The 140,460-nt window shown below is 38.5% G+C and overlaps 4 protein-coding genes and 1 long non-coding RNA gene across 6 annotated transcripts; 2 read left to right on the forward strand and 3 right to left on the reverse strand.

Annotated features, from left to right (window-relative positions):
* Window positions 1–4,652: 4,652 nt before the first annotated feature.
* Window positions 4,653–20,284, reverse strand: LOC125238225 (ionotropic receptor 75a-like). The gene is made up of 11 exons (XM_048145499.1): window positions 20,131–20,284; window positions 18,950–19,104; window positions 18,065–18,227; window positions 17,423–17,615; window positions 16,700–16,872; window positions 15,822–16,057; window positions 14,370–14,478; window positions 12,958–13,145; window positions 6,352–6,459; window positions 5,533–5,699; window positions 4,653–4,935 (listed from the first exon to the last, which is right to left on the reverse strand). The coding sequence occupies exons 1-11, from the start codon at window positions 20,282–20,284 to the stop codon at window positions 4,653–4,655; spliced, it is 1,929 nt and encodes a 642-aa protein (XP_048001456.1).
* Window positions 20,285–24,574: 4,290 nt separating this feature from the next.
* Window positions 24,575–33,466, forward strand: LOC125238226. The gene is made up of 7 exons (XM_048145501.1): window positions 24,575–24,765; window positions 25,356–25,426; window positions 25,945–26,078; window positions 27,258–27,413; window positions 27,740–27,837; window positions 31,689–31,748; window positions 33,372–33,466. The coding sequence occupies exons 1-7, from the start codon at window positions 24,717–24,719 to the stop codon at window positions 33,464–33,466; spliced, it is 663 nt and encodes a 220-aa protein (XP_048001458.1). The 5' UTR covers window positions 24,575–24,716.
* An 11,525-nt stretch (window positions 33,467–44,991) lies between these two features.
* LOC125238411 lies at window positions 44,992–65,003 on the forward strand. Its single transcript, XM_048145737.1, has 7 exons — window positions 44,992–45,171; window positions 45,883–45,983; window positions 48,135–48,226; window positions 57,746–57,841; window positions 58,999–59,096; window positions 62,412–62,477; window positions 64,451–65,003. Exons 1-7 carry the CDS (start codon window positions 45,123–45,125, stop codon window positions 64,810–64,812), a joined length of 864 nt encoding a protein of 287 aa, XP_048001694.1. The 5' UTR covers window positions 44,992–45,122; the 3' UTR covers window positions 64,813–65,003.
* Window positions 47,125–47,729, reverse strand: LOC125238412. The gene is made up of 2 exons (XR_007178442.1): window positions 47,436–47,729; window positions 47,125–47,183 (listed from the first exon to the last, which is right to left on the reverse strand). It is a non-coding gene; the product is annotated as an uncharacterized LOC125238412 (long non-coding RNA).
* Window positions 65,004–71,802: 6,799 nt separating the features above from the next.
* Window positions 71,803–80,715, reverse strand: LOC125238405. Of its 2 annotated transcripts, none has more exons than XM_048145731.1 (8): window positions 80,608–80,715; window positions 79,445–79,506; window positions 78,940–79,082; window positions 78,268–78,276; window positions 77,544–77,633; window positions 74,388–74,485; window positions 73,765–73,830; window positions 71,803–72,060 (listed from the first exon to the last, which is right to left on the reverse strand). In XM_048145731.1, exons 3-8 carry the CDS (start codon window positions 79,074–79,076, stop codon window positions 71,975–71,977), a joined length of 486 nt encoding a protein of 161 aa, XP_048001688.1. In that variant the 5' UTR covers window positions 79,077–79,082; window positions 79,445–79,506; window positions 80,608–80,715; the 3' UTR covers window positions 71,803–71,974. The 2 variants fall into 2 exon arrangements, with proteins under 2 accessions (XP_048001688.1, XP_048001687.1); XM_048145730.1 differs by having other exon boundaries at window positions 80,622–80,712.
* Window positions 80,716–140,460: the final 59,745 nt, after the last annotated feature.

The raw sequence follows: 140,460 nt of genomic DNA on the forward strand, positions 1-140,460 counted from the left end.
ACTACTTGACGGATGTCGTGATTTTCAACATTAAGAACGGCTGAACTATTTTCGATCCTATCCCGCTTTTGGTAAAACAGATTTTTCGGGAACGCGCTTCGGGAATTCAAAACAACAGTATTGTGAAGATAGATGCTGGTTTAGTGAGCCAAACTGCAGTATAAATATGTTTAGTTTAGTTTATTTATCTCGTTTATACAAATTTCACACAATTAAAATTTACATTTCAGCTTATATTACTATTCGTATAACGATCGTTACAAAAGAAATAATAAAATTAAAATTACAAATAAAAATAGAAAAAAGCAGTGTGAATAAAAAAATATTAAAATGTCATTTTGGTAAAAATAAAATAAATACAGGTTTAGTACTATATAGTACAAATCAAAAATAACCAATGTCAATAATACAATATAGAATAATGAATAATGAGAAATAATAAAAAAAATGGAGGATTTACTATTTAAATGGGGTAATTTTGTTTGGTTATATTGACAACTTTATAATGGGGCCAGGCAACTCCGGCAATAATAATATGGATTCAGGGGTTATTTTCCGGTAATTTATGATGTATAAGTCAACTTTGAGTTTTGTATTGTCTGGTGGTGGTATAGTTTATTTGTGTATTTGTTTTTACGGTAGGAACATTAATTGCATGTAAAAATACACAAATTTTCGATGTTGCAAAATCTCTAACAAAAGCAATATTAAGTACCCCTAGTTAGTATCATCTCACAACGAAGAATCAGTATGAGATAACAGTGAAACTGGCACCACCTGTTTCCTTAAAACTTGTTTAACGTTAAAATATCTCATTATCAGAAAATTCAGACCGAGGTCTAGTACCTACAAGCAGCTTTTGACTACTATTTTTACAAGACAACATCTTCCGATGATGTAAAATCTCCACAAGCAGTAACACTACTCCAAGTATCATCCCATATATTAGTAGAAGGAGAATAGGGTAGCAGTCGACGAGGGAAACGGATACAAAGCTGCCTCCGCGGACGGAGCAGACAGGTTTCTTGGAGAACATGATACGGTTGGTGCGGTCGTTTAGGCCAAATTCAGCGTTTCGGAGGAGTTTTTCTCGTACTTCGATAATCGTACGTTCGAGGCGAGAAACTCGTACCATCTAAATGGGGCTTAAATAAGTGATGATTTATGTACCTTGTCGCTTTTAATCATTTGACAATTTCCTAAGACATATCAAACAAGACGTTAATGTGATAAGGTGTAGGAATCATCACATATTTATGCCGGTGACTGTACTTAAGTTATTTTCAAATTTTATGATTCAGTATAAAATTTTATTATGGTCAATAGGTCATAAACATAAAATAAAACGACAGTTTTTACTTCTAATTCTTTAATAAAAGCTATTTATAAATGCCTAAATGCATTAAAATATATTGTTCTCTTGACTTCTAAAGGTATTTGTATAAGACTTATAAGTATATACAGACTATTCAAAAAGAGACGAGTAGTTAATTATATAGTCCTATACATTCTATGATTGATCTACTTCTGAACAGATTCTACATAGATACCTACTGATACAAATTATTCCTGAAAAGTTCTTTATTAAGTACCTAAATAATGATAAAATATTTAAAATTGTTCTTTTACCTTTAGCTATAATTCGTTAAACGTAAAGCGAGGTGCAACTTAACAATCCATGTTAATATTTTAAATGGGAAAGTGTGTGTCCGTTTGTTTGTCCGTCTTTCACGGCAAAACGGAGCGACGACTTTACGTGATGTTTTAAGGGGAGTAAGTCAGGGGATAGAGAGTGACATATGCTACTTTTTGTCTCTTTCTAACGCGAGCGAAGCCTAGAACAAAAGCTAGTAGATAGTATATCGTGTGTGACGTGTGGAATTGTGCCCAAAAATTACTCTTCCCAGTTAAAATATCGCAAGCTTACTACTTGACGGATGTCGTGATTTTCAACATTAAGAACGGCTGAACTATTTTCGATCCTATCCCGCTTTTGGTAAAACAGATTTTTCGGGAACGCGCTTCGGGAATTCAAAACAACAGTATTGTGAAGATAGATGCTGGTTTAGTGAGCCAAACTGCAGTATAAATATGTTTAGTTTAGTTTATTTATCTCGTTTATACAAATTTCACACAATTAAAATTTACATTTCAGCTTATATTACTATTCGTATAACGATCGTTACAAAAGAAATAATAAAATTAAAATTACAAATAAAAATAGAAAAAAGCAGTGTGAATAAAAAATATTAAAATGTCATTTTGGTAAAAATAAAATAAATACAGGTTTAGTACTATATAGTACAAATCAAAAATAACCAATGTCAATAATACAATATAGAATAATGAATAATGAGAAATAATAAAAAAAATGGAGGATTTACTATTTAAATGGGGTAATTTTGTTTGGTTATATTGACAACTTTATAATGGGGCCAGGCAACTCCGGCAATAATAATATGGATTCAGGGGTTATTTTCCGGTAATTTATGATGTATAAGTCAACTTTGAGTTTTGTATTGTCTGGTGGTGGTATAGTTTATTTGTGTATTTGTTTTTACGGTAGGAACATTAATTGCATGTAAAAATACACAAATTTTCGATGTTGCAAAATCTCTAACAAAAGCAATATTAAGTACCCCTAGTTAGTATCATCTCACAACGAAGAATCAGTATGAGATAACAGTGAAACTGGCACCACCTGTTTCCTTAAAACTTGTTTAACGTTAAAATATCTCATTATCAGAAAATTCAGACCGAGGTCTAGTACCTACAAGCAGCTTTTGACTACTATTTTTACAAGACAACATCTTCCGATGATGTAAAATCTCCACAAGCAGTAACACTACTCCAAGTATCATCCCATATATTAGTAGAAGGAGAATAGGGTAGCAGTCGACGAGGGAAACGGATACAAAGCTGCCTCCGCGGACGGAGCAGACAGGTTTCTTGGAGAACATGATACGGTTGGTGCGGTCGTTTAGGCCAAATTCAGCGTTTCGGAGGAGTTTTTTCTCGTACTTCGATAATCGTACGTTCGAGGCGAGAAACTCGTACCATCTAAATGGGGCTTAAATAAGTGATGATTTATGTACCTTGTCGCTTTTAATCATTTGACAATTTCCTAAGACATATCAAACAAGACGTTAATGTGATAAGGTGTAGGAATCATCACATATTTATGCCGGTGACTGTACTTAAGTTATTTTCAAATTTTATGATTCAGTATAAAATTTTATTATGGTCAATAGGTCATAAACATAAAATAAAACGACAGTTTTTACTTCTAATTCTTTAATAAAAGCTATTTATAAATGCCTAAATGCATTAAAATATATTGTTCTCTTGACTTCTAAAGGTATTTGTATAAGACTTATAAGTATATACAGACTATTCAAAAAGAGACGAGTAGTTAATTATATAGTCCTATACATTCTATGATTGATCTACTTCTGAACAGATTCTACATAGATACCTACTGATACAAATTATTCCTGAAAAGTTCTTTATTAAGTACCTAAATAATGATAAAATATTTAAAATTGTTCTTTTACCTTTAGCTATAATTCGTTAAACGTAAAGCGAGGTGCAACTTAACAATCCATGTTAATATTTTAAATGGGAAAGTGTGTGTCCGTTTGTTTGTCCGTCTTTCACGGCAAAACGGAGCGACGACTTTACGTGATGTTTTAAGGGGAGTAAGTCAGGGGATAGAGAGTGACATATGCTACTTTTTGTCTCTTTCTAACGCGAGCGAAGCCTAGAACAAAAGCTAGTAGATAGTATATCGTGTGTGACGTGTGGAATTGTGCCCAAAAATTACTCTTCCCAGTTAAAATATCGCAAGCTTACTACTTGACGGATGTCGTGATTTTCAACATTAAGAACGGCTGAACTATTTTCGATCCTATCCCGCTTTTGGTAAAACAGATTTTTCGGGAACGCGCTTCGGGAATTCAAAACAACAGTATTGTGAAGATAGATGCTGGTTTAGTGAGCCAAACTGCAGTATAAATATGTTTAGTTTAGTTTATTTATCTCGTTTATACAAATTTCACACAATTAAAATTTACATTTCAGCTTATATTACTATTCGTATAACGATCGTTACAAAAGAAATAATAAAATTAAAATTACAAATAAAAATAGAAAAAAGCAGTGTGAATAAAAAAATATTAAAATGTCATTTTGGTAAAAATAAAATAAATACAGGTTTAGTACTATATAGTACAAATCAAAAATAACCAATGTCAATAATACAATATAGAATAATGAATAATGAGAAATAATAAAAAAAATGGAGGATTTACTATTTAAATGGGGTAATTTTGTTTGGTTATATTGACAACTTTATAATGGGGCCAGGCAACTCCGGCAATAATAATATGGATTCAGGGGTTATTTTCCGGTAATTTATGATGTATAAGTCAACTTTGAGTTTTGTATTGTCTGGTGGTGGTATAGTTTATTTGTGTATTTGTTTTTACGGTAGGAACATTAATTGCATGTAAAAATACACAAATTTTCGATGTTGCAAAATCTCTAACAAAAGCAATATTAAGTACCCCTAGTTAGTATCATCTCACAACGAAGAATCAGTATGAGATAACAGTGAAACTGGCACCACCTGTTTCCTTAAAACTTGTTTAACGTTAAAATATCTCATTATCAGAAAATTCAGACCGAGGTCTAGTACCTACAAGCAGCTTTTGACTACTATTTTTACAAGACAACATCTTCCGATGATGTAAAATCTCCACAAGCAGTAACACTACTCCAAGTATCATCCCATATATTAGTAGAAGGAGAATAGGGTAGCAGTCGACGAGGGAAACGGATACAAAGCTGCCTCCGCGGACGGAGCAGACAGGTTTCTTGGAGAACATGATACGGTTGGTGCGGTCGTTTAGGCCAAATTCAGCGTTTCGGAGGAGGCTGAAAAGGAAGGTTGGGTAAGTAAAGTTCCGGAGAGTAAGTAATTTAGAAAAAATGTAGATTTTAATCAGCAGAACTAATTGCGGAAGATTGTAGGACAAAGCTTAGGTAGATTTAAATGTAGCTTTCCATTATACAAAAAGGCTATATTTTTTTTACATCTGAAGTTTCTACAAGAATTCTGGTTCAAAAGTCCCTATTGCAGATGAAACATCGATCGAACACCACGCAATTTTGCAACACGACTTACATGTTTAACCAGTAAGAACGAAAACAATTTCGTTACATACTTTTTCACCAAAGGCATTACTGGTTCTCAATGTTATAGATAATTTATTCTAAGTATGTTCAAGCGCGGATCCAGCTTCGTGCCCAGGGGGGGTCACGTGGTAAAGGCCCGGGGCCCCAGGGGGGGGGTGGTCACGTGGTCTATTTGTATGGCCCACTTAGGCTCCAGGGGGGGTCATGACCCCCATGACCCCCCCCCTGGATCCGCGCATGAGTATGTTTTATTTTATGAAAGATGAACCTCCAACCAAAGACCTTCACTCATCTTCTCAACCATCATTTAGCAGTAGACCTATATAAGATATTTACCCTATCTTAAAGATCTCCCTATAGGGTGACCCTCTTCTAACTGCCTGCCATGGATTGTCGTCTTGTATGTAAGAGATTTCCTGAAGTCCACACTTTTCATGCTCATAGAAATACCTCTCTATGACTCTGTAAGCCACTCCCAAGTTACAGTTGAGGGCAAATGGTTTCTGAAACAGATGATAAGGGCATTTGCAAACCCAAAATTTAAGAATATACCGAGATAAGATGTGTAGAGGTAGAAGAACTTAGCTTAGTTTATTTAGTCCGGGACCCACTGAACATCAGCGCTTCGGCATGTTGTGGCAGTATGCTGAGTGGGCTCCCAATTTAACATCTAGATAACAAATACCTAACTAACAAATATTTATTGGACAAAAATAACACTAAATATTTTACAACCCAGTATCCGCAACGCAGGCTTCGTCATGAGGTTACAGCCATAAATCAGCAACAGTCGTCGTCCTTACACACAAACAATAAAGCTATCCGCAACAGGCTTCGTCATTTACCCATCACACCACACATCTAGATTGTGTTGTATTTATCTTTGTTATATGTTATATTTGTCTAAACTGATGTTAAATAAAAATGTTCGATTCTATTCTATTTTATTCTAGAATTGCTAATACTATAGGTATCTACTTCTTCTTCTTCTTTGTTGTATCCTCATGGCTGCGGGATATGACGAATGTGGACACTCTTTACCAGTTGTCTCAACGCCACGCCACTTGATCCTGGGCTGGGATCTACTTAGCCATAATTATATTTTGATTTCGCTTAATGACCGGTTTTTGTGAATGATAATAACAAATTGGTTACCTTTTGTAGCTGCAGTACTCCTTCTGTCAAATCAAAGAACTTGGGTTTCGATCCACTGGGAGCTATTTTCTTCTCATAGATTGCTCTTCTTATTGGTTCTTTCTCATTCTAAAAGAAAGTTATAATAAGACGTTAGATAAAAGAAACGAATTTGTAGTACGCTCAGTATCAAAAGTGGCGGATCAGACTACTAATAATAAGTCCTCTTATGTTAAACTTTAAGACTGCTACAGTGAAAAGCCTTCTTAAAAATGCAACTTCTAGCACAGAATATATAATAGTACAAGTACAGAAGGCCCACTGCTTTGATGTTCACGAAATGCCGCCTTTTTAAATGCCTACAAAATTCTAACAAAGAAACGAACCGCACGTGCGCAGCGTCGGACGATAGGGTTGCCTATGGATTAAAACGAGTTAATATCAGATAAAATGTTACACTATTATAGTCAAGTTTTGGGTACTGTATAGGTATATATACAGTATTTATATATTTTTGTAAATACCAACATCACACACAAGCCTTATTGAACTTTTCCGTGGGACATAATCAATAGTAGATATGAGTAAAATTGGGTGTCCTGCCGTTTCGCCAAAAAACGTTTCGTCAAATTTCATTTCCCAATAATCATTTCGCAATAGTTTCATTTCCCAAAGTATTGTTTGGCAAAGGTATGTTTCGCAATGATTTTGTTTGATCAAATTATCATTTGGCACAATTTTACTTAGTCAAATTTTATTTAGTCAAAACTTTATTTCGCAAACGTTTTTAATGGCAAAACTTATATCCCAAAAACATGTTTGGTCAAAATTTCACATCGCAAATTTCGAAAATATTTAGGCATTTGCATTTTCATTTCTACGGGATTAATTTAATTTACCGAAGATTTTTTTGCCAAATTTAACTTCAAATTGTCAAATGATAATTTCAGTTTCATTCCCAAGGCTTCAGTTGGACACGAAAAGTTTGCTCAACTTTATTTTTGTCAAATTAATATTATTGGACAAAATTATTTTGTCAACTATTTTTTTGTCAAAAAATGTTTCTACAAATTACACCATGCAAAACCACGTTTGACAATAAATATTACAAGGCATAAATGTAATGTAATAATTTTATTAGTATTGTAACAGAAAACTCGTGTGTGACAGGGTCAGTTTAGGTGCGACGACGAGTGAAGCGAGGAGGAGCGTGTTAGGTTGACAGTGAGCAAATGGCGATTTAAAGTAATTAAAAATTAATAGAACATAATGGTCTTGAAAACATAAGGTTTCTTATTAATAGAATGTATCCGGATATGTAAGTGAAATTGTCATCCTTGACATTTGCAGCAGGAGGAAAAAAAGCAGGTACGACATACACATTATTTCACACAAATCTTGGACACATAGTATAAAATCAACAAACAAATTTCCAGTGCACCATTTAATTACAATATATTGGGAAATGGAAATTTTGCCTAACAATACCTTTGACTAAATAATATTTGGTAAAATGAAATTTGACCAAGTAAATATTTTGGGAAACAAATACTTGCTTTTGTGTATTCATTCTTCTATATAAATAATAACATACTTAATGTTTACAATATTTTAATTGAATGACAAGTGTGACAATTCTGACATGACATACAATACTTTCTCTACCGGCCGTAGAGGTTTCATAGTACGAAATAGGTAACATAACGAAATTGGTATAACACCTTCCTCACAAATCCCTAAGGTCGGTTTTCTGCGGCTTGAATGGGTATTACGGTAGCCAATATTTGGTCTATGTGCCTTATCCAAATATCTCCAGCGTCCGTTCTAATCTCGTAATGAAGCCGGCCTAAGGTTTTAGTTATTGTTCCAAATTGCCATTTATTATGTCCGTTAGCATAATCTCTTGCTTGAACTCTCTGACCAATGGCAAAGCACCGCACTGTTGGTCGGTTTTCTTCGGGACTTTGCCCCGCATTCTCCCCCCTGGTCTTGAACTTCACTTGCAACATGTTTCTTATAGCTCTGTTAAAATGAGTTCATACGGGCTCCTGCCGGTGGTAGTACTCGGTGTTCTTAATAAACGTTCCTTTATGGCTAGGACCTTGTCATGCAGATTCCCTGATTCAGCTTTCATACAATTTAAAGCCCTTTTAATGGTCTGTACATATTTCTCGGCTTGACCATTAGTAGCCGGACGATATGGTGCGGATGTTTTGTGTACCACTCCTTTATCCTTAAGATAATCTTCAAACTCCGATGAAATAAATTGACGTCCATTATCAGAAACAAGTGTTAATGGGAACCCAAAAGTAATAAAAATTTCATGTATTTTTTTATACACCAGGAGCTGGTTGTCGTTTTGGTTGGAAAGACCTCAACCCACTTGGTAAAGGCATCGACCACTATAAATAATAAATATCCCTTCAGGGGTCCCGCGAAGTCAATATGGAGTCGCTGCCACGGGCCAGTCGGAGGTTCCCAGTGGTGTAATGTAACTGGTGGGGGCTCGTTTTGATGTAGTCGACATTCACGGCAGTTTCTTACCACATCTTCTAAATCCTTGTCGATATTTCTCCAGTAAACGTAGCCTCGAGCTAGTAATTTCATCCTCACCATACCGAGGTGTCCTGAATGTAATTCATCTAATACCTGTTTTCTCAGCGCTACCGGTATCATAACTCGTTCTCCTTTTAACAGACAACCATCTTGAATGGTCAGTTCGTTGTCATTATAACCATATCGGCGAACGGTTGTACCTGCCATTAATGCTTGTAATATGTAGTTGTATTCTGTATCTTTTCTAGTTTCTTCAGCAATTCTCAGACGATCAACCGCGATTGTGTTAATTTGATTTAGCTGAAATGCAGTGTGTACATCAATTATATTAGGAGCTATTGTGTCTACTGGGAATCTTGACAAATAGTCTGCATTGCTGTTATCGTTAGAAGTCCGATATTCAATTGTATAATCAAAGCCGGATAAGAAATGTGCGTAGTGAAACAGCCTCATTGTGCTCATTGCTGGTAAGGTCTTATGTGGGTGAAAAATAGTGGTTAGTGGTTTATGATCAGTCACAAGTATGAATTTCCGCCCGTAACAATAGTGGAAAAACTTTTTAAGGCCCCAGAATATCGATGTAGCTTCCTTGTCTATTTGGCTGTACTTTTTCTCGCTACTTGTCAATGAGCGGGAGGCGAATGCTATTGGTCTATCAGAACCATCCGGTAAGCGGTGTGATAGGACAGCTCCCAGTCCTGTAGGTGATGCATCTGTAGCTAAAACCAGTGGGTTTTCTGGATTGAAGTGGGTCAGAACCCTATCACTGAGTATTTCTTTTTTAATTCTATTGAAGCTTTCATCGCATTGTCGTGTCCAGACAAAATGTGCGTTTTTCTTGAGTAAGTCATTTAAAGGTGTAGAAATTGAAGCTAAGTTCGGTATGAATTTATTATAGTAGTTAGCCATGCCAAGAAAGGTTCTTAATTCGTTTACGTTACTAGGCGGTTTAGTATCTGCAATAGCCTTTACTTTGTTCTTATTTTTATGTAAACCATTTTTATCAATAATATCTCCTAAATATTCAATACTGTCTTTCATAAAATGGCATTTATCCTTGTTAAGTTTCAGATTGTTTTCTTTTAATTTTTGTAGTACTTGTCGTAATCTCGCCAGCAGTTGTTGTTTTGAAGCTCCTTGGATGATGATATCATCAAAAAAACATTTGACACCTGTAATTCCTTGAAGTAGTTGATCCATAAATTTTTGCCATAAATTTGGGGCTACTTTGACCCCAAACATGAGTCTGTTTACTTTGAAAGTTCCCTTGTGTGTGCTAAGGGTCTGCATCATGGCGCTTTCTTCGTCCATCATCATGTGTAGGTAGGCTTGGCTAAGATCTAATGTACAGAACAGTTCTCCTCCATTCATCTCTACTAGAATGTCTTCTATAATAGGGATGGGATACTGTTCATCTTTGATGGCTTTATTAAGGGTGACTTTATAATCTGCACACAACCGTATGCTCCCGTTTGGTTTGACAATCGGCACTACGGGTGTCCCCCATTCTGAGTTGTCAATCTTTGTAATGACTCCTTATTGACACAATCGTTCTATCTCATTATCAACTTTATCCTTTAGAGCGTATGGAATGCGTCTTGGTTTGACAAAGATTGGCGTTGCATTTTCATTCAAGATGAAGCGACCTTTGTAGCTAGGTATGCAACCTAGGGTACCGTCAAACACGTCGGAAAATTCAGAGATAAGTTGATCAATTTCTGGGTGTGTATCTAAATGTACTTGATTAATATTTTTCACGTCAAACAATTTAATAGTGCGTATCCATGTTCGGCCAAAAATGGTGTCAAAATCTTGCTTCATAATGTAAAGTTTTCCATCAAATGTTATATCTTTGTATTTGCATGTAACATAGGCAACGCCAAATGGTACGAATAATTCTTTCGTGTATGTTCTCATCGTTGTTTTAGTTTTGTATATCTTACAACCTGTATTTAGTTTCTGAAAGTTCTTGTAAGACATGGTGGAGAGAGCCGCGCCTGTATCGACTTCCATGACGGTCTCTTTGTTATTGAGAGACACGTTTATCATAAACTTTTCTGTATTATGTGATTCGATCAAGTTCATATCCCAGGGTGTATTGTCATCGACTGTATCGGATGCGCTATCCGGGTCCGGATCACTTTTCTCCTCGAGTTCCTGTTCAATTTGTTTTGTTTCTCGCGTAGATCGTAAACAAACTCGAGCTAGGTGACCCTTTTGCTTGCATTTGTTACATGTGTCATTTATGCTTCGACAAGTATTTGCTTGATGTTCTTGACTTCCGCACCGGAAACATTTTCCTTTTAAATCTTTAATCGAAAGAGGTTTATTGTTTACTTTAAGTTTAAAACGATTTTGTCCGCTTTTAATTAAGTGTTGACTTTGAGGTTCCTGTGTGGAGCAGTGCGCAGGTGACATGTAGCTGCTGTCAGATTTTGCCAGTTCAAGTGTAGTAGCAGTTTTTACTACGTCTGTGAAACTTGATACTTTTGTTTCTTGTAAGAGTTTTGTTCTTACATCGTTGTCACGCAGACCTCGTATAAATTGTAGAGTAAGAAATTGATCGCAGGTTGATTTCTTGCAATGACTACATGAAAACTCGCAGTCTTGGCATAAACGTTTCAATTCTGAAGTATATTGCATGATTGATTCTTGCGTATCTTGAATTCGTGTAATAAATTTATGTTGGCATGCCCAAACACTGGGGTTTTGGATCTACGTATTCTTTCAAAATTTTGGCAACATCATTGAAATCCATTTCACATGGATTGTTAGGTGCACATAAATCGTAGGCTTTTTGGTGTAAGTCCGGGGGTATAGAGCTTAAAAGCATAAGCGTGCGGGTTCTTGAATCTTCACAGATATTAAGTTTCATGTATGTTTCTAATCTTCGTATGAAGTTTGTAAAGTCTTCACGATCCTGGTATGGTTGAAACGAGATTTTTGGTCGCTGTACAGCGACTGGTGTATTATCGCGCGTACCTTCAAGGCTCCGAGCATGCTGTGATAGCGTCACGTAGGTGGAAGATGTTTCGACAGCGGGTGTAGGGCGTAAGCCGTGTAACTTCAATTTTAATTGTAAAATACTTTCTTCCGTTGCGTGGCGCTGTTCGATTTCAGCTTCTATATTGTCTGTTCGCGATTCTATTTCGTTTTGAATATTGTCGAATTTTTTCTCATAGTTTTCAAGGCTTGTCAGCCGTTGACATATTTCGAAATCTGATGTAACGTGTAAGTGTTGTAATTGTTGGTCTAATTTTGTAAGTTGACCACGTACCGATGCCCGTAGGCGCGTAAAGCGTTCTAGTTCCTCCGTCATCGTCGCCAGTTTTGTGTATTCATTCTTCTATATAAATAATAGCATACTTAATGTTTACAATATTTTAATTGAATGACAAGTGTGACAATTCTGACATGACATACAATACTTCCTCTACCGGCCGTAGAGGTTTCATAGTACGAAATAGGTAACATAACGAAATTGGTATAACACTTGCCAAAAAAAGTTTTGCTAAATGTCAATTTGCGATAAGTTGTTTTGCCAAACGTTTATTTGGGAAATGATAATTTGGGAATAATAGTTTGGGATGTGAAACTTTGGGAAACGTTTTTTGGCGAATCGTCAGTAAACCGTAAAATTGTCCTATTTTATTCATGATGTCTATTTAACTAAGAATTATTAGTCATTCCACATGCTTACATCGCATATGAACCTTAAAAACAACTCGCGACGTAAAGTAACAATAGAAAGTACGAACGTGCGTTCCGTGAGAACGCGCGCCACCCCTGATTAGGCCGCGAACTCGCGGCCGCCAGCATGTACTTGTAGCGCGGCGATAGAATCGCGGAGTGAGCCGCCCCTGCTTCTAGCGATAATGTATTCTTTTGCTAAGATTTTATTTCGGCGACGACGAGTGTACCACAAAACAGAATATAAAAGTTTATAAATATTATTTTGAAATAACCTCCGATATTTAATGGACGATACCAGCCCTCTTGAATCTCGAGAAAAGTTCTCATCAAAATAGTGTGGTGATAATGGAGATCAAGCATTCATCTCCCAGAACTTACCATAAACCAGTACCTATTATACGGCGTGTCTTCAACCCCCAGCTCGAGCTTGGAGTTGAGCAAATCCGTGAGGGTCCGTATTTGGTTGGAGCTGGACTGCAGCAGAACAACGATGCTGGCGGAATATGCCGTGTAGAGGAACACAAATACTAGGAATAGGATGAAAATCACGAAGCGACCTAGCATTCCTGAAATGGTGATAATGATAATATTGCAGATAAAAAAGTAAAAGATTAAAGTCATGTAAAAACGCAGCATTGATGTGTAATGTGTAAGGCAGTGGTCTCATCAAAGGCGACTAAGCGATGAGCTATTTAATTGACAATAGAAATTAGCAAAAGATAGGACTGGAACAAAAGACACACGGTGAATGAAGGAGGAAGATCAAACAAGGGAGGAGGAACAAAAGACACACGAGAGCGACTATCTTACTGTTCGTTTCTATTGCTGATAGGTCATCGCATACCTGCTTTTGGTTGACCACTGCCAAATATAGAACAGCAACTGTCAAAGGTTTGCATGTCTTTTGCTTGCCACTGTCTGATCTGATATTTCTTTTATGAGATTTGGCTTAAACGGCATCATTCTCGATGGCTAATAAGTCAGTGAAAGAAAGAGAAAGAGCAAATCCGTGAGGTTCCGTTGTTTTCCGGTATTTGGTTGGAGCTGGACTGCAGCAAAACAACAATGCTGGCGGAATATGCCGTGTAGAGGAACACAAGGACTTTACAAAATAGATGGCTCATGTTAAAATGTCGTATTCTAAGTGTGTGAATAGGGCTGGCAACTGTCAAAAGTTTGAATAATTTTTTTTAATTATAGATTTAAAAGTGGAAAAGTAACTGTCATTAGTGAGTCTAGAACCAAGGGCTGCAGGATTTACTCTAACGTTCTACCAACTGACCAAGACCTAGTCAGTGCATTTTTCCATAAAGTGTATGGATTAATAAGACCACTAGAAACATCTTTAAACAGAAACAGTTTTTAACTTAATGGTAATGCGATTCTTACTTATAATATAATCAGGGCACCGAAAATTCTTAAAGATTATAAAAAAGCATTTTTGTTACATTTAATTACTAGTATTTTTTTTTTTATACAATTTATATTGATATCATTTTATTAAATCAATGTAGTTTTAAAACAATATTGTTTATTGCACCAATAAATTGCTCTGATATTTAGAATAAGATGAATATTTTACACTGTTGACCATTTAAAAGTGCTTATTGTAAGCCTATTTGAATAAAGAATATTTTGATTGATTGATTGATTGATTGATATGACACGCCGAAGATGTATTAAATATCATTCATTACCATACCTTTTTCTTCTTCTTCGTTTTTTCGTGTCGAAGTTCAGTTTTTCATACAATGAATATCCAATAAGTTCAAAATGTACAAAATACTGACCCTTTAACTCCACATTGCTTCCTTGCTGAGAAATAGCGCTCATCACGAAAACCGTCACATCGCTTATTTTTGGAACCAGCACTGGTTCGTGTGTTCCATCGGGTTTGTGCTTAAAAAACATAGATACCAAATAAATAAAGAACACTCTTTTGTGAATGAAAAACGTAATAAAAATATAGACAAATATAAAAACAAATTTAGTATGCAACTAGGGAACAAATCAAATTATTTTATTGAATATTTTTTGATTTGTTATTTTTCCAAGTAGTCACACTACTATATATAAATTATAAATTGAAATAGATATCATACACGAAAGAAAAAACGGCAAGGCCCACTGGTGGCCGAGCCGGGAATCGAACCCGGGTCTTCAGCTTACGCGGCTAACGTCTTTACCACTAGACCACACGCCCGCCTCTTTACCACTAGACCACACGCCCGCCTTCTTTACCACTAGACCACACGCCCGCGGGCGGGCGTGTGGTCTAGTGGTAAAGACGTTAGCCGCGTAAGCTGAAGACCCGGGTTCGATTCCCGGCTCGGCCACCAGTGGGCCTTGCCGTTTTTTCTTTCGTGTATGATATCTATTTCAATTTATAAATTTAGTATGGTTATAACATTGTTACTGGCGAATTCTAAATGTAAATTGAGACTCCAATGCCTGTTAAGATGTATTTTTTTTATGGGATAGGATGTATTCTTACGGGTAGATGTTTGTTATAACGAATGCCACCCTAAGATGGTTGAGAATTGAGGGAGGGCATGGATAAGTTCGCACACATCCAGTAGGCCTCCGTGGTGCAGTTGGGAGCCCGATGGCCCCGGCAAAGCCAGAGGTTGCAGGTTCGACCTGCCGGAGGTGTGAATTTTTCCATTTTTCCTTTAATTTAAAAATATTTGCAAAATGTAGGGATTTCATTTATCGTCCCATAATTTTGTAACTTTTGTGACAAGATTTGCTTGACCATCAATATGAATTTAATACGACAATAGGTGTATTTCAATAAATGCTACAATACTAAGTATATCAAAAATGAAGGAGAATATTCTAAAAATAATTGGTAAGGTGTCTGATAATGCGCCTAGCTTAATCAGAAATAACACACATTATTTAGAGAAATTTCGTCGGGTACCACTGCGAGCACTGGTCTAGTAGTGGTAATGATGTTAGCCGCGTAAGCTAAAGACCCGGGTTCGATTCCCGGCGCGGCCACTAGTGGGACTTGTCGTTTTTTTTCTTTCGTGTATGATATCTATTTCAATTTGTAAGGTAAGTTTTGTAAAAAAATCTTCAAAAATATTGTCCACGTATTTTTTAATTGTACAACCTGCATCAACAAATACCAAAACAAAAAAACGAAGAAAATCACGATGAGCAGAATAATAATGAAACAAATTGTGTAAAAACAGAAAAAGAAGAAAAAATAGTATTAAAAGTATTCCCAGAATTACCTCGTCTCCTGCTGACTTCTTCCCCTCCCAATACGCGCTTACATACATAGCCCCAATCAGAACGACCACGAAAGATCCGATACAGCACCACACAGAGGCTCGAAACGGCAGGAGGTACAAGTTGTTCTGGTAGGAGAGCGGTGGTTCGCGGAAGATGAACTTGACTGCACTCGCAATCGGGTGGGAGAGGTATTCGATGATCGGCATGCGGTCTTTCGTTATGAATAGCACGGCTCCTGCGAAAAGGAATAATTTTTAGGGCTGCGAAGAAATTAAAAAAAAGAACAATTACGATAGGACTCTGTCCGCCGCGTACTTAAAAGAAATAGTTGATATTTTTAGGATTCTGTGAGCTACCCAGAATTTCAGATTCAGCTTCAACTGTGACAACTTTACCTATTTATTATGATTGATAAAGTTACCATAGAAGGCAAAGTTGCCATGTTTGCCAGTATTAAAGCTGCTTGTAATACATTAATTATTTGATGGCAACACATTTGTCATTTGATATTTGCCAGTCGCTTTTCGGTGAAGGAAAACATCGTGAGGAAACCGGTCCTAATAAGGTCTAGTTACCCTCTGGGTTGGAAGGTCTGATGGCAGTCGCTTTCGTAAAACTAGTGCCTACGCCAAATCTTGGGATTAGTTGTCAAAGCGGACCCCAGGCTCCCATTGGCCGTGGCAAATGCCGGGATAACGCAAGGAGGATGATGATTTCTGTACCATTAACATCTTGTTTGAAATGTTATACGAAGTTGTCAAATGATTAAAGCGACAAGGTACAGAAATTATGTCGGTGACTGTATTTCAGTAACTTATAACTTTACCAAAAGCATATTAATTTTTTGGGCCAACTTGCAACGTGTAACGCTACGTACCTGCCAACTCTGCCGTCCCATCAACCAAGTGTCCGATCATGCCATGCCACGTCCCATTGACGCGGTACCCCCACTCCTTCGTCAGAATGATCTCTCTGCTCGCGTTCATGAACTCGTAAAGGGCAGCCAGTTGGTGGTAGCCGCATTTTGCGATGGAGTCTATTTCCTTGTAGCTGCATTTCATATAACGAATTTAGAATAGCACATTACGACACAAGTGCGGAAAAATGGAAGTTCGGAAGGAGTGGCGATAAAATCTTGAAGTTTGAAGTTTCCACAGAGGCATCACTTACGCCGTGGCTTGCGTGGGCGACGGTCGCGCGATGGTCGCGCGACGGCAATGCGACGCATACGAAATCAAACCTTATCGATATGGAAGTATGAGACGCGACGGTGACGGTCGCGCGACCGTCGCCCACGCAAGACACGGCGTTATAGTACCACTTCTCGCATTAGTGCGATAAAGTGGCACAATAATTATGTACTGAAAACGAGTTAAAACATTCACTACCAGCCGAAAAATCAGACACTACATTAGAAAGCGGTCGTAATTTATGACCACCAGCTTGTATGGTGAGAACCCGCCTGATCAAAGTTCACGAGTGCCCATCAGGAGGGATCATGGTTACGAAAGTGTTAATGTATTAGAAATGTAATTGAAAACACGTAATTGAAAATACATTTATATAATGAATAATTATAAAATAATCAGAGTTTGCTTACCGCAATGCTTCCAAATCATCTACAGTTGCGTTATCAACGACAACCGTGGATGTGACAATGGTTGCTCTAGCCAAGTTCCTCCGTTTCATAGCCAACGCCTCTTTAGCGCGGCCTGATATGGAGAGACCATAGATAGTTGACCAGTTGCCGTAGTTCTCGATTATCCAGGCATGGTTGGCTGTGATTTTGTATACTGTTGAAAAAGATACAACTTTACCCGTTAAAATTCCGGCCTACTTGTGCAAGTAAAAATAAAAGGAAATTCCAAAATTCAAAATCGGACAAATTTGCCCAGCCTTACGAGAACTATATTATCTTATATGTAAGTAAACCTTAATAGCAATACCTATTATAATTATAATTATTCACTGTACTTGTATTTTTTTCTGTGCAATCAAGTGTTTACTACTACTATTAGCTCATATGAAGTTTATTAAACTTTTTAATGAATATCTCAAAGTAATATAAACATTTTATAAATATTAAGTACTTTTGTTTATAATATAAACTATTTATCTTCAACTATGGCAACTTTACTTTAAATGGTAAAGTTGCCACGTTTAAGAATATCACAACTTGAATTATTTTGATAGCAATTTTTTATTTTAATATTATCCTTTAAATTATTTAAATTATTCTTACCCAAATTTATCTTGTAGCTATCATTAACGAGCTGCATGACATAGACTTCAGAATCTGGTAGCATGTGCATGTCGTCTATTTCAAGAGGTATGTTGAATTCAAAAGCTGGTCTGTTGATTATAATCCATCTATAAGGTCTTCCAAAATATTTTTTCGTTACAGCCTGTAATCATATTTTAAACAGTAGCTTTAGCCAGTCATCATCATCATCATCATTTCAGCCATTAATCGCCCACTGCTGAGCATAGGCCTCCCTTCGTGTACGCCACTTATCCCGGTCCTGGGCTAATCTCATCCAGAAGTGCCCCGCAGTTTTTCGAATGTCGTCCACCCAACGAGCCAACGGATGCCAGGCGCTTCTTACATCTTAGCCAGTAAAGTAAAAGATGTCTCAGATCACATGTAATAGTCGGCCGAGTCGGAGCAGAGGTCAACAAACATGTTATTTCTTATTTATTGGCCAACAAGTGTAACCTACTTTTCTAAAAAAAAACCTTAACTAGTAGAGCTGTCTTTACCCAAGAATTAGATTTAAGCTCTGTGTTTTGAGTAAGTGTATATATTATGAGCCTATTGTGTCCCACTGCTGGGCAAAGGCCTCCCCCTTCTTCCTCCATTCTTCTCGACCTTGAGCCAAAACTTTCCAGTCTGTCAAAAAGGAGTCCAAGTTATCCCGCCATCGCCGCGCCGGCGAGGTCTGCCACTGGTGGCGAAGCCGGGAATCGAACCCGGGTCTCCAGCTATCGCACGTCACTCGCGCGCAGCTAAACGTCAGCCGCGATAGCTGGAGACCCGGGTCGATTCCCGGCTTCGCCACCTTGCTTGATCGCTTTTTCTTTAGTGTATGGTATCTATTTCAGAGATTTCAGAGAAAATATAACTTACTTTATATAAAAACTCCACTGAATCTCCAATAACGTCTGACATAAAAATTATCTTCTCTGGATAAACGAGATCTTTAGCATGTATATCTTTTACGAATTTTATAGACCTTGGAATCTCTGCCTGTGCCAGTTTGTCTGTCAATATGTTTTTATCGGCTGAAATCATCTGATATTTAAGTTCTGATATTAAAAAAAAATGTACATTACTATACAAGTGCGAAAAAAGGAAATTCCAAACGAGTGGCGATAAATTAAAACAGGACCGACGGGAGTGTTTTTATAAATAATCCTTGAATTTAAGCTACAATTTGTATGCTTAATCTTAGTTTTTTTTTTAACTTTATTGCACAATATAAAAAAGTACGAATGGCGGACTTAATGCCAGATGGCATTCTCTACCAGTCAACCATGGGCTAAACCGAAAGATTAAGTAGGTGCAGGGTCCTAGTATAGTTAGCGTGTAATGGAAAAGAATTTAAGATACAAACAATATCCATATATGCTACATATAAATATATATATATATATATATACAGACCTAATATTATACATAAATAGGTAATATCTGGGCAACCGAGCTTCGCTCGGTTCTGTTTCGTATCCTTGACATGTGTCGCCATCTAGTTCAAAAATGAATAGTACCTACATCGAGCGAAAGAATTCTCAGCCTTAACAACACAACTACTCCACACGAGATGGCGCGCATTTCGCCACAAAAACTCAAATAGTGTATTTTCTATTCGTTTTAGCCTTGACCTGTGTCGCCATCTAGTGTTTGCAATAAATAGTACTTACATCGACCGAAAGAATTCTGTCTTAACAGTACAACTACTGCACACGAGATGGCGCGCGAAGAAAAACGCATGAAAACTCGAAAATTCGCGTTTTCCGGGACCTAAGGATAAGTTAGACCGATTTTTCACCCCCAAAAACCCCCACATAACAAATTTCTGCGAAATCGTTAGAGCGGTTTCCGAGATCGTCAGTGTAAATAAATATATATATATATAAATAAATAAATAAATATACAAGAATTGCTCGTTTAAAAGTATAAGATATAGATATAGGTATAGATATACATAAATATAATATAAAATATACCCATTGTGAAAGATCATCAAGAGTTTTAATGTGGTCTCAGGAAAATGATGGTGCCTATGTTTTATTATTATAAATACTAACTAGTTGTCCAATTTAAAGTTGCAATCACATCAGATGGTTTCTTAAAAGATTGAATTACATCAACTATTACTTTTATATCATTTTCTTTAGAAATTGATATAGAACACGGCGAACATATAAATATCGCACAAATAATTGTTTTAAATTTTTCCATTGCTTCAGAAAATTTCGTTGTATAACACTAAGTCAAATATTTAGATAGAAGCATTAAAGTATTGAGGTGTTAACTTATCGAAACACAAGATTAGACTGAAAGACTATTATGCTACTAGGATAATTATCAACTAATTATCGTAAGAGAATGAGGGAACACATGCAGAGTTCATTAATTAATTATTCGTATGTACGAGTGTGTTTAAACCGAGAAAATATTATACAGTGTGTTACAACCATGCTGACATTTATTAAAAGCGATAGTAATATGGTCGATTAGCAATCATTTGCGTGTATCAGCTTCATAGTCATTTAATTTAACTACGAAATTAAATTTTCAATAACCACAAAATTTAAATTTTGAAAAAACTCCCGACCGCAACATAGTAGACCGATTTTCATGAAACATGGCTAAGAACACTCCCGACTTACTCAGCTTTCAGACAAAAAAAATCCAAATTTGTTCATCCGTTCAGGAGCTACGATGCCACAGACAGACACACAGACAGATAGACAAACAGACAGACAGGCAGACACACACACAGACAGACACGTCAAACTTATAACATCCCGTCGTTTTTGCGTCGGGGGTTAAACATCCGCACATGCAAATTTGAAAACTGCGTGCACTTCGAAATTAAATTTTATAAATCCGCTCATGTAATGGGGCTCAGTTTGGGGCTAAGTTGATCTGTGTAAGGTGTTCCCAATATTTATTTATTTATTTATTTTCGCGAAAAAAGATTCAAAACCTTTTTTTTTTTCTAAAAAGGTAAATTTAATGTTTTTCCTACTCAGAATCACGAGGCCTTTCGATCATAAGAGGTAAAAAAAAGCATCCCAAATTTAATTTTTCCCCTTCTTTACCATTTCCATACTTTCTACAGGGGTTACAAGTTTAAGTGGAAAATATGCAAAATAATAGAAAATTTGGGTTTCAAAATGATCAACCTATCTATTTCTGTTCTTAACTCAAGTTATTAGTGCAACAGTGATATTTTCTTTTCGTTCGTTACGGAGCAAAGAAGATTGGCACGATGGCATGCGGCCAAGATAGTCAGCAGTTCTTCAATATATAAGTACCTATGCTTGTAATGTAATAGCAGATTACCAGTAAAGTAATAAATATCTGTGGCGAGGTGAATCCGAAGTGAACAATAGTACATTGTGTATCAAGGACGAAAAGTGAAGGTTTACAGCCTCTCGCTCGTAATCTTGCCGCCGCCCGTGATATACACAATGTTTTTCATCACACTCGCAAAGTAATAACCAAATTTTAAACTAAAAAACATTCATCCGCCATCTTGTAATTTATGACAGGTCATTGAAGGCCCTACCCAGGTCGTTCGGTTCGTACTCACTTTACCGCCCTGGGGCGGTAAAACAGCTCATTACGTATCTACAGGCATGTAATAACACCGTTTACAAGCGAGTGTGATGAATGTGCTTTTTTGGGAAAAAAAATATAGTCTCATTTTGTAGTAAATTTAGTCTTTATAAACTTCCTAAGGAAGCTTTTTCAAAAACTAGATCTTTAGGGTTATAATCGCCAAGAAAAAGAAACTTCTTGGATTATTCATTGGGCCAACATCATAAACAAGTCTGCAAAAAATCAGAACTACCGGATTTAGAATAGAAGAATAATGGTTTATTCGTAGGCACACAGACAATAAACAATTTTCGAGACATACAGATAAAATATGAAGAGCCACGAAATGGCCTCACCTCAGCATATTGCTGGCGACTTCCAGCGCTGGTCTTCCGGTGAGACCATTAAGTGAGAAAAACAGACGCATACTACAGATGTATAAAGTTACTGGATTATTAACATGCTAAGTAAATGCGTTTTCTTGATCTATCTTATAATAAGAAATCTGTGAATATAATTCCACTTGGAGTTTCTAATCGGAACTGAAGAAACATTTTATGAGAATAAAATAATTAATAAAATTACACTAGGGCGCTTCAGAGACGAATCTTGGTATCATATTCTCAAATCTGAATAGATCTAGTCTCAGGTAATAGATAATGCACTAGAAAATGAAGGCGTATAATTACTACTTGCACAAACAGCAATAGAGGGGGCTGGTCCGTCGTTTACTAGTACTAGTGCATAATGTCGTTTTAATAAGCACCTAGATATAAAATGTGTAAGGGGGTAAAGGGGCATAATTATAACAGAAAGATTATATCGCGTTCGTAGCGTACGCGGAAAATTTTTAAACATTAAGTAATACCCAACAACTAGGGAACTAATCAAATTATTTTATGGATTTTTTTTTGATTTGTTGTTTTTAAGTAGTCACACTACTATATATAAATTATAAATTGAAATAGATATCATACACGAAAGAAAAAACGTTAATGCCCAATGGTGGCCGAGCCGAGAATCGGACCCGGGGGTCTTCAGATTACGCGGCTAACGTCCTTACCACTGGACCACCCGCCCGCCGTGATACCCGACCCGGTTTAAAAAATTAATACATGTGAATAAATACCTTTTTTTTATGGTTGGAATGCAGTTACGCACGATGTGCAGGTAATGATAGATAGATAGATAGATTCCCTCCAGCGACTAAGCCACTCGTCCATCACTGGGAGAATAGCTCCTATGGTTTGGATTCCACAGGCACTATTCTCCAAGGCATCCCTCCATCTTTCTAGCAGGCGCTCCGCGGCAGCCCGCTCCCGTGAATAATACCCCTTTTTTATTATGAATGGGCTTACTCTTGACCACAGACTAGCCAAAGGCAAAGACGTGGCCTACGATGGAGTGAGCTCGCCCAGAAGATGCCTGTTCACCCTTGATTTGAAGGTTGCCGTGTTGTATGAGCTCGGAAATATAGCCGCCGGTAAGGAATTCCACTCCTGCATAGGAATTCCACTCCTGCATGTTTCATTTATACCTTATACCTACCTACCTACCTACTATGGCACTGTGATCCAAAGAGGATCTTGACCTCCAAAACGAGAGCACGCCACTTATCGCGATCCTGCGTAGCTTCCTGCCAATTATAGGCTTGTAACTGACACAGATCTGCCATCACACTGTCTCCCCAGCGGTATCTGGGCCGACCCGCCGGGCGGCCACCAGTTGATCTTCCCAGATACGCCCTCTTGGCAGCCCGATCCTCTCCCATTCTAAGTAGGTGGCCGAACCAGCAAAGTCTGTGGGATTTGGTTACACCGATGATGTTCGCTTCGCCCACCAACTCCTCTATTTCGGCATTCCTCCTTATCCTCCACGTGCCGTCATTCATTCATTCATTTATGATGTAACCTATTTTTACAAAACTTCGACTTTAGAAAGTCGTTCGCGTTGAGAAAGCTGAAGCCTCTTATCTCCGCAGAAGCCTTAAAGCAGGTGTACTTTGCGCATTTCCACTCTATCATGGCATACGGATCACTGCTCTGGGGAAACTCATCAGATACAATAAGAGTACTTATAATGCAGAAACGCGCAATACGTATACTTGCTGGTGTAAGAGACAGGCACCCATGCAGAGAGCTCTTTATTTCTCAACGTATAATGACGCACTACTCACAATATATGTTTGATATACTGTTATTTGTTAAGCAAAATATATCTCAATTTGCTCGCATTGCCTGTCCGGGCAAACAGCTTCGAGCTACAGGCCGTCTGAGAACAGTCCCCCGTCGCATGGCACTTTCAAAAAAGAACCCGCGTGTCATCGGCCCTACTTACTTCGAACACTTACCTGCCGATCTTAGGAATGAGCCATGTGACGAAGCATTTAAGCGCAAATTGAGAAACCTTTTGTTAGATAACCCTCTGTACTCTGTAAATGAGTACATGGAATTGAATTTGTGATAGCATGCATTTGATTACACTGACTTCGGATTTTATTTCATTTGTTAATTTTATTGTGCTTTGTGTATTTCATTTCTGATTTTATTTCATTTGTTAATTTTATTGTGCTTTGTGTATTTCTCTTTGTAAATGACGATCCTTATTGGGAGAAACTATTCATTTTATTATTTTCAATTCATAATGTAATTTTTGACGATCATGATGAGAAGATAAACATAACTTTGGCATGTAACAAATTTATAGTGTAATTTTTATCATGAAATAAAGAAATCTAATCTAATCTAATCTAGTGACGGTTTTTTCATAAAATACCAACATACCTACGCAATACACATACAACTAAACAAATTAAATTCATGGCACATAAGATTCTTGAAATTATTTCTTTGATTTGCTTTTGCAATTATACTGTGACTCGTTAAAGTATTGCGTTGTGTTCACTTGTACGTGAAGTTTTGTTTATATTTTGTTTTTACTTCAACACGTTATTTTTTTTAGTATTTTTTAGCGAAGTGTCATATTTAATGATCATAAGTTATTTTGAATGTAATGTAACTTTTAAAATGACTAATAAGTAATATAAACTAGAACTTACAGCTAAATGGCATACATTTTGATCGTATTACTAATAACTCTAACAATAATTGCAAGTAAGTAAAAACCTGCGAACTGTTTCACCAATGACAATGAGGAGGCACTCTCAAAGATTATGACAGATGGCGCCACCTTATTAGTCCATTGCACAGATAAAGAATTGCATACGTGAGAGCGAGAAGATGATATGTTTTTTCTCTCACACATATGAATGACAGTGACATGCCTAGACACTTGCACAGGCGCCACCTGGCGGGATAAAATGTCAGTGTGCCTCCTCATTGTCGGCCGACAGAGACACTTTGACGTTCATTGCCTGTTCAATAAAGAAATATTGACGCTTAGTAGTAGTAATGATGTTACTTATCAACCCATGTGGGGAAATAGACCACTGATTTCATATACATTTTTGATATTTCGATATAATCCATATACATACTTAATATTATAAATATCAAAGTATGTGTGTCTGTTTGTTCCGTCTTTCACGGCAAAACGGAGCGACTAATTGACGTGATTTTTTAAGTGGAGGTAGTTGAAGGGATGGAGAGTGACATAGGCTACTTTTTGTCTCTTTCTAACGCAAGCGAAGCTACCTAATAGTTATGATGAGACTAAACCTGAAAAAAAGGAACATTATTTTTAGATTATCATACATCAACTTCGGAAGCCTATCCACTTGAAGGAAAATCAAAGAAAAAGTTCAAAACTACGAACGTAAGTATAATTATGAACTTTGGACAAGGTAAAGTGGGACAATTTCCACTGGAGGTTTTTTTTTTCATGTTTTACAATGTTTGCATTATTAATTAGAGTATCCAATGGTTATATATGGTAGGCGTGTTCAGTGGATACCTACATGTAGAACTCAACATCCTAATGTGATAAGTAAAAAAATGGATAAGTTACAATTTATTGATTTAAACTAACACGATCTTCACTCATATTATTAAATTAAAACGAGACTTAATCGCGTAAAACTTACGTTTATATTTAAGCCGACGTTTCGGACATGTCACGGTTAGACTCACCCCTCCCCCTCCCCCCCATCCTACACGTCACCACGTAATCCACGTACGAAATGTCATGTCCGAAACGTCGGGTTAAATATAAACGTAAGTTTTACGCGAGTAAGTCCCGTTTTAATTTAATAATATAAGTTACAATTGCCCCCAATCGATATTTGCCCCGCTGTACCTTATGTAAAAATTAATAATAACTTATTTTTGTCATAGATGATTTATGCTCGCCGAGCAGACACTACAAAAACAAATATTACCACAACCACTTTAATAGATCCAAATATGAAGTTCAAGTTTGGGATAACTTATCCTCTCGGTGTGAAGACTCACGCAGGATATTCGGTTGAGTACGTATTACCTAAGCACAAAATTAAAATTTTGAAATAAACCCGACATTAGTGGACCGATTTTCATAAAACATGGCTAAAAACACTAAGAGTAAGTAATTATTTTTTTAAATCTGACCAAGCGGCAATGTACGTCGTCCAATTTAATGTCAAATGACATAAACGTCATGTTGTTATGACGGTTAGGTACGTACGCTACTTGAGCATTTCTTTTTTTAGGGAATTTTAGGTCAATTGTACTCAGAATCACGAGTACTTTCAATCTCACTCAGAGACAAAAAGAGTCCCAGAATTTCCATACATTGTTACTTTCCTCTTTTGTTAGGTACCCCACACAACATGTACGGAAAATGGTAACAAAATAAGAAAAAATCGTATGGGACCATTTTTTTAACTACTAGGATTGAAAAAGCTAGTGATTGTGAGTAGAAATAGCATTTTTTTTTTTCAAAAATATCACATTTCATAAAAGTGGCGAAAAAAAAGAAATGCTCAATTGATGTGGACGTAATAATTGGGTGAATCAACTTTTTCTTGTTTGTTATTGCCATGGTTACGGTCCTCTGGGTCACCCTGGTTTTATGCAAAATTATGGTACTTAAACTATGCAAACCTGCAATCCTGCATGTAGAGTAGTGGCAAATTAAATAAAGGGGTGGCACCAGAAAACTGCATGTTTGCATAGTTTAAATAGCATTATTTTGCATATAACCAGGGTGACCCAGGGGACCGTAACAATGGCAATAACAAACAAGAAAAAGTTGATTCACCCAATTGCGTTCGGAATTATTATGTATAAAAAAAAATCTCATCTATTAAAAAAAAAAACAATGTAGTCGGCTTCTTAGGTCCGATACTAAAAACTACTCGTTTTTAAAATATTTGCCCGTATGGAATACACACGCTGTATATCGTTGTCTGAGTACCCACAACACAAGCCTTCTTGAGCTTACCGTGGGACTCAGGGAGCATCTGTGTAACAAGTATAATATTTTATTTTTATTTTATTATAATTAATCGGGAATTATGGAGAGCCAGGGGAGAGGCCTTTGCCCAGCAGTGGGACACTCCAATAGGCTAAGAAAAAAAAAAAAACTATTTCCGTATCGCTGAGTACGTATATTTTTGAATGGTGATAGACTTTATTATATTAATTAATAATTAACTGATTTATTTCAGTCTGGTGACAAGAAAAACGCCCCCCACTAACTTCTTTCCCATGGGATCTTCGCTTTTCACCGTCACGCAGTTCCCCATACCACATTTGTGGATGGTAGAATACTCTAGACAAGATAACTGTGATTTTATCATCAGACTTTGTATGAAAGCATATGAGTAAGTATCAGGACATAGTATGTTCAAAGATTATTTATATAGGACTAGTTTTTGCTCGCGGCTTCGCTCGCGTTAGAAAGAGACAAAAGTAGCCTACTGTCACTCTCCATCCCTTCAACTATTCTATATTATAAATGGGAAAGTGTGTGTCTGTTTGTTTGTTCGTCTTTCACGGCAAAACGGAGCGACAAATTGATGTGATTTTCTAAGTGGAGATAGTTGAAAGAATGGAGAGTGACATAGGCTACTTTCTGTCTCTTTCTAACGTGAGGAAAGCCGCGGGAAAAAGCTAGTAAAACATAAATAAAAATAGTAATTTATTTTAGCACTGGCTTCGTCTGCGCAACAGCATTGCGAGGAGAAAAGTTCACGTTCGAGAATTACTGCTCAATGAATTATGCTAACTGCAACTTGAGATCTGATGGTAATATTGACTTAGGGTCTCCGAAAACATATCGACGCCAATTCCGCGTCTGTAGGTTTGGGGAAACCCTTATCCTGAAACACACCCTACATACATACTTACCTAATTATATAAGAAACTAAGACTAAACTTTAAAGCTATTTAATATCTAAAATAGGCCCTTGAGGCATTGTACCAATGATACTGACGACATTTCCTCGCTGTATCGCAATGCTGATACGTTGTGCGAGGAAGACGCCAGCTCTTCGGTCACCAGTCACCTCAACCAGACGCTTCGCGATTTCTATGAACAACTTGTTCGCGCTGGGACCCCATGGACTGACAGACCTTAGCTAGCCTTTAAGTTTAGTCTTAGTTTCTTATATAATTATGTAAATATGTTTATGTAAGTAAAGAGATTTCATTCATACTTACCTACATACAATCACGCCTTATATCTCATGTAGGGGTAGGCAGAGCACATGAAACTACTCAGTTTCAGTGGCATTCTTGGCAATTCAGGCGTTGAAAGAAACAAAATTGTGACATTGCAGTGACAGGTTGCCAGTCTCTCGCCTGCGCCACAATTTAACATATCCCACAGTCGACTTGTACGACACCCACGGGAAGAAAGGGGGTGGTGAATTCCTTAACCCGTCACCACACACACATAATTATAGACGTTAAACTTTCGTGAGACATATTCAAATATTTAATGAATCAACGGTTGTACTCACGTTATTATATCGCTACTGCTGCGACATGTTTCGGTTCGGGCCAATTTCGGAGGCCCCTCTTCAGGCATAGGCACTGCACAGGCACTGACCGCTCAGCTCGGGCGGAACGGCGAGCGGCGCGGTCAGTGCATGGATTCTAGCCGCCGCGAGCAGTCCTATATACCTGAACCACAGTATTATAAAGAGTACTATTATTGTACAGTATGGCCACTCCTGCTTCCCGCTGAAAGTGCCGCCCACCCCCTCTCGGTTACCTCACAGTTACCGTCTGTCAAAAAAGCGAACAGTCGACCTGTCATATTTTACTCATACAAGCATTAGTACGCGTTCACCTACACGAGTTTAGACCGTGTGCCAGGAACGCGCCTCTTTCATACACGGTGTAACATTAGGAAACCGAATAATTTTAACAGCGTATTCCTCATCATATTGCAAATTGTATTCTCAAATGACAAATATGTGTGTCTGAAATACTTTGCCTTCCCCTTTTCTTGTTTTGTATTTGACGACCGGTCTGGCGCAGTCGGTAGTGACCCTGCCTGCTACGCCGCGGTCCCGGGTTCGAATCCCGGTAAGGGCATTTATTTGTGTGATGAGCACAGATATTTGTTCCTGAGTCATGGATGTTTTCTATGTATACAAGTATTTATATATTATATATATCGTTGTCTGAGTACCCACAACACAAGCCTTCTTGAGCTTACCGTGGGCCTCAGTCAATCTGTGTAAGAATGTCCTATAATATTTATTTATTTATTTAAATCTGCTATTAAGTAAAATGAATAACTGTATTTTCTATTTGTGCATGCTGAATGTTTCTCTCAGAGCATATGTTGTGTTAACTACAACAAGTGGAAACTGTTCTGGCCGTTGTGTTAGCTACATTTGTTAAACTGTATGTGTAATTATATGCTGTTTGTTTCCCTGTGCATTAAAAATATATATTAGAAGACTAAAATATCATAAAAACTTTTCTGGAGTTCGCCTACTTTCAGAATTATAAGCATTTAAAGAAATTATTTATTTATCGTATGGCATATAATATACACTCAATGTCACTGGATTACAATTGTAAAATGGAGACTTAAATTAAATTACTTAAGTACTTATTCTTTCTTACAAAACGCTACTTTGATGGCGATGGTGCCGTTATCGGACATAATCTAACAATTTTCGTTAATAGATGTCAAAAAATAACTAGTAACTCATTGCAAAAAAAATATTTTTTTAGAAAAAAAATGTAAATTATATTTTAAGGGCCAGTTTTACGAAATCATTTACTTTTTATCTGAAAATACATGCAAAAAAAAAAAAAAAAACAAAACAAAAAAAAAATTTTTTTTGCACAAATTCGCTTGACGTCATATAACATTTTAGTTTGCCCTCTAAAATGCGTAGTTAAAATCTTTCGGTTCCCACATGTTACACCCTGTATAATTTATCACGGGCCTCCAAAATCGGCCCGAAACATGCCAAAGCAGTAGCGATATAATAACGTGAGTGCCGTTAAAATTGCACGTAACCTTCTCTTTGTCCTACCCCTTATCCCAGTCTATCTGGGGTCGGGTCTTCCCGTACATTTGCGCCAAAGAATTCTATTTCGGGTTGTCTGTGGGTTAATGTTTTGTCTATGGATCTCTCTCTGCACGTTAGACCACCAAGTAGAAGGCGGTCTACCACTTCCCTTCGGTTGTTCTGGGAGATTGAGGACCCTCTTTATGGGATGGGTTTGATCACACCGCATTACGTGTCCGTATCAACGCAATCGTCCTTCTCTCAACTTTTCATCAATAGGAGCAACTTTATTATTATTATATATTACGACGCACAGTTTGGCTTCCGTGAGGGTCTGTCTACTGAGAGTGCTATACTGGCTGTTAAGAACACAGTTAAGTACTACCTAGACCGTAAAACCCCAGTGTACGCTTGTTTCCTGGATCTGTCGAAGGCTTTCGACTTAGTGTCGTATGATGTCCTGTGGGAGAAGCTAGAGGATGCGGGTGTCCCTGCCGAGCTCATAGGCGTACTTTCCTACTGGTATCAACATCAGACAAATAATGTTAAATGGGCCAACTCGCTGTCTGACCAGTATGGACTTGAATGTGGGGTGAGGCAGGGAGGTTTGACATCTCCAAGGCTTTTTAACATTTACGTGAATCAGCTGATCGAGAAACTCAGCAGCACCTATGTTGGATGTCATGTGGATGGAGTTTGCTTCAACAATATAAGCTACGCAGACGACATGGTGCTGCTGGGACCCACGATTGGCAGTTTGCGTAAATTAATAACTATTTGCGAGACGTATGCTGAGAAGCATGGATTAAAGTATAATTCCAAAAAGAGTGAGCTCTTGGTATTTAAAGGAAAAAATAAACCTCCAGCAACTGTTCCACCACTAAATCTCAATGGTACTCCATTGCAAAAGGTCTCGCAATTTAGGTACCTTGGGCACATTCTCAATGAGGAGTTAAAAGATGATAGTGACATAGAAAGGGAAAGAAGGGCATTGACTGTAAGAGGAAACATGCTGGTTCGCAGATTCGCAGGTTGTACCCTTGAGGTCAAGGTCACGCTCTTTAAGGCATATTGCCAAACTTTCTACACCAGCAGTCTGTGGACCAATCATACTCAAAAAGCGTATAATACCCTTCGAATATTGTACAATAATCTGTTCCGGGCAATGGTGGGGCTTCCTCGATACTGCAGCGCGTCCGGTATGTTTGCCGACGCGCACACTGATGACTTTTATGCACTTATGCGCAATAAAGTCACATCGCTCATCAGACGGGTCAGGGGAAGCCCCAACAGTCTCCTGCAGGTCGTGGCCGGCAGGCCAGACAGTGCCGTGCTCGGCAGGTTTAGCGAGCTGCATGCTCCGGTGGTGCGTGTGGCTCGATAATCCGGTCGGCGAGGCTGAGTTACTTAGTTAAAGTTTTGTAATTAAATTTAGTCTAGTTTATAATACTAACACATTTAGTTTTAGTTATTTTTTAGTGTTTAAGTTCAAGTTTACATACTAACAAAGCTATGGACCAATGTTGTCTGAAAATAAACGCATTTTATTTTATTTTATTTATTTTATTTTATTATACGTAACCAATGTCCTGTATGTATAATCTCTGTTTTTCCCTACAGTTTGGCAAGTGGCCTACTTTGGGCACTGTTTGCTACCAAGAATGCCAGATAACGGTGAAGGTAACTAACTTTTTTTTTCTAAACTAAACCTATACAACCTTTCTTTACAGGGTGAAATAAAAAGGACCGTTAAAACTTTGCATAGTGACTTTTGAGGTCATGGTGAATAACTTTTATTATGGGACCAATGCTGCTGAAATTGTGAAAAAAAAAAACCGGCCAAGAGCGTGTCGGGCCACGCTCAGTGTAGGGTTCCGTAGTTTTCCGTATTTTTCTCAAAACTACTGAACCTATCAAGTTCAAAACAATGTTCCTTTAGTCTTTATAAAGTTCTACTTTTGTGATTTTTTTCATATTTTTTAAACATATGGTTCAAAAGTTTGACGGGGGGGACGCACTTTTTTTCCTATAGGAGCGATTATTTTAATATTATCAAAAAACAATTTTAGTAAACCCTTATTCATTTTTAAATACCTCTCCAACCGTATATCACACGTTGGGGTTGGAATGAAAAAAAATATCAGTTGATTACGGAACCCTAAAAAATAGGTAGTTCCATAGAAATGAGCGGCAGGCGAAATGTATGAAACAGCCATCTTTTGCGATTTCAGCATTGGTCGCATTATAAATGTTGTTCATTATGACCTCAAAAGCCACTAAGGTCAGTGTGGGGAAGACCGTCTACCCAGAAAGACCGTCTGCTGAATATAACTTTTGTATTTAGGTATATATCTATCACTTCTATTTAGGTATACCAGTTTTTCATCCTTAATCCATTGGTCTTCAATAGATATCCCAAGGACGAACACTAGTTAACAAAAAAACTTGATTCGTGTTTCGAACTCGACCATCGAGTTCAACATGGTTCCGCAAAAAATTAAAATAAAATAGAAACAGTTGGAATATTTGTGCATTATGTATGTAACGTGTTAATTTAATAATCGTTCTTTCGTTAAAACGCGTTCAATTTATTGTTTTATGTCCTGAAATATGTAACTTCGAAATTGTGCCTAGTCGGAAAGACCGGCATATAAGAGTAAGGCACCTTTTTTAGGCTTTATGGGAAATAATTCGAGTTAAAAACGGGTGTTGTAGGTTAATTTTAATTATAAGTTTCGGCTTTGCTTCTGTCTGGACCTGAAAAAAGAAGGTTATCAACCTCATTTACGGGACATATGACGGTCTTGCCTTATAAATATAAAAATGCTGATATGTTGAAAATATCAACGTTATTTGTTTTAATATCCACAACATTACTCCTTGTTATTACAGAATATAACAATGAACATGATTTTGATACTTATTTCCATATGAAATTACGCGACAACGAGCACTAGACGGTCTTTCCGTACTCAGCGCGTGGGGACGGTCAGCCCGCCGAGCCTTAAAAAAAGTGATTTTTATCAAATAAGTTTACTTTAATTCACCAAAGTATTATAAAAGCTGTGTAGAATATAAAATTTGCTAGCCCATAGGACCATGCGGATCACTCCAGATTACTTTAATAGTATAGTTTTATCCACTCAAACTTTATTTCAAATAAAGTATGCCGGTCTTGACCGCACTGACCTTATGCAAAGTTTGAATAGTCCTTTTTATTTCAGAGGTCAATTTACTATTTGTGTGTTGACTTATATTTTATTCAGTGAAAATAATTAATATAAATGATGTTTTTTCTTTCAGAATATGATATCGAAGGAGATAACTTCTTGGAAAGTGCGATTATAAACGAGCCACCATTCAATCCTTTAACAGGGGAACAAGAAGGTCTATTTTAGAATATAATAAGAATATTTTATTCACAATTTTTATTAAAATCCATTCACACAAAGTTTTTCACGATTTAGAAAACGTTAAGTCCGATAGACTATACACGGTGTAGCATGAGGACTACTACGCATTTCTGAAGGCAAAATAAAGATAAAATAATTTATGTGACGTCATCACGTCAAGCACGCCAGAAAAAATTTTTTTTTTTGTAATTATTTATATTTTCACATAAAAAGTAAATGTTATTCGTAAAACTGGCACTTAAAATAATAATTTACAATTTTTATATATATACTTTTTTGTAATGTGCCAGTACAGTTACGTAGGTACTTACGTATATACTTATATACATTTTCACCACACCAACTGGTAAAGGCTTACTTTGGTATTCGAAAACAGATAGCAAAATTGCATTTTATCCACAAGAGTGCAAAATTTATTTATTTATTTAAACTTTATTGCACAATATAACAAATAAAGTCCAAATGGCGGACTTAATGCCTAATGACATTCTCTACCAGTCAACCAACAGGCTAACATAAAGAGTAGTGGGTGCAGGCTTTAAAAAAAAAGGTAACTGAAAATGAAACATAAATGTAGCAAATAATACATATTGTCAATAATAAACTATACACACATATATATCTATAAAATTACAGAAACTTATATATATATATATATATATATATATATATATATATATATATACATATATATACTACATATTTTATGTACCCAGTGCAAAGAATACTATGCCTACAATAACCAAATTAACCAGTGAGCTTGTCAAAAAAATGCTTGCGCAACATGCGCTTAAATGAGAGCTTAGTTTGCGCCTTTCTGATCTCAAGCGGAAGATCATTCCAAAGCCGGATCGCCTGAACGGTAAAGGAGTTAGAGACAAAATAATTTCATACAAATTTTAACTTGATGTCTTAAGCTGGCTGGTAGAATCTACCTATAAATTATGATTTTGAATCATAAATATTGAATAGATTGATGGGTTTCATTTAGTTTGATGTGTTATAGTCAGTATTTTGTTCGTGTTGGTGTGGTGAAATATTTTTGTGTTTCACTCGGCGGCAAAGTTTGTTTAACCTTCGTGCCTTGAAACCCTCGCAACGCTCAAGATTCCACTTTTTGAACCACTTGCAACGCTCGCGGTTCAATATTGGAATCTTTCGCTTGCTCGGGTAACGTGCGGTTAAACAACAACTTTGCCCCCTTGTGAAACAAATAACTATTGTAAGGTGCTGTTTAGGAAGCCCAGTGTGAATAAAATAAAGGAAGAAGTAACTTATTTCTTCAATATTATGAAAGTTACTTCCGTGACTTCAAAATATTGTAACATTTATAAAGCGAGACTCAAAGGTGCAATCTACCGTCCCTTTCACACATTCCTATAACAATAGAGATGTCTGCGGTATTCGGGTAGAAAATTCCATTTCAACCTACTTTTCCGAGTTTCAAGAGTAATTTCATTTAAACTTGCCGTGTTGTTACTCGGAGCATAGACTACATGCTGTAGACTACGTACCACCGAAATAATATGTACTTAAGTCATATGTTTTTATCTACTACTTTTGGCAGAGGCTTTGTGTTCCGCTCGGTTCGCTGTGATGTAGCAAACATAACAATATTGTGAGTGAGAGCTATTGTTGATGTAAGAATCTTATATCAAATCAAACTATTTTTTTACAGAAAATATTTTAATTTGTATTTTTTTAAATAAGTAAGTCTCACTACTGTTATTTAATATTTATGAGATATAAGAACTTTATCATTTAGAAAATAAATGAGTGTGAATTTTCCTAACCGACCAATGCTTTAGCGTTAGTTCACTATTTAACTAAACCAATTCGCTTTTCTTTATCTCAACCGATTCTCATTAAATTTTGTGAGCAGGTTCAATTTTTTGGCGATACAGTTTTTAAACATTTAAGTAAGCATGCCGTAGACCTTAAATACCATCGGTGTTCTAGATTTCGTGCATGTTCATGTAAGACATAATTTATATTTAAAAAAGTTTTGTCGAAAAGATAACCTTTCGCATTTGTGTGTAATGATAATGTTGATAGGTACTTTGTATATATGCCGATGCACTTTTGTTGTGTTTGTCTCCTATTTTCCTCTCTCAGTTATCCTTAAGGTTAGCTGGAAGAGATCCCTTAAATGGATAAGCTCGCCTTTGTACAGAACCAATATAATTATTCACTGTAGGTACTTGGAATTTGTTCTGTGCAATAAAGTGTTTACTACTACTACTACTACTAAGTTTTTTCACATTTAAGTTTTCAGCTCATATTGTCACGAGCAGGGCTCGGATACCGGTTAAATTTTCAAACCGTTATCATGTACTTGCGGCAAAACCTTTTAATTTCGTTTTCGCTCGAAAAACCGATATTTTTAAACCGGTTTTTAGGGGAACGCTTTCATAAAGGTTTCGTTCGATTAACCGGTTTAGAACAAAATAAACGGGTTTATTCCGCAGCATGGATAGGTAATACTGTTCTGACCAAACAAAAAAGTCGCTGCGTGAACGTAGGTATTTACGCGGCGCCGGTGCGTTTCGCCGCTCGTCGAATAAACCGGTTTCTTTCGGTTAAAATAAAGTTCTCATAACGTTCACGTTCTTTACAAAGTTCGAAGTAAAATCGAAATAAACCGGTTTTAACCGGTAAAAAATAAACCGGTTCCCAGCCTTGGTCACGAGTATAATATTTATGTCTCATCTATAACGGAAATAGTCTATGTTACCCGTGCGGAAAGTTTTTGCAAAAGTTTCGTGTGTGACTTTTGGCAGAGGCTTGTGTTCCGCTCGGTTCGCTGTGATGTAACAAACGTAACAATATTGTGAGTGAGAGCTATTGTTAGTGTACCTAGCATGTAAAATAGTTATTTGTTATAGATACAAGGGTGCAAAGTTGTATTTTAACGCCGAGTGTGGAATTGAATTGAATTCTATTAGAATCCTCAGCTTTACTATTCAGATGCTTTGCCATTTAATTTAAGATAATCAATTTTAGGCAAGCCGGTGGGAATTAGCTTGTATGGGCATTTCTCAGGAGGCGCGTTTTTACGTGTCCGGGGCAAAAAACGTCAGAACGGACTGTTCTAAAAATCTGAATTAATTCAGGCATAATCTTTAGCCTCTGTCCTATTTGGTACACTATAACATTATTTATTTATTATTTGTATATTATGAGTAATAAAATATTAAATGCCAAAAATGACCGTCGGTGGGCGTGTCCCGCACCCAGAATTTGCAAAACAAAAAATTATAACTCAAGATGGAGTTGTTGATCGCAGTTGTTATAGATATTCACGTATACTCGTAAGGTATTAGTTAACATATCATATTTTCTGTATAAAAATAATATGTTAGCTAAACTCATTTAGTAAAGACAAATTTACCATGTGTCCCGGGCTAGTGACTGATTTCAGTGTAATTTTTTAAATATGACAGTACTCTTACAAATTAGTAGATCAGGGACATGGTAGCACAAATATAGTAAGTTTAAGCTATATTTTAACCATTCAATGTAGAGGAGATGAAGTACCTTTTTTATAAAGGGGACTTTTTGAAGGTTTCTCAGTCGTTCGCTGGGTTTGGTCCCGTGTTTTTTAACATTCGGTGGATCAATTTACTCCCACAGTTTAGGTGCATTTGTCGTTATGTAAGGTTAGTACCTTACATAGGATTTATTAGTATAAATCCTTGAAAGTATGTTATTACGTCATTATGACGTCTCCTCTGTATCATGCAGACTATTGCAGTTATCTTCAAAAAACCGGCCAAGAGCGTGTCGAGCCACGCTCAGTGTAGGGTTCCGTAGTTTTCCGTATTTTTCTCAAAAACTACTGAACTTATCAAGTTCAAAACAATTTTCCTAGAAAGTCTTTATAAAGTTCTACTTTTGTGATTTTTTTCATATTTTTTAAACATACGGTTCAAAAGTTAGAGGGGGGGACGCACTTTTTTTTCCTTTAGGAGCGATTATTTCCGAAAATACTAATATTATCAAAAAACCATCTTAGTAAACCCGTATTCATTTTTAAATACCTATCTAACAATATATCACACGTTGGGGTTGGAATGAAAAAAAATATCAGTCCCCCCTTTACGTGTAGGGGGGGTACCCTAATAAAACATTTTTTTCCAGTTTTTATTTTTGCACTTTGTCGGCGTGATTGAAATACATATTGGTACCAAATTTCACCTTTCTAGTGCTAACGGTTACTGAGATTATCCGCGGACGGACGGACGGACGGACGGACGGACGGACGGACGGACGGGCAGACAGACATGGCAAAACTATAAGGGTTCCTAGTGGACTACGGAACCCTAAAAAGCTATAAAATTTGATATCAGTGGAGTTGATTTCCGTGGTTTCGGTGGATTTTTTGACCACCGATATCAAAAAAAGTGACCACCGACTTCGATTGCCACGTTGTAAACTGATTAAATGTCCATTATTTTGTAACATTTCATACTTAAATAGTAGGATACGATACAATTTGAAAAACATAGAACTATGTTTCTAAGCAAATTCCGCCATACTATGGGTACAAAATTCTCTACTCGATAATGACTAGCATATTACCATGTTAAATTTAGTAAAGTTGCGCGATTATGAGCCTTTTTACATGACCCGTCATCGAATTAAAATGAAAAATATCAATAAATTGAATAATAAGTTATATATTAAGTTGAAATGTGGAATAATGTGTAAAAAATTGAATTCGGTGGTGCAAATTGATTACAGTGCCCATACATAATTTCGGTGATTTCAAAATGTCAGATTTCTTACAAACTATAAGGTTCTAATGGAGGCCTCCACCACCAATATTTTTTATATTTAGGCTAGATTTTAGTAAATTGACTAACATATCAATAAAGTAGTAAATAAAAATCAGCACCGAAATCAGGCACCGAATGTCATCCCTCAGAATCGCCCGTATGGACTAGCCGGTGCTGATAGAAACAGCCTTTACCAGTTAGTGTGGTGAACATTGATGTAGACTCATAGAACAACATTTTACATAGGTCTTACCTATGTAAAATGTTGTTCCATAGACTCATAAGTCTACAACTACGTAAATCCTCTGAGGCTATACTTGCAGCCTACGGAGAATATTTGCTTCCTCAAACCGTAAAAAATATAAGTAATTATTTTTGTCAAGAACGAATAGCGCATATTTTAAAAATGGAACACAGTTCTCGACTCCATTATGACGCTCCAGATTCAACCGCTCAATGGGATGCAATTTCGGATTCGAAAACGTTCCATTTTATTCGAGTTTTTTCCAGATTTCAATAACGCTTTTAAACGTCTTGTACCTTAGTGATATTTGCGTATTTAAACGATTTTGTAAAATCTTAGTGTATTGTATGATAGACAGATACCTACTTATATTACTTATATAAGTAATAATCCAAGATAAGTTTGCAACGATTTTCACAGCCTGGCCAATGCAGGGTGCGTTGTTGCCGAATGGCACAAACGCTCACTAAACTTGACGAAACGCTCACGAAACGAAACGCTCGTAGATATCTCTATCGCTCTTGTGTATTGGCACGACAGAGCCAGACTACCTTTCGCGGCGTTTCTTTTTCGTTTCACATCGCATAAATTCTATTCGGCTACGGCACCAGGCCCCGTACGCGCAGGTAACACCTCTAGAGTTTCAGGCGTCCATAGCCCACGGCGACTGCTTACCATCAAACCGGCTATAAGCTTGTTTGCCACTAACATAGTTTAAAAAAAAGCCACGTAACTCAATTTACTGCTAGTTTCAGAAACTACTATTTTACTCTTATTACATTTTTACGGTCCATAAACAGGTGCACCTGTCCCTTTTTGTCACGTTAGTTGGTTTATCAGCGTCTCTTTCTATTTTACAATATTTGGACGCTGACGGGCGTATTGTGATCGCAATCGCTTTACTGTACCTCTAACATGAGTGTTTGACGCTTGAAAATACTTTACACGATAGCTCAAACATACATACATACAATCACGCCTGTACCCTATAAAGGGGTAGGCAAAGCACATGAAACTATTCAGGTGCCGTAGCCGAATGGCATTTCTGCGACGCGAAACGAAAACGAAACGCCGCGAAACGTAGTCTGACTCACGCCAATACGCAGGAGCGATAGAGATAGATATTATGTATGTACCTATCTTTTTGTGTTATGTGTAAATAATTTCTGTTGTCACTTGTCACGAATAAATGATTTATATTTCTAATATCTACGAGCGTTCCGTTTCGTGAGCGTTTGTGCCATTCGGCTACATACCCAGGTTCCACCGCCACTCCTGAAAGAAAATTAAATCATGACACTAACATTGCAGTGACAGGTTGCCAGCCTCTCGCCTACGCCACAATTTAAACCATCCAACAGTCGACTTCTACCACACCCACGGGAAGAAAAAGTACTTACTTACTTTGTTGGCGCGCCAACCAAAGTGAGTCTTGGCCTCCAACATAAGAGCACACCACTTTACGCGGTCCAGAGCGGCCTCTCGTCAGCTCTCGTTAACGCCGAGTTCACGGAGATCTGCCTCCACTCTATCTGCCGAACGATATTTAGGATGGCCAGCGGGACGGCGTCCAGTTGGACAACCCAGATAGGCCCTCTTGACTGCCCGATCCTCACCCATCCTTATAAGATGGCCAAGCCAGCGGAGACGATGTGCCTTGGTCTTACCTATTATATTCGCTTCGGCTATTAGATTCGGAAGAAAAGGTGGTGAATTTTTTTACATACACTTAATAGTACATTGTGCAACAAGGGGAGGAAGTTGAATATTACTAACGAGAGTAAGTTAAATCGCGACGGCTTGCCGGAGCGATTTAAAGACTCGAGTTAGTAATATTCATACTTCCCGAGTTACACACAATGTTTTTCATCACACTTGTATTATAAAATGTTTTGCAAAAAGGTAAAAAAGAGTTCAATGCAGTGCTAGAAATTTCTTAACTACCTAGGGAGAACGATTTTTCTATAACTCACGCTCCGCCTGCGTGCAATAGCACATTTAGTGTGCGAGTGTGACGAAAAAATATTTTTAAGCAAATATTTCCAAAATCATTAACATAATTTACAACCTTAATGTTTCATTTACCATCATAAATTACTTCACTTTTGTTCAATTCGGCAACTAAAATGGGAAATTGTTGAGATTCGTACCTCAAAGCAAAACAAAGGTCACGGGAGGCTCCCATTCCGAAATTCTATTGTTTTACCTTTCCTGGGTCCCGGGGCGTAATTTACAATTATGACATACCTTTGTTTGGCCTTGAAATCTAAATATACACAGCCTTTAAACCATAGTGTAAAACCTGAGTGGACGATCGGAGCGAAGCATTTTTTTTTATTATTATAAAAGGGCTTCTTACTCTTGGCCACAGACTAGCAGTTACTATGAATAATATAACTATGACGTTAAGAATACGCCAAATTTTCAAAAGTGAGGTTCAAAAGTTAGAATTCTGACATCATGGCGTATCTTGCTCATAGAAGTAGGATGACAAAGAACAACTGTCGAATATCAAAAGTGAGACCAAAACTGGACCAATGTCAAGTGTCATTAGGAATATTTAATTCAGAAATTATGTATGATAACGTGAATAATTTGCTTTTCTAACTGTTTCATCCAAACGGAAAGCACTCACTGTGTCATCTAAATACAACTTTTTATACTGAAAAGTACGATTAATCCGTTAACTTAAATTGAGTAGGCCGCTAGCGGCCGCTGCCTGTCATCAAAAATGGTCACGTTTTTTCATTTGTAGTCTGCCTCTTTTGCACTCATAGGATGATCATATACGTGAAAGCTTCTCTTTTGCACACTCCAGCAGTCTTTAAGTGTAAGCGAAATGATAGGTCTGTGATCTTGCTACGAGTATATCTACGTCAGTTGGATGTCTTTATCAGTTATCAATTATTGTTACAAGTAACACGTCAGAATGCATTTTATTCGTAAATTATCAGCCTAGATAAACAACTATAAATACTACAAAACTAGGTTAGAACTATTTTCACTGAACAACCTAGATAAATAGGGTAGCTAACTATGTTATGACCTAGACAACAGGATTTAGGAAAACAATGATACTAATGATTATTATCTAGTTTAACAACACAGGACCTAACAATAACATAGTGTTTTAGCAATAGGAAGACGAATTTGAAAAACATGTTTTGTGTTACGTTCATTGAAACATTCTCATCATCATCCTCCTTGCGTTATCCCGGCATTTGCCACGACTCACGGGAGCCTGGGGTCCACTTTGACAACTAATCCCAAGATTTGGTGTAGGCACTAGTTTTACGAAAGCGACTGCCATCTGACCTTCCAACCCGAAGGGTAACTAGGCCTTATTGGAATTAGTCCGGTTTCCTCACGATGTTATCCTTCACCGAAAAGCGACTGGCAAATATTAAATGACATTTCGCAAATAAGTTCAGAAAAACTCATTGGTACGAGCCGGGTTCGATCCCGCGACCTCCGGATCGAAAGCCGCACGCTCTTACCGCTATAGGCCACCAGCGCTTCATTCATTGAAATTAAACATTCTGTTCAGCAGAAATCATCCTTGTCCTAAAAGGGAATTAAAAAAGGGTGTGTACTAAATCACGTCCGGCCATTAATGGCGGACAAGAGTGTCTGAAAGTATACACTGTGCAACACAAGGACTCGAAAGATTTAAGCGACACATTTACGAGAACAAAAGAAGAAAATAGATATGTGCCAAACTCCTAACGTCAAGGTAAAGAGAGTTTAGAGTGTATATAGTTTAGCAGTTTTAGTCAAGCAACTTTTTAATTGGCATTTATTTCTAAAAAAATTAGGCGTGTTCCAATAAAATTAATCAGGGTATATTATTGAATTTGTCAGGCTCCTTGTGGAACACCGTGTATACAGTTTTATATATACGATTATATGTGCAATTCTAGAGCACAACCTATCCTTGCATTAACAAAGTCTTTTGTTTTTCAGTTTTCTTCCAGTATTTTCTAGTTGATTGTTTTTTTAAATACTTTTTTTAATTTATATCATTCATCAATCAGTATGAGAATCCGCAAAGAGAGCTACAAGCACAGAATATATAATAGTCTACAAGTTGAATGATGATTCTTTAGTATTAAATGAATTCCCAAGCAGAAAATTTATGATTTTAGGTCTAGGTACCCTTAGTGCGTTTTCTCATTATCCGATCCGATATCGGATGTCGGACCGATATCCCATACATTACAGGCGCCACTTTGGATTTTTTCTGTTGAAATCCTTCCGACATCCGATATCGGATCGGATAATGTGAAAACGGACTTACGTACTGATGCGTATGTTGCGGAAATTTTCCATAAAAATTGAGAAGCTCTTGGAAAACTAATGAAAGTTAAGGTTAAATGAAATGTTATAATAAAAGTTTCACAAGAAATATAGGAAATTTAAATATATGTGTGTAGTATTTCACTTAATATAAAATACAGATATACAGATAAAGATATACAGACTTTATTGGTAAATATAAAATATACATATTACACGTCATAGCCTTAAAACTAGTTAAAACTATTACACTGAATTCGTCCATTTTAATAAAAAAATAAAAAATAAATAATAATAAATAATAATAAAACCCTTTCTTCTCTTGGATGTCGTAAAATAGTCGACTGTGGGATATGGGTTAAATTGTGGCGTAGGCGACAGGCTGGGACCTATCACTGCAATGTCACAATTTGGATTTCTTTCAACCCCTTTTTGCCAAGAGTGGCACTGAAACTTAGTAGTTCATGTGCTCTGCCTACCCCTTTATGGGATAAAGGCGTGATTATTGTATGTATGTATGTAAATATATGAAATGTAAAGTTTCAATCTCCATACAAAAAGTAGGAAAGTTTCAGAATTTTTCTATGTTGATCGTAATCTTGGAAACTTTCCATCGGCACATCAATACCCTTACGTGATTCACTTCAAATGCCAAGGTTCATACAATGTCTACTGCAAGTTGCAAACTATTTCGCGATAAACTGACAATTATAAAAGTGCCGCTGCAGGTATCTAGACCGTTTCCGCCGACTGCTTCCGTTCAGAACTAGCCCGATACAAACACGCATACACACACATACAGACATGCATACACATAGGTAAGGTACATATTGTTACCACAGATATATGAAGGAAAGAGATCGGCATGCCGGGTGATAGGCTAACTAGACTCGTATCGAGTTTGGCACAGTAAATGATTGTATTTTGTAGTATTTGACATAAAAAAACAATATTTATAGACTTTGAGCATAAAAAGTGTATTTTGACTACGTATTTTCGATAAAAAAAAATTTATTAAAAGTTGGTCAAGGGCGCCTAGCCTTCAGAGATAACATACACTAGAGAAATTTCGACGGGTACCTTGGCGGTCGGGGTGGTGTAACGGTTTTAGCACGTCAGCCGCGTTAGCTGGAGACCCGGGTTCGATTCCCGGCTTCGCCACCAGTGGGCTTGATCGCTTTTTCTTTAGTGTATGGTATTTATTTCAGTTTATAACATATAAGACAGACTTTAAAAAAGGGTCAAGTAGCCTATTGAATACGCCTGGTACAAGTACTTGAACCCACACACACTTGTAGGCGGACGCTCCTATTGGGCTATTGCGCAATACACGCGCATCATAACCATGTCTGTTTGCATGCGAATGACCAGCGAGTCGTGACATCGCGCACAACAACTTGAGTTTCTTGCCGGTCCCACAGTGGATACCCTCCTCCAATTAAGGGGGGACTGAAAACTTCTCGAGGCTGAGGCGTAGGGTTATCTCCGGCATAGCTGTATTTGACGTTCATATTATGCCCAATGTAATATACCTACTTGAAAAATAAGTATTTCATTTCATTGCATTTCAACTGTGTGCTCAATGAGCTTACAACTGTGACATACTCGCCGGCGGCTTGTCCGCTCTCTATTATTATATGCTCTGAGGAACCACGGAACCATCAATCAAAATGTATGGTCGTCTAGATGGCGCTACCTTTGGAATTTTCCATAACGTTACGCTGTAAAGTACCGTGCTCAAAAACGTTAAAAAACTCATGTCAGTCTGTAAATAAAATTAAATTTTGTCATAAAATCTTGTTTGTGATTATGCGTTTTGATAACAATTTAATTATAAATGCTTATTTCTTTAACAATGCTATGTAAAATGGTGACACACCATTGTATATGTACTCAGTTTTAAATACGTCTTACAACTTCAATTCAATTCAATTCAATTCAATTCAATTCAATTCAATTCAATTCAATTCAATTCAATTCAATTCAATTTATTGCATAAAATTAACACTGACAGTTAAACCTTACGTGCTAATTAGTTTTGTATTTCTTAGGATCTAACATGCAATATACAATATCAAGTACAGTGAAGTGAAACAGTTCATTGTTCATTAATGAAATAAATATTAAATTAAATTTAAATAGAACACAAATGGTAGGATTGGTAGGTATTTTGTATAGTGGGGGGTCTTGTTTGTCAAAGTTGTTAATTGCCATGATGTGAAATCCACCCTAACACCAAATAAAAAATATTTTTTGACCAAAATATATATATTATAAAATCAGGAAAAAGTTCATTGGTTCTTTTAGTGTAGATTTAACACTAATGTCAATCTCTATAACGTTATTTTTTATACTGATCGCTAGTTGTGCAAGTAAGTAACAATTTTTTTTATGTATCATAAGAGTTGGTATTTTTAAAAGTTGCATTAAAACTGTTTTTAGCATCGAATTTTTATAATTACGAAACAAACATCAAGGAATTTAGGGAAGTTCCTACTTTTTTTTTATTCATTTATTTTTAGAGACTTAAATCATTAACATGATTATGCCAGCTCCATTGTACCTTATTCTAGTGTTTACAAATTGTACTTATTAAAGTAATCAATAGCAAAACTAAATATTTGCTTAGCCTCCTCTGAGGTGGGTACTGCTAAAATGCTCTAAATATTTTAATATTATATTTGCTTCTAAATATTAACTTTGTTAAACATAATTATGAAATAACTAGCAAATATATTATTTTGTGTAGTTTCTTCAGAACTTCGTTGCATTTTATTTTAAGCTACAGCTACATAGCTATGATTAAAATCAATTGTACAATGTGAAATCATTTTAAATATCTAAGAGGAAATTAAGGAATCTAATTGCGATTCAGCGAGGTAATGCTGCCAGCATCTACGGAACACTGCCGAAGGGGGAATTTAAATTTTAGTTTTAATTTAGGCAATATTTAGATTTAGGTTAACATGGTTTATAACTTATTAGCTTATAATTTTTGAAGTCTTATAAAAATAAGGAATATAATTAGATTTATTAGTAATTAATGTCTTTTAATTTTTCTTAATTTGTTTTTTTTTGTTCAGTATTTTACCTAACAACATGTCTACCAATACATGGAAAAGATAGTGAGTTAAATAACCATAATGATAGAAGATCTGAAATTATAAGAAGAAGAAATAAACAGGTAAGGACAACAGAGTCTTTTAGGCTAGGCTATTTATAATTGGAATATAAAAGTAAAATACAAAACCACTTACAAAACAATAAAAAAAACATATTATAAAAAACCTAACCTAAGGTGCCGTCAGCAGCGGGGCAGGGCCCAAGCTGCCGGTGGTTAGGGCTGCAGAGAGAGGAACCGTCGGACTATCCGCGCCGTGTCCAAGATCACCGCCTTCTGCATCTGACCCTTGATCCAACCACCTAGCGAGAGTCTCTCGAGATGTTGGTCGAGACTCTTCGCTATGAAACCGTTCGCTTGTTTTTTTTATTATTATTATTATAAATGGGCTTACTTTTGGCCACAGACAAGCCAAGGGAAAAGTCGTGGCCTACGATGGAGTGAGCTCACCCAGAAGATGCCTGTTCACCCTAGATTTGAAGGTTGCCGGGTTATATGAGCTCGGAAATATAGCCGCCGGGCAAAGCGGGTATATTTATTAAAACCCTGAGTATTTTATTTAGCCTCCTAAGGCCCAAGGCGAAATTCGGCCCCTAGTCATTGCGAACCACGGTACTACCAGTAGTACTATTGTTTTATACTCGTTCAGGCCCAAACATTAGGAACACATTTTTTTAATGTTATTGTACTTGTATGCCACCGACAGCTTTGGGGCATATTTATTATCAGTTTATGATGCCTTTTAGGATAATCTGATTTTAATTAAAAAAGTCCTACAGGAAGGACCATGGGCTTATAAAAAAACGTAATTTATATTACGAAATTAAAAAAACTCACTTAAGATTTGTTTCTTTTTTAGTTTTATTGAATGAATACAATAAAATAATAGTCTTATTTAAATAATATAATGCACTAAAATCACTTTTAATCAGTCTTTAGTGGTTTACTAGACCCAAAAATTAAGATTTTACGCTCTTCTTGGACGAACGTTACTCCACTGCGAGCGTGAGATCGTCCTCTTGTAGGCGCTCCTTGACGACGTCCTGCAGAAGCTGCATGGCGAAATATCGGGTCCTGCCGTGGATAGGCTTTGGAATAGTTCTGACAGAGCAATATCGACGTAGGAACTAGAGGAATCATACCAGGATCTTGTTTGTACAAAATTTGTTTCTATGAGTTTTATGTCGCAAAAGTCTGTTTCCTTATCTTCAGTTTCTATTTCTGATTCCCTAAGAGCGAATTATGTTTCTCTGTCATTTAATCCTACAACAATAAAAGCAATATGTGTCAGTTTTTGCAACCACCACAAACATTATTATTAAATTATATGTAGTTGTATAAACCCGAGGTACTACTCATAGGACTTAACATTTTTACATCCCGTATTCCGTAAAATATAAGCAAAATCAATGAAATTATTACTTAACTCCGTAAAATAACTTATAAAAAAGAACATAATTTAAAAATTAGTAAAAAATTACTCAAGATTACATAAATAAAATTGGATTTACTAACCTCTCCTTCACGGAATACCCATGTCGCCGTCTGTAACTTGTCAGTTTGACACTTTGTTTTTATTTTTCAAGCTTATAAGTGTGTTCACATTCAAACTAAAATACCCCTCTAGAAAATCGTATACGTCAGTTTAGATTGGTGCGCAATTTGAAATCAAAATGATGGCTTTTATAATAAGTCCTACTGGTAGGACCGTGGTACGCTATGACTATACAGTCGTTGAAGAAGCTGGGTCTGAATGACCAACTTAATTATTACTATAGGAAGGACCTTGGGCCTTAGGAGGTTAGAAAGTGTTGTTAACGCCTCGATTTCAGTTATTCTCTTTATTCGTGGTTTAATTATGCTCATCGCTTCAAATTTTCTATTTTCCGCACTTGAATCATAATGTAATTATTGACGTGACGACCGGTCTGGCGCAGTCGGTAGTGACCCTGCCTGCTACGCCGCGGTCCCGGGTTCGAATCCCGGTAAGGGCATTTATTTGTGTGATGAGCACAGATATTTGTTCCTGAGTCATGGATGTTTTCTATGTATATAAATATTTATATATTATATATATATATCGTTGTCTGAGTACCCACAACACAAGCCTTCTTGAGCTTACCGTGGGCCTCAGTCAATCTGTGTAAGAATGTCCTATAATATAAAAAAAAAAAAAAAAAAATATTTTAAGACAATCAACTTCTTGTTCCTCAGTTGTATGGATCCAGGTATTTCAGACGACAAGGTGTCTCAACTCGTATTATACCTTTTTTTCCGTGGAAAGTGAAAAATCCCGAACACTTATGGTAAGTTATGTATGATTTTATACATGCTGTTTATTTATTATTTAGATCTGCTATAGTTTAAAAAAAATACGTAGTGGAGGTGAAGATACTGCGCTGGAGGCGATTTTTGAATCTCGCGTATGGGATTTTGTCTTTGTTACTAAAATACCGGTTGAAAACGGTGAGTTGCGTTGCTTATTATTTTCAGTGTCAATTTTCTGAATTCGAACGCGTGAGACTCAAAAATCGGCCCCCTGGTCGGGGGTGTTAACAGGCTGGACAAAATAAAAATAAAAATGCGTGGGGTCCCTCCGCGCGGCAGAAGTGTAACTTCCTAACATAACCTCAAAAACATTTTGTCAAGTGACCATCACCTTTTTGCGTTTTGTTGCCTTAGACCGCGAGGAAGAATAACCTAACCACAAAATTAAAATATTGAAAAAAACCCCGACCGCGATTTAGTGGACCTCTTTTCATGAAACATAGCTAATATCACTTCCGACTAACTCAGCTTTCAGACAAAAAAAATACTAAATCAAAATTGGTTCATCCGTTCGAGAGCTACGATGCCACAGACAGACACACACACACAGACAGACAGACAAACAAACAGACAGACAGACATACACACAGACAGACACGTCAAACTTGTAACACCCCGTCGTTTTTGCGTCGGGGGTTAAAAAGAGGGAGTCCTTTTCCCAACAGTGGGACACGACAGGGAAACAAATAACTCCTCGAGTGTCAGACTGGTTTTTGAGTTATTGGAATTTTGATTTTATTCTAATTTGATTGTCATAATCGGTTGGGAGTCGGCCGGCTGACACTCCAAAGGATAAGTATAATAAGTTATATATATTTGACGACCGGTGTGGCTCAGTCGGTAGTGACCCTGCCTGCTAAGCCGCGGTCCTGGGTACGAATCCCGGTAAGGGCATTTATTTGTGATGAGCATAGATATTTGTTCCTAAGTCATGGATGTTTTCTATGTATATTTTTATTTTTTTTATTTATTTATTGAACATAGTGCAAGCTTACAGTCTGAACCAATACACCTACACATTAACAATACATGCAATATAATAAAAATAAAACATGCTTAGGTAAAATGTCGTATAAATGTCGAACAAGTCAAACTAATCAAATAAACAATTAAGAGGTTAAATAAAATAAGAAAATTTAAAATAATGTCAAACAGATTACGGGTCAGTCAAATAAAAATTCATAAATTGTCTAGCAGTTTTGCATAAGTATGCTAAACGATCAGCAAACATGTCAACGTCAACGTGCTGAGTGAGCATCGCCTGGAGAAGCGTTAAAGCACGCGTGGTGGGCGCGTGCCTCGCGTAACACGTGCGAGCGGTCGGCCGCTGCAGCAGACACGGCCGGCGACGCGGTGCCACCGCCCCCTCCAAGTCGCGCGGCACACGCTTGGGAACTAATAACCCTATCTTTCCTAACACATCTGGGCTATCAACATGGTGGTGGATGATGGAGAGATAGTGTATCAGGAGCAGCAACTTCCTCCTCAAACCGAGGGTGTCTAGCCCAACCATCCCCGAGACAAAGATGGAAGGGTAGAGGTACGGGTAGTATCCATAAGCTTTCTTGTACAACCAGCGTGCAAATTTCCGTTGTGTTTTCTCAAGCATTAATGAATACTTGGCTTCATACGGATCCCAGACAACCGCACCATACTCCAACTTACTGCGTACGTAAGCATTATAGAGAACCTTGGCCACTCCGACGTGAAATTGCTTGGATATTCTCATTACAAATCCTAAGGTTTTACTGGCCTGCCTGCTAATGTTAGTGATATGCGAATGGAAGTCAAATTTGCTATCCAACATTAAACCCAGGTCACGAATATCAGTGACTTTCTCCAAAGACGAGCCCGCTAGACTGTACTCAGTTTGGAGTGCGGAACGTTTACGTGTGAAAGTTATCGCCTTACACTTTTTGGCATTAAAGGGAAGTCTATTTCTCACGCTCCACCCAGCAGCAGCATCAATATCAGCTTGCAACGCCGCACTGTCACTACTATCACCAATGCCTAGGAGCAGCTTCAGGTCATCGGCGAAAAGAAGACATTTAGCTGCCCTAATTGTATCAGGCAAGTCATTTATCATAATAAGAAACAGAGTGGGGCCAAGGGTACTGCCCTGACTTACACCAGACAGCGTACAGTAATCGCTAGACTCGAAGCCGCTCACCCTAACGTACTGTTGCCTACCGCACATATAACTAGCTAAAAAATCTAATAGCTTCGGCGTGAAGCCCACTAGCGCCAACTTGCCCAGCAATATGTCATTGTCGACCAGGTCGAAAGCTTTTCTAAAGTCGAAATAAGCTGCATCGACCTGGCGACCAACATCCATCTCCTTGCAGACATAGTCAGCAAGAGCAACAAGATTCGTGACAGTGGATCGCGACTTACGGAAGCCGTGCTGACTGGGGTGCAAGCGATCTGCCACCTGTACACTTATATGGCAATTGAGCATGATTTCAAATATCTTGCCAAACACAGGCAGCACGGCTATAGGCCTAAAAGAGGTAATATCCGTATTGTTACCTTCCTTGGGAACTGGCGTCACCCTAGAAGTTTTCCAGCGATTTGGATAGATGGAACATCTGAGCGAAAGGTTAAATATATGCATTAGAGGCGTAACCAATGTATCAGCACAATCTTTGGCTAGAAATACTGGGATACCGTCCGGCCCGCTAGATGAGCGGGGTTTAATTTTACGTATAGCCGCCCTTAAATCAGACTCAGAAACGAAGGGAATGGAGACAGTTCTCGAGTCACCGGAGACATGTGCCACGCGCGCCGCGGCCGCCGCGTCCAGGTTCGGCCTATCTTGCTGGAACACGGAGCTGAAATAATTGGCGAAGGCATCCGCAGCATCCTGACCACTCACTTCTCTTCCTTTAAAATAAAAAGACTCGTCACTGTGCTGTCGTTCCCTTTTTTTGTCTTTGACATAATCCCAGAACTTCCCCGGGCAACTAATAATATTACGTTGTACATTATGAAGGTAAAGTTTATACGCATCATCAATCAAATACTTTACTTGTGTTCTGTAATATTTGAACATATGCCAATTGAAATCCTTGCCTTCTTGTCTGAAACGTTTCAAGTGAAAATATTTTAATTTAATATTGCGTATAATCTCCCCTGTGAACCATTTTGGGTATACGTATTTAGAATTATTATTAGTGCGATTTTTTAAAGGAACAAATTGATTGATACACGAATAAAGTTTGGTGTACAGAATTTCGGTAGCAGAATCAACATCAGCAGCTGACAGGAGATCGGTCCAATCAATGGCTGCCAGAGCCGGATAGAGCATTTGGTAGTCCGCCTTACGCCAGTTCCAGTCTGGGCAGGAGGCGGCGCGCGAGCGCGGCGGGGCGGACGGCGGAGGCAGGCTGCAGGGAAACGTTACTAAAAGCGCAAGGGGTGGGTGGTACGCGTCCATCGGGACCAACGCTTCATCAGAACAGGCATATACCGACAAAAGTTTTTCATCCAAATCACTCAGCACGAGATCTAACATGCCCCCGTGTTCATTAAAAACATTATTATATTGAGTCAGTTTACAAAAGTCGCAAAATAAATCAAAGTCACATTTAACACTAGAAGAACATGAATTAAGATTAAAATCGCCTAACAAAATGAAACATAGGTCAGGATAAGCACATACAGCATTTTCAATACATGTCAAAACATTCGTATACTGGTCAGCATTATAGCTCGGAGGTAGGTATACGACACAACACAGAAATTTCAAATTCTTATAAGTGATTATTGCAAATAACAATTCCATATCAGTGGTAAGGCCATCGATATCATGGAGGACACGCATTGAATAGCGGTCTCGCGCGGCCAGCAGCACCCCGCCCCAGCCGGCGTCGCCCGCGCGGTCTCGTCGCGCCACGCGCCACCCGCTGGGGAAGAGCTCACCGTCGCACACGGAGCTTGTCAGAAAGGTTTCCGTAAGGCCAATAATGTCAAATTTACAAGCTATAACATTCTTAATAAACATGTCAGTCTTAGATCGCAATCCCCGGACGTTCTGGTAGTTAAACAATAGTTTTTTCTGCCGGGGGTGGGCCGTCGACACGGCTTTTCCCCGGCCGGAACGAAAGTTCTGTCGCCAATATTTAACACATATTCCTTCGGCCCAATTACTAGCTGACAGCACTCGGTCAGAGAACTTTGCGGGCACTCCAAGCTTGAATGATGAATAGTTCCCCCGGGGCTTAAGGGGTTCGACCGTACACACGTCACTTTCACAGATAGTCTCCAGATGTGCCCGCACTTGTTCAGCTGTGGTGCCTTCCTGAACGTAGCATAGATGTAACTGTTGCAGTCGCTCCGCAGCAGACAAGGGAGTAGCACCAGGCGGCGCCGTGCCGCGGCACATGCCACTCTCGGCGCCGGCTCGTCCCACGAGACCGCTAGCTCTGCTTCTACGTCTGTGTCCACCGACGTCGCTGCCACAATAGCCGTTACCCCCAGAGACTCCTTGGGCACCACTACGATCACGATTACTGTCGTCTTTGGAGGGTGGGTTAGACATCCGTCCCCTCCTGTACTGCACACTTTTCCAAGCTAGTTCGTTTTCTGCAGTAGTGGAGGTATTGTCACGACTATCATCGTCATGGTCATGGTCGCTTGCATCACCGTTAACAACATTAATTTTCCTACTATCCAGCGGCTTGCTTGCAGAATTTGGAAGAGCCAGAGGAGCACTTTCTGGTACAACTTGTTGTATAGAGCAGAGCGCAGGGGATTTTGTCGTAGTAACGGGGTTGCCAGTGGTAGAAATAGGCAAGTTTAATTTGGATGTTTCTGGTTGGGGTGACAAATGAGCACTATGTGCAGATATATCCACCTGCTGCGTTTGCTTGCATGTGCTAGACGGTGTTACAGTCGACGGAGAGGTGGTGAATTCATTTAGTTTAGTTAATAGCGAGCTCTGAATATCTAAAACCTTATTCATTGTTTGTTTAAGCTCAGTTGACATGGGCAAGATGGCATCCAAGAGCCAAGAAGGGTTCCGGTTTGCAAATAGAGTGTTAAGCTCTTCCCTTATAATAGATCGTAGTGTGGCTCCGCCGCATGCACACCTAGGCGGCGGCTCGTCCACTCGATGAGTTTTCTTTGACCTGTACTGCCCTCGCTCAATGGTGATATTTTTAATGTCGTTATCCAAGTCCAAATCTGAGGTATCAACTATTTCAGCAATTGAACCATCATTACCCATACAGTTGCTTAGGCTAGGAAATAGACGTGTAGTGTGTGTACTACACCTCACCCACACACGTGTATTCGTCTACTATATAAGCTGTCACTTAGGTTATTTGAGGGAATATACCTCTATACTCCGAGATAGTTGTTTGATTCAACGTCCCACATCACATGGCGATCCTGCCAGTGCGGCCTTGTGCTGCACTGGCGGCGCGCCGCGCCGCGCCATTGCAACCAAGGCCAAGGATATAATTAAAAAAATATATATTGAAGGACACTTTATGGATTATAATATTTATAATACTTCAGTGTGGACTATTGAAATTTATATTTTCGGTGAATTTAATTGGTGAAACTTTCTCATTTAAAAAAAAAAAGTTATAAAAAATCGGTGACTTCGGACGCATTACCTACAGTGTAAATTCAGTGTTCAATTCCGGACGAGAAATAAAGTTCGTAGACTTCGTTAAGAGGTGATGTTAACAAAACTTTTTTGATGATAAGTACGAACTTATCATACGAATGTGAACGTAAGTGATATAAACTGGCTCGATTTAAACACAGTGAAATAAGGGATAAAAGGATGGTATGCAGCAGGGGGTTGTTGGTGTCGTGATGTCGCTGGACGCAGATGCTGGCACAGCCAGTATATTCCGGCATTGCCAGCACAGGATGGATTGCTCATGGCCTTATCTCAGGTCCTGGGCAGGCGAGTAGCGAGGACAATACAACGTTAATGTGTAAAAGTGTGTATTAAAAGTAAAATAGTGAACAATTTGTGTCTTATAATTATGTAAAGGACATCGAATTATATCGAATATTTTGTGTTTTGTTTTAAGTAAATACTAAGGTTTTGTTAGGTAAGTGATATAGGTAATCAAGAATAGTTACAAAAAATGTACGAATTAGGCAACGGATTCAGATTTTTTTTTAAGTGACCCATATAAAATTCCGTTTTATAACGAAATTAATGTAATGTGTGTGTTAAAAAAAAAAAACTTTTTCAATTTGTTGATTTGATATACAAGAACAATTATAGAGACATACTTTCATTCTTTATGCATTTATGGCGCATGACGGCGGCGCGTGTACTCCTTTTATGGATCGGTAGGCGCCGTCTGTTATTTCAGCTCACATTACATAGTTGTCAGGTCATAGATTGGTTAAAATATATTAGTAATACAAGTATATTTTAAAGTAATCGATAGGTACATTTCAGATTTAAACATATTGAAGTAGGTCAAAATATATAGTTTACTTAAAATAAATAAGTTAATGTTATTTTTACGTGTTTTTACGAATGAGCAATTTGTTTTTGTATCGGACTAGACTTTCTTTTACACGGTTCTGACAAAATATATATATAAAAAAAAAAAATTGAGCTTATTGACAACACTTTTATATAACAGCGAGATATTGTAAAGGTCGGAATTTTTTTGTGAGAAGTAAAGGTAAGTGCTAAAGAGTTAACGTTGGTTTTAAATGAATGATTTTGAAAGGTTTGTAAAGTGAAATAATGATTCGTTTGGTCTTAAAATGGAATGGAAAACAAAAACATTTAAGTTTTTCTAAGGACCCTGACCTGATCAACTAGGAGTTGCGGAAAATCTTATATGTTGATGTTTTCGCGGTGTGTAATTGCGTGATTGGGGTTTGAACGTTTTGATTTTGTAAGAATGAAATGTGAAAGAAATTGCGTAAAATAAAATATACCTATCGCAACAACAATGACCCGAGAGGCGGTGTTGTGCGACTAGGTTAACAAGGGTACGCCAGGGTACAAGGCAGGCTAGGGAATCCTTGGAGATCTGATCATGATTCGGTCGAGTACCAATCGTGAAGACTCCTTGGACACATGGAAGGTTATTATGTAAGGAAGTGTTAAAAGAACTGCCTGTATGCGAAATATATTGTATGTGTGCGCGCTTAAAAAAAAAATATCCTTGTACCCTGAGCAAATAAATACATTGTTATTGATAGGTCGGCCGACCACGAATGCAAGCGTTGCGTACCCTTGACCCTTGATTTAAGTGAAGCATTGAAGATGCCACTTTATGACGATATTTAATGTTGAATAAAATTAATATAATACATGTACTCTTAACTATAGACGCGTCATACTAAAATACAAATGTAAAACAATGAATGCAAGTTACAAATAACTTAAATAATATCAAATATAATAAATGGTACCAAGGACAAAAACATGTATTGTAATACATACTTGACATGCGACTCGTAGTGTATTGACGAATGCACTACGGCATTTAAAAATGTGATTATTACTAATTAGAGAGTATACATTTAGTTATGTCTTAACTTGTCTTATCGTGTTAACTTGTAAGTTGAAATTGTTTGTTTTTCTAATTACGGTTGTGTAAATTACATATATTATTTTTACACGAATATGTGTACGAATAAATAGCTATATAAAAATCCTTTGTTTCAACTTTATAACTGTAGCTATATTATTATTGTTTTGTTTTATTTCATCAAAAAAAAAAACACAGTGCTTTATAAAATTGTAAAAAATCTTTAAACTGGATCTGAAACTAAATGCAAATTTTTTCTCTGAAAAAAAAAAACTGGTTTTTCTTTTTGTGTTGGTATATTTTTGGTTAATATTAAACAAATTCTTTATATTATAGACTATTTTACATTGTTAAACACTATTTTTATATCGTAGTTATCTTTGGATCCAATTATACTCTTATAACGAATGTAACAAAGTATAATTATTTTACCAAAAAAAAATGATTAACTTTTGAAAACTTATTTTAATCATTTTTTTTTTTTCATCAAGAAGGGAGGTGTAGTGTGTGTACTACACCTCACCCACACACGTGTATTCGTCTACTATATAAGCTGTCACTTAGGTTATTTGAGGGAATATACCTCTATACTCCGAGATAGTTGTTTGATTCAACGTCCCACATCACAGACGTACAGGTGTATTTGTATTTCCAGTTTTGGGTATTGTACGTCGGCAATCCATACAAATCCAGCAATTGAGGTCCTCGTTTGACAAAGCTAGGTATCTATCCAACATTAACCCGGCACACAATAAGTCGTACGATTGAGCGCATTTACTACATTTCATGTATCTTCCATCTTCAGCTACTAATTTGCAACCAGCGCACAGAGCCATGTTGGACGAAACCGCTGAGTATATTGGCTAGGATAAATATGCTAACGTGATGTGGTTTCCGAACGCTCCCTTCTGTTGACAGTTGCAATTATGATGTTGGCATACGTGCTAATGTGTCACCCTCTATCCAATCTGTCGCCAATGTCACTGTCAGAAATGTCAACGTCAGTTTGCTTCAACAGCTGTGTACGTCACGTTGTTATCCCGTTATCTTTGACGAAATTTCGGATTTTTAAAGTGTAAACGGTTATCTACGTACTTTACTGTGGCAGGAAACGTTGAAATGTTGTGCACCGTAGTTGAATTTGACGTGATTTCGTCCGCAAGGCGGACCACGCCACTGTTGTACACTTCACCACAATGTTCGTAAGCTTTTATAACTTATTAAGGATTAAAATTTAGCGAGCCTTCTCTTAGAGATGTTTATCTTGCTGGGGTTGCCAGCCTCATTTAAGACCAGACTTTGTAACGGCTGGGAGTTAAACACGCAGTGAAAATCCGAAATTTGCACAAAAACTATATTTTTTGAATTAAAAATCGGAAAGTAGGTACACATATAAAAAAGGGAGCGCAAGAGACGTGCGGTTGGCGCGGAAGCTAGATCGGAACCATATAAGTATGTATTTATCTATATAAGTATGTATATCGTCGCTTAGCACCCATAGTACAAGCTTTGCTTAGTTTGGGGCTAAGTTGATCTGTATAAGGTGTCCCCAATATTTTTTTTATGACATTTACGCTATTAGCTAACGTGTTTTAAAACGCATAAAAAATTGTAGATACTCACCAAAGAGGATCGAGTATTATAGAGAGTTACTGTCGAAATAAAATCTGTAATCACAGTGCATAGACTGCCTTCTCTTGGCTTAAAACTTTTGAACCTCAGTTTTGACAATTTGGCCCATAGTCTTAGCTTGATATGTGTTAAAATATCAAATATTAATATTAGCGCCATTTAATAGCTGAGCGTACCCCAAAGGTGTAATGCCATCTAGGCCACCGTACTTTTTTTTGTATGGTACTGAGGTACGTTTTTTTCTTAGACTTTATCTGACTATACGGAGTTATATGTCTTTGGTAAGTACTAAGTACCCAACTCAATGAATGAATGAGCCAATAAAATTGTTCGACTTTTCAGGACAGTCCGTACAACCAAGGCCACTTCTCGCATATACTACAACTTGACCCGAGAGCGATGCGATTATATGAGATTCCGATGTATGAAGGCGTACAGGTATAGTATATAGGCCATTTTTTTTTTTCAAAGTTATCCACCCCACCTTTTTTTGTAGGTATTTTTTACGCGATTCATACTTAGAATCGAGAGCTCTTTCGATCCTGATAGGAGAAAAAAAATGTCCCAAGATTTCCATACATTTTTTCGAACCTTCCATTCCGTTACCGCCATACAAAATGTATGAAAAAATGGTAACGGAATGGGAAAAAACCTTGGGACACTTTTTTCTCCTATTAGGATTGAAAGAGCTCGCGATACGGAGTGAAAAACACATAAAAATTTCCAAATCCAAAAAAAAATGGGGTGGACAACTTTGAAAAAATTACCCATATATCAGCCGACATAGTTCTTGGGCATAACCTAACCATAAAATTAAAAATGTGAAGAAACCTTGTACCTATATTATTAAATTAAAACGGGACTTAATCGCGTAAAACTTACGTTTTATATTTAACCCGACGTTTCGGACATGACATTACGTCCGTGGTCACGGGTAGACTGGCTGGGAGTTGTATCAACATCTTCTAGCTGTACGAGTTTTTCGAACTACCCGCACTTGATTGTCATCAGTCACTTTTACGCTAGGGTTGCCACTCTGCCTACATACAACACTCACGACATCCGATGATATGGGACCGGAAGTTATCTCACGTTTACACTTGCTAATCACTGGATTCCACTAAGATGAAATTTCTAACCTTTTATTTTGATTAAAATTACGTCGGGTTAATATAAACGTAAGTTTTACGCGATTAAGTCCCGTTTTAATTTAATAATATGAGTGAAGATTGTGTTAGTTTAAACCAATATAACCTTATACCTGATTGTAAACGGGAAAAAACTGGCTCTTGAGACAGAAGGAGACCTACTTTGAAAGCCAGGGACCAATATATATACGTAACCTTATAGTTGCATTTTTTTTATAGCCAATAATGTGTCCCACTGCTGGGCAAAGGCCTCTCCTGTTTTCCGCCACTCGTGACGGCTCTGTGGATGCTTTCGCCAGCCGCCACAAAATGAGTCCAGGTCTTTCCGCCATCTCATCTTTGGTCTACCTCGGCCTCTGGTAATTTGTGGCGCCCATTCGGTCGCTACCTTGGCCCATCTCTATGCATTAGTTAGTTGCAATAAAGAATATTTTATTTTATTTGTAGGACAGGTGCGGTATGCGCGCGCACCGTTGACTACATATATTTTAGCTTCCGCGACTACTGCGCTTTGGACTTCCACAACTGTCTCTCCAGATTGGACGGTAGGTCAATGTGTACATCGCCTTCACCTGCTTCACCATAACCTTAACTCGTTGCAATAAGGTGTAAAAATTTAGGTAGACATGGGCCATAAGTTTGACGTGTCTGTCTGTCTGTTTGTCTGTCTGTCTGTGTGTGTGTGTGTCTGTCTGTGGCATCGTAGCTCCCGAACGGATGAACCGATTTAGATTTAGTTTTTTTTGTCTGAAAGCTAGTCAGGAGTGTTCTCCATGTTTCATGAAAATCGGTCTACTATGTCGCGGTCGGGGGTTTTTTCAAAATTTTAATTTTGTGGTTATTTCAAAGTTGTCCACCCGACTTTTTTTGTAACAGAATCGCGAGGTCTTTCGATCATGATTTTAGAAAAGAAATGTCCCAAGATTTCCATACATTTTTCAGACCTTCCATTCCGTGACCGCCATACAAAATGTATGGAAAAATGGAAACGGAATGGGAAAAAACCTTAGGACACTTTTTTTTCTCCTATTAGGATTGAATGAGCTCGTGATTCTGAGTGGAAAACACATAAACATTTCCAAATCCAAAAAAAAGTGGGGTAGGGGACAATAGGCTACTAGACTCGTATCGAATTTAGCACATCAAGTTATTGTTTTCTGTAGTATTTGACTTAAGAAATCAATATTTATAGCTTGCGGGGATTAAAAGTGCGTGATGACTGCGTATTTTTAATTAAAGATGTGTGTATGTTTTTTTTTTTAATTATGGACTCCGAAAACGGTGTTGGCCAATGGAGTGACGTCACATAATTCAGATCAACTATGGAAATTAGAGGTAGTAATCTGATCTCCATAGAAGCAACCTCTATTGTATTAAAATTCATAGTCGTTGACGGGTGTGACAATGTGAAATATTTTTTTCTAAATATACTGACGTCATGTCATAGATATTCTATAGATTAATATGGCTGATGTTGTTTCTGCCTGGCCCCTATTTCAAAAAGGCTACAATTGTCAGTGACATATGTCGAGCGACAATTGTCGATGACAGGTGACAAATTACAATTTTATAAAATATTTTCTATAGAATTGCTTACAAACATGACAGGCATTTTGCTAAAATTGTATGTATTACAATTATGTTGTGAAACAATAATTATTATTTCTAGGCGACATATTTGTAGAATTGTCGGTGAATCTCGACAGGAGGATTAAGATGTGTCGAATTGTGTGACAATTGTAGTAATTTGTGGTTGACATACGCGTTGTTCAAAATGGCTGCCCATGCGAGTGGTATAGTGACACTATTTGTGATAGTGACAGTAATTCCTACCTATATACATACTTAGGTTTTCGTACTTAGTTAGGAGTTCCTGTTACTTCGCCGTCGATATAAGTTTCAATAATGCTACGTAAATATGAAATTAAATTTGTAGCAAACTACGGATATCTCAATTTATTTTTATCATTGTACCATCAGCAGCAATGTTAGTACCTTATTACAAGGGCATAAAGCCTACCGATGATTAGTTAAGAGTGTTGCTGTTAGTAAACGCTATTGGCCCCTTCGTAACATTATTAGTACTTAGGTATATTTTTGAGATTTCTCTGCGTTAATACATATTATTATACTAAATTGTGTTTTTAAACTTATGTATCATAAAAAATACTATATACCTATGTACCTAAATAGCTATCATTAATATTATTTTATACAAATACCCTCAAATTAATTTAAGCGTTTTTAAATGAACGAGTTACCTTCGTATTTAGGTACACCGAATTCCAAATTCAAATATTTTTAGTTTAGTTAAGCATTTTAACTATTAGTTTAGAATAGTTTTAATTTGTTTAATTTGTTATTTGAATATTTTTATTGTAGTAGCTAATGGTCAATGTTTTTACTTCTTCTTTTATCCACGTTTATAAGAACTAAATTTTATATATCTTAATAATTCAAACTTATTAAATACTTAGTATAGTGCCAAGTTAGGTATATATCTTAGATATTTCTATTTCTTTGCCAATTTGCCATACACCCGTTTCAATCAAACGTTGAGCTATTCCTTTATATTTAAGTACCTATTAACTTTCATTGCGGATATTAATTTGTTATCAAATTTATCAAATAACACGAATTTGCGGTCGGAAATCAATTTTAAGATAGTCATCTTTCTTATTATATCCATACTGCAATATTGTTTTTGAAACAAAATACTAACACATAACCAATGCCTACTTGATACACATAAATAATGTTACCGAAGAAAATTATATAATGGTGGGAGAGGATTTAGGTAATGAATAGTTTTAAATAAGTTTTATCGAAGTTAACAAAGGCATTTATATTTATAGTCAGCCAATAAACATAAAAATATCCATTAAATAAATTTACTTATTGCCATTTGAGTCGTGACAATTGTATTCTACAATTGTCGCACCTGTCAGCGTGGTGAAACCAATAATTCTACATATGTAATATTTTGTGACAATTGTCGCACCTGTCACCTATATGAAATTGGGGCCAGATCACGTAAAAGTAAACTTTAAATAATTTTTTTGCGGCTTTTTAAGTCGTAATAAAATATGGTACTATTTTTTTTTCGTTTAATTAGACAGTAATTAATAATATAAGACATACTTTGAAAAAGGGTCAAGTAGCCTTTTACTTTGAAAAAAATGGCCCACATATTTATGAACTCGACTGTACACAGACATGGAAATAATGTGCGTCCCTTGTGCAATAAAGAGCGTCCGGAGCGACCGGACCTTTTTTTAGGGTTCCGTAGTCAACTAGGAACCCTTATAGTTTCGCCATGTCTGTCTGTCTGTCTGTCCGTCCGTCCGTCCGCGTATAATCTCATTAACCGTTAGCACTAGAAAGCTGAAATTTGGTACCAATATGTATATCAATCACGCCGACAAAGTAGAAAAATAAAAAGTTAAAAATGGACAGATTTTTTTTTTTCATTTCAACCCCAACGTGTGATATATTGTTGGATAGGTATTTAAAAATGAATAAGGGTTTACTCAAATCGTTTTTTGATAATATTCATATATTTGGAAATAATCGCTCCTAAAGGAAAAAAAGAGTCCCCCCCTCCAACTTTTGAACCATATGTTTAAAAAATATGAAAAAATCACAAAAGTAGAACTTTATAAAGACTTTCTAGGAAAATTGTTTTCAACTTGATAGGTTTAGTCGTTTTTGAGAAAAATACGGAAAACTACGGAACCCTACACTGAGCGTGGCCCGACACGCTCTTGGCCGATTTTATTTGTGTAAGGTGTCCCCAAAAATGTATTTATTATTTATTGTACTGGAAAACTGAAGATAATTTAAGAATATTTGCATTTCAGCTATATGGTCTATTGCCTACATGGGATATTGCACGGCCCTCAAACTAGAGAAGGAACTCTATGTTGGTAGGTAGAAGTCTTCTTCAATAACATTTAGGGCCAGTTGCATCAACCACATTTGACAGACGCATCATCGTCACTCAGCAGACGTCTATGGAACTTCCCATATAATCAAATGTAACGAACGGTGACAGACGGTTTAGAATAGAATAGAATAATGTTTATTCAGGCAACACACTGTACATCATAACATTACAAGAACAAATAACGTAATAGGAAACAATTATAAAATCTAGAAGAAGAATACGATACAGACAGATGAAAAGAAAAATTAGTGAAAATCAGCGCTTCGGCATGCCGTGGCAATATGTTGAGTGGGCTCCCAATTTAACATGTAGATTGTGTTGTATTTATCTTTGTTATATTTGTCCAAACTGATGTTAAATAAAAAAATATTCTATATTCTATTCTATTCTAAGAACATGTGAAGCTGAAATGGTCTTCACTCAGCAATGCAGTTGGCACGACTAGGCGACCTAGGCGTTGCCAACGGCGCTGGTATTCTGTGGAGCCAGAGAGGAGTGCGGGACAGCTGAGCATATCGCGTGACTTAAGTAAGTCTCTATCGCACTTACAAATAGTGCGATAGGGACGGCCTGCTATTTTATCGTCTATCGCGCGACCATGCTTCCCGTGCTGGTGATACATACATACGTATATTATAAGCAGGGATTATATTAATTTATAAATATTAAGGATGTGATCGATCCAGGTTTGATGCAACCGGCCCAAAAACTAATTAACCAATGTACATGAGCACAATGTGTATGTGGATGTGGATACCATCATCATTTAGGAGACCCGTCGTCAGGCATGAGTGCTCGCGGTGGCTAAACAGAGATTCCATGACTAAGAATGGAATTTTGAGCGTTGCGAGTCTTAGGTTATAATAATGCTCTCCACGGCCGAAATCGGCCACGGCGACTGCTGTCAACTCCGGTGCTGTCGTTGATGCGCTCGCAACTCTTAGTGGCTGACGAAGCAAATCTTGGCGGTAAATGTTCGCGAACATTGCGGTCATGTGAGCACACCTTTAACGTAGTTATATGCTATTGCCGCAGGTGGTCTTGCTTTAATTTTGTCACGCTTGGCGTCAAGCTCTAAGCGCCTCCGAGATTCAAAACCGGTTACCTTAGTATTGCAGTTCGCCATTCCGTACGCATGGTCGCCTACTGCTCCCATCGCGAGGGCTCTATGTCACATTTTTTCATGTGACGCTTAAGCACATCTTAGTTTATACTTATATATATATATATAGTCCTCCTCGCCGTGTCCGGCGACGGCGACTCCTCCAACGGTTATTGATCCGAAGCATGGAACGCTCTGATGTGGCTTGCGAAGCCAAACTTGGTTTTGAAAGTGCGATCACAGGTTGCGCAATGAAGCTGGCCGGCAGGGTTGTAGGTATAGCTATACGAGGGCTTCGGTCGTGTCTTACGGAGATGACGTTTAGCATCCAGGTCTTCCAAACGTTGCCGCTCGTATTGTTCAACTTTTTTATGCACAGTTGCGCGCCATTCAGTTCTACGCAACGCCATCTCCTCCCAGGAGTCACTCGGTATGCCGCAAGTGGTTAGGTGACGCTTGAGGACGTCCTTGTGGCGTAGGTACTGACCCCCCTGTTTCCTCTTTCCGACAGCGAGTTCGGAATAGAAAACCGCTTTGGGTAATCTACTATCGTCCATGCGTACGACGTGGCCACCCCACCTCAACTGGTGCTTAATGACGAGTGCCTGGATACCCGGCATCCTGGCGCGACGGAGGACCTCCGTGTTCGGTATTTTGTCCTGCCACTTTATGCGCAGAATACACATACTACTACTTACACTTATATACATGTTACACATACTTTATACACACTTATACACATACTTTATACTTATATACATGATATGTTAAGTTTATGTGGATAATTGTTTTATTCTATCTCTTCCATTGTTATTCTCATGCCAAAAGTTTTATAATCTTTTCTTTCCCAGATATGACCTACGACCAAATGTCCAACAACTCAAAACTCACTCAAATGTACATAGCTGATGCGGGGGACGAAACCGAATTCGAAGCCTATGCTACCTACTACACTTCCGAAGTCACTGAATCCACAGCCCCTGCCCCCTTCGAATATCAATACGTCAATTTCTTCGACGAAGACGGTTCAACTATGTTAGACGATGAAGGAAATGTTGTGACAGACAGGATAAGAGTCACTATAGTGTACTACAATGTTACTGATGAAAATAAAAATTTGGTCCTGGACGAACACGGAATTCCCGTTACTGTTAGAATAACTACTACTACTGAAGCTACTACTACTACTGCAAGTACTAAGAAGGCCGGTTAGCAAGAGCTACAGTCGTGTGTGGAAGAAAGCACGAAACTTGTCATCTATGAAAAAACAGTAGCCAGTGGAAACACGACGAGCTGTTAATTCAATTTCAATTTTATTTATTTAAAGGGCCAACTGAGAGCAATGGTTAATGGTTTCCCTCTTTCCCCTTAATTTTTAACCCACGACGCAAAAACGACGTGTTATAAGTTTGACGTGTCTGTCTGTCTGTTTGTCTGTGGCATCGTAGCTTCTGAACGGATGAACCGATTTAGATTTAGTTTTGTTAGCTGAGTTAGCCGGGAGTGTTATTAGCCATGTTTCATGAAAATCGGTCTACCATGTCGCGGTCGGGGGTTTTTTAACACGCTTTTATTAGGTCGTCGTGTATGTAACTAACTATGTAATGGAATCTGCGGAGGCTAATTTAACTATCTTCCAGGGATCGTAGCGTAATGAAAATTGGCAGCTGTATGTAGTTCTGATGACAATACAATAATATGATACTGTTGAACTGATCTGATGATGGAGCCGGAAGATATGAACTGGAACTACATGATGGAACATCGTATCATAGCTGTTTTTGGGTTTCTTAGAAAAGTCTTGTAATGAACTTTGACTACGATTAGGTTTCAAGGTCTGATGATGGAGCCGGAAGATATGAACTGGAACTACATAATGGAACATCGTATCATAGCTGTTTTTGGGTTTCTTAGAAAAGTCTTGTAATAAACTTTGACTACGATTAAGTTTCAAGGTCTGATGATGGAGCCGGAAGATATGAACTGGAATTACATGATGGAACATCGTATCATAGCAGTTTTTGGGTTTCTTAGAAAAGTCTTGTAATGAACTTTGACTACGATTAGGTTTCAAGGTCTGATGATGAAGCTGGAAGATATGACCTGGAACTACATGATGGAACATCGTATCATAGCTGTTTTTGGGTTTCTTAGAAAAGTCTTGTAATAAACTTTGACTACGATTAGGTTTCAAGGTCTGATGATGAAGCTGGAAAATATGACCTGGAACTACAGGATAGAACATCGTATCATAGCTGTTTTTGGGTTTCTTAGAAAAGTATTGTAATGAACTTTGACTACGATTAGGTTTCAAGGTCTGATGATGGAGCCGGAAGATATGAACTGGAACTACATGATGGAACTTCGTATCATAGCTGTTTTCTGGTTTCTTAGAAAATACTTATAATGAACTTTGACCACGACTAGGTTTCAAGGTCTGATAATGAAGCCCGAAGATTGGCACTGGCATTCCATGATGGCATAAAAGAAAGATCAACGTAGTATTTAAAATAAGTTGGGTTAGGGTTTTCTTGTGACCCCCCGCAGGTTGCTCACCTTGTCGTGGTGGAGGGGCTTAGTAACCGTGGCTTGGTCACCCACGGTGAAGCGAAGAAGCAACCAGGGCCGGCTTGTTGATGGGCGAGCTGGCCCGAGGAGGACGCTCCAAGTGGGCTTATTACGGTGCCGGTATTACGGTGCGCCGTTTTCCCTATCCTTTGCGGCCGACTTGGTTAGCGGTGGAACCAGAGACCATTCCCACCGCCGGGCGCCGGAACTCTTCTGGCGCCCATGGCCTCTTTGTGGCGGACTCGAGGGGGTCCGTCACTGTACCCATAAGTGGCCGAGGAGGAGGGTGCGCCCTGTCATCTGGCGCACTCATTGTGGAGGGCCGTTGGGCATCCACGGAGGAGCTGCAAGTGGGCGGCTGCCGCCGGCGGGGTCGCCGTTGTAATCGTAAGTGTTCCGGTAACCCCGCCAACAAGGCGGCGAGGTGGCATGTGGGGGGGTTTTTAGTGGGTATACCGTGGCCTCATTAGCCAATACGGGAGTCCCACATAACCACTAGGGTCCCCCCTCGCACCCTAGTGGTATGCGGAACGCATTTTCCCCCCCTAAACTAAAAAAAAAGTGTTTTCTTGTGACCCTTAAGAGCAAAAGTAAGGGGGGCTCGGGGGGCGAAGCCCCCCGCATAAAAGAAGATCAACGTAATATTTAAAATAAATTGGGTTACGGTTTTCTTGTGACCCTTAAGTGCAAAAGTAAGGGGGGCTCGGGGGGCGAAGCCCCCCGCATAAAAGAAAGATCAACGTAATATTTAAAATAAGTTGGGTTAGGGTTTTCTTGTGACCCTTAAGAGCAAAGAAAGGGGGGCTCGAGGGGCGAAGCCCCCCGCATAAAAGAAAGATCAACGTAATATTTAAAATAAGTTGGGTTAGGGCTTGTGACCCTAAAGAGCAAAAGTAAGGGGGGCTCGGGGGGCAAAGTCCCCCGCATAAAAAAAAGATCAACGTAATATTTAAAATAAATTAGGTTAGGGTTTTCTTGTGACCCTTAAGTGCAAAAGTAAGGGGGGCTTGGGGGGCGAAGCCCCATAAAAAAAAAAAGATCAACGTAATATTTAAAATAAATTAGGTTAGGGTTTTCTTGTGACCCTTAAGTGCAAAAGTAAGGGGGGCTCGGGGTGCGAAGCCCCCGGCATAAAAGAAAGATCAACGTAATATTTAAAATAAGTTGGGTTAGGGTTTTCTTGTGACCCTTAAGAGCAAAAGTAAGGGGGGCTCGGGGGGCGAAGCCCCCCGCATAAAAGAAGATGAACGTAATATTTAAAATAAATTGGGTTAGGGTTTTCTTGTGACCCTTAAGAGCAAAGAAAGGGGGGCTCGGGGGGCGAAGCCCCCCGCATAAAAGAAAGATCAACGTAATATTTTAAATAAGTTGGGTTAGGGCTTGTGACCCTTAAGAGCAAAAGTAAGGGGGGCTCGGGGGGCAAAGCCCCCCGCAAAAAAAAGGATCATCGTAGTATGTAAAATAAGTTGGGTTAGGGTTTTCTTGTGACCCTTAAGAACAAAACTAAGGGGGGCTCGGGGGGCGAAGCCCCCCCATAAAAGAAAGATCAACGTAATATTTAAAATAAGTTGGGTTAGGGTTTGTGACCCTTAAGAGCAAAAGTAAGGGGGGCTCAAAAAAGAAAGATCAATGTAATATTTAAAATAAGTTGGGTTAGGGCTTTCTTGTGACCCTTAAGAGCAAAAGTAAGGGGGGCAAAAGTAAGGGCTTTATCAACGAAAAATTTCACGCCACGCCACTGCTAAGCACGTCGCGAAGGTCTACAGATCCCAGAGCCACTATCAGTCTTTTAGTTGCTTAGCAAACTGTCGCGTCCACGTTCCATAGCCAGGTTCAACCCCACGCAAATATACTAGAGAGCGACTGAGAAAATTCAACCTTTTGTCTCTTTCCTACTCTGTAAGATGAAATCCTTAAGTTCTGTATTGCATTAATCTTCAAATTAGCGCAGCACTATGAAAAAATTTTTAAATGAATGACTTAATTGCGATAAACTTGGTACCTATACATCAGGGGCCCATTTCTCGAAGCTACAAGTTACAATTTTCAACTGGTTGTCAATGTCTAATATGACAAGTTGGAAAGAGACTTCCGCTTGTAACTTGTAACTTTCAGTTTTGAGAAATGGGCCCCAGGTGGTATTAATTCTTATTAAGCAATAGCAATACGTGTTAAGCCACAAATGGCTTGCGAAATTCGCCTACTTGAAATAATATTTTTGTTTATATTTTAAATATATTTCATTATTAACGACTAAAAAGTATAAAATAAATTTATAGTTTAAAAAACTCTAGAAAAACACGCTTTTATAAATGCACGTAAAAGCCAAAAATAAATTATGGATCGTTCAAGTTGTCTCTATTGCTGGGATGAAGAGTAAACTATGTGCTTTTAATTATAATATTTGATTGTAAAAGCGTGGGGCGCTGTAACAGGAACAACTTTTTGTATAACTTGCTGAGAAATCAAGTTAAGCTATATTACGAGAAGCAGTTTACACAGATTGGCGCGCTAACTGGACTTGCAGCACGACTGCAGCGCCCCACGCTTTTACAATCAAATATTATAATTAAAAGCACATAGTTTACTCTTCATCCCAGCAATAGAGACAACTTGAACGATCCATAATTTATTTTTGGCTTTTACGTGCATTTATAAAAGCGTGTTTTTCTAGAGTTTTTTAAACTATAAATTTATTTTCTTTAATTATGTGTACTTTATTTCCTTTAATTTTGTGGTTAGGTTATATCTCCCCATTTTTAATGTTCTTTACCTCGTCTATTATATTAGTGCGCCCTATTCATTGCCTGTTTAACAAGGACGCTGAGTAACAATGTTACATCAAACCAGAAATAGGCACAGAATCGACATTTTCAAGTGTATATTATATGTCACTGTGGTGAAAATAGCCCACTGTTTCTTGTATGGATGCTTGATCACTCCTGTTGTATCTTATATCCATACTTTATCCATACTATAATTATTATTTAATATTATAAATGGGAAAATTTCTTCTTCTTTCTTCTTTCACGTCTTTCACGGCAAAACGGAGCGACGAATTGACGTGATTTTTTAAGTGATAGTTGAACAGATGGAGAGTGACATAGGCTCTTCTTCGTCTCTTTCTGATCCCCACTTACCTAAAATGGGGGGTGGAAGTTGGTATGGAGCATTCCTCAATTTGACATTTAACGCAAGCGAAGTCGCTAGCAAAAGCTAGAACAGTATAAAACAGCATTAATTACAATTTGTGATGTTTTCTGTAGTTACTCGTACATACAGATTCAATTATGATATGTAACTAATCCTTTCATAGACCCGACGAAATCCGGAAAATGGGTGTTAGCGGGATCAGGTAAATTGGATTCTAATTTCGGTTACACCGAATTGTAACATGATAAAAATAAAAGTTACCGTACACAATAAATGGTTCTAGTTTCTCAACCTCAAAGGGTCATTACTGAAAAACGTCGTACTATACACGCGCCCCTTTCGGTCGTCTTTTCATTATCATCATCATCATCATATCAGCCGAAAGACATTCACTGCTGGACATAGGCCTCCCCCAAAGATTGCCACAATGACTAGTCTTGCGCCACCCGCATCCAGCGGACTCGTGCGACCTTCTTCGCATCAGCCCACCTTGGGCTGCGCCTTCTCGTACGCGATCGCCACTCGAGAACCTTCCCGCCCCAACGGCCATCGGTCGTGTTTTAATTTATCGCAACTCGTTTCGAACTTCCTCTTTTCCGCACTTATATCGTAATGTACTAAAGCGTCGTTCGCCACTTAGCATCGACAACAATCGTTGACGATTAACATTTAGCTGGAGGCCCTGTTGCCGTAGCCGAATGGCATTTCTGCGACGCGAAACTAAAACTAAACGCCGCGAAAGGTAGTCTGGCTCTGTCACGCCAATATGCAAGAGCGATAGAGATAGATATCTACGAGCGTTTCGTTTCGTAAGCGTCTTTGTCAATATATTATGTTTGTTTCACATTGTTTAGTGTATTAAAACGTTATATTTGACAATGATTACTGTTTTTCTTTAAAAATACTCAAGTACTTATACCTATTATAGAACTAGTTCATCCATTTACACATTTACGCCGTGGCATGCGTGAGCGACGGTCGCGCGATGGTCGTGCGACGACGATGAGACGCATACGAAATCAAACCTTATCGATATGGAAGTATGAGACGCGTCGCCCATGCAAGACACGGCGTTATAGAGGCCGAGTGAGTCACATCATGTACTGTGTGCGATTCGCTCACGATTTGTGAGCGATTTTTGCAGAAATTGATATTTTTACTTACCTGTAATAGGAAATAAATGTCTCAGGCCCTTGAGCGTTCATAAATTTCGTGTTGTTGCAATTAAATATCACGAAACGAGGCACTTTTCATGCGTTTACTTCAACTTACAAATATTAACGTCCGAAAGTCGCAAGCTACTACAACTACTACAAGACCCATTCGTTTTGACATTTAGAATTTATTGTAGAAGTTTTTAGACTAGTAAGTAATTTTATTCAATTTAGACTGATATCGTTTTATTAATTCAATGTAGTTTTAAAACAATGTTGTCCATTACACCAGTAAAAATAAGATGAATATCGTAGATTGTTGACAATTTAAAAGTGCTTATTGTAAGCCTATTTGAATAAAGAATATTTTGACTTTATAAGTTCGTTTGACTCGCTAAAATAGATACGTTTGCTCCTTTCGGTGTGACAGTGACCCACTTAAGTAGATTAATGAAATAATTACAGTGTTTTCGAACGACTGGCGCCGTCTGGATGGGGCCATTACTCGTTACTTCGACTCGGACGAAGAATGTTATAACAGCTTCTAAGTTTCATAGACTTACTGCATTTTGGTTCTGAGCATTGTATGACGGTATGTGACCCGTTATAAAGATCTGGGGCCCGTTTCTCGAAAGGTACAAGCCTCGTATTACAAGTGCGCGAACTGTCAAATCGTATGGGTTTCCATGGAAACACACTTGTAATACAAGACGTACCTTTCGAGAAATGGGCCCCAGAACTCAGTTTCAGGTCAATTAATTCTGAGTGTACACTTCTATTGGACGTGCAACGGGGCGAACATGATAAACAATTGAAGATCATACAAGTGTCCTGAGTGGACGCTGTGTAGGTTGGACGCGCGCTCGCCCGCCCCGCTGATCGCTCCGCTCCGAGCGTCCACTCAGACCTTAGGTACACTAAGAAAAGAACGTTCATTACGAGTATTACGTAACGGCTTATGAGGAACGGATTCAAGAAAAAATTGAGCTCGTTGCAGTTGAGAAAGACAATAATTGGGACAATAAGGAAAGGGAAATGTTAAAAAAAAAACAGTTTTATTAACATGTTTAATTGATTTAATTAAAAACATATGCATTTATTGAGTTCATTCAGTTGATGACGATCATTTGTTGACTTTTAAATAAATACAGAGTGTTGGTGTCTAAATAAAATATTTAAATCCTCTTTTCGGCCCTGTTTGCATTCTCTCAAGTATCGTTAAAATTATTTGATTTATTATATAAGTTTAACGTGTCTGTGTGTCTGTCTGTTTGTTTGTCCGTATGTGTGTCTATTTGTGACATCGTAGCTCCCGAACCGATTTAGATTTAGTTTTTCTTGTTTGAAAGCTAAATTAGTCAGCCATGTTCTTAGCCATGTTTCATGAAAAATTGGTCCACTTAGTCCACTATGTCGGGGTTTTTGTCAAAAGTTTTATTTTGTGATTAGGTTATTTGAGGTAATGACTGTTTATTTGCCATTCAAATATAAAAAAAATATTCAGCCGACGTTTGTCAAATCTCCCGAGTCAGCGATATACATGTCTGTTAGGAAAGAATTATTTGACATCTGGGTATAGGCCAAATCTGAAAATAAATTATCAATAAAATAAGAGTAAGTAAGTAAGTAAGTAAGTAAATATTCTTTTCAGTACAGATGGTGTTTTTTTACGCACTAGTACGAGAAGTGGTTCATTATATAACAGGTCGAAACTTCGGAGGCTCATCTGTACTGAAAAACGTCGTACGATGCACGTGCAAAAAGGAAATTGGTAACTCGTGTCGATTTAAAACACTCCCTTCGGTCGTGTTTTAATTTATCGCCACTCGTTTGGAACTTCCTTTTTTACGCACTTGTATCGTAATGTACTATTATTGCACCACAAGGATAACAGATTACAAATAGCAGACAAAGAGTTGAAAGAATCGCGGTTATTTTCATTACGCCGTGGTTTTCGTGGACGACGATCGCGCGACCATCGCGTCGCATCGCATCGCATCGCCTATCATCGATACTTCAGAGGCTAAGGAGCTAAAATGCTAAAATGGAAAGGAGCCCCGCTTTCAGTTTGGGAACGTTGTTAACGTTGTGAACAGTGTTATTTCTTAAATATCTATCGATGGTCAAGAAGCTCCTGAATAGCTGAAGGATCTTAGGATCGTAGGGATTGCACAAAAGATCCCGATGGGTCGAAGTGTATCCGGAAGGGCCCCCGCAGATTTAAGATAAGATAAGCCCGATAAATCTTTATCGAAAAAAAATGTCCATTCAGAACAACTCAGTTAAAAGATATTGCGAAAAAAATCTTTAAAATCGAGGTTCCGCTCTCGACTGTTTCCTCCTTCAAAACTTAATCAATCGTGACGAAATTTGAGAATCTGAAAAACAATGAAATTATCTGTGTCACACCGTTTAGTTTTTTTGCTAATGGTTACCAATTTTGAATACCACACCTCTTTTGCGCCATAATCAATTAGGCCGTTTTTGGGAATTTTTTTATGGGCTCTAGCGACTTTAAAAATAATACATACATACATACATATAATCACGCCTATATCCCATAAAGGGGTAGGCAGAGCACATGAACTCCTAAGTTTCAGTGCCACTCTTGGCAAAAAGGGGTTGAAAGAAATCCAAATTGTGACATTGCAAAATGAATTGTGAATTTAAAAATAATAATATAAAAAAAATCAAAACGGTCCAACACAGACAAAAATAATAATATTCTGTGTTGAAAAAAGCAGTGTTGTATCTTCAAAAACCAGGGAGGAAATAGTCGAGAGCGTTTGTATGGAGAATTGACCCCTACTGTATCGTTTTCATCGACGTCGCCCACCTAAGACACTTCCATAGAGGTCGAAGGTTTGATTTCGTCGCGCCGCGTCGCGTCGCGTCGCCGTCGCGTCGCGTCGCCGTCGCGTGCCCGTCGTCCACGTAACGTCTGTCTTGCGTGGGCGACCGTCGCCGTCGCGTCTCATACTTCCATATCGATAAGGTTTAATTTCGTATGCGTCGCATCGCCCGACCATCGCGCGACCGTCGCCCACGCAAGCCACGGCGTAAGCGATGATGGCGTTAGACATATGACCGAATGTGATTACCTTTTTGATTTTTGTCGAGCTCACGATACTTCGACGCAATTACATGCATCATGATTACGTAAAACAGAAAAAAAGTAATTACGATTTAAATCTCGGTCAATGTGTCTTTCAATAAAATGTTACCTATTAGTACGGGGAGCATACCATAACATTAAAATAATATAATTTCTTTTTTATAATTATACTTACCTACGTAAATTTCTTTTTGTATGTCGATTTCGGTACAAATACCCATATAAGCAACTGACCAAATACCTGAAAATATATTTGAGTATAATTAATTACATGCCAGATATCTGAATTATACAGGGTGTAGTTTTTATAACCAACAATATTTTACGATGATGGGCTGGCTATGTAAAAAAAAAAGTAAAAAACACCTCGAAAGGTTGTCTGGCTCTGTCGCGCCAATACGCAAGAGCGATAGAGATATAGATATCTACGAGCGTTTCGTTTCGTGAGCGTTTATGCCATTCGGCTACGTATTCGGACATTACACTAACTCTCGATGCAGCGATGCGTGCTTGGTGGCGAAAAATTATTAAAATTTTGAAGAAAATTCTAAATACTTATTTGCCGATTATAAAAATTATACTGTATCCGTGGTTCTCGTCATAAAATAGCACCAAAGTCCTGCCCTGCCTGTGTTTCCGCATGAGTACAATCCAGGTCTCTTTAAAGCAAAAGTAAATAAGTATCTCATAGGTAAGCGTGCTCCACTGTAGACCGCATCATCACTTACCATCAGGTGTGATCGTGGTCAAACGACTACCTATTCATACCAAAAAAAAACAATATACTATAAAAATTACCATCGTATCTACCGACACAGTTATGGAACTCCAGAGCACAGTAGTTGGGAAAGCTGTAGTATTGATAATAAAGCGTCCGAGCACATACAGCTCCCGTACTGAAATAAAAGAAATATAGTTTATTTACATATAAAAAATACATTCTCTACGACAATATTTTTACAATCCTTACTAATATTATAAATGGGAAAGTGTGTGTGTCTGTTTGTTTGTCCGTCTTTCACGGCAAAACGGAGCTACGAATTGACGTGATTCTTGAAGTGGATATACTTGACGTGTGTGAAGTGGAGATACGTGCTCGTGTGAAGTTCCGTCAAAATCCCTCGGATAGTAATCGCGAAAAGTATCAATCATTGCGTAACCGTTGCAACAAGGTCTGTAGGGAGTCAAAGCGTCGGTATATACACCGTTCTATTGAGGAGTGTCCCCCTGCTAAGTTGTGGAAGTTTTTAAAATCACTTGGAGTGGGCAAAACTCAATCTTTTGGTTTAAGTTCTCTTGACGTAAATGGTCTTAACCAATATTTCAGTACGTCGCCGGTTGTTCTAGATCCTATAGTCAAATGCTCTACCTTATCTCTTCTTGCTGCTATCACTAGTAACCCTAACTTAGAACCTTTTGATGTCGGCTTCATTACTTCACAAGAGACTCTTAAAATCTTGAAATCTATTAGCACGAAGGCCGTCGGTGACGATAACCTCAGCGTGGACATGCTTATGCTCGTGGCGGATTTCATCTCCCCCATAATTACGAATATAATAAATTTTTCCTTATCCTCCGGCACGTTTCCTGCATCCTGGAAGTATGCCCATGTTATCCCTCTCCCTAAAATATCCAATCCTGCATCTTTCTCCCAATACCGTCCTATTTCTATTCTCCCTATATTATCTAAAATTATTGAGCATCATGTAAACCGTCGTCTCCTATCTTATCTTAATAAAAATTCTCTTTTTAATCCCCTACAATCAGGGTTTCGTCCCGGTCATAGCACAGTTACTGCTCTGGTGAAAGTCACCGACGACATTCGGTTTAATATAGAATCCAAAAAACTTACTGTCCTTGTCCTCCTTGATTTCAGTAGCGCTTTTAACACGGTAGACTTTGACATCCTTTTAGGCATATTAAAAACTCTTAGTATTTCCGAAACTTCATTGTCCTGGTTCCGCAGCTACCTTTATGGCAGACGCCAGCGTGTGAAAACAGATGATGATTTGTCCAACTGGTGCGAGCTCTCCGCTGGTGTTCCGCAGGGGGGGATTCTTTCACCAATTTTATTTTCCATTTTTATCAACGGTATCACTAGTGCACTTAAGTCATCATACCATCTTTACGCAGACGACCTACAGATTTATGCAGCGGCTGGCTTAGACGATCTTCCCTCGCTAATTCATCAAGTGAATTGTGACCTAGAGTCCATACGGGATTGGGCGAGCAGATTTGGGCTCAAAATTAATGTTCTTAAGTCACAGGCGATAGTCATTGGCAGCCCTTACTTCGTAAGCAAGCTCTCAGACATGGTGATACCTGAAATTTTGTTTGATGGGTGCACTATCCCTCTCTCCTCTACTGTTCGAAATTTAGGTATCACCATGGATCAGACGCTGTCTTGGGCTCCTCATATTGCTGAAGTGAGTAAAGGTATTTTTGGTTCCCTTCATTCTCTTCGTCGATTGCAGAATTTCCTCCCTTTCCATACCAAGTTGACTCTTGCACGATCTCTCTTGCTACCCCTTCTTGACTACGGTGACGTTGCATTAGTTGATCTCAACGAGGAATTGCTGGACAAGCTCGAGCGATTACAGAATGTTTGCATCCGGTACATATTTGGCCTCCGCAAATATGACCACATTTCTGATTTTCGCTCCCAGCTCGGGTGGTTGCCGATCCGCCGACGTAGAGATGTGCGTGTTCTGTCCTTACTTTACAACGTACTTTATAACCCCTGTTCTCCTTCTTACCTTACCGAGAGATTTAAGTATCTGGCTGAGGGCAGTGAACACCGTTTACGTTCAAGTGCGAATCTCACGCTTGCTATTCCTATGAATAATACACGTACGTACGCAAAATCATTCACGGTGCGCGCTGTGAAATTGTGGAATGAGGTGCCTCTGTCGCTCAAACGGTCTCAGTCTGTGACATCACTCAAGGTGAATCTGAAGAAACTTTGGCTTTCTGAACAAGTATGATAATGGTTGGGAATTTTATATATATATTATGTATGTATTGATATATTTATATATTGGTTAGGTACTTATTTTGTATTTTATTTATGTAGTCTAGTATGTAATTTATTTAATAGTGTCATTTTGTATTTATGTAGTTTATATAATTAGCAATATTTTGGATTACTTTTGACCTTTATTGTACTCCTGTAAGTTTGTCTATCTTACGTACTGGAACGATCCTCTCATCTTCTCCAAGGTTAGCTGGAAGAGATCCCTTATAGGGATAAGCTCGCCTTTGTATCTCTATTCCTACAAATTGTATATAAACTGTTGTACACAATAAAGTGATTACTACTACTACTACTACTACTTGAAGGGACGGAGAGTGACATAGGCTACTTTTGTCTCTTTCTAACCCCCCACTTCCCTAAAATGGGGGGGGGGGGGGGGGGGTAGAACTACTAACAAAATATAAGCATACAGTGTGTTTGTGTTACTACCAGCAAGTGGGATTTTTTTAACGGACACGCGACGGCGATGCGATGCGATACGGCGCGACGAAAATATTCGATCTCTTTAGAAGTGTCTTGGGTAGGCGACGTAGATGAACTATGGATGATAGGCGATGCGATGCGACGGCATAATATTTATTATTTATTTATTTATGTATTATGGGGGGACGCCGGTCTCCTAGCGGTAAGACCGTGCGACTTACGATCCGGAGGTCGCGGGTTCGAACCCCGGCTCGTACCAATGAGTTTTTCGAAACTTATGTGCGAAACGTCATTTTTATATTTGCCTGTCGCTTTCCGGTGAAGGAAAACATCCCTTTTGGTTGGAAGATCAGATGGCAGTCGCTTTCTTAAAACTAGTTCCTAAATCTTGGGATTAGTTGTCAAAGCAGACCCCAGGCTCCCGTGAGCCGTGGCAAATGCCGGGAGAACGCAAGCAGGATGATGATTTATTCATGTATTATGTCGTTAATACTTACGCGTACGCCCTCATACAACGGATTCTCTCGTAGTCGCAACGCTCATGGGTTACGTTCCAATATAGTTTCGTATTTGCTTGGTCTTCGCCGCTGATAAATAAAAAAAAAACACCAATTTAATGTGTTAAACTAAACAAGACCTTGATGATGACGATGTCAAGCTTACGCTAAGCGATGAAGTTAGCTCTTCGGTCTCCGGTGGCGTCTCTTAGTTTCTTCGATAAGTCCTTGGAGAGACAGAACGCCAGGGCTGTGAGGTTACCTACAGCGGCAGGCGGCACTTTAAGCTGAGAGCGGGAGTGGCCATACTGTACGATAGTACTCTTTATTATGCTGTGCCTTAGTAGTGTTAACATCACAGGACTTTTTTATGAGGTGGCTAATATGGATTCACTGGGTTGCTATACCGAGATTCTGGCACCGCGCGGGATCTGTTTTACTACTGGGACGTTTTGTATAAGATTGCTGAGACAGATATAGAACGGATGATGTTGAATAGCTGGTGTATTGGCTAGGATAAGCGAGGAATCATTTTGGCTGAGAACATTACGATGGATTTCGGTTTTGTGTATATTTAAGTCGCGACTAGTTTCGAAGGTTTTGAACACAACTGACAAGGATCGATTGGAAGACGTGTTATCACCAGATTGGGTCGCGGCCTTCATGAGAACTTAAAAAATAAATACATTAATGTAAAAATACAACTATGACTAAAAATAAATACCTGTTAGCACTGAAAAAGACACAAAACATAATATTATATATAAAAACAAACGTCGGTCACTACACTGAGAGAAAATACAACCAGTTTTCATGTTCGTTCAACAAGTTTTTTGGTTAAAATAGCGCCTACGTGCTCTTTGGTTCAAACAACAAGCTACTTGTCATTTGAATCGTTGATTCAAATATATTGCCAAGTCGATTTTATAAAAACAACCTGACACATGTTGTTACATACGTTTGGCTGATTCAAACGGATACCGCAACAAATCGAACTTGTTAAATTCACAATGCAAATTTCTCTCAGTGTACCTCTCATACTTCTACATTCCATATACTATCTCTGACGGCTGCTAGGCCTTGGCTGCCCGTGGTTAAGTACTTTTATGGAGACCATATTTTACTTGAATAATGTAGAAACATCGGCAATTTTACAGCGGAATCAAATATTATATCAATCTCAAGCGAACTGAGTAGGAATTGGTAGGTACCCTGTATCTTGTTTTCGATAGCAGAAAATTCTGCGATATTATATTATATTACTGCGAAAAATTTTCTTGACTTCAAATACTATTTTATCTCTCTTTTGGCCTCAGAAATGCGTTGTTAACATCTTTCGGTTTCCTCATATCTCATGTTACATAATGTATACTCAATCCTTTCTGATATTACTTACACTTCATCGGCTCTGCCAATTTGTTTGGGTATGTGTTGAGTATTTGTGGTTGTGGGACTTGTGGTATTAGTGGCTGTGGTATTTATGGCGGGTCTAGTAGTTACGTTTTGAAGTACGCCCCTGTACGACCTTCTCATAATTATCTGTCAAGTTACAATAGACAGGGTGTAATGTTTATAACCAGCAATATTTAAGAAAGCGATCGTGAAGCAATAAAAACACTGTATATTAATTTCAAAAATTAACAATAATAATAAAATAACAAAGGTTTTAACTTAGAAACTGAAATAGATAGAGTCCGGCCAAGATAAGTCTGCAAATATTTTAATAGCCCCGCCTCTGCAAGGTTTGACTTTTAAATGAAATAGTATCTGCACTGGCGAGGCTGTGAAAATCGTTGCAAACTTAGCTTGGATTGGCTATACCATACACAAAAAAAATCTATTTGTTCCTTAGGTGGAAAAGCAATGATTAGGACGTTATCTGATTGATATTTTTTTAATACCTTGGCAAAGTGACAATCTTTCCTGTGATGATGTACTGGTGGGCATGTTGCTAGGCACCATACTGGAAGATAGTAACATCATTTTAGAGTATATTTGTAAGTTTTGTGTGACATGAACGAACCTGGCTTTTAGCGATTTTAATTCAAAGTTATGCTGTACTATACCAAAGAGGATCGAGTATTAAAGAGAGTTACTGTCAAAGTAAAATGTGTAATCACAGTGCATAGACTGCCATCTCTCGACACAGGCTTAAAACTTTTGAACCTCAGTTTTGACAATTTGGCCCATATTCTTAGCTTCATATGTTTTAAAATGTCAAATATTAATATTAGCGCCATCTAGCCGAGCGTACCCCAAAAGTGTATCGCCATCTAGCTCACCGTACCGTTTTCTGTATTGTTTTGGGGTACGTTTTTTTCTTAGACTCTTTATCTGTCTATACGAAGTTATATAGGTCTTTCACTATACCTACTACACGAGTACCTAGCGTAGTTCCATTTTCTTAAGTAATTATACATTTTTTATAACCGTCAATATTTTCTGGGATGGGGAAATATAAAAACGATAAATATAATATTTCGCTCAACCCCTTCATTGTGTCTCAAAAAAAGCTTTTAAGCGTGCGCACACATAACCGACCACATAGCGGTGACGTCATGTCACTTTTTATTGTTTTTGATTCTGTATCAGCTATATTATCACCTTCGTAAATATTGACGGTTATAAAAATTACACCCTGCATTAATTTGAAAAGGAAGACTTGGAAGTGTTGCCACGTTTTAATTTCAACTATTTCTTGTCGACCATCTCTCTTCACCAAGTGAGCTATCAGAAGCCCACCAAAAACTTGAAAATTTCTCCATATAATTATGTTTTTTATTACCGACGACCGGTCTGGCCTAGCGCGTAGTGACCCTGCCTGCTACGCCGCGGTCCCGGGTTCGAATCCCGGTAAGGGCATTTATTTGTGTGATGAGCACAGATATTTGTTCCTGAGTCATGGATGTTTTCTATGTATATAAGTATTTGTATATTATATATATCGTTGTCTGAGTACCTGCACCACAAGCCATCTTGAGCTTACCGTGGGGCTCAGTCAATCTGTGTAAGAATATCCTATAATATTTATCTATTTATTTATTACGCCTTGAGGTATACATACCATTTAAAACTTACATTGTGAACCAATAATAAGCAATAACCATAAATTCATTGTAGTACTCAAAATATAAAGAAATCACGTTTTATTCATGCTTATTTTTTCCTTTGAGAATGAATGTTTAATTATTATAGGCAAAGCATGTTTTCAATTTCATTGAAAATTAGGGATGGCAAAAATACATATCGTAAATTAGGGATAAAGATCATATTCAAAGATTGCCGACACCATCTTATTTCATAACGATACGATTTCGATTTTATCATTGGCAAAAGTGATGTATTACCAAATGAGATAAGCAGAACACATGAAACTGCTTAAGTTTCAACACCACTGTAAGGTTGAAAGAAAACGAAATGGTGTCGATAAATTCATACTTCAATATAACTAGAAAAAATAAATAAATAAATATTGGGGACACCTTACACAGATCAACTTAGCCCCCAAACTAAGCAAAGCTTGTACTATGGGTGCTAAGCGACGATATACATACTTAAATAGATAAATACATACTTATATACATAGAAAACATCCACGACTCAGGAACAAATATATGTGCTCATCACACAAATAAATGCCCTTACCGGGATTCGAACCCAGGACCGCGGCTCAGCAGGCAGGGTCACTACCGACTGAGCCAGACCGGTTGTCAAAACAATATTGGCTCTGGCATAAACATAAACCTGTGTTCATCACACAAAGAAGTTTGATGTCCTTGCCAAGATTCGATCCCACGATCATTGGTTTTGTAGACAGGGTCAGAACCCACTAAGGCCCACTTGCACCAACCACTTAACTCAGGGTTAGTGGGCTGTTATCTGTCAAATTCCATATAAACTGGTGGGTTAACCATCGGGTTAACCCTCCATTTTCGTTGGTGCAATTGGTCCTAAGACAGACAGATCACATTATATCTTAGACCAATTGTCAAAGTGGCTAAAAAAATATAATTTACTAGGCTGATGTTTATCAATGATAAAGTCATTCTTTAAATATTTCTGTCAGCCCTGAAATTGATAACGGCACGGGCAATATACTGAAACATTGATAACGGGTTTACGGTTAAAATTGAAAAATACAAAAAGTTATTATTTCGCTCGAAATAATTGAAAAGTTAAATTGAATGTGATATCTGCAACGAAATTGAACAATTACCTACCTATTTTTATTTTTCACCCAATTTGGTAAAAGTTTACCTCTACCGATAGTATAATTTCACTCAAAAATATAAATACGTAAGGTAAAACGTAACCTTCATTTTGTAAAGGATTTTGAACAAACTGTGTTTCCAAAACTCCCCAGTTTTGGAAACACAGCTTCCGCGACGGTCGCGCGGCGGCGATGCGACGCGACGAAATCAAACCTCCGATCTCTATGGAAGTGTTTTAGTTGGGCGACGTCGACTCGATGTACTATGGATGACAGGCGATGCGATGCGACGCGGCGCGGCGCGACGGTCGCGCGACCGTCGTCCACGCAAGCCACGGCGTGTGGTTAATGTCAAATTCTTCTGTAGATCTTAGACTATAGATATATTTTAATAAATTTACGAGTACACAAAGTTCATAGATAAATAAGTTCGATTAGGTAGGCATTAGTTATTTATGTGATTGGTATATAATGAGGAATTATAACAAAATTAAAATTTTGGAAAAACCCCCGACCGCGACATAGTGGACTGATTTTCATGAAACATGGCTAAGAACACTCTCGACTAACTCAGCTTTCAAACAAAAAAACTAAATTGAAATCGGTTCATCCGTTCGGAAGTTACGATTCCACAGACAGACACTCACAGACAGACAGACAGGCAGACAGACAGACAAACAGACAGACAGACACGTCAAACTTATTGGGTTAAAAGCACGTGTGGCATGAGTTTGCATAATATTACATCAAGTTCACATCAAATCAATATTACACCAAAGTATACTATACTGTCTATACTTGAACTGCGAGTCTCTAAGATTAATTATGCCAAATCTGTTACTCGAAGTGTCATTAATCAATTTGTACAACTGTTGTGGATCATACAGTTACTTGATCTATCATTAGGTTTGAGAATCAAAATCTAGACCATTATTATTTAACCGTTTTCTTCCATCGTCATCGCCGTCAAAAAACACAAACAACAAGTTACAGTGTGTGCAGTAAAATGGATGAGACTCAGCGAGACCGCTGATTTTCAGTCACCAACCAATAAACTTAAATCTAATACTTAACTAAATAACTAGCCATCGAGTACATACCCTATTATATTTGGGATATGTCCTCGATGTAACTAGTTTACTAGCTAACCCCGTGAATAGATCACTGCCAAGGCGATATAAGTACATAATCAATAATAATTACAGGGCAAAAGAGTTGAATTCAAGGGTTTTTCTATTATATTGGGATCTCTAAAAACGACAGATTAATAACGTAAAGGTAGCTGTACAAGGTATCGCACCAACCATCAATCATAGAGGTTACATTAAAAAGGGGTGGAAGTATTGGGTACTTAATTTATATTTTATTAAACATCATCATCATTGGCCTACTGCCGCTTATAAAAGTTAAGTTAGGCCATAAATTAAATATAACAAGATCATACCATCCCATACATTAAAATGCGACCGCCTAAGACCGCGCTTACACTCCACCACACATAGATGGCGCCACAAAAAAAATGTCTTGTAGCTTTCGATTATACTTGTAGATGGCGTTAAGTGTCACTTTTGACATAGATTTACGGCTCGGAATTGACTCTTAATGCCAAACTACAAATAATCGGTGGCAACAAGGCATTTTCTGTGGCGCCATCTATGTGTGGTGGAGTGTAAGCGCGTTCGTAGGCGGTCGCATTTTAATGTATGGGATGGTATGATCTTGTTATATTTAATTTATGGTTAGGCCTATGAATTCTTCACTGACTACCGGTCTGGCCTAGCGCATATTGACCCTTTTTTTCTTTCAACCCCCTTTTTTTTTGACGGAGTGGGAATGCTGTTACGCACGATGTGTGGGACTCGCCGTTTCTTTCCCCTCCTCTAGTGAGAGGGGGAAACTTGGCCCTACCCACTAAACCCACTCTGGCGTTCCATCCTCTTTGCCGTTCGTGAGGGCGCGCTGGGATCGATGTGTGTCATCATCAATGTGGATGAGGAGGGATTCACATTGGTGCAAAAGAAGAGCAAGGCGCGCAGGGCGCCTCGTAAGACTTTGTGTGGCAATGCGGAACCAGTGAATTCAGGTCTACGGATTGCTACGCCGAGTAGGGCGCTCTACGTGTCGCGCTTGCACTACTCCGCCGGGGCTGATGAGGTGGTGGAGTACGTTCGCCAGAAGACTGGCTACACGCTGAGAGTGTTCCAGCTACAGTCGCGCCACTACGTGCACTTCAGTTCGTTTGTGTTGCGAGTGCCGCGGCCGCTGCAGGACACCATAGCGAGTGCAGACTTCTGGCCGAAGGGCGTGCTGTTTCGGCGGTTCCGGGGCAACCTGCCGAACCCTACGCCGTGTCAGACGACGCAACGGAGCCACGCTGTTACGTCGTCGCCTAAATAGAATATTGTTTTTTTTTTGTCTGATTTTTACTGTTTTATGTGCTATACCTATTGTTTTTATTTTTTAGTTTCACAGTGCTTTGGTTTTACTGTTATGCTGTGTAACTTATTTGAATAATAAATAAATAAATAAATAAATAAATCATGTCATTCACCACGGCGCCCTCCGGCATTGCCCGGGCTTGAGGCCAAGGCACCCGCATAAAGAGGGGGATCAGAGACGCTTGATCCCCCTCGCTGGCATCAATCAGGGGGGTAATACCCCTTACGGCTCGAGGCGAGCGCTAAGGGTTCGAATCCCAGTAAGGGCATTGATTTGTATGATGAACACAGATAATATTTTGTTCCTGAGTCATGGATGTTTTTTATGTAAGTATGTCGTCGCTTAGCACCCAGAGTACAAGCGTTCCTTAGTTTCGGGCTACGTTGATCTGTGTAAGATTTTTTTTTATACTACGTCGGTGGCAAACAAGCATACGGCCCGCCTGATGTAAAGCGGTCACCGTAACCTATGGACGCCTGCAACTCAAACAGTGTCACAAGCGCGTTGCTACCCTATTAGAAACTTGTACACAGCAAAAAGGAGTGTACAAGTTCTAAGGAGGGTTCGGGTTGACGACGACTCAAAGGACAATTAGACGGAACAAGTCCTCCCGTCATCAGCACACCGAACCTTCGTTGAGCTCTGGCAGCCTTACTCACCGGCAGGAACACAACACTATGAGTAGGGTCTAGTGCTATCCCCCCCCCCCCCAATATTAATATATAAATAAGATACCAATATTAAGATGTCCCCTTCCCCCCACCCACCTTCTAGATTTTGATTAATATATTATTTCACATTTAACTCTTACCTTGATTGCCAAGAGTGGCACTGAGACTTAATTAGTTTTATGTGCTCTGCCTACCACTTTATGGGATACAGCTTCGTGATTGTATGTATTGTGGATACGAATAAAGTTACCTACATTTAACTCTTGGTAGAAGCCACAGTATAAGGACGATTCAGTAGTTACGCTCCGGCAGCAGCGACGCGAAAGGTACCTACTGCGTTCGAAAGCACGTAGTTGAACAAAATTACTATCATTGTTACTCGACATCGTCCAAAGGGGTACGTATCACAATGTCTATAGTTAAAAAACCTAACGTTAAATGACCTACGTTCAAAATACCTAAAAACAAAATACATAATGGTGTTTCGACCGAAATTCAAAATACCTAAAGTTTAAAAAGGTGCATATTATTATGTCTAAAATAAAAAAACTAACGTTAAATGACCTACGTTCAAAAAATCTAAAATCGAAATACCTAATGATTAAATCCGAAAAGCAAAAGCCTAATGATTAAATCCGCAGAGCATTATGTGAATGCCTAAATTGAAGAATAAAGAATTTCATTTCAATTTTTCTAACTTTCTTTTTGTTTTTATGTTTGGTCACAACTAACCTAACCTTCTTCTAACCTAACCTAAACCTATTTTAAAGGTCGTGCGTTGAAGTGTAGGGTCGAAATTCTAACCTAACCTAAACCTACTCTGTAAGCCGTTCTTTTCTGTGTGATCGCAGTTCTAACCTAACCTAAACGGCCTAAACATACATACATACATACATACATACAATCACGCCTGTTTCCCAGAGGGGTAGGCAGAGATCACGGATTTCCATTTACTACGATCCTGACAAACCACTTTCGCTTCACACACTTTCATAACGTTTCTCATACACGCTCGTCGGTTTCGAGTACTTCTGACCTGGCCTTTTTGCAATATTTCCCCGATTTGATCAAGAAAAGTTCGCCTAGGTCTTCCACTACCAACTGACCCTTTCACTCCTTTTTCATATACTTTCTTCGTTAATCTCCTCTCATCCATCCTCTCTACATGCCCAAACCACCTAAACGGCCTAAACCTACTCTAATATAGGATTTAAACCAATCGGGCTCCCTCTATTTGGCATACCTTTAATTGTCCGAAACGATTTTCGCATAACAAACTTCGCATAATCTATTTTCGAGGAATGTTAATTTGTCAGAAAAATTATTTGACATAATCTAAAATAATACTAATATTACTTTGTCCGAAAATAAGTTCGCATAATACTTTTTACGCCGATCGTGTTTTATGAATAACATTGACTTGCTTAATTGTATTTGGCATATTTCTTAAAATCAGAATAACCACCCATACTAACTGTACAAGCTTGGAGTCTTGTGTATTAAATAAAAATCCGTGATCTTAGTAAAAGCTTCTAATCAAAGTTCCACAATAGGTACTTAAAGTTAAAATGTATGGAAAATTAAATAATTAAATATAAGTGAAGCGCACATGAGCGTATCTCAGAGCTAAGTGGCTCGCTAGGTGAGTAGAGAGGCGCGGGGCGAGGCATGCGGACTAACAGGTTTGGAGGTCCCCGGTCCCCGCTTCCTCTTCTGTGGTAGACGCCGCAACATCCTGGGGGCCCTTGGAGGCGTCAGCCTTCAAGGATTGATGGTCCTCGTCCAAAAGAGGGCAGAGGTATCTTACACCTCGTTTGTAGGTACCCGTGGCAGTAGCAATTTCAGCTACTCGCGCAATCCCGTCTGCGCCAGGAAACAGCTTGGCTATTCGTCCAAGCCGCCAGTGCATTGGAGGGGTATTCTCTTCCTTGAGAAGGACCAGATCACCCAATTGAAGAGGTCGTCCTGGAACACGCCACTTGGCCCGTTGCTGGAGCTCGCAGATGTACTCCATTTGCCAGCGGCGCCAGAAGTGCTGTCTCAATGCCTCGAGCCTCTGAAACCTGTCTAAACGGTTTGGGTTTAGATCCGCGAGGGTCGGCGACGGCAGCGAAGTGAGCGCGCGGCCGATGAGGAAGTGACCAGGGGTCAAAGGTTGGAAGTCGTTTGGAGAGGACGATAAGGGCATAAAGGACGACTGTTTAGGATAGACTCCACTTGATTAAAGAGAGTTGCCAGCTCTTCGTAAGTTAAATGAGCGTTCCCTAATATGCGCTTGAGGTGAAATTTGGCAGATTTGACTCCTGATTCCCACAAGCCACCAAAGTGAGCTGAGTATGCCGGTTGAAATTTAAATTTGATTCCCTCATTCGCTGCAAAATTGCAAACTGTATCTGAGTTTGATGAGAGATAATCGCTAATTTCTCTGGCCGCTCCTACAAAGTTACGTCCATTATCGCAAAAGATTTCGCGTGGTCGTCCTCTACGAGAGATAAAACGCCTTAGCGAGAGAATAAATGAGTCCGTAGACAGCGAACTAACTGCCTCTAAGTGCAGACATTTGTACCTAAAACAAACAAATATCGCTAAATAACATTTCGTAATTTTGCAACCTCTGCCATGCCTATCTGCAATCATAAAGGGTCCAGCGAAGTCAACGCCGACGCTAATAAAGGGAAAGTCAGGCGTTACGCGCTGAGAAGGCAGAGAGCCCATCAAAGGAGCAAAGGTATTGCCGGCTGCGCGGCGACAGGTGACGCATTGCTGCGACACGGTGCGCGCGAGCGCGCGGCCCGACACGGCCCACACAGACTCGCGAATGGCGACAAGAAGTAGCTGAGGTGGAGCATGCAAGAGACGGACGTGCTCCTGCTGAAACAGCAATTTAGTCAGTCTGTGTTTGGCATGTAAAAGCATTGGATGGCGTTTGTCAAATGCATAAAAAGAGGAAGACAGACGTCCGCCAACTCTGATGAGTTTGTCGTCTTCGTCGTAAAATGGGTTCAACGATAAAATAGGGTTTTTAGGGCCTAGAGGTTGCTTGTCACGCAACAATTTTAATTCTTGAGGAAAGCTAGACTGCTGTGACAAAGCGACCAATTTTTTGAAAGAAACATCGAGCTCCTCAGGTTGTAGCACACCCGCAGTTTTGTTGGAAGAAGGACGGGAATTGTGCGCAAACCTAAGTAAATATGCTACCGAACGTTGTAAGGTTTTTAATTTAGAATACCGATCGAAATCAATTAAATTATGGGGTTCAGAATCGCTCGTTATCGCGACGTTAACCTTTAGTTCGGGTAAATCGAGTTCCGAGTTGAGAGAGAACTGAGGCCAGTTATTCTGTGGCTCATACAAAAAACTTGGCCCGTTCCACCACATTTGCAAATCAGGTAAGCGACCAGCTTCGACTCCTCTTGATGGGTAGTCAGCCGGGTTTAAAGCGGTCGGAACGTGACGAAACTCACTGCCCTCAGTGAGTTCCAAAATGTGAGCCACGCGATTGGCGACAAACGTTTTTAATTTTGTTTGGTTCATTTTGAGCCATGCAATTACAATTGACGAGTCAGTCCAATAAAATTTCTGTGCGATCTGGCAGCGCAACGTCTTGGAAACAGCTGACGCGAGCTGTGCGCCTAGCAGGCAAGCACACAATTCCAAACGCGGCGTAGTTGTGGCCTGGACCGGTGAGACCTAGCCTTTGCGCACAGCAACCTGACTACACAGTCGCCCTTATCATTAGTCGACCTTAAATAAATACATGCCGCGTATGCTACTGAACTCGCATCACAAAATACGTGCATTTCGATGTGATTAGGCGAGTCGCAAAGGACGTGGCGAGGTACTTGGATCGAAGTTAAAGACGCTAAACCGTTAACAAAGAATTGCCAAGACTCGTTTATATGGCTAGGCACGGGAACATCCCAGTCAATTTTTTCAAGCCACAGTTTTTGAATTAAAATTTTAGGTATAATCGTCATTAAACATAAGAGGCCTAACGGATCGAATATTTTACACGAGTCCGATAAAATTGACCGTTTTGTGGGGTGGCCGACCTTGGCAGAATATTGAGTAGGAAAATGGATGATGTCTGCCTCAGAATCCCAGCCTACGCCCAACGTATGTGACGACGAGCTAATAATCAAGCTACCTTTATTATCGTTCGAGCCTTGTGAGTCATTTAAAATTGACGATAAGTTTGAGCGATATTTACGCAAGGGAAAACAGCCAGCGGCCAGCGCACGCTCAACTGAGTCTTTGATGTAACGCAATTCCTCCTCTGTGTCTGAGCCTGTTAATAAATCATCGACTAGAAAATCATTTTGAATTATAGTTTTAATTTTTTCATCTGCGCATTCCTCACCCAATTGCCATAAACAGCGTGTGCTTAAAAAACTAGCACTCGAGTATCCGTAAGTGACTGTATTGAGTCGTAAAGTTTTTAAAGGTTCATTCTCATTGGAGCGCCAAAGAATTAATTGTAAATCGCGGTCGCACTCCTGAACCATGACCTGGCGATACATCTTGGCGATATCACCAGTCAAAACATATTTGTAGGTACGAAACCTCAAGAGAATATTAAATAGCGAGTCTTGAATTGTTGGCCCAACCATCTGTAGATTATTTATTGAATAGCCAGATGTGGTGGGGGCACTTCCATTGTAAACAACACGAAGCTTCGTAGATTCGCTGGAGGGCCTTTGCACAGCATGATGCGGCACAAAAAAAGAGGGGTCAGGAATGTCAGAGTCGGACACAGAGAGGTGACCTAATTCGGCATATTCATTAATAAATTGCTCGTAAGCCGATTTTAATTCAGGATTGCGTTTAAATCGCTTTTCTAATGCATAGAACCGTTTTTTAGCGAAGCGATAGGAATCGCCTAAACAGTCGGGTTCCGTAATTAATGGCAAACGTACGTGAAACCTTCCGTTATCGTCGCGATATGTGTGAGTGACAAAATGTTGCTCACATTCTGCCTCTAAATCTGTAAACGGTTGGTTAGGTTGGGGCACTTGCTCCAGCTTCCAGAATTTGGTGAGCGAGTCGTCAAGGTCTTCATTGGTCGTGTACAAATGATTGCACTGCAAAGGGAATTTAAAGACCTATCGTTAAACATTAAAAATGGGTTATATTTACTAACCACTAACCAACCTAGTTTTGATTTGCGCAAAACAAGCGAATCGTGCCCTAAATCAATTTGCTCGCCCCCTACCAAGGTCCAAAAACATCACCGCCAATTAAAATATCTACGGGACCCGGTCGATTAAACTGAGGATCGGCGAGTTTTTTATTACGCGGCCACTTGATGTTGGTGATATCAATAGGCTTTAGCGGCAAACTGCTGTTAATTTTGTCCAAAGCTAAACATGCGATGTCGAATTTTATATTTTGATCATGTTTAGATCGAATTTGAACGAAACAACGCTCGGGACTATTGGCTATAGGAACGTCAGATAATCCGAAAAGATTTTTATCACTGGGCAGCGGTGCCAATTGCAATTTTTGTTTATAATCTTTTGTGACAATAGAAGTCATACTTCCACAATCTAAAAACGCGCGCGCCGTTACGTAATTATCAGTAGCCGGGCTATATATGTCTACGTACGCGGTAGGTAAAAGTACCTGGTCCGAATGCGATACGGTCATATTAGACGACAACCCGGGAGCGGGCGCGGGCGCGGGTGCCGACTGCGGCAGAGGCGCGTCTACGGGCGAATCTGCAACCTGAGGAGTTTCCCTATGCAGCAATGTATTGTGGCGCTTCTTACATGTTTGACAAGCAGCTACTCTGCAGCGATAAGAAGTGTGCCCCTTCCGAAGACAATTAAGACAAAGGCGTAACCTTGACGCTCCGGAGATCCGGTCTTCAATGGACAGGGACAGGAATGACGAGCAATCGTAAATACGGTGCTCGCCGCCGCAGAACACACAGGCAGGAGGAGAGGCCGCGGCCGAAGTGGAGGGGGTGGCTGAAACCGCAAAACATTTGGTGCTAGACTTCTCACGTTTATTATTAGGCGAGGCAGCAGGTTCGCGTTTATTATTATTATTCGTAATAGACTTATCAAATTTATTACGCTGAACCGATTCCAAAACGTCAGCACGTCCCTTTAAAAAACGATTAAAATCGGCCAATGACGGCAAGTCGTCATTTTGAAATGAATTATTTTTAAATTCCTCCCATTTTAAACTGGTGTTGCTGTCAAGTTTACTTGCGACCATATGAATGAGAAGCGTGTCCCATTTATCAGTAGGCTGGCCCAACGTATTTAAAGCTCTTAGGTTTTTAGACACATGATCCACTAAATAACGCAGGGACTTGGCCGATTCACGACCTATCGCTTGCAAATTAAACAGGGAGTTCAAATGGTTGCTAATCAGCTGTTTTTTGTTGTCATATCTCTCGCATAGGAGACGCCAGGCCTCAGCGTAATTACCGTCCGACACTTCTAAATTACTTATTACTTGAGCCGCTTCACCTTCTAAATAAGAGTTTAGGTAGTGAAACTTGTGAATCGGCTTGACGTTGTCGGAACTGTGAATGAGAGAATCGAATGTGTCTCTGAACTCGAGCCACTTAAAATACGAACCATCGAAACTAGCGATTTTAATCACAGGCAAACGAAAATTTAAACCATTACATGTGTTATCGTGTCCACAGTTACTTTGAACCTCAGACTTTACGCTGGCGAAATCAGATCTTTCAGCTGTCCTATCAATGATCTTCTGGGCCGTGGCAATAAGAGAAATAAAATCATTTTCCATCTCTTCTCTTATGTCAATTTCGGCTTGCATATCTGATGTAGTCGAAATCTCTATTTGGGTTTGGACCTGGTCAAACTGTGTGAACATAGCGCGAAAACGATCCAACTTCAAAGAAAGTTCGTCTACATCCTTTGAGGAAATATTTTCCTGAGAATTTAATTCAGCGATGTAATTTTTAAATTTGGTAATACGTCCTTTAATTGACGTTCTAGTAGGGATCGGAGTAGACATTTTAATTGTTGAGATCTGATTTCAATTAAAACAGCGAATGAGAAAATCAAAAATAAATAAAATTGTATAAATACGTAAATTTGGCCTAAGTTCGCAGTCACAGTGGTTGGCTCGGGCGGCAACAGTGCTGTGCGGAATGCAGGAGTCAGCGGAAAGCGCGGCGCAGCTGTGCGGAGTAGTTGTTGTTGCCGGGCAGATGCGGCCGGGCCTTATCTGTAACACGATTGCACAAACACTTGTATTTTTTGCGTTTAGATTTAACTGCGCAAAATAAGTTAAATCGCTGTACACTATTCGTAGGTAAATTAAAATTATAATAAGCGCATGAAATGAAGAAATGCTTTAGGTATAATTTATGATACCTAAGTAGGTATAGCGTAATTTTTAATTAAGATTTATGAAAATAACTAATAAGAAGGTCACTCAAATAAGCGTTTTTATGCTTCTTAAATAGTTTTAAATGCTTAATTTAGCTCAATAGGCTTTAAATGTGGCTCTAAAGCAGCGACTAGCAATTAAAGAGAATACGTGGCTAAAAAATGATTGCGTCACTTGTGCAAAAAAAAACATACAATTAACTTTAAGCACAGTAAAGAGTGAAGAATGGCAAAGCTAATTAATCAAGATGGGGGGGGGAAAAATACGACGGAAAAATAGGAAAATGAAGGAATGGTGCACTTCCCTTGCTAAACCTTGGCTGCGGCGTGATTTGACCGGCGGGCTTGAAGTAAGGGGGTCTGCAACTTCCACAAAATGGCGTCGTAAATGTCCGTTGTCTCGATGCAGTCCCACTGGCGTCGTAGAAAACTGTAGTCCAAAGGGCGTCGTGGAAGAATACTGCGTAGACACTGGCTCATCCAAATATTTCCACGTTGATGCTGTTGCCTTCTTCAAAGTAAAATTCCGTGACTCGGGCAGAAGCTTTCTTAGCGTGTTTAATCAATTTAGATCACGTCGTAGGGTCACCATGTACAAGCTTGGAGTCTTGTGTATTAAATAAAAATCCGAGATCTTGATAATGCTTCTAATCAAAGTTCCACAATAGGTACTTAAAGTTAAAATGTATGAAAAATTAAATAATTAAATAAAAGTGAAGCGCACATGAGCGTATCTCAAAGCTAAGTGGCTCGCTAGGTGAGTAGAGAGGCGCGGGGCGAGGCATGCGGACTAACAGGTTTGGAGGTCCCCGGTCCCCGCTTCCTCTTCTGTGGTAGACGCCGCAACAGGCGGAGGCAGAAGATGTTGATTTAAAAAGCTGAAAATTTGCGCAAAGGCTTCATAGACTAACGGGACTATTATTCTTATCCACGTTTATCCAAATCCGCTTGCATGTGTTGCGTACGTACACGACGCGCTTGTGTGCGCCGCGCGGCGTACGATTGTTAGAAGAGTTATTACTGGTTGACACTGTGTATCACTTCTCGCTTCACGTATGAATTAGTAATGGCACGCCTCAACGCCTGTCGCCAATGTAATACGTGAGTTGTGGTTGCCTTTCAGGGATTAGTCGTATTTGGGTCAAAAGCTGAGTAAAAATAAAAGAAAGACTTACGTGGAAAAGAAAAACATTTTAATTTTCTTACATTTATATACAAGCGCTGGTAGCCTAGTGGTAAAAGCGTGCTGCGGTCACAACGAAATAATTATATAATATACAAATACTTATATATATAGTAAACATACATAGAATAGAATAGAATGCATTTATTCGTTAACACATACACACACAAAATAAACGTTACAAATAAGAATACATAAACAAGAAGGAGGTGCTACGAAAGGTCTAATCTCAGCATATTGCTGGCGACTTCCAGCGCTCATCTGAGGTGAAACAATCACGACAGGTAACAAAATCTATAGAAAATTAATATTAAGACTCAGGAACCAGTATCTGTGTTCAGCACACAAATAATGCCCTTACCCGGATTCGAAGCCGGGACCGCGGCGTAGCAGGCAGGGTCACTACGCGCTAGGCCAGACCGGTCGTCATTTAGGGCCAGTTGCATCAACCAAATTTAACAGACACATCATCGTCAACCAGCAGACGTCTATGGAATTTCCCATAGAAAAAAATTAACGAACGCTTTAACGGTGACAGACGGTTTGATGCAACCGGCCCTTAACCTACTCCAAATCCACAAGTTTTAAAAGTGACTCCTATATACATATAGTGAATGATCTAGGTTTCTTTAACCTCAAAACGTCACGTTTGACATTAAGAGGATACGGTAGCGAAAATGCTAAAATGGAAAGGAGCCCCCCTGTTTAGTTAAATATGCAAGTTAGTTAACTAGATTTATCGAAAAAAAATTGTCCATTAACAACAACTCAGTCAAAAGATATTTCAAAAAAATCTTTCAAATCGAGGTTCCGCTCTCGACTCTTTACTCCTTCAAAACTTAATCAATCGGAACAAAATTTGAGAATCTGAATAACAATGAAATAATCTATGTCGGACCGTTTAGCTTTTTGGGTTAATTGTTACCAATCTTGAGTATCACACCTTTTTTGCGCTACAATGAAAAAGGCTGTTTTTGGAAATTTTTGATTGGCTCTAGAATCTTTAAGAAGCAGTATATCAAAAAAATCAAAACGGTCCGACACAGATAAAAATAATAATAATCTGTGTTGAAAAAATCATAGCTCTATCTTCAAAAACCAGGGAGGAAATAGTCGAGAGCGTTTGTATGGAGAATTGACCCCTACCGTATCGTCTTAAAATTTCAATACCATCAGAATAACATTCAAATCTGGTAGGCAATCACTTGCGGTCCAAAATATCCCCTTTATAGTTCCGAGTCCATTGAAACTGGCACTAAAATCCATGCGGCGTTGATAACACAATTTCTGCAATACAATGTTGGCAGGCGACCAATGGATGCGAGGTATGCACGCATGCTGATGCATAATGCAGGCAGACATGGAGTATGTGACGTGGGAGAGTTTTATAATTTAAGTATTAGTAGTAGTACTTAGTAGTAGTAAAACCCTTTTCCCCTCACTAGTTCGGAAACACGTATTTTGTCATTTAATACCAGAGGGTAAAAACGCATTTTATCCACTAGTGGGCAAAGTAATTTGACCTTGAATAAAGTCAAATTAACTGCTTTAAAATTGATAAAAGTAGGTGAATCTAGTAATAAAGATGATTTACCACCTGTGGACTACTGGAATCAGGGATAAACGCATTTTTTGCGTTGTAGTTTCCTCGCTACAGTGAGGGGAAAAGTTCTGTGTTACACTCGGCTGCAAAATTGTATTTTACGCAAGTTCAGGGTTCTATTTTCGAACCACTCGCTTCGGTCGTGGTTCAACTATAGGATCGATCACACTCGGCGTTAAAATACAACTTTGCACCCTAAAACAGTTTACTCGTAGTAGTAGTAGTAGTAGTAAACTCTTTATTGTACAATGTACAATTAATAACAAAAAACACAGTAATTACAGTAAAGAACAGTACAAAGGCGAACTTATCCCTTTGGGGGATTTCTTCCAGTTAACCTTTGAGTGAGTGATTGTACCAGAAAATAATACAACATACAAGAAACAGAGCTTATCACTAGTGCAAAGGCGAACTTATCCCTTTTTATTTTAATTATTAAAGTTAAAGATAAAAAAGATAAAACATATTTCATTGAGTCAATAAAAGTGCTTATTCTACTTACAATTTTAACATTTTACTATGGTACATAACCAAAAGATAAGTGTCATCTGTTAAACTAATGATAAAAATAAAAAAATGAACTTGAAAGAAGGGGAGACATAAGAACATAGTCTTTCCTCTCTTTTCCTAGAAGCCTAGATGGCACTTGGCACAACAAGGTCGTTTTTAAAACTGAAGTAGGTACCTATCCAATGAATATAACAAATTGACGTTCGAATCGGGCAGTTAAGCTTGTACGATGGATGCTAGGCGACGATATACAAACTTATACAGGGTGTAAACCTAATACGGGCGAACCTCTTCGGTGTTGAGTATAGGACATAAAAAATAGAATTAGATAACTTTATTTAAAATTGAAATATTTTTTTTATCCATACAAATTAATTCGGCCCGCAACGTAATGCAAACACACTCGCGTTAAACGCTCGTTGACAGTTGTCATTGATTGTCATCGCAACCACGTTTACAGTACATTGCTGCTGGGAAATTTTTCAAAAATTAATTATGGGCTAAAAATTAAGAGTAACTCAAAAACACCTCTTAATTGATGATAACAATATTGAATTATATGCCTGGTTTCATTTATCGCCCTTATTAGGTTTACGCGCTGTATAGAGAAATACATGCTCGTACATAGAAAACATCCATGACTCGGGAACAAATATCTGTTTTTGTCACATAAATAATGTATGTAATAAGTTTATGCGCGTTCTTAGGCGGTCGCATTTTAATGTATTGGAATGGGATGGTGTGATCTTCTTATAATAAGAGTTTTGAATGATTCACGGTTATTTTCATTAGACTTATATTGACCGGGATATAGACCGTGATTACCTTTTTGATTTTTGTCGAGCTCCCGATATTTCGACGCAGCCGACGCGCGCGAAGGAGGGTAGATCGCGCGCTGTCTATACAACTTTAACATCCACCCGCCTTCGTCAGTTTTCCGTGATCATGATGCATGCAACTGCGTCGAAATATCGGGAGTAGGGTTTGAGATCCGGATATCCGAATTATCCGGATATCCGTTGAATTTGAGATCCGGATCCGAGGTCTCATAGGATCCGGATAAAACGGATAATACGGATCCGTTAAATATGGGCATCTATCTGTCGCAGTAAGATAGATAAAGCCGTTATATAGTTATAACCCTAGGGATATAGTTATATGTCGTAACATAGTTAAACGAAAGCGATTAATTGCTATCTTACTAGGAATATAACTATAATACGTTACTAGTTTAGTGATATAATTATATGACTGGATTCAGTTTAGTGAAATGATTGTAGCCAGGATTGCGGCGGTGCGGCGGAGGTATTAACCCTAGGGATATAATTATATGCCGTAACATAGCTAAACGAAAGCGATTCCTTACCATCTTACTAGGGATAATATATTAGGAATAATATATTATAATTATAATACGTCTCTAGTTAAGTAATATAGCTACATTACTGGGTTAAGTTCAGTAGTATAATTGTAGCAGTGTAGTGCGGGGGTGCAGTGGAGACGGGGGCGGGAGCTTACCCGCTACCACAAGGCAGTCGTTCGGCATCAGTTGTCGTTCACGTCACGGTTGAGTTTTCGTGCATAATTAATTATTGAATTTTCGCCACTTTTTCTGTGATATCGTTATGTTACGGCATATAATTATATCACTAGGGTTATATCTATACCTCCGCCGCACCGCCGCACTCCTGCCTACAATCATTTCACTAAACTGAATCCAGTCATATAATTATATCACTAAACTAGTAACGTATTATAGTTATATTCCTAGTAAGATAGCAATTAGTCGCTTTCGTTTAACTATGTTACGACATATAATTATATCCCTAGGGTTATAACTATATAACGGCTTTATCTATCTTACTGCGACATATCCACGCCAGAAAGAATTTTCGAATGAAATTTATGAATTATTTCCTGTATTTTGTCGCCTAAAATGTTTATTCACATTTATTTAATTTGAATACTCCAGAATATCAAGCTAGGTTAGGTTTGGTACATTACGCCATGCGATGAATCCATATCATAAAACGATATGTTAACAAACTAAATAAAATGAACAGTAAACCATTGTTTTTAAAACTGTTTTCGTTTCTAACTGGATGCATCCCACACCCACAGGAATAACGATAAATTATTAATTTTCTATAAAGCAGAAACGATTACCATGGATGTTTTTAAGCTTAATGATGAATTAGAGATCATGGAAGTAATTAATATAATTATATTCGTAATTATTTTATAAGCTGAATCCAGATCCATTTTTTTTTGTATTTAATAAGTTGGGAGGCATACTAGCAGACAGGTCGCCATCAAGCGATCACTCCCGCCTATGGACACCCAAAACACCAGAAGGATTGGAGGTGCGCTGCCAGCCTTGGAGCTTCACTGAAAAGCGACTGGCAAATATCAAATGACATTTTGCACATAAGTTCAGAAAAACAATTGAAAATGGTACATGATAACTAAATATGTGTAACATATTTTACACGTCTAATACGTGTAACGCAATAAAATTATATTATTTTATCTTTTTTCCTATATCTGCAATTTCGCATGGATGTATTTGGCTGTGGTTACGGATAGACGTCCCAGTAAAACGGAGGCATTAGTGAACAACACTAAATTACCCTGTATTAGCTTATGAATGTTAAACAAAAATATTGGCCTACTGTTTAATGTTATATGCTGTACTGTACAATGGGAGATGGGAGTGACATTAATTGTGTCGCTTAACTTCAAGCTCGGGTAAATCCATTCTGCTTTTTTTGTATAATCATCCTTAAAACCCAATCGACTTACGCGAGTTTGAAGTCAAACGACACAATTGTATGTTAAAAGTTCGTCTAAAAAGTTAATGAAGCAATAAAAGACCATATTTATGTCGTTTTGCGAGTTTAAAGTATTTTATTTCGGTAACAGCAGCTTTGATTTGACGAAATTACTATAAAAAGTGACCTTTTTAACACGGATCCGTTTTATCCGAAATATCCGGATATCCGGATCCGGCAAATCTTAAGATCCGAAATATCCGGATCCGAAAAATCGGCGGATCTTGCAAACCCTAATCGGGAGCTCGACAAAAATCAAAAAGGTAATCACGGTCTATAACCCGGTCAATATAAGTCTAATGATCTTCTTATATTTAATCAATAACTCATTATGATTTTTGGCCCATTTCCTCTACTTACCATACCCATGGTTATAGTAGCTGTTGCTGTTGTACTGAAATGTCAGCAAGAAATCATTACATTATGTACCCACACCATAGATTACCTCTCACGAGAGTATGCACTGCTACTCATCGATGAATTTATAGTTCATACTATTATAAATTCTACAGTCTGTCTGTCTGTTTTCATGTTATCTCTTTACGCGTAAACTTTTGGGCCATTTTTTTCAAAGCTGTCCACCCCACTTTTTTGTAACATGGGTATTTTTTACGCTTTTAATTCTCAGATTCGCGAGCTCTTTCGATCCTGATAGGAGAAAAAAAAAATGTCCCAAAATTTCCATACATTTTTTCGAACCTTCCATTCCGTTACCACCATACAAAATGTATGAAAAAGTGGTAACGGAAGGGGAAAAAACCTTGGGACACTTTTTTTCTCCTATTAGAATTGAAAGAGCTCGCGATTCTGAATGGAAACCACATAAAAAATTCCAAATCCAAAAAAAAAGTGGGGTGGACAACTTTGAAAAAAATGGCCCTTTTACGGTGTGTCCGTTTAATTTAGAGAGAGAGACGTAGGATTGATTTTACTTTAGGTACTTATAAATCTTGTACAAAATGATCAAGTTCTGAAATGTGCCATATAGTAACTTTAACCTCGGAAATTTCGGAAGCAATGTTCCGGCACCAGCAGACACTTCAGAAACAATGAAGGCATTTTGAAATACCAGATCACACCGATTCACCTATTAACCATAACCTATGCATTTCCTCGCAACTAGAGTGGGAGAAAATTTAATATTTTAAACCAGGATAATATGATAATAATAATTGGGCATATATCCATACTAATATTATAAATCGGAAAGTGTGTGTCTGTTTTTAACCCCCGACGCAAAAACGAAGGGGTGTTATAAGTTTGACGTGTCTGTCTGTCTGTCTGTCTGTCTGTCCGTCTGTCTGTCTGTCTGTCTGTCTGTCTGTCTGTCTGTCTGTTTGTCTGTCTGTGTGTGTGTCTGTCTGTGGCATCGTAGCTCCCGAACGGATGAACCGATTTTGATTTAATTTTTTTTGTCTGAAAGCTGAGTTAGTCGGGAGTATTCTTAGCCATGTTTCATGAAAATCGGTCTACTATGTCACGGTCGGGGGTTTTTTCAAAATTTTAATTTTGTGGTTAGGTTATTTTGTCCGTCTTTCGCTTCAGAACGGAGCGACGTATTGACGTGATTTTTTAAGTGGAGATAGTTGAACGGATGGAGGATAAATTAGGCTACTTTTTGTCTCTTTCTAAAGCGAGCGAAGCCGCGGGCAAAAGCTAGTTATGTATATAAGTTATAGTTAGAGGCAGGCCCACTGATGGGCCCACTCGGGCTATAGTCCCCACGCTAGCCCAATGCGGATTGGGAACCTCACAAACATCTTTGAAATTCTCCACAGATTTTTTCCTTCACCGAAAAGCTAGTGGATAATGTCAAATTATTTTTTCGTACATATATAAGTTCCGTGCGATAGGCTAGTACTGTAGACATTCTTACACGATGATCACGTAGATAACGTAGTTAGTGATTGAATACAGATAAACCACCTCTCCATACGATAAGGGATTGCCTTTGTCACGTAGGTTAATCATATATAAGAAACTGTACTTTAGTATTCAGGGGAATTATTAGGAGATTGTTAGAAGATTACACCTGATCCATAATCACTAAGTACCGTGTTTACTATCAACCACTTCCCAGGCACTCTGCTTATTCCACCGAAAAACTTATTTGTAAAAGCCAGGATTTGAACCCACGACCTCCGCATTGAAACCATGAACGACTGTTAGATTCATAAGAAATGAAATGAAATGAAATGAAATGAAATATTTATTTTCCAAGTAGGCATATTACAATGCGCTTATGAACGTCAAATAAAGCTACGCCGGCTCTAACCCTACGCCTCAGCCTCGAGAAGATTTCAGTCCCCCCTCAGTAGGAGGGGGGTATCCACTATGGGACTGGCAAGAAACTCGGCGGGCCACTTCTTTTCAAAACATTACATCTTATAATTAACATGCATTAAAAAACGAGATACAATTTAATCAGCAAAAGTATTCATAAAAAAAAAGAAATATTAAATTAACAGACTAGGCACCTACTCTATGGAAATTCATTTCAATAAATTATACAAAGTACAAAGCTACTATGATTAATAAGAGATTTTAGAGATGTATGTAAGAGCCATGTAATGTTCTATATTTTATCACGACCTTCGAGGGATTATATAATGTATGCGTCCCCTAGTGGAAGGCAGTCTACAGTTAGAACACAAACAACTACATTAGTGGAACACTCAAAAGCTTTCACCGACACGGGTTACTCCGTTGAGTTTGACAGTAGGTACTGGAAATAATCATAACATATATTATCTTTACTGAAGAGGGTAGGGTACAGGGACAAGGAAACTTTCTTAGAGCAAAATCTTTAGTGATTTGTGAGCGAGTTGAAGACTCGAGCGAGTGACGACTTGTGCAACGTTAATGTTAAGAATCGCAGAATGTGTATCAAAATTCCAACACGTACTGCTATACGTACCTGCTATAGTATGTTACTCTTCAAAGGCCCTAAAAATATGACTGTGATGGCAGGTGGACTAAAATGTTAATGGAATAGTGGCCGCTAACAAATGTAAGAAGTGCCTGGCATCCGTTGGCTCATTGGGTCGACGACACCCGAAAAACTGCGGGATACTAGTAGAGAGGCTCAGCAGTGGAAGATAAAGGGCTGATATGATGATGATGATGATGATGATGATGATGATGATGATGATGATGATGATGATGAAAAATATGTGACACGCTCTTATGGATCAACGAATAAGTTCTTGTCAGGTAATACTGTGGCCTCCTAAGGGTAGTTTTGGAAGTGACTGTGGCCAATGAAACGCTACTGTATCTGTCTATGGAACAGTGATAGACAATTCACCACTTAGATAGCAGTCCTCAACCTTTGCGTACTATCTCGCATACTGAAACTGTGGAAAAGACCTACGATGTTTGAAACCAAGAAAAGATCTTATTCCCATCTAAACTGGTGGCAAGGGCCTCTAGTGTATAGTCAACCAATTGGAACCCTAGGCCACTGTAGAACTATGTCATAGTGACGTTATAAATCAGATTGTAAGAAATCTCTTACTGCTTCTCATTTTGACATGGTTGTAGAGTAGCCTAGGGTTCCAATTGGTTGACATCTGTTCATTTTCCTCCAATATCTCCAGAAATTTGGGGTCTTCCGCTTCCATACCTCCCTATCGTCCGTCATCTCATCATTCACTTGCTTTCGCTTCATATCATCCCTCACAGTCCATCCACCTTTTTCACGGGTTTCCTCTCCTTTTCCTCGGCTTTCCTCTCTTTTGCCTCCAATGTCATAAAAAGAATTATTACGATGCAACGGCGCAAAATGTGCGACCGTTTCTTGCAGCAGGCCAATGAGAGTCAAATGTCCATCTGGCAGCTCACGTGCTGTTTCGTAACGGTTCTGCTCGGCAATGTTCTAAACGTTTTCTACTATTGCGATGTAGGAGGACCAGTATAGTTGAGACATGGATTACCTATCTATACCAACCCAACCCTAACCCCAAAGATGTGCTGAAGCGTCACATGCGAAGATGTGAAATTCAACCGTCGCACTGGGAGACTTCGGCGCAAGATCGGCCGAAGTGGAAGCATACAGTGAGAGACAAAGTGCAAGCCTTCGAAGAGCAGAGGCGAGTGGATCCCGATGCGAAACGCGACGAGTTAAAGGCCCGACCACCAGCGATCATAAATTACAATTTCGTTGGAGGGGTGCTGACTTGCAGTGAGTGTGGTCGCACATTCATGGCAAAAATAGGCTACGCCAGTCACCTGAGAGCCCACGACCGTCGCTCTCACTAACCGGTACAAACCCAGTCGCCGAGGCCGAAACCGGCAGGGACAGGATGATGATGAACCTATCTATACAAAACTTTTTTACAGAAATCACGAGGCTTCTGGTTACAAAAAACGTCGAAATAATTGGAAATTAATATTTACCGATGGAATCGTGCATTTTACCCTTGTTATTAGAAATGAAAAGTACTTGCTTCAGTTAGAATAGAATAAATAAAATCAAAAGTACATAATGTTAAGTAGCAATAAAATAAATAATAGAAAAAATAATTACATAGTATTGATTTATTTTCTAATGGTAGTTTATGAAAAACCACTTGAAGCGAAGCGTATTTGCCGGCGTAGCAGACCCGTATTAGCCGAATGGCATTTCTCCGACGCGAAACGAAAACTCCGCGAAAGGTAGTCTGGCTCTGTCACGCCAATATGCAAGAGTGATAGAGAAAGATATCTCCTAGCGTTTCGTTTCGTGAGCGTTTATGCCATTCGGCTACGCACCCTGAAGTGACAATCGTTGACGCTAAATACGTGGCGATCTAAACGCGGCCTGGCTCTGTCGCGCTAACCCGCGAAACAGATATTATCGTGAGCGGTTTGTGAAATTATTTGTCTACGCACCCTGGCGTTAGTAACTTATTAACAATCTGTAAAGTAAAGCTACGTAACGCTTACAAAGCGTAAGCGATTCTTACGTTGGCTAGGTGTGTGTCGTAACTCAGAGTGGAAAGAGCAGCGTTCGTCGTAATCTTGGTTCAAAACTGTATCTACGGATCTACATATACTAGGACCTATACAAAAGCCATTGCTACTGGCTTGAGAATAGCAGGCAGCTTGGCGGATATCCAACTCCCGTAGCGAACCTCCAGCGACCAGCCTTACTTTACATTCAAAGTATTCAAATTAGTGATATGATGTTGCAGAATTAAATCGAAGCGGAATGATAGTTGTAAGTACACAAAACTTCAAACTTTAGAGTAGTAGAAGTACAGAAAATTAATCCAAATGTGATAAAAATAATAAAACTTGAAAATAAACATAAGATTATTTTTACCACCTGTGTACGTAATATTTCCATAACATTAATAGCGTGAATGTTCCGAATAACCTAACCACAAAATTAAAATTTTGAAAAAAAAAAACCCTTACCGCGACATAGTGAACCGGTTTTCATAAAACATGGCTAAGAACACTCCCGACTAACTCAGCTTTCAAACAAAAAAACTAAATCTAAATCGGTTCGGGAGCTATAATGCCACAGACAGACACACACACTGACAGGCAGACAGCCGGACAGACGGACACGTCCTACTTCAAACACCCTGTCGTTAAAAATGACATTCATGGTCCCATGTATGTTCTGTATAGATACAGTAACCGTTTCGCTTTCGCTTCACTAAGCGGTCACATTTATAATTAAATCTTTGTTCTGTCAGTAAACACACACAGTAAGTATTGTCCGTACCTATGATTCGATACATAATAATATCAACTTTCAAGCGGCGAGCCTAGCCAAATCGTAAAAAATCTTAACACCGCGATCTACAAATACTATGGGACCTTGACAGCGACATCTAGCGGGTTTTTTGGTAACTAAACCGGTGTCGCCGCTCGGCATTGGTCGGTGTAATATTTGGTGGTGTTACACTTGGTGTTTTTATGATGTACCTTTATGTCAAATAAATATTTTCATTCTTTCTTTCATTTATGTTCCTACTTGAAACTATAAATTATGTAGGTAAGTGGTATGGTTACTACATGTATATGGCATATTACTGCCTTGGGTGAGAACTGAGAATCGAACGGTAGTGAGTTCAACTTACTCAAGGCAATAATTTTCCACTTTTATATTTAGTCTAAGTCTAATATTCTAAAACGCCAAAATCGTATCGTCATCGTAGGGACTCCATCACCGATAAAATTTCACCATGTTTATATTTTTTTAATTCAAGTAAACTATTTGGCACAGCTCATCCCATAAGTGCTTAAAGCCATTAATTTCAATAACCCTTTCACTGCGCCGTCGATTATCTTCCGTATTCAACCCCCTGGCTGCTTGCCAGGCGTTACGTAACCGACTTCAGTCTAAAAGCGGTATCTAGCGGTAAATGTCAAATTAAAATCAGGCATAATAAGTTACAGTCATGCTTCGAAAGAAAATAAATATGAAAAATGTAATAGCGTTTTCACATTTTTTGATCGGATATCGGATGTACAAATTTTATTATAACAGCCTAGCTCTTTTACTCATAAAGTTGCAAAGTTTTGGTGCTCCCACACTGTGTGTATGGAAGCATCATTAAATCCTCACTAGCTCGGAAACACGTGTTTTGTCCTTTAATACCAACGGGTAAAAACGCATTTTATCCACTAGTGGGTAAAGTAATTTGACCTTGAATAAAGTCAAATTAACTGCTTTAAAATTGATAAAAGTAGGTGAATCTAGTAATAAAGATGATTTACCACCTGTGGAACTACTGGAAGCAGTGATAAACTCATTTTTTGCGTTATAGTTTCCTCGCTACAGTAAGGGAAAAGTTTTGTGTTACACTCGGGTGCAAATGTATTTTACTTCTCGTGTGTTAAAAAACTATTCTCGAACCAACTATAGAATCCTTTCACTTGCTCCTTTTTCAATTCCACACTCGGCGTTAAAATACAACTTGTAATAACTATTTTCAGTACAGATGGTCCTTTTTTACGAACTGGGGGGTTACCATGACGTACTAAAGACGTTCAGTTTAGGTTGAGAGAAAGGGACACAGCTATAGCAGTTACATAGCTCCGTCCCTCTCTCTCAACCTAAACTGAACGGCTTTAGCACGTCATGGTAACCCCCCTGGTGTGAGAAGTAGTTCATTTCTTGTTAGGTCGAAACTTCAGGGGCCATCTGCACTGAAAAACGTCGTACCTACGACACTCGTGCGAAAAGGTACTTCTCATCTCCCTCCCTTCGGTCGTGTTTTAATTTAGCGTCACTCGTTTCGAACTCCCTCTTTTTCGCACTTCTATCGTAATGTACTATTTCACCAACTGGTAAAATCGTTCTTTTATCTTCCAAAACTAATGACAAAAATTGCATTTTATTGCAATTGGTAAAAATTGACCATTAAATCACAAATGTTCAAAGAATTGGTGGATTAGATTTAGTTTGATGTTTTAGATTTAGTATTTTCCTTATGTTGGTGTGGTGAAAAGTTGTGTTTTACTCGGTGGCAAAATTTGTTTAAACTTTGTGCCTTGAAGTTCTTCCACTAAGATTCCAATTTTACCACTCGCTACGCTTGCGGTTCAATATTGAAATATTTCCCTTGCTCGGGTATCAATTTTCTTGGCCTGACTCATAAAGTTTCTCGTTCACAACATAGTCGCTTAACCCCATCCTATCTCATATCAGACAGTCTAGGAAACTTAACGCGTGTTATTTCCTCCATATTTTATACAACTATGAGTGTTTGTCACGCTAAAATATTAGATTTAGATTTCTTTATTTCATGATAAAAATTACACTATAAATTTGTTACATGCCAAAGTTATGTTTATCTTCTCATCATGATCGTCGAAAATTACATTATAAATTATTATTACTCGGAAGATTCTTAATGCCGAGATACGTTTGTAGTTTTTGTATAATTTTCCTCGTGTTTTTCGTGTTGAGTAGATAGAGAAACAATTTGTTTTATTTATTTATTCCATAAATTACACGGTTCGTATTACCTACACTGTATAGTCAACTACGTGCTCTTAAAAGTATAAGAAACGAGGCGTTTTTTAAATAATATGACCACCATGTTCACCATAAGCTTGGCCTCAATTGTGAGCACTGGTACATTAATTGACACCCAACGTGGGACAGTTAAAGACTTTAATTGGCACCCAACATGGGGCAGTTAAAGTAGCTACTTTAATTGGCACCCAACATGGGGCAGTTAAAGTAGCTACTTTAATTGGCACCCAACGTGGGGCAGCTAAAGTAGCTACTTTAATTGGCATCTAACGTGCAGTTAAAGTATGTACAGTCAGCCGAGAAAGTGGTTTACCACTTTTCAACTCTATTTGAAACACATAAGGTTGAAAAGTGGTAAACCACTTTTTTGACTGACTGTACTTTAATTGACACCCAACGTGTAACAATTATTAAAGTAGGTACTTTAATTGGCACCCAACGTGAGGAGTTAAAGTAGGTATTTTAACTGACACCCAACATGGGGCAGTTAATTTAGAACCTTTAGGGCAGTAATCGTATTTAAAAAAGTTAATAATTTGTTTTTTTTTTTCAATGAACCATTAGTTTATGTATAAACCAGTTTACATACTAGTAAATTTTGTTACATAGTTTTTCATCATTATCACATAAACGCAAACTTGTGACCTAACCTTGCATTTGCCGTTTAGTTAGCCCTAATTCACTATCAATACACTTAAAAGCGGTATCTTAGGTAGTTATTACCAGTAGACTAGTAGTAATGCGTTTTTTTGTCGCTGCACGACGCTTAAGTATACCTAAGGCCTGAGTGGACGCTCGGAGCGGAACGTTTGGCGGGGCGTGCAGCGAAGCGAGCGAGCGTAAGTTTTTTTTTATACTACGTCGATGGCCAACAAGCATACGGCCCGCCTGATGTAAAGCGGTCACCGTAACCTATGGACGCCTGCAACTCAAACAGTGTCACATGCGCGTTGCCACCCCATTAGAAACTTGTACATTCCCTCTTGCTGTGTTAAGTACACAGCAAAAAGGAGTGTACAAGTTCTAAGGAGGATGCGGGTTGCCGACGACTCAAAGGACAATAGACGGAACAAGTTAGTTCCGTAAGTCCTCCCGTCATCAGCACACCGCACCCTCGTTGAGCTCTGGCAGCCTTACTCACCGGCAGGAACACGTCCACCCTAAGCAGCATCGTTGACTAGTGTAAGAGTAATTATTTATATTTGCCTTATATTATGATTTATCTTACTGTTATTTATGATGAAAGTACCTATTAAAGAATATCAATTGACTCATACTAGTCACTGGTTCCCGCCATCTTGGATTGTTATAAAAATGGCGGAAAACAGTGACGGTGGCCAGTTCGAGTACAGACGAGTTGTAGTGAAGAAGTCTTGAATTATTATTGTAAATTTGTTGTCAATATGTTTGTTATAAGCGAATAAAGTAAAGTGATGGTACAAGTAATAGTTTTCATCATCAACCCGGTAATGTCCCCAACACTAGGGACAGTAGGGACACTTGCAAGTATGAGCTTCAATTGTTTGACATGCACGCCGAATGTCCCTCCACGCTGCACGCCCAATATGAGCGTGCACTTAGGCCTTACACGTGTTATACATACATACATACAATCACGCCTGTTTCCCAGAGGGGTAGGCAGAGATCACGGATTTCCATTTACTACGATCCTCACAAATCACTTTCGCTTCACACACTTTCATAACGTTTCTCATACACGCTCGTCGGTTCCGAGAGACACACGTGTTATAAAAACGGAATAAACGTATGGCAAGACGCACTGATTGCAATTTGCTTTAAATCTCAACTACCAGCGTAACATTGTCTCCAAACCCTTGCTGACTATACGTTACGAAGGACCAGTTTAATTTGGTTGTGACAGTTTGATATTTTGCAAACCTGAAGTTTGTTAGACTTTGGTCCGCAACAACCTTCATTATGAAGTTTTGGGGGGACTTTTTGACATGTTAGTATAATTTCGCTATAAATTTTGGACTCAGATGTGTTTGAGCGGTAAAACGTTTTTGCTTTAGATTCGAATTGAAAATTTGAGTATACACTGTTGGTCACAACAACGGGCTAGTTTAGTGATACCACTAAGTGTATATAACTTGTTAATTAGACATAACGTACTTTTTTTAACAAACAACATGTTAATTCTGATCAAGACAACATTAAGTAGGGTAAATTAATATAAACAAAAATATTTTGTAAGCGACATATTTCCAAGAAAAGTAATCAAATAAAACTCAATTTCTCAAACATTAAAAGAATTGAAGATATTAAACCTTTCTAATTAAAAAGCTCATTTAAATTCAAAGAACATATCCATATATTCCACAAAAACCGTAAGTCCAAAAACCAAAATTGATATTCAATTAATATTCCAAAAAAACCTCGCTGTGAGCCGTTTTTCATTTGAATTCGAGACATGAACAATAAGGATTGCAAATGTCTACCATCACTACCATTTTCATTTCATTCCAAAATAGGTAAATAAATATAAATTGAAATAGATATCATACACGAAAGAAAAAAACGACAAGGCCCACTGGCGGCCGAGCCGGGAATCGAACCCTTAAGTTTACGCGGCTAACGCGGCTAACATTTGTAATCAATTGTACAGAAATTAGCAGATATTAAAATTGCATTTGTTCCGTCTATCGTCCCTTTGAGTCGTCGGCAACGACGGCAACCCGAACCCGAACCCTTCTTAGAACTTGTACACTCCTTTTTGCTGTGTAACTTAACGCAGCAAAGGGGAGGGTACAAGTGGGTTGGCAACGCGCATGTGACACTCCTCGAGTTGCAGGCATCCATAGGTTACGGTGACCGCTTTCCATCAGGCAGACCGTATGCTTGTTTGCCACCGACGTAGTATAAAAAAGGAAATAACAATTGCTTATTGAGGTTTACAACACATCTAAATATATAAAAGAAGAAGCTGACTGACTGACTGACTGACTGACATATCAACGCACAGCCGAAACCGCTGGTCCTAGAGATTTCAAATTTGGCACGTAGGTTCCTTATATAGTGTAGAGGAGCACTAAGAAAGGATTTTCCAAAATTCACCTCCTAAGGGGGTCAAATGGGGGTTCAAAGTTTGTATGGGGAAACAAGATTAGTTTGACTATTTTATTCGAAACTTCACAGGAAGATTCCTTAAGATATATGACTAAAGACTGTATCGTTAAGTATGAAGACAACTTTGAGTAGCCGTATTTATTTGCTATTATATTTTTTTCTTATAACAAGCCATGGGCTTAATAAGGCACATAATAAGGTACACATTTTGTCCTAGAAACTCGACGTAAAGCATATGGTTTAGACAGTATTGACTTAATCCTCCCGAGTACCAATTACGATTCCGGACAAATGCTACTAGAAAATTCACAAAGTGCGTAAAAGACGATACGATTGCGAAAAAAATTGTATGGTGCGAACCTCAACGACACATGATCCACAAAGCAGAATATCTGGACATAGTCTAGCCACTGTTATTTAAAAAATATAGTTCAGGATCTGTGTATGGCGGCCATTTAGAGAATGTGGCATGGTGCTTACTCTAACTCCGACTTTGATGTCGAATTTGACTATCATACATTGTTTATATCGATCTGGTTTAAGCACTGTTCAAACACCATGAATGTCAATTAGACTTTGGCCTATGGGTAATTTTTTTATCTGTTTCTCTCATCCTGCTAGCATCAAAAATTTACGGCAATCCGGAACGTTGCTCAAAATTGCGTTTTTTAAATTTTATAAATTCGCCGCATTTATTCTACAAGTACCCAATTGGAAAATCATGAAGAGGACTCTTAAAGAATATATTTTGGCAGCATATTAACCTTTGTTTGTTGAAATCGTACAAAGAGTCATTGAAATATTCTCAAATTAAGCCAAATAGGGGTTGTCCGAAATTTATTTGCTAGACCTTAATGAAAGTACCATAAAGTCCCTAAAATAAAAAAAATATCAGACCTTCTTATATCAAATAGTACTTACCAATACCTTAAGATCATACTCTCGGAACATAATAATACAAAATTATGCACATGTCAACATTTAGACGAGGTTTGTTTTGTCCTTATACTTAACGATACAGTCCTTAAATACATGTTTCAGGTTTTATGAAAATTTGACCCCTAAAGGGGTGTAAAGGGGGTAAAATCAAAAACACAATATGGGTATCGTTTTTATGGTTTATCGGGTCGCTGATCACGATAAATAAAACGATTTTAAAATCTAATGAGGTGGAAAAGAAATTTTCTCCCCTGTTGTTGTGCAATGGGGTTAAAATATCCAAAATAGCCATAAGTATAGCTTTAGTTTTTATCTTTACTTCTGGTTCAAGAGATTCCAAATTGACACGGAAGTTCCTTAGAGGAGCACTACGAAAGGATTTTTTAAAGTTCACCTCCTAGCATGATAATTTGACAGGGGCAAGGACAGGGACAGGGCCAGGGACAGGGACAGGGACATAGGGATAGGGATAGGGATAGGGATAGGGATAGGGATAGGGATAGGGATAGGGATAGGGATAGGGATAGGGATAGGGATAGGGATAGGGATAGGGATAGGGATAGGGATAGGGATAGGGATAGGCCGGGATAGGGATAGGGATAGGGATAGGGATAGGGATAGGGATAGGGATAGGGATAGGGATAGGGATAGGGATAGGGATAGGGATAGGGATAGGGATAGGGATAGGGATAGGGATAGGGATAGGGATAGGGATAGGGATAGGGATAGGGATAGGGATAGGGATAGGGATAGGGATAGGGGACGGGGACGGGGATAGGGATAGGGGAGGGACGGGGACGGGGCAAAGATAGAGATAGGGACGGGGATAAGAATAGGGATTGGGGTCGAAATAATCGGTCGGCAATCGATATCTAGGCAGTGTAAAATGCAGGTGGCTCAGTGGGAAGGAATTAGTAAGTAGGCACCGGCGAGTATCCTGCATCCGTAATAACTATTACATTCAATGTGCTGTAAGAAGATCGTTGTTTTGCTTGCCTTTTATATGTTTACGTTTGCAATAAGTATAAGCAAAATGGAAAAAATTGTAAGCGATAATGCAAGGAAGTACTTTTTACCCTACCGACCATAGCGTCGAGATATTGGCTATGTGGGTTGTATGAAGTTTCCCAGTATAAATATTTATATAGGTAAAATTCATACATATTCGTACCTACTACCTACGCTGTGGTCGCTGTGTAACAATTCTACAATCATTGCAAGAATTTCTTTAAAAACAATAGTAATATGTGTAAGGTACAGTCAGCCAAAACCGGACCGTACAGCAAATAGATCAGTTACAATGGCCCCCTAGTCGAGAATTGCCCCGCTTTACCTGAATCAAAATAATCGCGGACAGATGTATTACCTATAAAGAAACCTACGGATCCAAATGAAAATCTTATTTTTTGTAAACGTTTCAATAAGAATATTTTTATTACGCGGGCGAAGCCGCGGGTAAAAGCTAGTTTATTATAAAGAGTCCCCGTGTAGATGTAGTGAAATTTCACCACCCCTTTTCCTCCCGTGGGTAACGTAGAAGTCGACTAAGGTATATGGGTTTAATGAGCTAGCAAACTATCAGTGCGATATAAAAATTTCATTTTTTTTTTCAACCCCTTCATTGCTAAGAATGGCACTAAAACCTGTGCAGCTTCATGACCTCTGCCTGCCCACTTTTTTTTCTTTTTTAGGGTTCCGTAGTCAACTAGGAACCCTTATAGTTTCGCCATGTCTGTCTGTCCGTCCGTCCGTCCGTCCGTCCGTCCGTCCGTCCGCGGATAATCTCAGTAACCGTAAGCACTAGAAAGCTGAAATTTGGTACCAATATGTATATCAATCACGCCAACAAAGTGCAAAAATAAAAAATGGAAAAAAATGTTTTATTAGGGTACCCCCCCTACATGTAAAGTGGGGGCTGATATTTTTTTTCATTCCAATCCCAACGTGTGATATATTGTTGGATAGGTATTTAAAAATGAATAAGGGTTTACTAAGATCGTTTTTTGATAATATTAATATTTTCGGAAATAATCGCTCCTAAAGGAAAAAAAAGTGCGTCCCCCCCCCTCTAACTTTTGAACCATATGTTTAAAAAATATGAAAAAAATCACAAAAGTAGAACTTTATAGAGACTTTCTAGGAAAATTGTTTTGAACTTGATAGGTTCAGTAGTTTTTGAGAAAAATACGAAAAACTACGGAACCCTACACTGAGCGTGGCCCGACACGCTCTTGGCCGGTTTTTTTAATTGATTTATATCATAAAGAAAATTACAAAAATCTTAAGAACTACGATGCGCCACAGAAACTTGTAAGAAGAATCGAAATTTCATACCTAAGTTAAAAAAAATCTAAAAGCTACCTGAATGCTTAGAACTCTTTTGTTTTGTACAGTCTAGGGCCACAGCTATCATTTAAGACCTAGTTCTCTCCTGGAACTCGTGAAAATCTTTCAGCAGATCACACCTGTAACTTGACAAAATCGAAATTTCAAACTTGATTTAAAAAAAAATCTAAAAGCATCCTGAATGCCTAGAACTCTTTTGTTTTGTACAGTCTAGGGCCACAGCTATCATTTAAGACCTAGTTCTCTCCTGGAACTCGTGAAAATCTTTCAGCAGATCACACCTGTAACTTGACAAAATGGAAATTTCATACCTAAGTTAAAAAAAAAATCTAAAAGCTACCTGAATGCTTAGAACTCTTTTGTTTTGTACAGTCTAGGGTCACAGCTATCATTTAAGACCTAGTTCTCTCCTGGAACTCTTAAAAATCTTTCAGCAGATCACACCTGTAACTTGACAAAATCAAAATTTCATACCTAAGTTAAAAAAAAATCTAAAAGCTACCTGAATGCCTAGAACTCTTTTGTTTTGTACAGTCTAGGGCCACAGCTATCATTTAAGATCTAGTTCTTTCCTAGAACTCGTGAAAATCTTTCAGCAGATCACACCCTGTAACTTGACAAAATCGAAATTTCAAACTTGATTTAAAAAAAAATCTAAAAGGGTCCTGAATACCTAGAACTCTTTTGTTCTGTATAGTCTAGGGCCACAGCTATCATTTAAGACCTAATTACGGCCTGGAACTCCATGAAATATTTGAGCATAGCACTGTATTATGTTTGAAAAATTATATATTATTAATGTTTTGTTTTTTTTTGGATTTGTTACTTGAGTAAGAGCCTAGAACTCGTGAGTTCTGTAAACGATGGAGCTAGATCTTTTATTTGGGTCCAAAATTACGTTTGTGTGTTTATAAATTACACCAGCAGAGCATGTGTGAAGTTAGCATATCAATTTATTTGAAAATAACTGCCAAATCCTGGTGATGAAATGAAAATGAAATAAAATAAATGAAATAAATGTTTATTCAAAACTAAAACTTAAAACTAAACTTTAACTTCTGCCAAACCAGAGTATGGTTTGTTGGCAGACGAGGCTCCTAATACATAAGGTTCTATATCTACTTATATTATTTACTAGCAATGGCAAACAAGACAATACAGCACTGTAATATCTTGTTTGCCATTGGGTAGGTGCATACCCTATATTGGGTAGGTTTATGATGGTCAGTGCTTTGGTTTATTTTTGTCAGGAGCTCCTGGTTTTCGTGTGGCGGAGCTGTGTACTAAATTTTAATCCATTCGGGAACAAATGATATGCTGGAGTGGGAAGTTAGCATATCAATTTGTCAAAATCCATAGTAACGATTTTTTGTATAAATATGCCAGAACTATTGTTATAAAGTATCAGGAACTCTAGAACTATTGTGCATGCTAATAGAACTCCAATAAAAACTTGATTTGCTAGACTTTGATATGCCAACTTCACAGACATAGTTTATACGTGGTGCAAATGCATCACTCGGCACAGACAACTCCGCAACTGCACAGACAATTAGTAGGTACTTACATATTATAGGTTACGGTAAGTAAGTAATTGATTTTGGGAATGCAGATGTGTTTAAAACCTGACCAGAAATATACGACTATTGTCAAGAGGGCACTGTTATTCTGAGATTCCTCAATATGATTCGTAGTCCTATAAGTATTCACATAATTGATCATGATTTGTACCTGTGTGTACCTACGTATGTTATTTCACTAGAACTTACAAGTTACCTAAAATTGGCAGTCTATATTGCGTACATATCCCTGTCCCAATGAATTGGATATTAAAATAAAACTTTCGATTAAAACGCTCAAGCAACGGGATTGAAAAGGCTTTTGGGTTTTTTTAACGATACCTTCACTAAAGTATGGTTTGTAACTTTATGAATTATTAAAAATAAAATTATTTTTGCATTTGTACAAAATTGTGTGTTGATTTAGCTTGGTTTAAACTAGGTAAGTAATATAATATGTATTAAAGAAAAAATGACGGCCACCCCGTCAACCACAGGTGACGGGGCGGCCTTGGGGTTCATGGCGTTAGCCCGGATTGCTAAAGATGCCAGTTCGAATCCGGCCTTCGCCACTGGTGGTGTCCGTTATTTTTTCTTTAATATATGACATCTTGTTTCGATTTTTAATTTATATATAGTAGTGTGACTAATGAAAAACACAAAATCAAAATATTTTTTTTAATAATTTGATTTGTTCCCATAGTTGCGTAATATAATAAAGTTTTTGAACGTAAGAAAATACCTAAATATTAAAAATATACACCAACCTGCATATGAAATTGTTACAATCATACGCGTCCGTAGGCATAAGTAACTGCTTACAAGCAATCTTTTTTGCCTGTGGCGTGTAAAATTCTACTCAAAAAACCTATTTCAAATCTGACCCTTTGACTTTGCGCCTACAATTATTTTTAGAAAACGACCAAAATTCTGTTACAGAAGTATTTCACAAGGCACAACTTTCCTTAATATTGAGGGTTTAAAGGCTAGAATTGTGTGACGTTACTGTATAGAAGGCCTAAAAGCTACAGGGTAAATGCTGTGCGGTGGAATTCGACATCGTTTTATGAGTATTTGAGACATGGATAGCACAAAAGCTAGAAAAAATATACCTATTAAGGTAAAGACCGTTAATGCGTTGATGAAACGACACCTAAGATTTCGCTAACAATAAGATGAAATAGTGATCGTGAGAGAATACCGTATGGGAAGACCTTGTTATTATTGTTTATTGTTATTTGTAAAGAGCAAGTAATTCAACCACTAATTCTAAGTCCACGAGCGTATGTCTGCCATGTTGCGCGCGCGAATGAACGTACGTGTAAAGACAACCTCAACCACGCGATTGCGCGCCCGCTCCAGCGCACGCAATCGCTTGGTTCTTTTCTTTCCCTTCTCCTCCCGTCGGCTTTACACGCGCATTCTTTCACACGCGATTGCTGTATCACGCGCGATAGAGCGTCTGAGGAAAGGCGGTTATTCTTACTGTCCAAACGTTTAGGTAAACGCTAACTTACTGAGCCACGCTGGCACAGTAACCTGAAAGTATTCATATTCATATTCATATTCATATCATTTATTGCATACACATGTGTTTACAATAGGTGTTTTTATAGATTAGGTCACAACATGCACCCGTCAGGGTATAGCAACATAGAAACTTACATACTAGATTCATTCATTAACATGCTTATAATAGTAAGAATTACATTAATTGCTTATTTCAAATTTAGATAGCTACTTAAAAATGTCAATTATTCACTACATTATACATAAAACTAATTAATCAAAAATGTCAGTAAAGAATTCATCCACAGAATAATAGCATTTTTGTTGTAAAAGTGACTTGATGCTTTTATAAAATAATTGAGATGTTTCCTGTGACTTAATATTATTAGGTAACTTATTATAAATTCTTATGGCTGTATATTGAGGGCTGTTAGATAGCATTTTCATTTTTGAAGGAGGGATTACTAACTGATATTTTTTCCTAGCACTACGAATTTCTGTAAATAGATGTCTATTTTTATATACATAGAGGGCTAACGTTAAAATGTACTGACATGGTAGTGGTAATATACCGTATTTTTTAAAATGGGGTTTACAGCTATCTGGGCATTGAATTTCGACCATGTTTCGGACACACTTTTTTTGAGTCATGAATAAATCATGGGCATCTGTGCTGTTGCCCCAAAGCATGATACCGTAACTAAGCAGGGAGTGCGCAAGTGCATGATAGGTGGATAGGGCAGTTTGTATATTAGTTGTCTTCCGAAGGTTATATAAGGCGTAAGTGATGCTAGAAATTTTAGATTTGGTCAGTTCTATATGTTTTTTCCAATTTACATTGCTGTCAATAGTGATTCCCAGCATTTTGAAATGATTGACTTCCTCAATTTTTGTCTTATTAATTAATATGTCAAGATTTAAAGGTTCTTTAAGTTGGTGGTGAAATTGAATTAATTTAGTTTTAGTTAAGTTGATATTAAGATTCAAAACGTGTAGGCTATTGCTAATTTCGTCGAGGCAGTCTTTGATTATTTCGTTATAATTTTCGCTTTTATCAATTTCGAATAGTAACGAGATGTCATCGGCGAATAAAATGTTGTATGTATTGACTAGATTTGGCAGGTCGTTTATATACACTAAGAATAGCACGCAACCAAGGACACTGCCTTGGGGTATAGAGCCGTGTAGATCTTGTCTCTCTGAACGTGTCTCTGTTATTTCATTTGTGTTTGTATCGTAGTGTTTAATTTGTACATATTGGGTCCGGTTTTGCAAGTAAGACCTGAACCAATCATGTACTATGCCTCTTATCCCTACGTTATAAAGCTTGCTGAGTAGAATTTTATGAGATACGCTATCATATGCTTTACTTAAGTCTAGTAAAAGGCCAACAGCATGCTTTTTATTATTCAAAATGTGTAAAACTTCTTGCATATAGTTAGTCACAGCTAATGAGGTAGAGCGGTCCTTTCTAAACCCATATTGGTTTGTATGTAACACGTTATTCTTTTCTAAAAAGTTGTATAACCTTTCACACATCGCTTTTTCATAAATTTTTGATATAGCCGGTAATAAAGCAATAGGACGGTAGTTACAAGGATCCATGACATCTCCTTTTTAAAAAGTGGCTTGACTACGGATATTTTTAAATCATCTGGAAAAGTTCCCTCGGCAAAGGATTGATTGATGAGCATGGTGATTGGTGGAGTCAATTCGGTTATACAAGTTTTTAATAGGGTAATCGGAATTTCATCTATACCTGAGCTGTATTTAGATTTACAGTTTTTAATAATTTTAAAAACTTCCTGCTCGGTAACAGGTCGCAGAAACATAGATTTTTCTATGACAAGTGTACGTTTTTGTTTAGAATCGGTAACGGGGTTATTACTATAATTGACTGATTTAGTCTCATAAACGCTTGCGAAATAATTATTAAGAGCATTAAAGTAATTTTTCTTTCAAGTGGTTTTGCATTTGAACTTCCGACACTAGATTTCTCATTTCGCTCTTGTCCTGTGGGATTTGATGAAATTCAGTCACTTAGAAGGGCTTTGAAATAAATATACAAACATTTTTTATTCATCATAAAATATCCGCGTGTGGTGACGGGTTAAGAATTTCACCACCCCCTTTATTCCTGTGGGTATCGTAAAAGGCGACTGTTAAACTGGGATATGGGTTAAATTCTGGCGTTGGCGAGAGCTGCAATGTCAGAGTTTCGTTTTCTTTCAACCCCTTATTTACCAAGAGTGGCATTGAAACTTAAGTAGTTTCATTCGCTCTGCCTACCTGTTTATGGGATACAGACATGATTGTATGTATGTATGTATAAAATATCAGATTCAGATTCAGATTCAATAATTTATTCAATGGTAAACACAGTTAATATACATAAGTAAGTATTATACAGGGTGGGGCCTGTAACAAAAGCAAAAAATTAAACTGTAGGCTATACTCCTTAAACTGACCAACATTTGTTCAGTGACTTTTAAAAATTATGAAGTCTTTAATTTTTTTATTTTTCATACAAAATAAATATTAGCTTCAATGTACGCCGTTATTGTTGTCATTGACGTTGTCTGTCACACTTTGGACTTAACAGAATTCGTAATACATTACCTCTTAGAAAAAACTTTCAATGGTAATAAAAATCAAAATACAAGTTATTTTTAAAAGTCGCTGAACAAATGTTGATCAGTATAAGGAGAATAGCTTACAGTTTAATTTTTTGCTTTTGTTACAGGCCCCACTCTGTATAAAATTCTAATAACGGATGAGATTTTAAAAAAATGTAACTCTGGTTTACCACGAAATGGTCCCGCCTCAGCATAAATGCTGACCCGGGGGTCAGCGCTGATCTTCCGGCGAGACCATGTTAGTGGGAACATATCCATGTTTTAAACCATGTCAAAAATTGCCAATAAAATAAGTCAAATGTGGCTTCGTTTCAGTATTTTCTCCGATTTTCCGTGTTTTTCAGCGAGGTGTCGTTAGCTGAAAACTGAATGGCGAGTTTCAATAGCCGCCGATTTTGTTCGGTTTTCGTCCGGACCGAATGTTTGAAAAGCGGTTTTGTCTGATTGCGGCGAGGCGGTTTTTGAAAGAAACTATAGGTACAAGGTTTGTACACTATGTACAGACTATGGCCGAAGATTTTTTCTGTAGGTATCTTACGATCTCAGAAATATATTGTAATAATTGTGGCGAAGTCTACTCAAAGGAACACTATACACCCGGTTTTTATTGAATTCCGTTAACTTTAAGGTAAGATTCTTTAGTTCAAATACAATCAATTTCTCTAAGAAGCTCCACTTAACTATTACGGTTATCGAATTATTAAAAAAATAATTTAATAACTGAACACGTGTGTGGCATCCCTTACCACTTCCTAGTGTTATTTGTTTTGACATGTGCCGTCAAACACTTGACAAATGACTTTAATGTTATGATTAAGGTCCTGTCACACTAATTAATCCATTTATTATGTACAGAAAGAAAAAAAATATATATTTTTTTTAATTTAACAGAAAGCGATATACAGGGTGGTTCCTGATGATAAACCTACCTGTGTGTCTTTAACGGAAAACCAAAAAAAAAACGCGGTGTATAGTTTGTCGCTTGGGTACCATAACCACGAGATCTACTTGTATTTATATACTTTTTGATCACAGAACTAAATCAAGATAGAAGGAAAATGCTCGGCGATTAACAGCGAAACCGAGCGTGTAACGTTTTGTGTCGAGCCTATGACGTCACGAGTGTACTTTAGTGATGGGAACGTTGTCGCCGCGTAACCCATTCGGTCGATTGTGGAGGTTGCGTGCGGGATGCCCGCCGAAGTTAAAAATATCGGATGTTCATCTTCGTTGTGAAATGAAGTAAGTATATACCTGTATTCGTGTGATGACAAACAATTCACTAGTAGGTATATAATTTGCCTAAGGGCAGGAACAAAGATTTTAGTAGGTAGGCATTAATACTAGTTAATACTTCGTAATATTTTTAAGAAAATCGACCATGTATCTACTCACTTCATTATCCTCATGTTATTTGTTACAACTTTTAGTAATATATAAATATAATTAACCATTAACACATTTTTAGAGTTATTTTTATTCATAATAAATATAGAGCGTATGTTTGTATTTGTTTTTCTGCCGACCACAAATTCAACGTTAATACCGTAACTGTAACCTATTTTAAAGTTAAATTTACTTTTCACTCGTACTTTATATATATAGTTTCATAACAATATAAAAACATAATTATAATTTCCACTGCTTCGCAAAATCGATTTAAATCGAATAAGGAAATCGCAGCATACATGACGATATAGTTTCGTGGTGCACCACTATTCTTAAGTTCGACGTGAGTTCGACGGACAAAATAACAAATCTACCTTCACTTTGTCTCAACAGTTTGAATAGCCTATTTTTATCTCGCTTGTTTTAAACGCACGCCAAGTCGGACTCGTCAAATTAAAGCCGCAATGGAAAACAAGTTTGACGGCCGTACGTCAGCTAATGTTTTGATGATAAAAATAGGAAAATCGTGTTTTTTATTTAATAAAAAATATTTTAGGACAAATGGTACTTACCGATGATAGGAAACACTTTATATAACACTCTTGCTTTTATTGGTGGTGTTTGAACAGTTAATTATCGAATACCGACCCATTTTGTATTTTTCACTGTATGTCACTCGCGGGCAACGGTCGGGAGCAGACTGACTTGCGCGGCGAACAATGTTGCTCGCTATTTAACTTTTCCGCACGCGAAGTAGATACACTTTTTCCTTCTATCTTGATTTAATTCTGTGTTTTTGATACAATTAATATGACTGGATTCAGAATATAAGCATTCTTGAGCTTTCTGTTTACCTTGGGACTCAATCAATTTAAAATTGATTGAGTCCCAAGGTAAGCAGAAAGCTCAAGAATGTAAGAACAAGCCATTGTCCGCGAATTCGCTCGCGTTACCACAGAATATATAATAGTAGAAGTACAGAAGGCTCACTCCTTTGATGTTCACAAAATGCCGCTATTCTAAATTCTTACCGGTTTTAACAAATGCACCGCAGTCGAGCACCCAACATTGAATTCTAATACGCCGCGCGAAGGTCGTCACCACTGAATGGGCCGCGAACTCGCGGCCGCCGGCATGTACTTGTAGCGTGTCCATAGAATCGCGGAGTGAGCTGCTACTGGCGTTACATCGAAAATTGCGGAAAGCTCCATACAAACTTCCACCCCCCATTCCAGGAAAATGGGGGGATAGAAATAGACAAAAATAGCCTATCTCACTCTCCATCCCTTCAACTATCTCTAAGAAATCACAGCAATTCGTCGCTCCTTTTTGCCGTGATAGACGGACAAACAAACAGACACACACTTCCCCATTTATAAGTGCGTTTTCACATTATCCGATCCGATATCAGATGTAGAACTGATATCCTATACAGTCAAGTGTAAAAATGTGGGTGTACACATCTTACTCATAAATATGTCCTATAATAGCATCTTAGTCCGGTGTAATAAGAGCGTAGTACCATAATATTTATGAGACGATTATTTCGATACGTATTTTTGCACTTGAGTGTACATTAAGGACGCCTTTGATTTTTCCCTTTGAAATCCTTCCGACATCCGATATCGGATCGGATAATGTGTAAACACACTAATCCATACTTCCATACTAATATTATAAATGGGAAAGTGTGTGTGTCTGTTTGTTTGTCCGTCTTTCACGGCAAAACGGAGCGACGAATTGACGTGATTTTTTAGGTGGATTTAGTTGAAGGGATGGAGAGTGACATAGGCTATTTTTTGTCTCTTTCTAACGCGAGCGAAGCCGCGGGTAAAAGCTAGTATTATATAATATTAATAGTATTAATACTAAGCATGGAATTAACCTAAGAATACGAATCCCCAGGTTGAGACCGTCAAGGTGAGCTATCACCGTAAAAATAAATAACATTATTTTGACAATCCCTTTCGGTTGTTTCACCGAAGTTCCAGGGCTCGTTATCCGGCGGACGTGAGTTAACTTTGTGGGCCAATTAGCTGCTTTGTACAACTTTACTGACCTGTTACTAAGGTATACTCGTATTTTTCGAGAATTTGGGTAGTAATTTTGTCATTACTAACATAATAATAATTTTTGAATTTGGGTAGTAATTTTGTCATTACTAACATAATAATAATTTTAATTATGGCGTAGGGATGTGACGACCCCATCGCCCATTGGTTTTACCAGTGCAATCAGTCTACGCAGGGCAGCTTGTGGCGAGCTGTTGGGGAACAGCGACCCCACGTACCCGAGTGCTCCTGGGGAGTTCTGTTACCCGTAAGGCGGGTGGGTGGGACAGGACTCTCTACCTCTGGCTTGCCTTGGCTGGCCGTCCAGAGTGGGGTCGTTAGGGCTACATGCCCCAGGGGTGGAAGTGAAAATTTGCATAAGACGCGAGTTGGTACAGTGGCTTAACGGCCACTGGGCAGAAAGCGGTGTACACCTCTCGACACCCTTGAGTTCTCACACCGGTGTTGCCCTTGAGCCATCTTGGATGTCGCTTTTTGTGGGGGCCCATCTTGTGGGGACGAGTCACCGTCTGCCGGAAATAAAATTGGATACCGTTTTATTCGGCAGGCGTCCGGTTTTTTATCCATAGCCCAGTATTTAGTCCATCACTTTCATCAAAATAGACCAGTTCATTTTAGATTCCATTAACTCTCAAGTAGTCCTTACACCCTGGCGGGTGTTGCCTCTACGTGTGTCCCATGATACGGGCAAGGGCAACATCCGCTCGGTGTACCCCTTACATTTCATTAAAGTGTCGAAAGGGCCTCTACGCGTTGGCTTCGGCCCCGCGCACGCCTCCCAAAGGTCCGGAACACCATTGTTCCGTGATGGGAAAGACATAATAATATTCTTTATTGTGCACCATACAGAAAAAAAAAATACACAAGATGGATCACGCTTAATAACTAGGTAACAACAGGCGGTCTTATCGCTAAGAAGCGATCTCTACCAGACAACCTTTAGGTAGCAGGAAACAATGAATATAGATCATTAAACGGGTAGTGCCGATATATATAAATTACAATGAATAAAGTATTATATATAATATAGTAAATACATACATAAAGATATATAATAATAAATACCTGTATAATATATAAATACTATATACCTACTTAAATACGTACATATACATAAATATATTACATTTAATAAGTAAATAAAGGCAGATTAAGGCAGCGACAAGTAATGAGATTTTAAAAGAGATTTAAAAACGGGGAGGGATTTAGCAAGTCTGATGTTTAATGGCAAAGCATTCCACAACCGAACAGCACGAAAGGTGAAAGAGTTCACGTAAAATTTGGAGGAAGAAGTTGGCGGAGCAAGGAGATGTTTTTCGGCACACCGAATGGAAGAAAGATAGTTGAAACGCTCTTTTAGATAACGAGGGGAAGAAGGATTAAAAAGAATATTATATAGAAGTACAAGAATGTGAGAGTTTCGACGGTGGCGAATAGGAAGCCACTTCAGCTGCGTACGAAATAATTTACTTACATGAACATTATTAAGTAAATATTGGTTTCTTATGTCAAATATTACAGAAGACAATCATTTATTATGCCAAATTAGATATGAGTCTAGTAGCCTATTACATTTAAGAAACTAAGACCACAGAATATATAATAGTACAAGTACAGAAGGCTCACTCCTTTAACGTTCACAAAATGCCGCCATTGTAAATTTTACCTACATTAACAAACGGACCGCACGCGAGCAGCCAACATTGAATTCTATTGCGCCGCGCGAAGGTCGTCCGTCACCACTCAATGGGCCGCGAACTCGTGGCCGCCGGCATGTACAGTCGACTACAAAGAGATGTATCAATTTTTTCACCTTATTGCATTTGTAGTCGACTGTACTTGTAGCGCGACGATAGAATCGCGGAGTGAGCCGCCCCTGCTAAGACGCGAAGCTTCAAATATACTTTACATCTAAAATAGGCACTAGAGGCATTGTACTCATGATGCTGACATTCCCTCGCTGAATTGCAATGCTGATACGTTGTGCGAGGAAATCGCCAGCTCTTCGGTCACCAGGTGCCATAGCCGAATGGCATTTCTGCGACGCTAAACGAAAACGAAACGTCGTGAAAAGTAGTCTGGCTCTGCCGCGCCAATACGCAATAGCGATAGAGATACATATCGTCACTTCTTTTAAAAAATCTCGTATCTCACGCTGTTCCTCAAAGTTATAACGCAGTAAGTCTATATGCATTCCATACATACTTACTACAATTTTCTTTTCATTGACAGACGAAGATACAAGTTTTTTTAAAAGTAGTGACAATATCGAGCGTTTCGTTTCGTGAGCGTTTCGCGAGCGTTTGAGCCATTCGGCTACGTATCCAGTTACCTCAACCAGACGCTTCACGATTTCTGTGAACAACTTGTTCGCGCTGGGACTATATATGGACCTAGAGTTTCAAGGTTCTTGTATTTATAATAATATGATGTAAAAGCAAAACAATATTTTGAACTTGGCATGTGCATAAACTGCGCATGCGGCTTTGATGAGCCAGACATCGAAAAATTTCCAGCAATTTCGTACAGCATTGCCGCGTATATAATTATGTATACATAGTATTATGTACGAGTATATCGTTGTCTAAATACCCACACCAAGCCTTCGTAAGCTTACCGTGGGACTCAGTCAATACAATACAAATACTCTTTATTGCACACCTTGAGAAAATACAATACAAAACAAAGAAGCAACACGAACAAAGGTAAACAACAGGCGGTCTTACCGCCAAAGAGCGATTTCTTCCAGACAACCTTTAGTCAATGTGTATAATATTTTATTTATTTTCCTTACATTATCAATCGAAAACTTTGAAATCGTCTTACAATCTCGATTTGCATCACTTGCACAACTAAGCCCAGATTTCGAGCAGCTGCCGAAACTCGCCGGTAATGGGCACATTGTTCAACTTGTGCAGTAACCGCCAACTTCCCGGACTGATGTCTGAAGTTTGGAGTCCGATGGTGGATTACAGTAGATTATTGTATTGTAAGTAGATAGAAGCGCTACTAGCCTAGCGGTAAGTACATGCGACTTTCGTTCCGGAGGTCGCGGGTTTGAACCCCGGCTTGCACGAATTTTTCGGAATTCATGTGCGAAATGTCATTTGATATTTGCCAGTCGCTTTTCGGTGAAGGAAAACTAATTCGAATAAGGTCTAGTTTACCCTTCGGGTTGGAAGGTCAGATGGCAGTCGCTTTTGTAAAAACTAGTGCCTACGCCAAATCTTGGGATTAGTTGTCAAAGCGGACCCCAGGCCGCCGTGAGCCGTGGCAAATGCCGGGATAACGCAAGGAGGATGATGAAATAGATATATGCTTTTTAAATATATTTGGGTATGACTAGAGGCCTTGAAAATACAGGGCATACACAGATTGATTGAGTACCGTGGTTGACGACCGCTCTGGCGCAGTTGGTAGTGACCCTGCCTGCTAAGCCGACGGTCCGGGTTCGAATCCCGGTAAGGGCATTTATTTGTGTGATTAACACAGATTTGTTCCTGAGTCATGGATGTTTTCTATATACACAAGTATGTATTTATTTATCTATGTAAGTATTGATATCGTCGCCGAGCACCTATAAATATTACAAGCTTTGCTTAGTTTGGGGCTAGGTCACAGTATAAACCAGTAATAACTCTTCTTACAAACTTCACGCCGCGCGGTGTGTCGAAAAACTAACCTCACATGCAGCGAAAACATGCGAAACTGGTAATTATTGGGCTGGACAGTCGGGGCCGCGTTTGCGCGCTGTTTTGATGTGTGTGTGTGAAAATGACGTCAGTGCCGAGGTCATTTCGTTACTGTAGTGTTTATGGATGTATGGAGAACAGTTCTAAAAATCCGGATATAACATTCTTCACAATTCCTAGACTTCCAGAAAAGTAAGTGGTTTTTATACTTACATTTTTGCAGCGTTAGGTAAAAGTGAGATATAGTGATGCATGAAAATCAATAAGGATTTACCTGTAACGACATTAATTACTTTGCAACCAAATACATGTTTTTTATTTAGGTAGATGATGCGATCTATCTTATCTCGAAAGTTTGGTACCTACTTAAATATTGTGGAACCATCTATTCAGACATTTTATGTAAATACTATTTCGTCAGTATTTAAGAAAAAAACACGTATTTACCTACTTGAATGGTACGTAGTAGAAAGTGCGTTTTTGTTTTAAATAATATCTAAGTATAACACATACGTGATGTGAAAAGCCGTCCCCGTGAATGTCTCATTTTGTTCCCTCGTTACACAATCTAGTATTGCGCTTATGAGACTAATATATGAATAATATTTTTTTTGTGTATTCAATATTGACTGGTGTGGTATTGTTATACTAATACTTACAGTTACCTAATAGTACCTATTAGATAACAACAACTTACTTTGTACGAAGTTGATTGATTAACTTTATAGTAATTTTGTTCAACCCTGCGTGACCTTGCGCAGTAGAGACCGCCCGCATCTATCTATACCTGCCGGAGATTAACTACTGAATATTCCTTATACTGTGGCTAGGTTGATCTGTGTAAGGTGTGTGTGTCCCCAATATATGTATTTGTTTAAACTCATGAAGGCTTAGGTTGTGGGTTCACAAACAACGATGCAATACGTATACCTACACAAATAACCCTTACCGAGATTGGAACTCAAGTCCATCGGATTAGCAGGCAGTCACTAAGCCAGAACGGCTGATAACATCATACAATAAGTACCTATTACGAAAATAATTGTAAAGGATTGCTGTGGTTTAAAACTGAAGTTGTAAAATGAATTATTGCGTAGATTGGACTTTTACTTCCATCGTCAAAATTAAAGATGTTCTCAACTGGTCCTTTCGTCATGTCAATAAAAATATATAATAAATTGCCAGACGAAATAAAAGAGGAAACTACTGAAACAGCGTTTTTCCGCAAACTGAAAAAAACATTAATTAGGAAATGTTATTATACTTTAAATGAATATTTAAATGATGAATTTAGCGATATTTAGATATATTTTAGCCATGTACAAATTTATACTTAAGTCTAATTATAAGTGCCTTTCTCTCTATAACTTGCTGCGCCCAACAGGGTACATAATGCGATCTGTATATATATTTATATCCCACCTGTGTAACCATTATGTGCAATAAATGATTGAGTATTGAGTATTGGAAATTGTCTGCAGCAACACTGTATATGTAAGTCACTGTAGTCACTGTAAGTCATATCAATACAATATTACATTAAATTTATATAAGAAAACGATACAAATGTACAATGTTGCCACTTTCCAATTTCTACAAATTTCTGTTCACCTGTGCTGCAAAGTTGCATCGCAATTTTACTACCAACTCCACTGTGGGTATCAAAAATATATTTTGAAATATTTGCTGCTAACTGCATTCAAAACGTCAAATAAAACGAAAGTTTTGTAGGTACACAGAAAATAACAGGTAAATACAGGTTTGAGAAACAAAGCTTCCCTTCCAATGCTTGATTTAATTTTTCATATCATTTCATATTTGTGATCATGACACAAACATATGCTGTTACCGGGATTTGAACCCAGGACCAGGGCATGGGAACTATCCACAGATTGCACGCCAACTGAATTAAAATTTTGAAAAACCCCGACTACGACATAGTGGACCGATTTTCATAAAACATAGCTAAGAACACTCCCGACTAACTCAGCTAAAGAACAAAAAAACTAAATCGAACTACGATGCCACAGACAGACAGACAAACAGACAGAGAGATAGACACGTAAAACTTATAACACTCCGTCGTTTTTGCGTCGGGGGTTAAAAATAGGCGTGCACGCATACGAATTAGAGTTCGGTTGCAGTTCGTCTATTATCTGACCTAACACTACACGCTCTCCGTTATAATGAAAATTTTTGAAAATGAAAAAGAGAGAATACAATGAAAGAACTAAGACTCGCTGTAATGTATTCCACTCACATTCCAGGCGAGCTTGAAAAATGGCGGAACAAATCGTTTATTTACACGAAAACGTGAAATTTTCGGATAAGCAAACAACTAATGCGCATTCTCTTCTTTTTGAATACAAATGTGGTTTTCCAATGTAGAAGGTTAATTATTAATTGAAGCGCAAAATACAATACAATACAAATATTGATAAAATACAACAATACAAAACAAGGAAGCAACAGGAACAAAGGTAAACAACAGGCGGTCTTATCGCTAAAGAGCGATTTCTTCCAGACAACATTAAGGTAGCGGAAATGGATAAATTTACATTATGTCAGTAGGTGTCAGCAAATTCGAAGAAATAAACTTATCGCACAATACAGACTAAAAATATAAAATACATAAACAAATGCAGGAAGTCCGAAAAATCAAAAATAACCTCAGATTTTTTGAATTTTTCGAAAAGGTACGCAGTAAATAAGTACTGCGAACTACTAAATTCTTGCTAAGTATTTTTCATATTACCGTAAATTTGCGAAAAACCCCTTGAGGCTTTCTTGAAAAATAATCTTTTTCATCACATCAACTGGTAAAGGCAAGCTACGCTCGCGATTCAATATTTTTATTTGGAATCTTTGCTTGCTCGGGTATCAATATTGGCACGTGCGATTAAACAACAACTTTGCCCACTTGTAAAACAAATAACTATTTATTTCAGGTAAGGCTTTTGTTTGAGCCGGAACCCAAACATTAAATAAAACAGTTTTAAAATATTACCATTTTTACTGGATTTTCTATACAATGAGAGGTTCTAGTCTAGGACACGTAACGGAGAGAGATTTTGGTTAGAAAAGAAGGGTCGCTGGTGCCGTGCACCTTGCTTTTATAAGTGACGCGAAAGGGGAAACTGTGGCGCTTCAGTCTTCATTCTTATTGGTCCGGCAGGCGAGGCGCTGGCCGCTGCTCATTGGATCAGCGGGGTCACCGGAGGTTGGCTGTCCTGGACAGTGTTGCCAGTCATGGCGTTAACAGCTTTAATACAGAAAAACCTACAAACCGAGGGAAGTACTAGGTCGTTTACGAGTATATATGATCTGTGAAAATCCGTATTCCGCCATTTTAAATTCCTCGCACCTCACCACTCGTTATGTATGGTAATATCTGCCTATCTAAGTATTCCTGTATTTCCTAGAACATTTCACTGCATAACACATGTGGACATTGACGAGACTTGATTTTTGCACTAAGATATTAAGTATGTAGTTTATTTTGCCATAACGTACAGTTGATTTTCAAATATGAGGAATAAAATACTTTGATATTGGAGTCAGAGAAAAATTCTAAATTAAGTATAATCGACTTAAGATCTTAAGACTTGTAATAGGCTGAAACGTTAAAAAAATCATCAAATACGTCTAAAACTGATGAACAGAGTAATATACAGTTGTCGGCTAAATCAGGACGACAGTTATCTCTCAAAAACGAAAACAAAAAACATGAAGATTCCTTTTCCTACTAACATAATAATTTTATAATCTAAGCTTATAACCTACTTGACACGCCTAAATAAATTTCAGAGAAAAAAAAAATATTTAGACTTCGTATTGTGTTGTGTGACATTTCATTTGTTTAATGTTACAGTAAGATTCAAATTTTAATATACGCCAAACATTAGCTCTAATTGCGATATAGATCGCATATAATATTATATCTTGATGTTTCTTCCTTCAATTAAAAATCTCAATGTACAGTAAGATTCGAACTCTAATATTCGGCAAACATAAGCTCTAGAGGCGATATGGATCGGATATTTATCAAAATGTTTCTTCAAATACGACCGGTCTGGCTCAGTCGATAGTGACCCAACCTGCTAAGCCGCGGTTCGAAATGTTCGAATCCCGGTAAGGGTATTTATTTGTGTGATGAGCACAAATATTTGTACCCGAGTCATGGATGTTTTCTATGTATATAAGTATGTATTTATCTATTTAAGTATGTATATCATCGCCTAGCACCCCATAGTACAAGCTTTGCTTAGTTTGAGGCTAAGTTGATCTGTGTAAGGTGTCCCCAATATTTATTTATTATTTAAAAAAAACGGCAAATAACACATATACGATCCATATAGTATTTAGAGCTAATTAATGATATATATTGATGAAGAACTTGACATTGAAGTTTGTGATAAGTAATGAATAATAATGTATATTTAGTGTTAAGGTGACTAGTATATAAGCGCTTTGGTTAACACTGCAATACTTATGTAGGTATGCTAAAATAAATGAAATAAATGAAATGAAATATTACAGTTCTAATAGGGCCAATGGTCTACGGCTATGCCATGGATGCTGACAAACCAAAACATTACATCAAATTCTTTCTGTATTTGGCACAAAACTCTAAATACGCTTACATAACAAATCTCTGTCGTTTTCCTTGTCCAGGAAGTCAATTCCAACTTATATTGATATCAAAGATGAGATCTAATTGGCGTCGGTCGCGCGTGCTTTTCGCTCGTAGGTACTTTTCCGTAAACAACGTAAACAAAATGCAACAACGCTAGTGGGGATCCGGTTACAACATCGTGAGGAACCGGACTAATCACAATAACCCTTTGGTTGGGAAGACTTGGAATGCCAGGCCTGGTAGTCGCTTTCGTGAAAGTGCCTATGCCAAATCTTGGGATTAGTTGTCAAAGCGGAGCCCGGATTCTCATGAGCCGTGCCGGTATAACGCAAGGAGGGTGGATGATTGTCATATTTCCGGTCGCTCTCGCTATCGATTTCGATTTTGACGACCGGTCTGGCCTAGTCGTGACCCTGCCTGCTAAGCCGCGGTCCCGGGTTCGATTTCGAAGGGCATTTATGTGTGTGACAAGCACAGATATTTGTATATTGATTTAGACTAACACGATTTTCACTCATAATTTTAGAACAAAACATATAAATGTAAGTGTTTACGCGATTAAGTCCCGTTTTGTTCTAAAATTACAGATATTTGTTCCTGAGTCATGGATGTTTTCTATGTATTTGTATATTATATATATCGTTGTCTGAGTACCCACAACACAAGCCTTCTTGAGCTTACCGTGGGACTCAGTCAATCTGTGTAAGAATGTCCTATAACATTTTATTTATTTATCGAATACATTGAACATATTACTTAATGACTATGGACGCGGGGAATATAACAATCGTTGACGCTAGACGCCGATCTAAACGCAATCTGACCAAAGAATTACAGTTAAACCAGAATGAGTAGTCAGGTCAAAAAGTGTGTCCACGTGAGAGGTCATTGTTTGGGCTGGTGTCCCTCTCGCACTTACTGACAATGTCAACATTATTCAGTGACGTCATCACTGTCATACATTGGATATACCAGTCAATTTTCAAAGTTACTACCAAATCTACTAATACCCATTTGAACATATTTTTTTAATTATACAAATCTTTGATTTATTGGCATCAAAATAATTACATTATAATTATTTTCCAATTCTTTGAAATATATCGAAACCCTAGTTTGAATATAACACTAAAATAATATTATTTTAGTGTTATATTAAGAAGAAGTTATAAAGTCAGGTAATATACAGATTAAAATACTACTACTATGGTAACCTCATTAACACTGGCCACACGTGCGAGAGGGACACCAGCCCAAACAATGCCCTCTCATGTGGACCGTTTTCGCTTGTTTGATACGATCACCTTTCTGTCTCAGTGATAAGGTTCAATTTAGTATGGCAAAAAATGTGATTCCACAATCTAGTTTAATAATTCTAAATCTATGAGTCTGACTCTGTCACAAGAGCGATCGATAGAGATCTAGCTATCTCTATCGATCGCTCTTCATATAATGATATTATCATAGGTCTTTGTGCATTTGCCTACGCACCTAAGTTCGAATATCTCCTATAAGCACCGGAACATGGGGTTTTACAGCACCCATCAATCTTACTGAGCCCGGTTCGAGCTTCTTTATAATCCACCCATAATTATACATGCCTGAAGTTTTGGGAAAAATCCGTAATATCCTGAGTGAAATTTGAACGATCTAAAAATATATTGTCAATAAAATTATTGCCGGTGCCGATCTTGGACAGTATAAGCAACATCAGAGGTGTCACTTATGCGTTGCCGACCTTTGAAAACCCTAAATACCTGCTTCTTGAAGAACCCCATGTCATAGCGAGCATTTACATTTCGCGAACTCAACCGTGAGAAACTCTGTGTGTACTTACCTGAAATTTATTGATTGCGTCATTTTAAACGGGTTTTAAAAAGGTGAATGTTATTATCGACACTATAAATTTGTATGATCGAATTAAGCATTACGATATTTCATTAAAATTATTTGTTTATTTACTTACTCTTCGTATTGACAGAAAGTGTGCGTTTTGCTTGGTGTGCTCAACTGTGCGTTTCTCCAGAAACTTCCTGCCCCGCACAGCTAAATGATGGAATGAATTGTCGCCTGCGGTATTTCCGGACCGATACGACCTTCAAATCTTCAAGAAAAGAGCGTACACCCATCTTAAAGGCCGGCAACGCACCTCCAACACCTCTGGTGTTTCGGGTGTCCATGGGCGGCGGTGATCGCTTACCATCAGGCGACCTGTCTGCTCGTTTGCCTCCTATCCCATAAAAAAAGTCATTTGGCGTTTCAAAGTCCGCCGTAGTTTAACTGCTAGGTGCGATGATGCTGTCATCGTGCACCCAGCCATTTATCAAAGTGTGTTAAGCGAAAGTGATTTATCAGGATCGTAGTAAAAGGAAATCCGTGATCACTGCCTACCCCTCTGGGAAACAGGCACGATTGTATGTATGTATGTAAAACCCAAATACGTAGCTAATTCTAAGACACGTCAGAAGTTTCATATAACTTGGCCGACTTTTATGCCAAAATATATTACGGCATTTCGAATAACTTATAAGTGAATACAAAAATCAATCCTTTGCTGAGAAAAACAGAGTATAAAATATAATGAAGTATATTGAGGAAAAAGTGTCGGTTATTAAATACCTAAGATATAAGATATCAGGAAGTTTCGTTGATGTATTAGAAATGGGTTCTGTTTTGCGAAATGATAATGTCTGTTTCGTTAATGTATTGGGTCAAAATTATGTCGGTGTGTTCGGGAAAACATGTATTTTATGATAAGTATCTTTTCTCGAGGGAAATAAGTGAATGATTCTGGTGTTATGAATTTCTTTACTTTTCCTGAAGGTAAAAGTGTCAGTGCTCGACACTAATGCCCAATAGATGACATCCTTTTGTCACAATTATTTACAATGACTTAAGATTTAGGGCCCATTTAGACGGTACGAGAACTCGCATACGAGCTTTATTACATTGCGGTATTTGATGGCTGTGCAAAATTGTATGTATCCTCAACAGCCCGCAATGTAATTAAAATCGCATGCGAGTTCACACACCTAAAAGCCGTAAATCAGGCCTTAAAGTGGCATCTGCAGGGTCACTGTCGATCACTGGATCACTCACGATAGATACCTACTCTTCGAAGTAGGCAATAGGGATATAATTAATTAATTACATACATACACACATACAATCACGCCTGTTTCAATTTACTACGATCCTGACAAACCACTTTCGCTTCCCACACTTTCATAACGTTTCTCATACACACGCTCATCGGTTTCGAGTACTTCTGACCTGGATGCGTAGCCGAATGGCACAACGCTCACGAAACAAAACGCTAGTAGATATCTATCCCTATCGCTCTTGCGTATTGGCGCGACAGAGCCGGACTACGTTTCGGTTTTGTTTGGCGTCGGAGAAATGCCATTCGGCTACAAAAAATCGCCCCCTGGCCTTTTTGCAATATTTCCCCGATTTGAACAAGAAAAGTTCGCCTAGGTCTTCCACTTCCAACTGACCCTTTCTTGATTAATTAATTATAATTATGCTTTTATATTTCGAGACGAATATGCTTCAAGTGCAATACGCGAAAGGCAATCATTGACGCCACAGACGCCGACCTAAATGGCGGAATTTCATTAGTCGATAACTCGTTCGGTATACAGCATACGGGGAGTCCCCGCAGGCGAAATAACAACTAATGAATCCCCCCCCCCCTCCCGTGTCGTCCCGTGTGGTGACGAGTTAAGAATTTCACCCCCATTTCTTCCCGCGGGTGTCATAGAAATGGACTGTGGGATATAAGTTAAATTGTGGCGTAGGCGACAGGCTGGCCACCTGTCACTGCACTGTCACAATTTGGATTTCTTTCAACCCCTTTTTGCCAAGTGGCACTGAAACTTAGTAGTTCACGTGCTCTGCCTACCCCTTTATGGGATACAGGTCATTACATGTATTTGTATGTATGTATGAAAGTTACTATAACTATTTAATTTACCCGAATGCGGGTCCTATGGCACGCGTTCCAGAAATCTCTCGCACCCCGAATGCGGACTCTATCGACTCATAAAAACGTTTCCCCGAATGCGGGCCCTGTGGCACGGGTTCCAGAAATCTCTCGCACCCCGAATGCGGACACTATCGACTAATGAAATTGCGCTATCGCAGTCACATTCTGTCGCGCCAATAAGGAAGAGCGATAGAGATAGCTAGCCATGAAAGCGTTATTATAGTGAACGTTTGTGCATTTGGCTACTACTACCAGCGCTGTACATACATACATACATACTATCACGCCTGTATCCATGAAGGGGTAAGCAGAGCACATGAAACTACTAAAGTTTCAGTGCCACTCTTGGCAAAAAGGGGTTGAAAGAAATCGAAAATGTGACATTGCAGTGACAGGTTGCCAGCCTCTCGCCTACGTCACTATTTAACCCATATCCCACAGTCGCCTTCTACGACACCCACGGGAAGAAAGGGGGTGGTGAAATTCTTAACCCGTCACCACACGGCGCCACGGCACCAGCGCTGTAAAGACGGAAATCCTGATAAAAAAGTCACAATTTAACATTAAGCATCGGGATCCACCCAAATAGAAAGCCAGGGTGGCTAGCCGAATGGCACAATCGCTCACGAAACGCTCACGAAACGAAGCGCTAGTAGATATCTATCTCTATCGCGCTTGCGTATTGGCGCGACAGAGCCAGCGGCGTATCGCTTTCGTTTGGCGTCGGAGAAATGCCATTCGGCTACAGGGCCAGGTATCATTTTGATGATTAATTTACGCGATATTTCACACACTTACAGAAACTATTCGCGCTATTAGTTGCAGATACTTAGCTAGTTTTTCAACAGAGCCATTATCCTTCCAGGTTTCGGCAAAAATAAGTACGTAATTTATCACTATTCTGTGGATTACCTTTAGCGAAGTTATTACGATCGCTTACCGAGACGTGTTAGTTAGGTAACTATAGGAATTAGTTTGAGTAATGTCGAAAACTAGATAAATTTTAATGCTTTAGATATTATAAGCTTCAGCTTTCTATTTTCGGCAATTTTATGGCACTAAAACTTTCAAGCGCTAATCAAAAACGTAAAACGCATAACTAAAGTTTGACAATAAGTTGAAAGAACAATATTTTTTTGTTTTGCAAGGAGGCAAAGTTGTTGTTTAACCGCACGTGCCAATATTGATACCCGAGCAAGCGAAAGATACCAATACTGAACCGCGAGTGTAGTGAGTGGTTCAAAAAGTGGAACCTTGAGCGTTGCAAGGATAAACAAACTGCCACCGAGTGAAACACAAACATTTTTCACCACACCAACACGAACAAAATAGGTACTACTGACTACGAATATAAACAAAGAGCGGAATTCTTCATAGCAAAAATCAAACTGTCAAAGTGATTGACCTAACTGTTTTATCGACTTATCGATGTTACGGAATAATATCGCATTAGGTATCCATAATCAACTTAAAAGATTATCTGTAACATTGACCTTTTTGATAAGCAACTTGCATCTCCATATTAAAGTAAATCATGTCAGCGTTACATATGTCGTTTATGTCACTTGAGTTTTCATGATAATCCTAAAATAATCCTAAAAGAAAAACAATAAAAAAATGGACACAGAAAGATTCTTCTCTTAGTTCCAAATAAGATTCTTCCACAATATATTGCTCTAAATGTGATGTTCATTTACATCAGCTAAAGAACATTGTGTTGAAAGTCACTTAGTGAGTAAAACTCATTCGTCACAATGCTCAAAAAGTATGAGTCCAGACATATTATATATAGATTTAATCATATTTTTAGTTTCGTGCAACATTCCATGGAAAAAAATTAGCAATCCACAGTTTATAAAAGTTTTCCAAAAATATATTTGATTTCATTACATTAACTTTGTTTCGTTAAGTGACAAATATTTATCGATGTCGATAAAACAGTTAGGTCAATCCCTTTGACAGTTTGATTTTTGCTATGAAGAATTCCGCTTTTTGAATATAAAACATCAAACTAAATCAAATCAATCAATTTAGTCAATATTTATGATTCAAAATCATCATATAAAGGTAAAATCTACCCCTTGAGTTGCAGGCGTCCATAGGTTGCGGTGACCGCTTTCCGTCAGGCGGACCGTATACCTGTTTGCCACCGACGTGGTATAAAAGAAGCCAGCTTTATACATCAGGTTAAAATTTGTATGAAATTACTTTGCACTCTTGTGGTTAAAATGAAATTTTGCTATCTGTTTTCGAATAGCAAAGAGAGCCTTTACCAATTCGGCGTGGTGAAAATACTTTGAAATAATTCATTAATCACGAGTTATTTCAAAATTGTAAACTAAATTTTGCAATCTCAGCAAAGCGAAATTTAAACCACTAGATATAATACTACTCTCAAACATCATCCATCTTTCGGCTATTGCGAACACTCCCCACAAATATCCATAATAAAATTTCATCTTTATCCAATTGACCTACGGTATCAAATCGCGTACATATTTATGAGATCTTGTTATATACAGATAGCCAATAAATAAGGAGTGAATAAAGCAAGTGTACCGAAAGCTGACCATTCATCAAAACTATCGATATTTCCTTTGGGACGATACAGCAAAAGCGAACGACATCACAGACATACTAATAGACGTCATAACGTTTTTGATACATCAAACTTTAACTATAGGTGCCGTAGCTAAATGGCATTTCTGCGACGCGAAACGAAAACGAAACGCCGCGAAAGGTTGTCTGTCGCGCCACTACGCACGAGCGATAGAGATAGATTCTACGAGCGTTTCGTTTCGTGAGCGTTTCGTGAGCGTTTGTGCCATTCGGCTACGCACCCTGACCTAGGTTTTAGTGCTAAGAACCCATACAATCATAATTTTGGTCCTAACTTTTAGAGCATGATTGGGCGAATCAACTTTTTCTTGTCTGTTATTGCCATGGTTACGGTCTCCAGAGTCACGCCGGTTTTATGTAAAATTATGCTACTTAAACTATGCAAACATGCATTTTCTGGTGTTAATAAGCCCTTTCCTTAATTTACCACATACAGACATGGACTACATGCATGCTTGCATAATTTTGCATAAAACCAGCGTGACTCAGGGGACCGTTTAAACATGGCAATAACAGACAAGAAAAAGTTGATTCACCCAAATTATTTTTGAGAAAATATTGAGCAGCAAAGTATTGCGTGGCTATTTGACATCTCGAAGACGCGGAACTAATTAACAGTTCTTACGTCAAGTCACAAAAATAAAGTAGCAATACATTGAGTGCTAAATTATTTTGTATCAAAAAGTGATGAAGTAGTAATTTTACTTAAATCATATGAAAATATGTATGTTCCGTAGGGCTTCTACTTATGACCATTTAAGTATGAGGTAATATCAAAAGTACACGCTGTATGTGGCGGCGGCTACTTATGTTCCGTAGGGCTTTTACTTATGACCATTTAAGTATGAGGTAATATCAAAAGTACACGCTGTATGTGGCGGCGACTACTTATGTTCCGTAGGGCTTTTACTTAAGACCATTTAAGTATGAGGTAATATCAAAAGTACACGCTGTATGTGGCGGCGGCTACTTATGTTCCGTAGGGCTTTTACTTAAGACCATTTAAGTATGAGGTAATATCAAAAGTACACGCTGTATGTGGCGGCGGCTACTTATGTTCCGTAGGGCTTTTACTTATGACCATTTAAGTATGAGGTAATATCAAAAGTACACGCTGTATGTGGCGGCGGCTACTTATGTTCCGTAGGGCTTTTACTTATGACCATTTAAGTATGAGGTAATATCAAAAGTACACGCTAAAATAATAGTTAGGTTTAACTTGACTTTAAGGTTTTGTGGGTTCCTATTTGGTAGATTAGAACTGAAACCCACAAGTAATTTTATAACACTTTATTTAATAATTAATTACAGAGTCCGATCTTCAAACACTGACACTTATAGTTTATAATTAATAGAGATCACACGCGTACGCGTCGGATTGACGAAACTCGCGAGTAGGTCGAGTGAAGCGACGAGTGGCGTGACCGCGCGTTAGGAACGTCTGGCTCGAACTGGGCGGGCGCAGGTGCGCCCGCGGCGTGTGCTGTCAATTCCCGGAAATTAGGGATTGACGAAAGGTTCGCTCGGCTGAGTCGCAATGGTAGTGATGGGACCGTGTTGGGTTGGAGCTCGCCTCAGTACTCCCCCCCCAGAGAAAAGGTAAATTACATTTTGTTTATAAATTTAGTTTATCAGGAAATCTTACTGTTCTACCTGTCCTGGTTGTAGCAGGGCTTGGCTGTGGTTTCATGGCAGATACAGGTGGTGGCTTAGCATTAGCAAGGGCTGGTTTGTGGATAGTTACAGGAACCGGTCGACTAGAGATATGTGCTGGTGCAGAGTCGTCAGCGTCGATGAAAGCAGGTTTTACATTGTTGATGGAAACTACACGGGGTGAGCCATTGACGGTAATGGTAAGGGTTTTTTCCTGTCTGTCAGTGATTTTAAAAGGTCCTTCGTACGGATTCTGTAGGCCTGTCTTGTTAAACCTTCTGACGAAAACATGTGTTGCTGAATCCAACTCCTTGTAGACGAATATTGATGTTTTTGCGTGGCAAGATGTTCTAATTGGCGCTAATCGATGAAATGCTGATTTGAGTGAAGACGCGAATGTTGATTGAAGTTGATCTGTGGATTTTTCGGGCGATAGGAATTCTCCAGGTAGTCTAATATTCTGGCCGAAAACCATTTCGGCTGGAGTAGCGTCTATATCTTCTTTGTAGGCCGCTCGAGACCCATCATAACAACTGGTAAATCATCTGTCCATGATGGGTTGTTATGACACCTTAGGGCTGATTTAAGCTGTCGGTGCAGACGTTCGACTAAACCGTTTGCAATTGGGTGGTAAGGAGTGGTATGTATATGTTGGAAGCCGCATAATCGAGACAGAGATGAAAACAGTTCAGATTGAAATTGTCTGCCTTGATCTGAAGTTATCCGAAGTGGTATGCCATAGCGGCATATCCATCCGGAAAATAACTTTCGTGCAACGGTTTCCGCTTCTATGTTTTTCAGTGGGTACGCTTCTGGTAGTCTGGAGAATCGATCCACTACTGTAAGCAGGTATCTGTATTCCCGCGAATAGGGCAGGGGTCCCACCAAGTCGACGTGTATGTGTTCGAATCTGGTGTTCGGTGGTGCAAAAGATCCAGGTGCGGCAGTAACATGGCGGCTGATCTTTGATGCTTGGCAGGCGAGGCAAGAACGTGACCACGTAGCGCAGTCTTTCCTGATTCCGGGCCACGCATATCTATCGGTGATTAGCTTCGTTGTTCCTTTAATTCCCGGGTGTGCTAAGTTGTGCAGCGAAGCGAACACCTTTCGTCGGAGTGGCATTGGAATGTACGGCCTTGCTACGGTAGTCGAGGTGTCGCAGTAGATCGGTGTGTTAGTATCAGGGAAAACAATCTTCTTGAATAAAAGGCTTGTATTATTGTGTTCCAGGAGTTGTTGTAGCTCTGTATCGGAAGCTTGAGCATTAGCGAGTTCATGGTAACTTACTGGTTGACTAATGGCCTCGACTCTCGACAGAGCATCAGCGACTATATTATCATTGCCACTGATGTGCTTGATATCTGTTGTAAATTGGCTGATGAACTCTAAATGGCGGAATTGACGAGGACTGCACTTTTCAGGTTTCTGTTGGAACGCAAATGTCAATGGACGATGGTCAGTGAAGATGGTGAAATGTCTTCCTTCTAACCAGTGCCTGAAGTGATGAATTGCCTGATAGACAGCGAGCAGTTCTTTATCATATGCGCTGTACTTAGTTTGGGCTGAAGTAAGTTTTTTTGAAAAAAATGCAATTGGTTCCCAGCCGTTGTTTCCTTTTTGATGAAGGGCAGCCCCCGTGGCAGTATCTGATGCATCCGTGTAAAGAGAAAGCTCACTGTTTTGCTTTGGGTGTGTGAGTCTCGTAGCTTGTGCAAGACTTTGTCTACAAAGTTCGAATGCAGAATCGGCCTCCGAAGACCAATGCACAGGCTCATTGCCCTTGACGCCGTCTTTGAGCAGATTATTGAGCGGTGCTTGCATTTCAGCTGCATTTTTGATGAAACGTCGGTAGAAATTTAGAACTCCTAAAAATCTGCGAAGTGATTTAACTGTTGCTGGCTTCGGATATTGCTGAATGGCTTCGATCATTGACGAAGGAGGTTCTATACCAGAAGCTGACACCTTGTAACCCAGAAATTCAATTTCGGTTTGGC

Source organism: Leguminivora glycinivorella, chromosome 23 (assembly GCF_023078275.1).
Source record: "Leguminivora glycinivorella isolate SPB_JAAS2020 chromosome 23, LegGlyc_1.1, whole genome shotgun sequence".
NCBI lineage: Eukaryota > Metazoa > Arthropoda > Insecta > Lepidoptera > Tortricidae > Leguminivora > Leguminivora glycinivorella.

What these genes read in the sequence shown, in the direction of transcription:
- LOC125238225 (XM_048145499.1), bottom strand. Translation starts at nt 20,284, where the DNA reads ATGGAAAAATTTAAAACAATTATTTGTGCGATATTTATATGTTCGCCG. An exon ending in AACTTTAAATTGGACAACTA is followed by an intron (nt 19,105 to 20,130) that starts GTTAGTATTTAT and finishes AGATGATTTCAG; the next exon opens with CCGATAAAAACATATTGACA. An exon ending in AGGGAGATCTTTAAGATAGG is followed by an intron (nt 4,936 to 5,532) that starts GTAAATATCTTA and finishes CTTCCTTTTCAG; the next exon opens with CCTCCTCCGAAACGCTGAAT.
- LOC125238226 (XM_048145501.1), top strand. Translation starts at nt 24,717, where the DNA reads ATGGCATACATTTTGATCGTATTACTAATAACTCTAACAATAATTGCA. An exon ending in AACTCTAACAATAATTGCAA is followed by an intron (nt 24,766 to 25,355) that starts GTAAGTAAAAAC and finishes CATTATTTTTAG; the next exon opens with ATTATCATACATCAACTTCG. An exon ending in AAAAGTTCAAAACTACGAAC is followed by an intron (nt 25,427 to 25,944) that starts GTAAGTATAATT and finishes TTTTTGTCATAG; the next exon opens with ATGATTTATGCTCGCCGAGC.
- LOC125238411 (XM_048145737.1), top strand. Translation starts at nt 45,123, where the DNA reads ATGTCAATCTCTATAACGTTATTTTTTATACTGATCGCTAGTTGTGCA. An exon ending in CGATGTATGAAGGCGTACAG is followed by an intron (nt 57,842 to 58,998) that starts GTATAGTATATA and finishes TTTTATTTGTAG; the next exon opens with GACAGGTGCGGTATGCGCGC. An exon ending in CTGTCTCTCCAGATTGGACG is followed by an intron (nt 59,097 to 62,411) that starts GTAGGTCAATGT and finishes TTTGCATTTCAG; the next exon opens with CTATATGGTCTATTGCCTAC.
- LOC125238405 (XM_048145730.1), bottom strand. Translation starts at nt 80,658, where the DNA reads ATGAATTTATGGTTATTGCTTATTATTGGTTCACAAT. An exon ending in AAGATTGTCACTTTGCCAAG is followed by an intron (nt 79,083 to 79,444) that starts GTATTAAAAAAA and finishes GTAACTTGACAG; the next exon opens with ATAATTATGAGAAGGTCGTA. An exon ending in ACAAAAAGAAATTTACGTAG is followed by an intron (nt 72,061 to 73,764) that starts GTAAGTATAATT and finishes ATTTATTTTCAG; the next exon opens with ATTTGGCCTATACCCAGATG.